Here is a 144179-nt window from a genome sequence, read left to right as displayed (position 1 = left end):
TGAATTAGTTACAGTTTTTAAACTATTACCTCAAAAATGCGCCATTGTATAGACAGGAAATTTCAACTTGTTGCGCAGCCGCAGTAGGAGCCTCCAGCAGGTGTATTCACTGTGCCTTCACTTGGGTACAGCAAGATGGCTGCCTTTTGCAGGCGGTAGCGGGAGCTGGGTCCGCGGGGAAGGAAGCCAGCGTTTGCTGCGGTTGGGATGCGGGGGGTAGGGGTTAGCGGGCGTTAGCTGCGGCCGGGAACCGGGGAGGGTAGCGGGCTATGCTGCGGCAGTGCGGGAGGCAGTGGTGCAGGCATTAGGAGCCGGGGGAGGTAGCAGCACACAGGTGCAGGCTCGGATCTGGAATATCTGTAATACCTGCATCTGTGTTTAAAAAAAGCAAACACAGAAGCAGCGACAGGTCAGTGTTTAATTCCCCCATATTAAGCACAACCAGCACCAGGCTCTTCAGAACCAGTCCGGGTTGCCAAAATACGGGGGACAAATGATGTAGGGGTCCCCCGAATTCAGTGCAAACAGCACTGGGCTCTGAGCCGGCCCTGGTCCTGGAAATACAGGGGGGAAAAAATGCGTAGGGTCCCCCTGTATTTACCAGAACCAGCACCAGACTCTTTCTAGTGAGGGGGTGATGCCAAAGCAAGGGGAGCCCTTTCACCGAGCCCCCCAGCCGCAGCATTACCCCTGACCACTAGTCAGCCCAGACCAGGGATCCCTGGGGAGCTGGGGACCCCCCAATAAAGAGGTCCCCCTCTCCAGGGCACCCCAGGCCCAGGCTGATAGCTGACAGGCCTGGGGCTATCCCTGGCACCCCTGGGTGGTGGGTAGCTGCGGCTGGGGGCCTGGTAAAAGGGCTCCCCTGGCTGTGGCATCACCCCCCTGCTAGAAAGACTCTACGTATTTTTTCCCCCAGTATTTCCAGAACCAGGGCCGGCTCAGAGCTCAGTGCTAGTTGCAATGAATACGGGGGACCCCTACCTCATTTGTCCCTTGTATTTTGGCAACCAGGACTGGTTCTGAAGAGCCTGGTGCTGGTTGTGCTTAATATGGGGGACCCCTACGTCATTTGTCCCCTGTATTTAGCACAACCAGTACTGGGTCTCCATAGCCCGGTGCTGGTTGTCATTTGGGGGGAAGGGCCATGCCATTTTTTTTTTTACACAGGTTTTTTTTTTAATCACAGAAGCATAGATGGGTCTCACTGATCCCATCCGTGCTTCTGTGTTTATTTATACACAGATGCAGGTATCAAGGATCTTTCAGATCCGAGCCTGCATCTGTCTGCTGCTACCTCCCCCGGGGCCTTCTGCCTCCACCACTGCCGCCACTAACACCTTCTGTGCCCCTGGGTTCCTGCCGTAACTTACGGCTGCTTCCTTCCCCCGAGCCCATCCACCGCTACCGCCGAACTGACCTGCCATCTTGGTGCACCCAAGTGAAGCCACAGTAAGTACACCTGATAGACGCTCCTACTGAGGCTGTGCAAGCTGAAACTTCCTATCTCTATAATGGTGGATTTGTGAGGTAATAGTTTAAAAACTGTAACTTTCTCAACTACCTAAACCCCAAAAGCACCTACCGTTGAACAATAGTTACCTAATAAAACAAACCCCAAGTCTAATTTCGCCCTCTACCCTGAGTTATGCCTTCCCAAAACTCCCCCATAGAGAACAGCAGAAAAGTGGTCTTTATTGAGTGTCAGAAAAAACTGACAGTTGGAAATTTAGATTACTCCCAAGTCCTAATTTTTTATGTTTTTGCCCTGAAATTTGGCATGCAGCACTGAGCAACAATTCTACCAGCCCATGCCAAATTTAAGCTCCATACCTCCAATAACTTTTGAGGTGTAGCCCCTTAAATACCATGTCCCCTCCCTCCAGAATTCTCTATGGGAGAATTCTGGTTATTTTTAGGGGACCCCTACGTCGTTTGACTCCTGAATTTTGGTAACCAGGACTGGCTCTGATTAGCCTGGTGCTGGTTGTGCTTTATACAGGGAACCCCTACGTCGTTTGTCCACTGTGTTTAGTACAACCAGCACTGGGGTTCCAAAGCTTGATGCTGGTTGTGCTGTGGGGGCACGTATTTTTTTTAATATATATTACATTTATTTTTTAAAACAATGCATGGATGGATCTCACTGATACGTCCATGCATCTGTGTCTTATTGATTTGATTTTCTCAGGTGCATGCCCAGCGGTATACAATCGGGAAGCCGGCTGCCTTAATACCGGCAGCCGGCTTCCCGACTGTCATATTCCGGCGAGGGTGAAATGCCGGGCGTCTAGATGTAGATGCCTGACATTTCCCCGACGCCGGGAGACCGGCGCCCGATATCCCGATTGAAGGGATGCTGTGCGCCGCGAGCGGACAGCCGCGAGGGGGGGAGGGTTAGGTTTAGGGCACCCGGGGGGACAGGGTTAGGCACCCCCCTGGGAGGGTTAGGCTTGGGGGAGGGAGGGTTAGGTACCCCCGGGGGGGACTTAGGGTTAGGCCCCCCCGGGGAAGGGGGGGTTAGGGTTAGGCACTTAGAGGGGGGATTAGGGTTAGGCACTTGGGGGGGGAGGTTAGGGTTAGGCACCCCTAAGGAGGGTTAGGGGGTTAGGTTAGTCATTACTTACCTATCGAAGATCAGGATTTCCAGCGCTGTGGGCTTCCGCTGCCGGGAACTCTGCTTTGGTCGGCCAGGCGCTGCCGGGAATCGAACCAGCGGCCATGCGTCCGGCGGTATTTCATACCGATTCCTGCCCAGCACCAGTGAGTCCCTCTGTCACCTGCTGATGTTTCTGTGCACGGCCCCGCTGCTGCCACTGCCCCACACACCTGAAGCCTGCCCCCACAGCTGTCTTTCCCTCTGCACCCTTAAAACACCTGCTGTGTGCTGTCTGCAACTCCACCCATGTTAGCCCGGTTTGCTCATCAAAACCCTTATGGTTAATAAATTATAAAAAAGCTATGAAATTCCATAGACAAAAAACCTTACGGTTTCATATGTCCCATTAAGGCTGCTTAGACATGATCTGAAAATTCACAAAACCTACTGAATTTGTGCCACACAAACTTCCAAAAGCAATGAAATTACGATCATCAAGGCTGACGCCTTAATGGACGTGTTCCTTGCATAATACAGATATGGTATGCCATGACACCATGTGGCTAACTGCAGATTCAGCACTCAGTGAGATTGCTGTCACTCACAAAATGGTGGAGCTGCAAATTCACAGAATTGTGTGCTCATTGGAATACACACATGCAGTCTATGTCTGCACCATCGACCGATCTGTGGGCCTGATTCAGACACGCTCGCGAGTGCAAAGCGCTCGCAAGCGGGTCGATGTTGGCCCAGTGCGCATGCGCACGATGGACCCGGCTCCATCGTGCGCATGCACTAGACCCGGATAGCAACGGGCAAGCCGTCGCTATGGGTCTCGTACCAAAGGGGGCGTGCTGTCGATGGTTAGTGACAGCACGCCCCCTTTGGTGGGCGTCCTGGGGGCGTGGCTGCCCAGATGGAGGCGTTCTCATGGGAACGCCTACCATCTGGGGCCAGCCCCACTGATATCACAAGTGATTTCAGTGTGAGTGCTTCTGGCTCTGATAGAGCCAAAAGCACTCCAGGGCTTGCGGCAACGAGACCCTACCACAAGGGTCTCGTCGCAAGCCCGATGGTCGCAATGGTCTTGACACCCACAGCTATACAATAGGCCAGGAGGCCGCTCTAAAAATTCAGAAGGACGGCCCTGATTCAGAGCGTCCGCTCTGTCAGAGCGTCCGGCTCTGAATCAGGGCCTGTGTACGTTGTTGTAGTTGCGATCCGTAATGAATTGGCGTGGATGATTAATTATGTACTGATATGATAACACACTTTATTTCACATCAATGTATGTGCTAAAAGAAAAGAAAACCTAAAATGATTATTGTATTTTAAATATGTGTTGGCATCAGTGGCGGGCTGGCCAGGGTGCCAACTGTCCCCCGGGCCGGTCCCTACTGAGGCCAGTGACTGCCCTCCACTCTCCCATGCCTGATGCTGCCACAATCGGAGCTTGGCTCTAATCGGGCAGCTCTAGTAGTGTACAGCTTTTGTGCAGTGCGGATACGCAGTAGCCTAAAAGCAAAAAAAAGGCAGATGGGGAGTTGAGGTGTATGCTCAGCTGCAGCAGCTCCTCCCAGAAGCCTTTGCGGAGCCTGTCAGTCTCCAGCCCCTCCGCAGCTCGGCTCCGCCTCTAGCAGGACAATCTTTGTGTGGCGTGTGCTGCAGTAACAGGCAGCTAAGGCGGCCTGCACGGTGACACCGGACCTGCCATAGTCGCAGCATGTAAGTGTTGTTGGCGGCAGTGGCAGGGGGGGAGGAGGGAGGTTGGAGCTGAGGACAAAGGGCTGGGGGGGAGGTTGGAGCTGAGGACACAGGGCTGGAGAGGAGGTTGGAGCTGAGGACACAGGGCTGGCTGGATGTTGGAGCTGAGGACACAGGGCTGGGGGGAGGTTGGAGTTGAGGACACAGGGCTGGGGGGAGGTTGGAGCTGAGAACACAGGGCTGGGGGGTTGAAGCTACTGACATAGGGAAGGGGGGAGATTGGAACTGATGACACAGCTGGGGCTGGGGAGACACAGGGGCTGGAGAATGAGTCTGAGACACTGGGGCATGTGGCAGAGAGATGCATTGGATTTGGGGGAATAGGGCTGAGAGACGTACACTGGGTCTGAGGGAATGGGGCCGAGAGATGCACACTGGGTCTGGGGCAATGGGGCAGAGAGACGCACACTGGGTCTGGAGGAATGGGGCTCAGAGACGCACACTCGGTCTGGGGCAATGAGGCTGGGAGACGTGCACTGGATCTTGGGGAATGGGGCTGAGAGAAGCACACTGGCTCTGGAGGAATGGGGCTGAGAGATGAACACTGGGTCCGGGTGAATGGGGCTGAGAGATGCACACTGTGTCTGGGGGAATGAGGGTGAGAGATGCACACTGGATCTGGAGCTATGTGGCTTAGATATGCGCACTGGATCTGGGGGAATGGGGCTGAGAGACGCGCACTGGGTCTGGAGCAATGGGAATGAGATCTGCGCACTGGATCTGGGGGAATGGGGCTGAGAGATGCACACTGTGTCTAGGGGAATGAGGGCGAGACGCACACTGGATCTGGGGGAATAGGGCTCAGAGACGCACACTCAGTCTGGGGCAATGAGGCTGAGAGACGCGCACTGGGTCTTGGGGAATGGGGCTGAGAGATGCACACTGGGTCTGGAGGAATGGGGCTGAGAGACGCACACTGGTCTGGAGAAATGGGGCTGAGAGATGAACACTGGGTCCAGGTGAATGGGGCTGAGAGATGAACACTGGGTCCGGGTGCTGAGAGATGCTCACTGGGTCTAGGGGAATGAGGGTGAGATGCACACTGGATCTGGGGGAATGGGGCCGAGAGATGCGCACTGGATCTGGAGCAATGTGGCTTAGATATGCGCACTGGATCTGGGGGAATGGGGCTGAGAGAGGCACACTGGTTCTGGAGCAATGGGAATGAGATCTGCGCACTGGATCTGGGGGAATGGGGCTGAGAGATGCACACTGGGTCTAGGGGAATGAGGGCGAGACGCACACTGAATCTGGGGGAATGGGGCTGAAAGACGCACACTGGGTCTGGGGGAATGGGGCAGAGAGATGCATACTGGTTCTGAGTCAATGAGGCTTGAGATGCACACTGTGTCTGGGGGAATGGGGCTGAGAGACGCACACTAGATCTGGGGCAACGAGGCTGAGATGCGCACTGGATCTGGAGCAATGTGGCTTAGATATGCGCACTGGATCTGGGGGAATGGGGCTGAGAGATGCGCACTGGGTCTGGAGCAATGGGAATGAGATCTGCGCACTGGATCTGGGGGAATGGGGCTGAGAGATGCACACTGGGTCTAGGGGAATGAGGGCGAGACGCAGACTGGATCTGGGGGAATGGGGCTCAGAGATGCACACTGTCTGGGGCAATGAGGCTGAGAGACGCACACTGGGTATTGGGGAATGGGTCTGAGAGATGCACACTGGGTCTGGAGGAATGGGGCTGAGACACGCACACTGGTCTGGAGGAATGGGGCTGAGATATGCATACTGGTTCTGGGTCAATGAGGCTCGAGATGCACACTGTGTCTGGGGGAATGGGGCTGAGAGACGCACACTGGATATGGGGCAACGAGGCTGAGAGACGCGCACTGGGTATTGGGGAATGGGTCTGAGAGATGCACACTGGGTCTGGAGGAATGGGGCTGAGAGACGCACACTGGTCTGGAGGAATGGGGCAGAGAGATGCATACTGGTTCTGGGTCAATGAGGCTCGAGATGCACACTGTGTCTGGGGGAATGAGGCTGAGAGACGCGCACTGGGTATTGGGGAATGGGTCTGAGAGATGAACACTGGGTCCAGGTGAATGGGGCTGAGAGATGAACACTGGGTCCAGGTGCTGAGAGATGCTCACTGGGTCTAGGGGAATGAGGGTGAGATGCAAACTGGATCTGGGGGAATGGGGCTGAGATGCACACTGGGTCTGGGAGAATGAGGCCGAGAGATGCGCACTGGATCTGGAGCAATGTGGCTTAGATATGCGCACTGGATCTGGGGGAATGTGGCTGAGAGAGGCACACTGGTTCTGGAGCAATGGGAATGAGATCTGCGCACTGGATCTGGGGGAATGGGGCTGAGAGATGCACACTGGGTCTAGGGGAATGAGGGCGAGACGCACACTGAATCTGTGGGAATGGGGCTGAGAGACGCACACTGGGTCTGGAGGAATGGGGCTGAGAGACACACACTGGGTGTGGGGGAATGGAGCTGAGAGATGCACACTGGGTCTGGGGGAATGGGGCTGAGAGACGCACACTGGGTCTGGGGGAATGGGGCAGAGAGATGCATACTGGTTCTGGGTCAATGAGGCTCGAGATGCACACTGTGTCTGGGGGAATGGGGCTGAGAGACGCACACTGGATATGGGGCAACGAGGCTGAGAGATGCGCACTGGATCTGGAGCAATGTGGCTTAGATATGCGCACTGGATCTGGGGGAATGGGGCTGAGAGACGCGCACTGGGTCTGGAGCAATGGGAATGAGATCTGCGCACTGGATCTGGGGGAATGGGGCTGAGAGATGCACACTGGGTCTAGGGGAATGAGGGTGAGACGCACACTGGATCTGGGGGAATGGGGCTGAGAGATGAACACCGGGTCTGGAGGAATGGGGCTGAGAGACGCACACTGGTTTGGAGGAATGGGGCTGAGAGATGAACACTGGATCTGGGTGAATGGGGCTGAGAGATGAACACTGGGTCTGGGTGCTGAGAGATGCTCACAGGGTCTAGGGGAATGAGGGTGAGATGCACACTGGATCTGGGGGAATGGGGCAGAGATGCACACTGGGTCTGGGAGAATGAGGCCGAGAGATGCGCACTGGATCTGGAGCAATGTGGCTTAGATATGCGCACTGGATCTGGGGGAATGGGGCTGAGAGAGGCACACTGGTTCTGGAGCAATGGGAATGAGATCTGCGCACTGGATCTGGGGGAATGGGGCTGAGAGATGCACACTGGGTCTAGGGGAATGAGGGCGAGACGCACACTGAATCTGGGGGAATGGGGCTGAGAGACGCACACTGGTTCTTGAGGAATGGGGCAGAGAGATGCACACTGGGTGTGGGGGAATGGGGCTGAGAGACGCACACTGGGTCTGGGGGAATGGGGCAGAGAGATGCATACTGGTTCTGGGTCAATGAGGCTCGAGATGCACACTGTGTCTGGGGGAATGGGGCTGAGAGACGCACACTGGATCTGGGGCAACGAGGCTGAGAGATGCGCACTGGATCTGGAGCAATGTGGCTTAGATATGCGCACTGGATCTGGGGGAATGGGGCTGAGAGACGCGCACTGGGTCTGGAGCAATGGGAATGAGATCTGCGCACTGGATCTGGGGGAATGGGGCTGAGAGATGCACACTGGGTCTAGGGGAATGAGGGCGAGATGCACACTGGATCTGGGGGAATGGGGCTCAGAGATGCACACTCAGTCTGGGGCAATGAGGCTGAGAGACGCACACTGGTCTGGAGGAATGGGGCTGAGAGATGAACACTGGGTCCGGGTGAATGGGGCTGAGAGATGAACACTGGGTCCGGGTGCTGAGAGATGCACACTGGGTCTAGGGGAATGAGGGTGAGATGCAAACTGGATCTGGGGGAATGGGGCTGAGATGCACACTGGGTCTGGGAGAATGAGGCTGAGAGATGCGCACTGGATCTGGAGCAATGTGGCTTAGATATGCGCACTGGATCTGGGGGAATGGGGCTGAGAGAGGCACACTGATTCTGGAGCAATGGGAATGAGATCTGCGCAATGGATCTGGGGGAATGGGGCTGAGAGATGCACACTGGGTCTAGGGGAATGAGGGCGAGACGCACACTGAATCTGGGGGAATGGGGCTGAGAGACGCACACTGGGTCTGGGGGAATGGGGCTGAGAGACACACACTGGGTCTGGGGCAATGGGGCTGAGAGATGCACACTGGGTCTGGGGGAATGGGGCAGAGAGATGTATACTGGGTCTGGGCCAATGAGGCTCGAGATGCACACTGTGTCTGGGGAATGGGGCTGAGAGACGCACACTGGATCTGGGGCAACGAGGCTGAGAGATGCGCACTGGATCTAGGAGAATGGATCTGAGAGATGCGCACTGGGTCTGGAGAAATGGGGCGGAGAGACGCACACTGGGTCTGGGGCAATGGGGCTGAGAGAAGCACACTGGGTCTAGTGGAATGGGGATGAGAGATGCACACTGGGTCTGGGGGAGTGGGGCTGAGATGCACATTGGGTCTGGGGGTGTCAAGCTGAGAGATGCACGCTGGGGGAGCGAGTCTTAGGCACACTGGGGCTCGGGGTTGGAGAGACACTGGGCCTAGAGAGATGCAGAGTGTTCTGGGGATGGAGAGGCGCAGGGGTTCTTGGTGATGGAGAGACACAGGGGGTCTTGAACAGAGACAAAGGGGCCTGGAGATGGAGAGACATGGAGGCCTGGAGATGAAGAGACACAGGGAGCCTGGAGAACCACAGGGGGCCTTCGGATGGAGACGTAGGGGTCTGAAGTAACACAGGGGGGGCCTGGAGAGAGACAGAAATTGTTTGATCAGGGAAATTCACTTTTTGCCCTGCACAAAAACTTCTGTTCCTCTATATTATCTGGTTATGATGATGACATTGGGTTATATTTCTACATAAACAGGCATCTTCCAATGTGATATCCCACATGAATAGTGAATACCGGCTGAAGATGCTGCCCAGTGAGGCTCAAATTCTACAGAGGTTCCCCGTTGCAGAGAAACAGCCATATAGGTAAAAAAAGACTTTCAAACTGACTGGCCTGTACCTAGTGCAGTGGGTTGGGGGGACCCAAAAAGAGGGTATCATTCATCAAGATTTATGTTGCCAACCCTGCTTTCCTTAGTGGCTTGCAAAGGTCCCATTAGAGGAGAGGGTATCCTGCCCTCCTCCACAGGCCCACCCCCATTATGGCTGCTTCCAGAAATTTTCCAGGCTGGTTTTCAATCCCAATCAGCCCCTGACCCAGGGTTATCCCCATTAACTCAGAGCCCCATGGGAGGGTGGGGCCTAAAGCTGAACCAACACCTGGCCGCAGCAACGCACTGACCGACCGCATGTGCTGGAGTGAGTCCTCTCATGACACTCAAGGGGCAAACGCAAGTTTTGTGAGGAGGAAGGTGATGGGGGTTCTGCATATGTATAGATCACCTTGCTGCTTGTGTTTCTGCTTTGCAGTGAGTGCCACCTCCTCCACATTTGGGCTACAGAATACTGCCCTCTCCTCCCCCTCCCGTACCCACTTAGACTGCAGGCATCCCCCCACCCACGCTTGGACTGCTGACAGGCCCCTCTCCTGTCTCACACACACACACACTTGGACTGCAGCCTGCCCCCTCACACACACACACACACACTTACAGACACACACACACTTGGACTTCAGACAGCCCTCTCTCCCCCCTTTCCCCCTCACACACACTTAGAGGTACATTTACTAAAGTGAGAGTTTTTAGAAGTGGAGATGTTGCCCATAGCGAGCAAACAACTAGCACCTTCTAGAAGATAATAGTTAGAATCTGATTGGTTCTATGGGCAACATCTCCACTTCTAAAAACTCTCACTTTAGTAAATGTATCCCTTAGACTGCAGACAGCCCCCACCACACACATCTGTACTGCAGTCTGCTGCCCTGCAGCCCCCCCCCCCCCACACCTCTGGATTGCAGACTGCTGCCCTCCAGTCCCCACACATACACAGTGCCAAATTAATGTCCACATGGGCCTGGAACTGAAAATGATGAAGGCCCTATTGTGTACCACCACAAGGAGTGTGACCAGCACAGCGGAGAAGGAGGTGGGATGGCTAGTGATGTGGGGGTATATACACACATATAAATGTGTGCATATACAGTATGTATATATATATATATATATATATATATATACAAACATACAGTATATATATATATATATATATATATACACAGATAAAAACTGTGCCGGGTGCCTTCACAACAGTATTCTATAGTAGTATCAATAGAAGTATCAAAGGTCAGGAAATACCTACACATCTATAGTGGCTATAGTAGTCAAAGTTTCAGTTATTTATATTTATATAACCTGATATATCCTGAAGACAGCAAATAACTGAAACTTTGATTAGTATAGCAGCTTTAGCTGTGCGAGTTAATACCTGACTGAGTGCCGCACCTATACTGATACTTTAGAAATAAATATATACAGTATATATATATAAATATATATATTTATTCTGTATGTTTGTGTATATAATATATATATATATATATATATATATATATATATATATATATATATATATATATATAAGTCTCCAGGTCCGGCACTCCAGATAATAAACCAAATCCTGCAGGGGTGCCCTCACATAGGGATAAATAGAAGCATGAAGGTGCAGCACTCCCCTCTCAATAAATCAAGCAGAGACCAAAGGATCAATAGAACGTTTCAGTACTTTTAGTACTATCTTCAACCATATACAGATTCAAACAAATGGCTCACCTTAAATACACCCCTCTGCCCAATGTGCTAAACACAAGCCAGTCAGATCACATGACAAGACTGACAGCGCCTCCTGATGACATCAGCAACTAAGCTGTCATCACTACAGGACCACATCACCATAGAAACACAAACACAAACAGAGCCAGGACATATAATGCAATAGTACTGTGCCTGGTTGCCTAGCAACCACAATTACCACAATAATGTAAATGAAATGATTGTCAAACGAGCGGAATGGATATACAGCATTACAGATACCAACATCAAAAAAGTCATTATATATAAAAATGTCTATCACATGCCCATGCTATACCCAGGTTACATAATAGCCTCAATAATACACGGATATAATAAGGGAATATTACAGGCATGCAATGCTATACAAAAAGACCTATGCATGTCAACACACATTGCAGAAATGACTAACATTCACATACATAGAGATAGTTATGTTATTAAATTCCAGTAATTAGTTATTAGAAACATGATAATGTGAGAGCCTCATTTAAACCACGCGGTGCAACTACATCCAATCGATGAATCCATCTCGCCTCACACTGTAATAGCAAACGGTTTCTATCACCCCCTCTTTTTGGCTGTGGGACATGATCTATCATCCTGTAGCGGAGGCATGCCAAATTATGAGTGAATGCCAGAAAATGCCGAGCCACCGGCTGATCACTAGAGCCACATGACAGTGCTGTCCGAATACTTGAACGATGCATTGCCATGCGTTCTTTAAATTTACGCTGGGTTTTACCCACATACGAAAGTCCGCATGGACAGATAATCTGGTACACGACAAATGTGCTATTGCATGTTAAATGGTCAAGAATGGAAAACTGTTTACCCGAATGCGGATGAGCAAAGCTATCCCCAGGGATTAAGTATCTACATGTCACACATGAACATCTGTGACATCCGTTCTTTCTTACTGCCAAAAAATGTTTTTTAAGAGGAGTATTCATGCGATTAGAAATATCGGCCTTCATCAATATATCCCGTAAATTTCTCCCTCTGGAATAACAAGACATAATGTCAGTATTGGCTAAACCCAAGGACTTATCATATTTTACAATGGGCCAATGCTTTTTAGATGCCTGATTAATATTAGGAGATAAGACATTAAATTTATTAACCCACGGGAGTATTTCTCTTCTGTCACTAGATTCAGCTTTAGTTAGCAAAGTTTTTCTTTCAACCTGCATAATCCTATTCTTAGTATCAAGTAAGCATTTGATGTCATAGCCACGTGCAATGAATTTCTGTATAAGTACATCGATCTGCCGGACAGCAGTATCAGTGTCATCATTAATACGCCATACCCTTAACATCTGGGAGTACAGAAGTTTTAAGACTTCTAGGATGACAACTATTCCTATGTAACAGAGTGTTTCGATCAGTCTTTTTAATAAAGACCGAGGTGGTCAATGCTGAACCTTTTTTGGTGATAAGAACATCCAGGAAATCAATGGAGTGTTGATCCATTCTAACTGTAAATTTCACAGGGCTTGGCGAGCTATTAAGAGCATCAAATAATTCTCTTAGTGCTTTATCACTGCCCTGCCAGATCATAAACACATCGTCTATGAACCTAGTATAGAACAGGATTTTACCAGCCACGATATAATCTGAAAAAAATATCTCCTGCTCGACACCAAACATATAATTGTTTGCATACGCGGGTGCCACCGCTGAGCCCATGGCACAACCCATGAGCTGCAGGTAATACCCGCTATCAAACAAAAAATAGTTTTTCGTCAGAACAAATTTCAACATGTCAACACACAAGTTGATGTAATCATGATCATACAGAGAATTATGAGGCAAAGTATCCCTGAACGCCCTTAAACCATCCCCATGTGGGATAATTGTATATAAACTCGTTACATCTGCACATACTAGCCATGTATCTCGTGGAATGTCTCCTAATTCAAGTAATTTATTCAATAACGATGTTGTGTCCAACAGAAAATTTCTATGCGATTATATATATATCGAAGGGGTGTGCAGCCACAAAGCTTGCGGCTGGTTGCCAGGGTAACCAGAATGCATTATGAGTATGAAATGCTATCTGGCCCGGACGCCGGTGTATCAAAAAAGGACATATAGAATCCTGAAACGTTGGTATATAATAGATATAGATATATATGTATTGGTATATATCTATCTATATACACACATAATAATTGTGTAAGGTTTGCCCCGTCTCCTCAGTGTGGGCGCAGTGGAAGCCTGGACTTAAGTCCCAATGGCTCCCACTGCGAGGGTGATGGGACCCAGAAGAGGTGGACTGGCTGCTGGGGGCAAAGTAATTACAGAAGCTGGGCAAAGTAAGTATGGAAGCTGGGCAGACGGGATAGGGCATGTGAAGGAGGGTGGCAGGACTAAGCGAATGGGGGGTGTAGCGACAAAGGGGGGTGTTGGGACAGAGGCAAAACAGCAGAGATGGGGCAGAAGTGGCCAGAGCGGAGGGTGGGACAGAATATGAGGTGACTCAGCATATGTGTATATATGTATGTGTGTAGCTGTATATATGTATATATATATAATTTATACACACACATATTATATATCACAATAGAATTGTTAAAGTCTATGGTCGGTAGCAGAGCACTCACAGGGGGAGCATACCTTTCAGAGGACACAACACCAGGTTCCTGTAGAGAGGCAGCACGTCCCCGAATAGCAGCAGCAGCTGCACAGCTTAGTCAGGATCTCTGACACCCACAGTCTTGCACCGCTTTCACGGAGCTGAGCTAGTTGCTGGCATTGGGCATCGGTAGTAGGACTAGCGGTGCTCGACTGACGTCACACGACGCAGAGTAGGAGCCCAGTGCGCAGTGCAGTGAGGACTAATGGAGCCTTCCACTGCACCACCAGTGTTCAAGTACCGCCGGTGGGAGGGGAAATGGAGGTTCAAGGCTCTAGTTTCAGTGGGTGGGTCTTGGGCGGCTGCTGCTCCCCATACTGTCAGTGTAGCAGGAAAATGTTTTTACCTGTTGCTGGCAGCCCTGCAGATGCTGTGGGCCTATTTTTAATTGGGGGCCTGGAGGTGGAACTCCACCTGACCCATTGTTAATCTGGCCCTGCACATACACCTGGACTGCAGACTGCTGCCCTCCAGCCCCCACACACACACTTTAACTGCAGACATCCCCCAACACATACCCCTGGATTGCAGAATGCCGCCCTCCAGCCCCCACACACACATGTGAACTACAGACATCCCCCTCCACACACACTTGGACTTCAGACTGCTACCCTCCAGACCCCACACACACACCTGGACTGCAAACTGCTACCCTTCACACACACACACACACACACACACACACACACACACACACACACACACACACACACACACACACACACACACACACACACTCACACACTCTACTGCCCTCCCTCCCACACAAACACTTACCTGGACTGCAAACTGCTACCCTTCAGTCCACACACACACACCTGGACTGCAGACTGATGCCCTCCCCCTCCCCACACACACATACTTAGGCTGGCAGTGACGGGCTGTTGTGTTATGTCTGACGGTCAGTCTGCACATGTGCATTACACTCTCACTTGCCAGGGGCACAGCAGAGCCTGCAAGGCTTCGCTGAAGCTGGAAAGGCTGTTGCTGGGTCCTCATTGCCTGCTATGGGGACTGCATCACTATTGCCATGTATACATGGCGCAGATGGTACAGTGATAAACAGCGTTAAGCTACGGTTACTGCTGTTTGTTAAATACTGAAAGGAGACCATAACCCCTTTAGTAACTGCTAAAGGGATTATGTTTTGTTGTTAAATGGGGCCCTATATTGTCTCTTTTTCTGAGAAATATCCACCATTTTATCTTCCTCTTATAATGTTTTATTTATATAAGTGTATGTACTGACACTGACATCCCTATGTGAGTCATTGATTAGGACACTCATTGTTCATCTGTGCCGGTCGGTCTGTGCGCGAGATCTCGCAATCTCTATTTAAGGGTGAGCCGTTGTTTATGGGCCAGTGCTCAGGACTTGCCCCCCATGCTAAAAGTTGCCAGCCAGCCCCTGGTTGGCATCCAGGTAATTTATATCTTAGAAGTCTGAAAGGACTCCTGGCAGCAAAAATAATGGTGCTGGTCTTCCTTTCTTTTGAAGAATGCAGGTTGTAATTATTAAACTTTTATTATTGCCATGAATTATTATGCTGTCTGATGATTGGGTATTTAAAATTGCCAGTAATGATGGCTTGTCTGTACTTTGAAGATCTAAATTAAAAATTGTACAGTGATTGTTATAGGGGCCCATTTATCAAAGTGAATTTGAGGTAAATTCCCCGAAAACACACGTTTTCAGGGGTTTACCTCAAATACAAAGTATCCCCCGGATGTATGAAAGAGGGACGGCAGCAGGTATCTCCGATACCTCCATTGCCGCTGGCAGTCGCCTCTCCCATAGGTTTCTATGGGGGATGCGATGCTGCCAAATGTATCAATATCAGGAATGCTTCGCATTCCCGATATTGGCTCCAGCAACTAACGCTATCTGAAGATAGCGTTAGCCGCTGTATCCTATGGGGACTTACTGCATATTTAGCCAGCGGAGGACTCCCTCCGCCAGCAATGAGAGCCGCTCATGTACAGTCCACGGGACTGTGCATGCGCAGCAGCCCCGACTGCCCTCCGGAGACATCGCAGGGAAAGGCTCTTTTCGGAGCCCGTCTCCCTGCATGTCCCGGATAATACATCCGGCAGATAGGATAGCATTTTGCAATGCGATCAGGGGCGGTACTGCATGCCCTGATCGCATTGCAAAATGCGATCATTAATAAATGGGCCCCTTAATCTGTTGTGCCTTTAGCCAGTGGCGTCACTACATGTGAAAGTCTTTTTGCGCGCCTTTTGTGCGCGCAAAAGATGTATGACATTGCGCCCATGAAGACACCCCCCCATTGTTTGTGATGTTTTGCAGGCGTGAATATGACTTATGCCACCCATTCTTGTCACGTTGGTGTTATTGTCCAATGCATTGTTATTGTCATTACATTTCGTATAGGTACATATTCTTCTGGCATTAATATTAAGGGGCATATGTATCAAAGCATGATGTGAGATAAAATTGTGAAATATATATCACCAACCAATCAGCTCCAAACTATCATTTCTTAAACACAGCCTGCAAAATGTAAGTTAGAAGCTGATTTGTTGGTGATATATATCTCACAATTTTATCTCACATCAAGTTTTAATACATATGCCCCTAATACTGAAAAGAAAACTTTATTTCATCTAGTTTTCTCTTCTGAAAACAAAGCACATTTCTAAATATAAGACTATACAGTAGTACAGTTTCTTTTAATACATTATATATGGCCTGTGGGGATGGTAGATTTCCAACTTAAATGATGACTATAAAAATTACTGAATGCTGCCGGCTCTGAATAAGTGTGAGTAATGATCTGGTGATACTTGTGTTCTACATGGAGAACTAAAAAACTGACTCTTGCTTAACTGAATCACATGAATATCTGCAGAGACAATGGGCAAACTTGATCAATTCCATTGGAGATGAACGTTTCTGAAAAGGCTATTGTCAATCTTATTCCATGCAGTTGGCGGCTTATAAAGTGCTAAAATATTTAAAAAGGTTGACATGGTTATAATATCAACATTTAACATGTCGACACCAGAATGTTGACATGGTTTGTTTGTTCCATTTTTTTTTGTATTTAATTTGCTTTCCTCCTAACACAGAATTTGCGAATGAACAACCATCATCTGTCTTCTGGCTGCAGGTCCCGCTGCCCGGGAACGTGTCGCACCCCCCCTCCCCGTGGCCTGTGCAACAAGTGTGCGGGCAGTCGGCAGATATATTGGGCATCGGCTGTGCAGTAGAGCAATGTGATATGTCTGTGAATGGGATGTAGTTAATAGACCTACAATCGGGATGCAGGCTGCCAAAATCCCGGCACCGGAATCCCAAACTGTGGGGGGAACGTTAGGTTTAGACTGACCCTAACCCCACCACGGGGGGGGGGGGGTTAGGCTGCAGGAGGGGAGAGGTTAGCCTCGGGACAGGGTGGGTTAGGCACCACCGAGGGGGAGGTTACGATTAGGCTCTAAGGGGGGATGGTTAGGTTTAGGCACTAACCAGGAGGGTTAGGGTGCGGGGTAATGAGGGTTAGGATACAGAAAGGAGGGTAAGGGGGTGAAGGGAGGAGGGTTAGAGTACTTACTGTGCCCGTCGGGATTCTCAGCATAGTGATGCCACTGTCTTTTGACAGCCCGCATCCCGAGTGCTAGACTCCCATACCCAACCCCTGTGAATGACTTCGTTCACAGACAGATCGCTGGTAAACTCAAGCCGACTGGCACCCGATATATTGGCTGATCAATTGATCGCCTAATATATCTGCCAGTGTGTACCCAGCATTAGTGTCCAATGAGAGCACAAACAAAATATTTCCCCTAGTGGCAAAGAGGGCAGAAGTTCATGTTAGAAACCCATGCATAAGCACACCCATTATGTTAGATGTAGTCTTATGCTATACATTTATACAGGCTGAGAGATGAGAAACTTGAGATGTTGTGGCTGCTTCCCCTTTACCTGCTTTCTGTTGCTTTTCTCTTAAAACCTTATTTGTTGAATGCTTGTATGAAGGCACTAGTGGGATTTTCTGTATCATTGAGATGGAACTAATTATCATCCACACTGTATGTAACCCCGTCACCGTGTATGGTTGCGTGATGCGCACTTGGACTAACCTAACCACTCCTGGTGTCTAATGCTGGGTACACATTGGCCGATATATCGGACGTTCAATGGAACGCCGATATATGAGCGTGAGTCAAAAAATATTTGCATTCCAGTCATATTTAAACTTTTGTTGGCCACACTGTCTTATCAACGCTTTCCGTACTTGGTCGCTGTCTCCCCAGTCACTGCTGTGCATGTTTGAACGTGTTATGTCAGTTCATTTGTGACTGCAGTGCAAGAAAAAATGGCTGCCCCACTTGTGATTTGCACGAAAGTGATTAGTTTTTTGTGGTCTGAGGGTGTGTCTGCTACCAATATTTATCGAAGACTTTATGCACAGTATGGAGAAAGTGTTTTGTCGCGAAAAAGTGTGTATGAATGGATAGAGAAGTTCAAAGAAGGTTGCACAAGTGTCAGCCATGAAGTCCGCACACTATTGTTCATACTGTTGACACTCCTCAAAAACTTTGTTTTGAGGTATTATAGCATCTTCCCTATAGTCCTGATCTTGCCCCATCAGACTATCAGCTGTTTGGTCCCCTTTAAGAAGCTCTAAGAGGACGAAGATTCACGTCTGATGAAGAGGTGAAGACAGCGGTGCCTTCGTGGCTCGCAGCTCAGCCTAAAACATTTTTTAATGAGTGAATACGAAAGCTTGTTGACAGATGGACAGTGTATTAAAAAGCAGGAAGATTATGTCGAAAAATAATTGTCTTTTCTGAAAATGATTAAAATAAATTCTACAGCCAGAGTGTGGATAATTTTTGTCTCACCCTCGTATATCGTGTGTGCATCGGCCAGTGTGTACAGACTATATGTCTGTGAACAACTTCATTCACAGGCATAGTGTGTCGGCTGTGCAGCACAGCCGATGGCAGATATATCTGCACATTGTGCTATGTGTACAGGCAGTCAGACAACCGCCTGTACACTTCCACAGACCGCCAGGGAGGGGGACGCGAAGCGACCCATCCAGCAGGACCCATGGCCAGATGGCATTAATAATTGTTCAGTGTGCACAGTATATGAACAACCATCTGCAGATATATCTTTCAGGTGTGTACTCAGCCAAACCCTCATCTTAACCCTGACCCTAAATATCATGAAAAATAATGGAAAAACCATGAGTTGACAAATTGTGTGTCAACCTTTTGACCATGTCGACCTAAGCCCATGTCAACCCTTTAACTGTCGACATTTGACCCTGTCAACCTATTGCCTGTCTATCTAGACACTGTAGGTCTTACTTTTGGATACCCTTTGGTATGGGTGCAGATGACTAAAGGGTTCCCGGCATACTGTATGCAGGAATACAGCAATAATTAAGGTGGACACAGGTGTACATAAATGATGGTGCAGTGCAGCTCTAAGAATTTGGGGGCCAGATCATCTCATGATGAAGCAAGCTAACTACACTACACAGCATAGGTGCATTATCCATCTTCCGCAGGGACAGTTTTCACACTCCAGCTGCTCTGGTTGGCAGACACTTCACTTACCCCTCTTCAATGGGGTTCATATCATTTGGGCTGTAATACACTCTCTTTGTGTCCTCTCTGCCCCTCCAGGAATCTCACACACTGCATTTGCAGCCTTGCTGCCTCTGGTCTGCCACTTACCTTTCCTCATTGGCAATGCTACCTGTTTCCCCGAGAAGTTTTGAAGAACCCTATTACTTGCTTCCAGAACATGCTCCTTGATCCATAGATCGTAGCGACCCATGTTTCGTTTACCAGATTTGGATGCAGCAGCTTCTGCTAAACTGAATTCCTACTTTAGTTCTTGTTTCAGGTGCTCCACGTTTCAAATGGGGGCTTTCTTGGGGCTCAGCAGCATCCACTCCAAAACAGATATTGATTGGTAATCTAGCCTCCCTTCCAAACATCAAGAGATAAGGGGAGTACCCCGTGGACTCGTTTTTCATGCAATTTAAGGCATACACCAATTGGATGATGTGCCTACTCCAGCTTGCCTTTTTTTAATGTCAAGCTGATCGTACCCCCCACTGGTTATGCGCCGGGCTAAGGGGGCTCACTGCGACCTAAGGGGACATGACCATTCCTCCCATGATTAGGCCACACCCTTTTTATTACTGGGGCCCGGCTCTTGGCGGGCCTGTAGGTGGTGCTAGCCATACCCCTCCAGAGTTTGTACACCCTAATGAAATTTGCTGCACACACCTATGATTGCGAATGTTGTGAAAAATTTTGGAGTTCTTATCTACAAGCAAATTTGCAATACGGTGGCACAGTGGTTAGCATCACTGGGGTCATGGGATTGGTTGTGTGTTCACCCAGTGTTTATGTGCATTGCCTCCAGGTGCTCCAGTTTTCTCCCACACTCAAAAGACTTAGGGGGGTATTCAATTAGGCTGTGAAAAGTCGGAATCGGCGATAATGACGTCATTTTCTCCTATTTCAACTATCCCTGTATTCAATTTCAAAGACTTTTCGCAGGTTCGAAAAGTCTTTGAAAAAAAACGGGGATAGCTTTTCACCATGTTTTACATGGCGAAAAAAAGTGCAAAATTGGGGTTTAGGGGTGCAGGCTTAAAAAAAATAGCCTGCACACCTGGGAATAGCCCCTAAAAATGAACTGTATCAAAAAAAAAAATAAGGACACCCCAAAAAAATTATTTACATTTTGGGGCAAAAAAAATAAAAATTTGAGAACAGTGTTTAAAAATAGCCCAATAGGTTCAGGGGTATTCTGTAAGTATGCGGCAGGTGTTTTCTAGAATAGGCTATTAGCGGCAGGTGCATGTTTGCAGAATTTTTAATAAATTAGTTTAGGGACTTAAAAATATGCTAGTACCCATTTTCATGTACCCCAAATTTGATGTGACCACTTAAAAAAATGAAAAAATAAACCTAAGTGCTCTTCTGCATCACTTGTTCTAATGTCGGGAAAAAACACCTGCCGTGGCTATTTAAAAATGCAAAACACATTCTGCAGGGCTAAACGGGGGTACCGTTTAGGTGTCTGGACATCTTTAGGGGGGTCCTAGGAACAAAACCCGAAAAATCCAGAATTTTTAGCGATGCTTACCTTTCCGCAGGCTACCGTTTTCGCAGCTTCCTAAATGAATACGGGGATAAAGCGGGCGCACGCCTGATACTTTATCCCAGGAAAAGCTCCGATGTGGAGCGAAAAGTCAAGCACGGACTTTTCGCTCCCAAATTTAAAACGGCCCACAGTGGTCTAGGCCAGAGGTTCCCAGACTCGGTCCTAAAGTCACCCTCGCAGTGCAGGTTTTAAGGATTGCCATGCTTGACCACAGGTGCGATTGCGGATTGCAGAATTGCCACAATCGATTGAAAAAGGGAAACATTTTTATACACAATCGACTGCAAATTGCACAATTGCTGCAATCAATTGCTGATATATGGGGGCCTTTAGTCAATTTGATTTAACCTCCTGTGCTCAACCATGGATATCTCTAAAGGTGCATACACACACACCGATTTTTTGAACGATTATCGATAACGATCTTGTTTATCATTCAATCATTGAAAAAAATCTTTCACTTTCTGAGCTAAAACGATGAACGATCATCGTTCATGCGCGTTCACGTTTGTAGTTCAGTCAGACTGACCAACTGAACGATTTTCATTAAGAGAATAAGCAAAAATCGTTTGTAGTTCCAAAAAATCGTTCATTACACTCTAAAAAATCTGACAGATAATCTGACAGAAAATCGTTCATAAAATCGTTGGTAACAAAATCGTTAGTGTGTGTATGCAGCTTAAAACATGAACTGTTAGGGTGCCTTGAGGACCACCTTTGGGAACCTCTGGTTTAGGCTGATTTGTTTCTGACAAAATTAAGGGCCTGATTCAGACCCACTCGCGAGCGGCTGTCCGCTCGCAAGTGGGTCGATGTTCTGGACTGAGCATGCGCACGACGGAGGGAGCTCCGTCGTGCGCATGCGCCAGACGCGACGAGCGAAGGAAAGTCCTTCGCTCGTTGTGTCTGATCAAAGGGGGCGTGCTGTCGATGTTGATTGACAGCACGCCCCCTTTGGTAGGCGTGCCTCCCTGACGGGGGCGTTCCCACGGGAACGCCTCCCGTCAGAAGCCGGCCCACTGACATCACTAGTGATGTCAGTGGGAGTGATTTTGGCTCTGATAGAGCCAAAATCACTCCGGAGCTTGCGGTTGAAAACCTCAACCGCAGGCTCCGGCTCGCAGTTTCGATGGTCGCGATGGTCAAGACCATCAAAATGCACGCTCGTATAGCCTGTGGGTGGTGACCCACAGCTATACGAGCGTCCAGGAGGACGCTCCATTTTCATGGAGGCCGGCCCTCATTCAGAGCGTGCGCTCTGCTCAGAGCGTACGGCTCTGAATGAGGGCCTAAGTGTATAAATGTGTGTGGGTCAACGTGAGATAGGAAATATATAGATTGTAAACGCCACTGGGGAATGGGCTGATGTGAATGAATAAATATTCACTGTAAAGCAATGTGTAATATGGAAATCCTATATAAATAACTTAATAATCAGGCTTGTAAAGGTATCTTTTTTTTGTGATGTGTTATTTATGAAATTGGTTGCATTTTTATTCCCTTTTGGGGGTCAATTCAATTAAGGGGGTGACTTCCGTTGTAACAGTGTCTGCGCACATCTCACTCCTATTGCTGCCCGATCTCGCCCTGAACTTGCAGAGTTTTCGACGCAGTCCTACGGGGCTGCAAACAAAATCTGCAAGTCCAGCGGTACCGTGAGTGCCGCATAAAGCCGCACTTACTTGCGGACATGAGAAAGTCCCATGTAACTGAATGAACCCATTGGTTTAAATGTTTCAGATATTACATGTTCATGATATTTTTGATTGTTAAATAGAAAACAAAATTCATTTCCCCTTGAAGCAAAGAATGAGTCACAGCCTAAATACATGCATTGATATAGCTGTAAATGTTTGTAAATAACAGGTAAGCTTTAGTTCAGACATGCATCTAAAAGGGGGGGAGGGTCAGTGATTGCTTTTCTCTGAGTCACACCTGGGACCTGATCACTTCCTCAGCAGTGATTCACATACATATTGGATGCTTGTCACATAAACCCAGACACAGGACATCACCTTGTTCCTCTCTAATTATCACTGGGGGTTTCCACAATGTTTCACCACCCCCATTCTTCCGGTTTGTGTTATTTAAAGCAATAAATTGAAATAATATGCCTGACAGGCATACAGACAGACAGGGAATAGCAAATAGGGACATTTCTGTATGCATACACATCACAGTGTTGCAATGTATTGTCCAAAGACGAGGCTAGATCGATGTTAATAGAATAATAACACCACATATAGTACATTTGTTTTCCCTGGCTGTTAATTACCAGAGACAAAAACAAAAAATTACCAGAGTAATGCTGCCAATACACGGTGCGATTTTTTGCACGATCTGGCCGATTTAGATCGATTGTAACGATCAATCATGCACATCGTGTCTAGTTTTTGTACATTAACGATGACGATGCGCATCCCAGCCGTCGTAAATCTGCATCGTACATCTTATGGGAAAACCGTAAGGTTACGACCTAACGTGTATGATGTGACACACATCATAGTAGTTTTTCTTTATTTACGATCCGATTTACGATGTACGAGGACTTGGAAAATGCCTGACCACTCCCCTTCTCCATTTTATGATTTGTGAGAGACGACAAAATGGAGAAGAGCAAGCAGCATCGTGTACATCATCTGTGAGCTTTGCCAAGTGAGTATATATGTACTATACAGCCTCATTGTACACCCTGTAACCACTGTGCCACTGATGTTAATTCCCCTGGCACACCATTGTTTATACTGTTGTGGCACCAATGTTTTTTTAACCCTGGCACACCCTTGTTTATTCCCCTGGCACTCCCTTGTTTATACCGCTGTGGCACCAATGTTTTATTTTACCCTGGCACACCCTTTTTTATAGCACTGTGCCACCAATGTTTATTCTCCTGGCACACCCTTGTTTATACCACTGTGCCACCAATGTTAATTCCCCTGGCACACCATTCTTTAGACCGCTGTGGCACCAATGTTTTATTTAACCCTTGTTTATACTACTGTGCCACCAATGTTTTTTCCCCTGGCACACCATTGTTTACATATGAAGGTTCATCCTTTTTTTTTATTTTTTATAAAATTTATTTTAAAAACTATTCAACATTATAAACTTTCAAACTAAAACCATCAGAAACATTTGAAAACAAACTGTTAAAGCATAAAATTTGTCAGGATTCAAAGGTTGCTGCAATCGACGACATTGTGACCTTCAAAAGAAGACAGATATCAGTGGAGTTACCTCGCCCACCTTATATGTTCGATATTTTCCTGTACTAGAACTCAGATAGCACCGGAAAAAACTTTTATCCACGAGATTTTCTTTATATTATACCTCTAGGTCTGGGGTCTGCTTTCTGGTGCGATTGCGCTAGTTTTATCTCTCCTACACATTTTTAAACCCTCGTGTGGTTGTTCCTGATCGTCCATGGTCATACCCATTGGCCGAGTTGGTTTGAGTTTTTGGCCCGCAAAAAATTGTGTAGAACACAACAGGCCATGGCCAGAGAATCAATTTTGTCCACACTAAGGTTTATAGCCGTATGGAATATACGGAACCGACTACACATAATTCCAAAAGCATTTTCAACTATGCGCCGGGCCCTGGATAGGCGATATTTGAAAATGTGTTTGTCTTTGGTCAGTCCCCTTTGTCCATATGGTTTCATTAAATACTCATGTAGAGCAAATGGCTCGTTTGCCACAAACACATAGTTCAGGCCATGCTTTGTAGCCGCTGTTGTGAGCAATTTTAGAAGGTTGGTGGTGAGTCTGTCATAAACTTCCATTTGCTTGAAGGAACCACCAACGGAAGCACAGCCACTTTTCCCCACATCCACATAAAGAAATTGATAGTTGGCATTTACCACCGCCATCAGCATGATACTGTGAAAGCCTTTGTAGTTGAAATAAAAGGAGCCACTGTAGGGAGATGGGGTAATGTGAATATGTTTCCCATCAATGGCTCCTCCACAATTTGGGAAATTCCTACGGCTTTCAAAATCATCACCAATGGTCTTCCAGTCCTTCATCGATGTTGGAAACTAAAAATCAAACCAAAAAAAATTTAATTATTTTAAACACATTAACTTGAAATTTTCCTATCTCTCCTCCTACAGTCTGCTACGCCCGAGTTTGACCCAAATGACAGCCCACACTTAACCCAGCCTGCTGAAAGTGGGCCAGAAGTCGCGGAGCCACCGTGCCGTGTAAGAAGAACGGCACATCGTTACCTGCCAGCCCCTGATCCACTATTGCAGCAGGTAAAACAAGCCCTAGCCAAACCACCCGATCAATACGATAGCCTGGGATCACATGTGGTGAGCAATCTTTGCGTCATGGATGAAGATCAGCAACTCCATGCTGAAAGGTTTATCTATTATATCATTATGCAGGAGAAAAGGAAGCAACTAGAAAATACTGCTAGGGTGATCAAGGAGCGAGTACTCACCGCCGTATGTATGCCCTAGCTACGCCCTCCCCTATTCAAATTCCAGGAGATTTATCGTGAGGTTTTTAGCAGTACAACACATCTTAACGTCAGAAAATCGCACCGTGTATGGCCGGCTTAAGAAAAATAATAAAACATTGTAACTTGTCTTTTACCATGTTTATGGACTAAGGCCCTCATTCAGAGCCGTACGCTCTGAGCAGAGCGCACGCTCTGAATGAGGGCCGGGCTCCATTTTCATGGAGCGTCCTCCTGGACGCTCGTATAGCTGTGGGTCACCACCCACAGGCTATACGAGCATGCTTTGTGATGGCCGCGATGGTCGAGACCATCGCGACCATCGAAATTGCGAGCCGGAGCCTGCGGTTGAGGTTTTCAACCGCAAGCTCCGGAGTGATTTTGGCTCTATCAGAGCCAAAATCACTCCCACTGACATCACTAGTGATGTCAGTGGGCCGGCTTCTGACGGGAGGCGTTCCCGTGGGAACGCCCCCGTCAGGGAGGCACGCCCCCGGCACGCCCACCAAAGGGGGCGTGCTGTCAATCAACATTGACAGCACGCCCCCTTTGATCGGACACAACGAGCGAAGGACTTTCCTTCGCTCGTCGCGTCTGGCGCATGCGCACGACGGAGCTCCCTCCGTCGTGCGCATGCTCAGTGCATAACATCGACCCACTTGCGAGCGGACAGCCGCTCGCGAGTGGGTCTGAATCAGGCCCTAAAATCAAATCTGTCATTTTAGGTCCAGAATCAATCTTTCTGCAGTGCTTGTTTTTAGTGGTTCTGACATAATGGGCCCTCATTCAGAGCCGTACGCTCTGAGCAGAGCGCACGCTCTGAATGAGGGCCGGGCTCCATTTTCATGGAGCGTCCTCCTGGACGCTCGTATAGCTGTGGGTCACCACCCACAGGCTATACGAGCATGCTTTGTGATGGCCGCGATGGTCGAGACCATCGCGACCATCGAAATTGCGAGCCGGAGCCTGCGGTTGAGGTTTTCAACCGCAAGCTCCGGAGTGATTTTGGCTCTATCAGAGCCAAAATCACTCCCACTGACATCACTAGTGATGTCAGTGGGCCGGCTTCTGACGGGAGGCGTTCCCGTGGGAACGCCCCCGTCAGGGAGGCACGCCCCCGGCACGCCCACCAAAGGGGGCGTGCTGTCAATCAACATTGACAGCACGCCCCCTTTGATCGGACACAACGAGCGAAGGACTTTCCTTCGCTCGTCGCGTCTGGCGCATGCGCACGACGGAGCTCCCTCCGTCGTGCGCATGCTCAGTGCATAACATCGACCCACTTGCGAGCGGACAGCCGCTCGCGAGTGGGTCTGAATCAGGCCCTAAAATCAAATCTGTCATTTTAGGTCCAGAATCAATCTTTCTGCAGTGCTTGTTTTTAGTGGTTCTGACATAATGGGCCTGACACCACCACATGTTTGAAAGCAAACAAACCAATTTACCTGAACAATTCCTGACCATATTTGATGCCTCTAGGCTGAACATACTGGTTGTACATATCATGCATTGACCTACCAAAGTAAATGGTCATCTTGAAATGTGTTAATATGACCTGACGTACAAGCTACCAGGTTAGTTCACTCTTGGCTTCCTATGTTTTAAAGTGGAAACATAATTGGAAGACATTTATTTCAGTTGTGTTGCAGGGACAGTCGGGTTGCAGTGACCCTACAATTAGTCACTTATTTTCCATATAGCATATGTGCAATCATAGGAATGAGGCCCATCACATCACTAGGTGTGGGAACTGCTTATTCTCTTTTAGAGCCATTTTTGTAAGCACATGATATAGAGCTGCGGCCCACATCAATGGTATTTCTGCCATTCAGCAATTGAGGGCCTGATGCAGAGTTGTGCGATAATGCTATCGCAGCTGCGATCCCGTACGCAGCTGCTGTGTGAAAATAGGAAAATGTCAGATGTCAATGATAGTATTGAGACGCCCACCTGCGGTTTTGCAAATGAAAACATCTGTGTACGAAGACGCAGCATCTGTCGCAGACCCTTCGATTATCGCAGTTATGAGTAACCCTATGGTCGCACAGAATGGCTGTGGGAACTGAGACGCCAGAACCACTTTGACTGCATACGGGATCACAGACGCATGCTGTGACACATCATGAAGAGTTGTGACACGCCTTTTTTGCTGCCACTCCCCGTTTCCTGCCACAAACGCTCCCTGACTGTCCATCACACTGCGATTAAATAGTCGCTGTGAGTGACTATGGTAATGTACCTTGATGCACGCACAGTGCGACGTAGACACATTTGCAGTTTACCAATAAGCACTCAACTGCGTAAATTTTGGCATTGTGTACATTTTGGCATCAGGCCCTAAGTTTGGAAATGTCAGCAAAGTAAGTGAATGGCGCCGAATCCATATAAGAAACATGGCTGCGAGGCCATGTCCATGGCTGCAGCTCCGGAAAGGGAAGAGTGGACAAGCATGGCAGCCCTCCCATTTTCACACCTGGGAGAGACAGTGAGCTGTAGGATAGGGCCAGCAGTGGGAGGGAAGGAGGAGGGGGGAATCAAGAGAAAGAAAGCTGCAGGGGGAGAGAGAGCCCATTGTACAATGGTTGCTGCTAGATCCTATGTGGAGAAAGGACCGCTCCAGTGTTACCATCCACATCCACATCTGCCTTGTAAATGACTGCAACTTTAAAAAAACGATCGAGATCAGTCTGCATCCAGCACCTCCGGCAGACTCGATCTCTATTACATCCCGCCCCTAGTGGTAGTTGTAACGTTAATTGTTTTATCAAGCCTGTGTAAAGTACTGACCTGCTCCTCTTTGCCTACCTCACCTTCCCATCTCTCTGTAGCAGCACAGGAGTAGTAATCCATATCCACAACTTGTAGTACACAATGAAAAGGATATTTGCAATAGAACGTAATTTCCATGAATATGTACAAGAAAAGGAAGCAGCGCTATCCAGGGGTCATTGTGTAGTAATTCTATATTAAAAAATTATGATTAGTAAGTAACTCTTGTGAATAAAAAATCCAGAGTATGTAACTCGTATGCTGCTGTTCAAAAGTCAGGTAGTGGCCTGATGTAAAGCAACTGTGATGAAAAAGAAAAGATGAGGAACAGCGCAAAAGAGTGAATATTATTTAAAACTAAAAATGCGTTCTATAAATTATGTAAGAGTACAATAAAATGTATTAAAACATAAAGTCACATGTATTCATTTTTTTTGTATCACAGCACAATAAAATGTACATATGACCTGAGCGTATCCTGGGTGTAATGTTCACTCTGGCCATAGGACTATCAAACATATCAAATTTCTTTTGGCCAATTTACAGTGCCTTGCAAAAGTATTCACCCGTTGCCTTTTTCAGGTTTTTTGTTGCTTCACAACCTGGAATTAAAATGGATTGTTTGAAGGTGTGCATCACTTCATTCACAGAACATGCCTACAACTGTGAAGTTGTCTTTTTTCTATATTGTGAATCAAACAACATTTAGGACAACAGAAATCTTCAGCGTGCATAACATTTCAGTCAGTACTTTGTTGAGCCACCTTTTGCGGCAATTACAACTGCAAGTCGCTTTGGATAAGTCTCTATGAGCTTGCCACATTTTGCCCCTGGGAGTTTTGCCCAAAGATCAAGGCAAAACTGCTCCAGCTCCTTCATGTTGGATGGTTTCCGCTTGTGAACAGCAATCTTCAAGTCTGACCACAGATTCTCAATTGGATTGAGATCTGGGCTTTGACTAGACCATTCCAACACATTTAAATGTTTCCCCTTAAACCACTTGAGTGTTGCTTTAGCAGTATGCTTCGGGACATTGTCCTGCTGGAAGGTGAACCTCCGTCCCAGTCTCAAATCACAGGCAGACTGAAGCAGGTTTTGCTCAAGAAAATCCCTGTATTTAGCACCATACATCTTTCCCTCGACTCGAATCAGTTTACCAGTCCCTACTGCTGAAAAACATCCCACAGCATGATGCTGCCACCACCATGTTTCACTCTGGGGATGGTGTTCTTGGGGTGATGGGATGTGTTGGGTTTGCACAAGACATAGCGTTTTCCTTGGTGGACAAAAAGTTAAATTTTAGTCTCATCTGACCAGAGCACCTTCCTCCATACATTTGTGGAGTCGCTCACATGCCTTTTGGCAAACTCAAATTGTGTCTTCTTATTTTTATCACTAAGTAATGGCTTTTCTCTGGCCACTCTTCCATAAAGCCCAGCTCTATGGAGTGTACGGCTTATTGTGGTCACATGCACAGATACACCAGTCTCTGCTGTAGAACTCTGCAGCTCCTTCAGGGTTACCTTTGGTCTCTGTGCTGCCTCTCTGATTAATGTACTCCTTGCCCAGTCTGTGAGTTTTGGTGGGCGGCCCTCTCTTGGCAGGTTTGTTGTGGTGCCATGTTCTTTCCATTTGATGATGATGGATTTGATGGTGCTCCGGGGGATTATCAAAGATTTGGATACTTTTTTATAACCCAACCCAGAATTGTACTCTCAACAACTTTGTCCCTGACTTATTTGGAGAGCTCCTTGGTCTTCATGATGTGATGCCTCTTGCTTAGTGATGTTGCAGCCTCTGGGGCCTTTCAGAAAAGGTGTGTTTATACTGACAGATCATGTGACACTTAGATTTCACACAGGTGGACTTCATTTCACTAATTACGTGACTTCTGAAGGTAATTGGTTGCACCAGAACTTTTGAGGGGCTGCATAGCAAAGGGGGTGATTACACATGCCAATATTCAGAATTTTATTTATAAAGATTCTTTTTTATATATAGTTTTCTAATTTCACTTCACCAAATTAGACTATTTTGTGCACATCTATCCCATAAAATTCAGATTAAAAAAATAAATTACAGGTTGTAATGTAACAACAAAGGTCAAAAGCCAATTGGGGTGAATACTTTTGCAAAGCACTGTATAATCCCATATAATTTTTGGGATACAGAGTAATGTTCCTTGATTACGCTAATGATATGCCAGGAGAGAAGGGCTATTGACAGATCATGGTCACACTGTGATCCACCTGGGATCCGGGGAATGCTGAGTCGGGGGGAGTCTGTTCTCCGCTCTCCGCACCTTGATGTAGTCCCGAATCTAAGTTAACGGTGGAACTCTGTAAAAACGATGCGTGGCAGTGATCTGTGTGAAAATAAGTGGTTCCGATCTGTAAGTGCAGGTGGCCAGATGCCTCTCACTTATAAACACCACTTAACCTCCTGCAGAGTCCGCCAGCAGGTTCAGCGCAGGGATGGACACATCAGAATCCGATAGTTACTAACCATCTATGTTTTTGTTCCGATGGTAGTGTTCCTACCACATGGTGGTGGTCTGATGTTTGCCACCATCTAATGGAAATCATTCGACTGTGTTCCGATGGTTGTTTCTTTTTTTAAAATTCCTAATATGTATGCCTCCCCTGGCTCCTCCTTGGCTACTGTGTCTGCATCAGGGCATCTTCATGGGTTAGTTGGAGGCTGTCTTTCACTATCTGCCTTAGACGTGACCCTTCTCAGTACCTGACTCCCTCCCCTCTCTAGCCTGATTGACTCTCACTAAGAAAGCCAATCAGAGTGCAGCCCTGGGCCCTGCATCAGTCAGTCACTCACACACAGCACAACAGTTTTTTCTGTGACTTGCTTCATTCCAAGCTTCAGATGCTCTCTTGCTGGGCAGCTCCTATACATACATACCATGCATGTGTGGAAAAATTATGCAAAGTAAGAATGCTTTCAAAAGTAGAAGTGTTAATAGTTTATTTTTTATCAATTAACAAAATGCAAAGTGAATGAACAGAGAAATCTAAATGAAAGCAATATTTGGGGTGACCACCCTTTGCCTTCAAAAAAGCATCAATTCTTCTAGGTACACTTGCACACAGTTTTTGAAGGAACTCGGCAGGAAGGTTGTTCCAGACATCTTGGAGAACTAACCACAGATCTTCTGTGGATATAGGCTTGCTCAAATCCTTCTGTCTCTTCATGTAATCCCAGACAGACTCAATGATGTTGAAATCAAGGCTCTGTGGGGGCCATATCATCCAGGACTCTCTTCTTTACGCTGAAGATAGCTCTTAATGACATTGGCTGTATGTTTGGGGTCATTGTCCTGCTGCAGACTAAAGTTGGAGCCAATCAGACACATCCCTGATGGTATTGCATGATGGATAAGACCTGCCTGTATTTCTCAGTGTTGAGGACACCATTAATCTTGATCAAATCCCCAACTCCATTTGCTGAAATGCAGCCCCAAACTTGCAAGGAACCTCCACCATGCTTCACTGTTGCCTGCAGACACTCATTATTGTACCACTCTCCAGCCCAGACAAACAAACTGCCTTCTGTTACAACCAAATATTTAACATTTTGACTCATCAGTCCAGAGCACCTGCTGCCATTTTTCTGCACCCCAGTTCTTATGTTTTCGTGTATAGTTGAGTTGCTTGGCCTTTTTTCCACGTCGAAGGTATGGCTTTTTGGCCGCAATTCTTCCATGAAGACCACTTCTGCCAGACTTCTCCAAACAGTAGATGGGTATACCTGGGTCCCATTGGTTCCTGCCAGTTCTGAGCTGATGGCACTGCTCGACATCTTCCGAATTCGAAGGTAAGCATGATGTATCTGTCATCTGATGCACTAAGTTTCCTTGGCTGACCACTGCATCTATGGTCCTCAACGTTGCCCGATTCTTGGTGCTTCTTCAAAAGAGCTTCAACAGCACATCTTGAAACCCCAGTCTGCTTTGAAATCTTTGCCTGGGAGAGACCTTGCAGTATAACTATCTTGTTTCTTGTTGCTGTGTTCCGTCTTGCCATGGTATATGACCTGTGACATGAAACTGTCTTCTACAACCTCACCTTTGTAGCAGTTTGGCTGTTCTCACCCAGTTTTAAGCCTCCTACACAGCTGTTTCTGTTTCAGTCAATGACTGTGTTTCAACCTACATTATCACCTGTTTGGTATGATTGATTAATCATATACCTGACTATAATCCTACAAAATCCCTGACTTTGTGCAAGTGTACCTAGAAGAATTGATACTGTTTTGAAGACAAAGGGTGGTGGCAAAGGGTGGTCACACCAAATATTGATTCGATTTAGATTTCTCTTCTGTTAATTCACTTTACATTTTGTAAATTGATAGAAATAAACTATTAACACTACTATTTTTTAAAGCATTCTTACTTTGCAGCATTTTTTCCACACCTAAATCAAAATAATTTTTACTTAGAAGCGATTATGAGCGCCTGACACTCAAATGGTTGCAGACAAATTATCAAAAGTAGTACCACCCTTAGATACAAAATTACATATTCCGATACAAAGTGTATGATATTTTATGTGCACATGGTGTCTAATACGCAATGTAATAAATGTCTTAAATACTTCCCAAGTGTACTGTTGTACACTCCACATGTAAATCAGTTGATCTCAGTCATAGGTGATTTTCATTTACATGCAAGACAAAAACGTCATTCGAGACATAGTGCATTACGGTACAATCACAAATTTATTACCACATAGAAACAAAGTATGTATTTCACACATTACACCATATAGATAAAAACCTTCATGAACATCCAATAATATAAAGGACGTAAGAACAATGCATATATGTTCTTATAAAATCACAATATGTCCATTCTTATTGAGAGCTTATAGCTCTTATCCCTAGTTAAAATTGGAGAATTACCCTCAGTCCCTCTTACAAGGGCCCATAGATTTTAAGGTGGAGGTTCTCCGGATAACCTCTCCTCCAGATCCTTATTAGGGGGTATTAGTGGGTATACTTGTTAGGCTATCCTGTCACTCTGTTCCAAAGCGTTTCGGGAGCCTGCCTCCTTTCCTCAAGCCTAAGATGCTCCTCTTATATACCTTACGTCTGTAGTACTTCCGAGTCAAAGGTGACTCTAATACAAAATATAGCTGCGGCTTTGTTAAAAAGGTACCTTTTTACTAATACTGATCAACTCAATTGTTAGATCCTCGATGATAAAACACATAAATAAATATAAATAATATGTCCAATTACAATATTTGTATTCTTAATGAACACGTGGACCGTAAGTGCAACACTATCGACTTCCGGTTCGCGTAGCGGGTCTGACAGCCTAACACGTGTTTGAGCTATTATGTGCTCCACGTGTTGTATAGTATAGTCTTCGCAAAATGGATCAAGTGTGATCCAGTTAACGGCATGCTGGAGGGAAATAAAGCACTTCCTCCCTTTGAACCGCATTGTGGAGCGCACACTTCCGGTTCAGCGGCCTTTTTATGGGGAGCGTCCTGGTTCCTATCCAATCCAAGGGAGGGGACATTTACACAGAATAAAGTCAGGGCACCATCTTTCATATGGTCAAATAATGTAGTCTTTCCATTTTAAATCAGGCAAAAAGGGACCTTTAGTTTGTATCGATCATTAACATGATAAAACGGATTTCCACAATATACTAATGCAATACAAATAAAGTGACTAGTGCATATATAATATTGATAGGTGCCTTGTATACTTTATCAAATGGTAAAAAATAATAAATATGGTGAATAATCAAATGGTGGAATAAATATTTAAACGCAGTGCTAATATCTATTAAAAACTTATAAAATTGCTATAAAAACCATTTAAGTTCAAAATCTGCATTTAGTCCATTCGCGATAAGTGTTTTTAGTTTAAAGATCCAATGCATTTCACTCTTTGCCAATCTTGATTCTTCATTTCTATCCCTCCATGTATTCCTAATATTTTCGATGGCCATACATTTTACGATCTCTTTCGTGGAGCAATTATGAACTTGCTTGAAGTGGCTAGATAGAGAATGGGTCATGACACCTTTTTTAATATTGCGGAGGTGTTCCCCCAATCTTGTCATTAGGGCTTTACTAGTCCTTCCTATGTAGATAAGGTAACAACTGCACTCAATTAGGTAGTCGACGATGGTCGTATTGCATGTCATATAATGGTTCAGTTGGTACGTGTGATCTTTCACCTTTAAGTCCATGTACTTGGTTTTCTCTGTTTTTATTTCCCTACATGCCACACAATTTCCACACCAAAAAAAACCTTTGTTTCTTATGGGGTGTGGGTTATGTATCGTCGGTGCGCTCCTTGTAAGTTTGTTCTTCAAATTTGGTGCACGTCTATAAATAAACTTCGGTTTCTTTGGTAATTTCTTCTTAAGAACAGGATCCTTAAGTAATAAGTGCCAATGTCTCTTGACAATACCCTCTAGTTTCTTATATTGTCCTGTATACTCAGTATTGAAGGCATAATTGAGTCCATCTTTTTCTTGCTTGTCTTCTTCTTCATTCCTTATTTTTTGTTCTCCTAGGAGTAGAGTCTCCCTATCTTTTTCCAATACAACTTTATTAAATCTTTCCAGTATTTCACCATTATATCCATTCATGAACCTTTTTTCCATGGTTTTGCCACACTAGCCTAAATCTATCTATTGCACCTTATTGTGTGTGTATAAATATATAGCATTCCCGCTAGGCTGTTTTAGCGGGCCGCTGCCCGATTTCAAAGGGGCAGAATGGGACCTGCACTTATGGCGACATCCTGATGGTGCCCCGCTAAATCAACTTGCCTGATGCCATCCCCACCCGCAGGCCAGTTTCCCCTGCGCAAGAGTGATGAAAAGGGGGCGTGTCTAAAAGACACCCCTTTTTATTGTGGCCACGCCCCCCTTTCTAAGGCCCGCGCCGGACCTAGAATGAACACTATATATACAGTGAAAGAGATTTTAAAGAACAACGGATGCTTATAAGTGGTCAGTTTAGGCCATTAGTATTCATGTCTGAATGAATATACAACTATACAGTTTTTGTACAAGCTACCACCAATGGAGTTCAAGAGGACACCATTGGTCATTATGTGCAGATGGCTTTGACCACCCAAAACCCACATGTTCTACCTAAATCACAACATGAATGAAATACAACAGATGCACAGAGACTAGATTTAAATTAAATTAACTTAACTTGGAAAAACATTAATTAAACCTGAACCTCAATTCAAATTAAATGGAAATACAAGATGCAGATGGGTATCTGAGTTCAGATGAAGTTGAGGTACAAGAGCCAACTATTAGACTGAACATAGATCATATGGACACAGAGAAATCACATGAACAGCCCAATCACAAAAATGATAGATCAGGAACATCTGATAATATAGGTGCACCTGAGATTGACATGCAACAAATCTCACAAATTATAGTTACGCATGTTTCTGCTTGATATTTAAAAGCACTGACCTTTTAAATATCGGGCAGAAATACGAACAAAAGTGTTGGGATTTCGTAAATATACCCTCAAGTGTCAGTAACCAGATAAGGTGGATATTCAGCAGCCTGCAGCCAGTCCGAGTAGTGTTCCCATTAGGCTGCGGGAAGGGTGCTAGGGGGACCTGCAGGGAGCTTCTGCACTCCCAAAAGGGGGTGTGGGTGGTCGGGAAGAGGGCATGCCCTTGTGACACGCCTCCAATTTGTTACACTTGGGGGCGTACCCAGCACTTATAGAGGTACTGGGCTTCCTCCACGCTCTCCCCCCATGGTGAATAGATCCCGTGCGCACAGTGTTTATGCACCCGGCAGTGATCGTTTACCACAACTTTTCCCACCCTGGGTGGGAAAGGCTCAGGACAGGTGGATTTAGCAGGGTGCTGCTAAAAGGGCAGGACACATTTTGGCCTTTTATAATCCGCCAGTGCACAGCGCCCCTCTAAAACAGCCTAGCGGGAACACTATATCAGCATTCCAGATCCTACTGGGTCTCAGAATGTGGACAACGTCACCACAGAGATGCCAGATGTTTCCATAGATAATGACTACACCATATGTTTTATTGACTTATGTAAATTATCCAAGCTGCAGTGGAAAATAAGTGATTTAGAAATATAAATGTGGCACACTTGATTCATTAAGTTTTAACCTGCTGCTGATCAATCAAATTGTCATAAAGATTCTACATTACTGTAGCTATACTTTATTTTTCTCAGGTACTTTTGTCCTGCATCCAAATGTTTTGATGGCATCATAATGTCACAGAGCCAGTTATAGGCTTCAAATAAGGAATGGGTCCAGTAGAGCAATACATTAGCATCTACTTCTCTTACATCTTCTTTGGGGGACACTACTTACCATTAGAGATGAGCGGTTCGATTCTACTCGGTTATGCTCTGAAAAACGTCAAGTGTTGGCTATCTGGATCTCATGTTTTTTGGATAGCCAATAAGATAAATCTGAACTTGCGCTAATTTGTCGAAAAGAACTGAGTAACCCGAACTGCTCATCTCTACTTGGCATGAGGTATAGACGGTGCAATCAAAAATTTGGCACTGAAATGGCTACAACTCATTTGTAATGTAGTTCCCCCCTAGACAACCCCTCCTTGCAATAGCGCCTTAATTTTTTCTGAGTGCCTTAGCAGTATAGGTGAGCTACAGACCTAGGCAGAGTGGACCTTCTAATTTTTCTTCCTGTTCATTGATATGGTGGTCACCTGAACAGGCAGTCAGGAGGGCTGTCAGCACATTGGTGTGGGGAAGGAGGTACCGGTCCCAGATCTCCTCTCATCACTACCCCGTTTCCAGCTTGGGATCTTCTTTGCAGGTCCCTCACCGCAGTTTTAGGTCTGGATTGCGCATCACTGACACCATCAGATGTGCAATGCCAGACCGTGTACCGAAAGTGCGTCACAGATGTGAAGATACCCACTGCCGCTCAGGAGGGATCTTAAAAGTCGCAGTCAGCCTCAGGAGTTGTGGTTGAAAAGTTATTTGGTGTTAAGGCTACATACATAGAGTACTCTAGTGGCTCAAAAAGTTAGTCTTGGCCACCACTTGGTGCTTTCTCAGAGCATGTCATGAATGAAGCAAGTTTGAACCAACATTTGTCAGCTTGTAACATCAAAGCAGAGGATTTTGCACACACCAAAATTCCTGGGCTACAATAGTTATTTTCTCACCACATTTAAAAGGGCTGGTGTGACAACTTCTTCTGAAGCAGGCAGCACTTAGCACCATTCAGCAGACAAGGTGGCCATTTAGGGCAGTTCCTGACAGTGCTGTCCCTAGGGGCGAGGTGCAACAACTGACAGAATGGCACCTCTTCCTTGCTGTACTTCAATAATAAGATTGTAGCTCCCCAAAACAGGCACACAACTTAACACTAACTTGTCTCACCTGTAGCCAGAACAAAGAGATTTACTTAGCTGAGTGGGCCTTAATGCCTTTTGCCCGCTGCCTACGAGTCCACTGTATGGTGTACTCTGTATCTGTCTCTCCTGCAGTAATGTAAATGTGTATAACACTCTCCTGTACATTTCTACACTATAATAGTGTGGCAAGGTGAAAGACTAGAGGGTATATTTACTAACGTGAGAGTTTTTAAAAGTGGAGATGTTGTCCATAGAAACCAATTAGATTCTAGCTATTATCTTCTAGAAGATGCAAATTAAATATTAAATCTAATCTGATTGGTTGCTATGAGCAAAAACTCCATTTCTAAAAACTCTCACTTTAGTAAATGTACCCCTAAATATATGTGAGGAAGCGGCTTACTGTACTGCTGAGATTTAGGTAGTGACTCCGTCCCTTTCCCACAGGTGGGAAACTTCTGGTCTAATTCAGGCCTGAGTTCCCTGGTACAGAAAGGCGGCCAGGAAAAATAGTGCCTGATATCCTAAGGTCACCTAGCTAATCCAATTTATCTAAACTGGTGGATATTCTGGCTAATATATTTAACTATGTTACATAAATACATCCATACATACATAGCCAAGTTCACAGCGTTAAGATTCTTCCGACATATGCCCTAGTTTTTTGTAATATCTCCTAGGTGAGAGGAGTTGAAGTGTGACAGATTATTTGTTTTTTAGTTCTGGTCCAATTGGCAAAGTGGTGCTGTGTAACATCTCTCTTCATAATTTGAGCCGTTGGTCGGACTTTGTTTTTAATTTGTAGATGTCCCTTAGGACACTCACAAATTAGGCTGCCACATTCTGCTTAGGCATAGCATGGGGGCTTTGGGTTGCATTCCAACAGGAGTAGGTCTCTGTCGATTAATTTAAGGGCCCTGTGACCAGATCTTCCTGGTTGGCGAGAGCTTAATGGTCGTTGTGGTATAGAGCCCTAGCTGGGTGGATTAACTTTGCACACCTCTAAAAAGTGACTCTGTATGCTGGTCTGACTCCAAAGTAGCTTTGGTTAATATTTTTGTCTCACATAGCTTGGCTGAGTTTACCCTTTGTCCCAAAGCTGTCTCCTAGGGACAGCTTTGGAGTATCCTCAAGGTTAGTAGTCCCCCAAAGATGATGTAAGAAAGAAAATTATTTTTGTACTCACCACAAAATCCTTTATCCTAAATCCATTTGGGGGACAGTATGGTCCCACTCTTTATTGCTCTGTGGTTACCATTAATGTCATGATCCGATTATTTATTATATTTATCCTGGGGGCTTTGTAAGAAAAGAACTAAGGAGCTTTTGCAAAGAAGGATTATATAGCGGAGGAGCTACATTACAAACGAGTTGTAGCAGTTGGGGTGTCAAATCCTGCATTACTCCTTCTATACCCCATGGTTAGTAGTGTCCACCAACTGGTAGAGAAAAGGATTTAGCGGTAAATTATAAAAAGGATTTGGTGGTAAATTCAAAAATCCAATTTTTCCTTATATTAATTGGCCAGTAAGCCCTTGTATTCATCCTGCACTATCACATAAGCCACCATTGTGCAGGGTGTCAGTGTGAATGGGTATATTCAATTCATGGTAATGAGTGGTGCACAAAAAAATATCACAACTCTTGCTTAATACGTAGCAGTAATGGTGACATGGTTTGGTAACATCCATGTATTTCTTTTACTGGAATAAATATTTATAACACACGGAAATAGTGTTTTCTTTTTCTTTTCAGATTTTACAAAAATAATGTCAAATGTGGAAGAACATTTTAGTTTTGTCTTTGTGTTCTTAATTTAGCTCATTTTGTAAAACATAAGAAATTCATTTGTCAGCCTTAACCTCTTGAGTTTCTATTTCAGGCAATATCAGAAGGCACAGATGCTTGCCTGTCAGCCCGACTCCAGCACTGTACCTGGGGTATGCAGTATCTGTCAGTCATTGCTCACCCTGAATCCTCAGTCGGTCTTCTTGCCCTCTGAGGTCTCAGTTGCTGCCTATTCTGCAAAATCTGCTGTGGATCAGATCATACATGGCTGTATCAACCCCCAGCTTATTTAGGGTACAGATATAAACATTTTTGTGTAATTTCATTCTATTTCTATGCTCTATGTACATATATTGTCATCCGCACTGTGACTCAGAACCACTTGTTCCAACTTTACCTCAGGCTGTCAGTCTGATTCTGTCCCCATGTGAACTCTGCTATGTTTATTTAGATCTAGCCAGTGACTTGTGCCTTGAATAAAGAGTACTTTGAATTCACACCACATATGAAGAAGCTGGAAAAGTATCTTGTGTTGAAACAAATTACCAATATTGCACTAACACTTCCATCTCTATTGGCTGGATTGAAACCTATTGCCACGCTCATCCCCTCTGTAGCCAGCTTTAGCAGTTAACTATTTGTATTGTATCCTGTCTATCTTATTTGTATGATTTATATGTACGTATGTATTCTATCCAGGCTGCATTGTCACAAGTACTGATGGTAGAAGTTCTGAGATTACCCAATACCTGATCCTGCAGGAATCAGACAATGGTAAGTACTGTAAAGCTGTGCCCTTGTATAATAGGACGTTTTGTTGCGTTGGATTGTCATGTGTGGTAGTGTAATGATGAAAGATTGCTGTGTATACTATGGGGCATATTCAATTGGGGGCGAGAATTGCAAAAATCCTGCACCTGCGATGTTATGCCTGCAGGTGCGGGATTTTTGCAATTCAATTAGGTGCGTGTTTTTTACATTTTTGAGTACTGGGATGTTTTTTTTTGCGCACCTCCAGAGCACGACCAATTTTTCCAAAAATCCACAACTTTAGGAAAAAAGGTAGGGAAATGCTCTGGGACCCCGGCGGCACCCCTCCTAATGACTAATTAAGCAATTGGAAGTTTTCCGATTAGTTTAATTAGTCAATAATACTCACCTTCTGAAGTGGTTTCTTCTGCATCCAGTGTCGGGACCCGGTCTCCTGCAGCAGCGGTGAGTATGTCACTGTGTGTGTTTATGAGAGTGTGTGCATGACCCCCGATGTGTGTCTCACCCCCCCCCAAAATGGGCGCTGGGAGAACTACATCTCCCAGCAGCCTTTGTGCTTCCCTGGAGCCTCCCAGCAGCCTCTGGGACTCCCAGCCAATGGGGGCTTCAGAGACCATCGGAGACACCCGGACTGGTAAGTGTAATTTTTTTTCATTTATTTGTTTTTAAGCGGCGCGGGGTTTTCAGCTCTGAAAACCCTGCAAACACTTTTTTTTAAATTGGATACCGTGGGTATCGGGAGCCCGCATACCCGCGGTAATCCAAATCAGAGAAGGTAGCCAGTGGAACCAAAGACTAATACCACGGACAGTACAGGCAACAAAATTCCTTTGGGGTTGTTGAGAAACTCGATATTCCACCCATAATATCGTTTCCTTTCCCATCTTCCATGACTCTGCACCTGCCCGGAATTTGCTACACCCAAGACAGCGGACAAAGTGGTTATGTGCAAACAGCAATGAGACCGGCAATTAGTATCCCCAAAGTAATAGATAAGACCAATAGAATCAAACAGCCCAAGCTGCAAGGAGCATGACTAAGGCCAATGGCCATAGAACATAGATTGAGACCATACTAAATGAATGCTGAACAACAAACAATGAGAATGGAATGTAGCGTTCCCGCTAGGCTGTTTCAGCTGGGCGCCGCACCCTGCCCTATTTCTGAAGGGCAGAAAGAACCCTGCCCTCCAGCGCGGTGCCCCGTTGAAACAGCCTGCGAGTTCTGTCCTCCACCCGCAGGTGGGGAAAACGGCAGAGCAGTGGTCACCGCCGGTGAATTGATGACGGGCGCTTGGGGACTGCCTGGCATTTCCGTAAGTGCCGGTCATAAAGACACACCCCTTTTCATTGGCCGCACCCCCATTTTTGGGCGCACCCTTGCTCTAGGTTCGGCGCCCAGCCTGCCGCTGGACCTAGAGTGAACACTAGGAATGGCAAAGCCAGCAACAAGGCTTAGGTATACGCCGCAATGATCCAGCAATGTGTTGTGATTATAAGGGATGTTGATTTGGGCTGGCTTTATGGGTTGGAGTGTGAAAATGATAGGTGGCTTAATAATGCTGTTCCTCGTGTAGGTTACTAGTAGTAGTAGAAGACTTATGCTGCAGAATGTTTAGGAGAATAGATATTGAGAACAGGTGCAGGCTAGCAGGATAGCTCGTGGCTGTAGCAGAATGAAGGATATTAGAGGCAGACTGCGATACTCTGGAACTGAGTACCAGAAGCACAACTGAGGCAGGATGCAATTAAATATGCTGTGAAGCAGTACTGAAGCAGAATGCTGTGAAGCAAAACTGGAGCTGGTTTTCCAGATTGACCTGGAGTTAATGCTGTGATGCAATGCTGGAGCAGGTTTTCCAGATAGTACTGGAGCAGAATGCTGTGAAGTAATACTGAAGCAGATTTGCTGGAACACACTGAGGAGGAGTACTAAACTAGTGAAACTAAACTGGAGCAGGAACTGAACCAAGAGCCAGGGTACTGATCCTCTGAGAGATGTTGTACTGGCAATGAACAGTTCCTGATTTAAATAGGTGAATCATATTATTGGAGTTGCTGCAGACTGGTTTGACACCAGCGGATCATATGATACTGTCCAAGATGACGGCGCCCATGATGCAGAGCGACGGGATCTGCACTTTTACAGATGAGTAACCACAGGTCTCAAGGATACTGCAAGAAGCCAGTGGGGGACACATCTAGTCTACTTACACTCACTAAAGCACAGTTATATATGCTGCCACTACGAAAAACACATCCTGCAGCCACAATCTGCCATGCTCTTTTAGCACAGCCAATCATCAGTCCCTGGCACTACAAGACTTTGGTCTACTAAACTGGCCACTTGCCGGCATCAGTGCCCAGAGCAATTAGCGGATGAGAGTTTTAAACGCTTCCTGTTCTCCAGTGATAATTCCAGCTGGGTATGTGCAACTGCACAAACCCGGAGTTTCAAATCTCCCTTGCGGTTTCAAACTTGACAGTCTTCCCTCTAGACTCCCTCGGAGGAAGCTGATCCCACAGAATTGTGGGCTATTCAGGTGAGAGACCACCCCTCTCATCACATATATATATATATACACACACACATATATACATATACACACACATACACACACACACAGTACTGTGCTAAAGTGTTAGGCAGGTGTGGAAAAAATCCACGAACCAACAAATAGGGAAATAATGAAAGAAAGAGAGAGAACAAACTTATGCAAAAACGTGTTTATAAAAAAGTCGGCAGCATCTTAAAGTGCATATAAGTAATGCGTGAACCACAAAATATCAAGAGGCATGACGGCATTTATGAATTACTTAGCACACGCCAGGGTGGTCAAATGAACTGCCAGTCCGTCATCCTCAATGGACACACAGTCTCAAGTCCGAAAGCTGTTTGGGCGTGACCCACACGCCTTCCTCATGGACACGGTATTCTGTGGTAAGCAATGCTGCCTATACCATCTCTTCTTAATGATGACAAGCTGCACTGCTGTATGGATTCACTGCGGTTGTTTCTATGCACACACTTGATAAGGATACGAATTGTTTTGGGTTGGTAATTGTTAATCAATTAAGGGCAGTATTCAATTAGTTTTGCACCCGCGATAAAGTTCCGCCTGCTGGACTTGTCGTCTACATCACGTCTTTTGGCAGCGGAAATTTATCGTGCGCGTACCTGCTATTCGGCATATTCAATTCTAAAAGACGCGAAAAAGGCGACACGCGAAGTCAGGACAGGCTGAAAGTGGTGTCAGAATCGGGGAAATCAGTCTGAACCCCCCAAAAAGATGCAGAAACATTGGGGATCAATGTAGTAGTGCCCGATTAGCCCTAATGAAACTGGGGTACTTAAGTTGGTACAACTGCCACTAATTAGCGTCTTTGCACAAGTGGTGAAGAATGGCATAAAATGGGTGCTAGCATTTTTTTAATGTCTCTAAAGTGAAGTTTTAATAAAAGTGAAATTCCTCCGTCATAAAAGCACCTGCAACCCCAAAAACACTTGGCCCCTTCTTAGAGCACCCCATGAACCTTATTTCGCTAGTTTTTGCATTTGTCCCCCCACTTTGTGCTTTTTCGTCCCCAAAATGAAAGTACTTTTTTGGAGTGTTAAGTTTTTTTTAAGGAATTTCTTCTGAGTGTTTCCCCACCTTTGCACCCCAAAATAAATAAAATGCACTTCTTTTCTCCTGCTATTCAGAGGCGAATCTTTTTCGCCTATTACATTGCATTGTCTTTCCGCGTACGCAAAAAGTATTTGGAATTGAATATGGAGATAAGTTTCCGACAGGCGATACTTTTTCACGGATTTCGGCTTTTCGCGTCTAATTGAATACGGCCCCAAGTGGGAGTGTTCATGGTATGGTACTTATAGTCTTACAGTCAGTCTGGTTTGTGACTTTGACTGCTGAGCATTGGTCTTGAAAAAGGTCTTGTTATGAACCGAAACATTGACCCTGCACATGTACCCTGTTGATATGCTGTGAGTAAACACTATTGCTTGTAGCAAGTCTGGTAAATGCGGACAATTTTTTATACTATTATCAGGATCCCAGTGGAAGTTGGGATATCTCTGGTTTGTTGCACCCCAGCAATGGATATTTGGACTACCGAGAATGCGGCTCTGTACACACACACACACAACTGCGAAAACCCAGAGTTCCAAATCACCCTTGCGGTTGCAAACTTGACAGGCTTCCCTCTAGACTCCCTTGGAGGGAGCTGATCCCACAGAATTGTGGGCAATTCAGGTGAGAGACCACCCCTCTCACCACACACATATATATATATATATATATATATATATATACACACACACACACACACAGTACTGTGCAAAAGTTTTAGGCAGGTGTGGAAAAAATCCACAAACCAACAAATAGGGTAATAATCCCAGATCCCGGCGCTATTGTAAAAATCAAATACATTTTATCTATCAATAGAATCCATACAGACCCGCAATCACAAGTCCATCATAGCGGGGTGCAACCACAAAAAAAATGTTGGGTTCACATATACTGTATGTAGAAAATAAATAACTATTTGTGATGGCTGTGGCTTCTTGACAAACTGTGTGCTTTGACAAAGGTCCGAAATCAGACCAAAACGTCCGACTTTCTATAATGACACTGGTGGTATGTAACTATTAAAGAATCTTTTTATTGTTGCAATGGTGAGTGCCCTCCAAAAGTTAGTGTGTGTAAATATACGGTGGTGGTATACCACTAGCTGCACGTCCAATGAAGCCAGGTGCTTGCTGGTCTTTCAAAGTATAACACAAAAGAACAACTCACAAAGACTGCGCTTATTGGACAAACCTACACTGTAAAAACAATATAAATGTGCTCAGAATAAAGAATATGTGTACTCTTGGCTTTTATATAACAGATACTTAATACAATGAAATAAAGACACAATAATAGATTAAAATATACAAGTAATCACATATATGGAGCAACTGCTCATACCATATACATAATGCATGAAAAACGGGCACTTAAAAAATCTTCAAGCCCAGTCCATATGTGGATGAAGGTCCTGTGTGTAATAGGATACAAAATCATTCACTGGATATTAAAGTTTTTAAACAGGTTACTGGTATTTCATACAAAGTTGCAAGTGATAAAAGATTCCGTGTTACCGGCTCTAGTTAATAATCATGAGACACTCCGTTGTCTCTTTGTAACTCGCCGCCATATACATATAATCCTTGCATCCAGGGAAATGGATAGATTTGTGGCATTATTCAGAGATGATAGTTTGGAGCCCAGGCCGTGTCGGGAGCTGCAGACCTCACCATGGGGCAGCGCCAGATGCTGACACCCCGGGTGGTAGATGGATCATGTCTGTACTTTGCAGTCCCATGGCTTGTCTGCCGAAGTGACTGCCGGAGGTAGTGCTCGGTAATTCCAAGGAGTAGTGAATGAAAGAGGTAGAGACAGCAGATGACGTTTACAAAGAAGTTTTTCAAAACCAAGTTTTAGGCAGGTGTGGAAAAATGCTGCAAAGTAAGAATGCTTTCAAAAATAGAAGTGTTCATAGTTTATTTTTATCAATTAATAATGAAATGCCAAGTGAATGAACAGAAAATAAATCTAAATCAAATCAATATTTGGTGTTACCAGCCTTTGCCTTAAAAACAGCATCAATTCTTCTAGGTACACTTGCACACAGTTTTTGAAGGAACTCGGCAGGAAAGTTGTTCCAGACATCTTGGAGAACTAACCACAAGGTACACTTGCACAAAGTCAAGGATTTTGTAGGATTATAGATTAACCATTCATACCAAACAGGTGATAATGATCATCATTTTCATGTAGGTTAAAACACAGTCATTGACTGAAACAGAAACAGTTGTGTAGGAGGCTTAAAACTGAGGCTTGTGTAGGAGGCTTAAAGGTGCATACACACACAACGATTCTTTGAAAGATTAATGATATCGTTTATCGTTCGATTGTTGTAAAAATCGTTCACTTTCTCTGTTAAAACGATGAACGATTTTCTTTAAGGGAATATGCAAAAATCGTTTGTAGTTCAAAAAAATTGTTCATTACATTTAGTAAATGAACGATTTTAGTAAACTATTTTTGTTAATTTTTCCCTTGAAAAAAAATTAACGAAAACAGTTCAATAAAATCGTTCATTTACAAATCGTTGTGTGTGTATGCAGCTTAAGACTGAGCACAGCAACAAGACACAAGGTAATTATACTGCATCAGCAAGGTCTCTCCCAGGCAAAGATTTCAATGAATAAAAATAAACTATTAACACTACGATTTTTTAAAGCATTCTTACTTTGCAGCATTTTTTCCACACCTGCCTAAAGTATTGTATGTGTGTGTGTTTATATATGTATATATATATATATGTGTTGCAAATGCCGGCACTCCACAAGAATGACAAAAACTATTGGTACCCCGGTGCCCTCCTGGGGCCACTCACGTGTCCTGAATGTAGACAGTTGATGTAAGGCGGCACTCGTGGGTTTTTGGAAAATAACAGTCAGAGACACTAATGACTTAGTGTCTCTGACTGTTATTTTCCAAAAACCCACGAGTGCCGCCTTACATCAACTGTCTATATATATATATATATATATATACACACATACATAAATACACACACACGTACATACACACACACGCACAGGTTGAGTCTCCCATATCCAAATATTCCAAAATACAGAATTTTTTTGGCTTGACTGAGATAATGAAACCTTTGATTTTTGATGGTTCAATGTACACAAACTTTGTCTAAGGCCCAAATTATTACAAATATTGTATAAAATTACCTCTTCAGGCTGTGTGTATAAGGTGTATATGAAACATAACTGAATTTCATGTATGTACACAAGCTTTGTTTGAGCCACAAAATTATTACAAATATTGTATAAAATTGCCTGCAGACTGTATGTATAAGGTGCATATAACACATAAATGTATTCTGTGTGTATATTTGGGTCCCATTCCCAAGATATTTCATTATGCTATGCAAGTAATCCAAAATATGGAATATTCCATTATCCAAAATACCCCTGCTCCCAAGCATTTTGGATATCGGGAGACTCAACCTGTATGTATGTGTGTGTGTGTATATATATATATATATATATATATAGAAATCACAGGGGCTCTGCACTCACCATAATAACTAATAATAATAAACATAATAAACAGTGGGGTTTTGGTTCATGAATTGATCAATGCATTTAAGTCACCAAGCACACCTGTTGCAAAGCACCTAGGAAAACAGCTGACACAAGTTAGATAACTAGTTAACTAATGTGATGGCTATGTCCATGTTATAATTCTGAGCAATAGAGTATGGACTTGCAGTAAAGTGTGGTCCCGTGGCGATGGGCTGCAAGCTTCAATTCAATTCATGAAACAAAACCCCACTGTTTATTATTATTATTATTAGTTATTATGGTGAGTGCAGAGCCCCTGTGATTTCTATTTAAACAATGTGGTCACATACCATGTTGCACCCCAAAACTAGGAATGGTGAGTGCCGTGGATTAGTGCTTTTTGTTTATTATGATTCATTTTTATAATTAATCATTTTTGTGATCACATTTTCTCATGCACCCCTATTAACTAGTTATCTAACTTGTGTCAGCTGTTTTCCTAGGTGCTTTGCAACAGGTGTGCTTGGTGACTGTCTCACATTTAAAAGCAAAGTTGCTGTGAGCTTTAAACCTTGATAGCATACCCTGAGTTTAACACTAATGTGATGGCTATGTCCATGTTATAATTCTGAGCAATAGAGTAGAGACTTGCAGTAAAGTGGGGTCCCGTGACGATGGGCTGCAAGCTTAAATGCATTGATCAATTCATGAACCAAAACCACACTGTTTATTATGTTTATTATTAGTTATTATGGTGAGTGCAGAGCCCCTGTGATTTCTATTTAAACAATGTGGTCACATACCATGTTGCACCCCAAAACTAGGAATGGTGAGTGCCGTGGATTAGTGCTTTTTATATATATATATATATATATATATATATAGTGTTCACTCTAGGCAGGCAGGGCGCCAGATCAAGGGCACTTCTGCGCGCGCCACACCAAAGAAAAGGGGGTGTGTCTTTATGACGCGTCTCTTTTTTTGTCATGTGCCGGGCAGCACCCAAGCACCGCGGTCACTGTGAATGGATGCCGGGCGCATGCATCAATTCACCGGCGGTGACCGCTGCTCTGTTTTCCCTACCCAGGGGAGACTGCGACCCGTGGGTGGAGGGCAGAACCTGCAGGCTGTTTCAGCGGGACGCCACGCTGGAGGGCAGGGTGCTTTCTGCCCTTCAGAAATAGGGCAGGGCACAGTGCCTAGCTGAAACAGCCTAGCGGGAACACTACATTCCATTTTCATTATTTGTTGTTCAGCATTCATTTAGTATGGTCTCAATCTATGTTCTATGGCCATTGGCCTCAGTCATGCTCCTTGCAGTTTGGGCTGTTTGATTCTATTGGTCTTATCTATTACTTTGGGGATACTAATTGTGGGTCTCATTGCTGTTTGGAGGGCAGGGTGCTTTCTGCCCTTCAGAAACAGGGTAGGATGCGGCGCCCCCTGAATTCCTATATATATCAAATATATAGGAAGGGGCGCTAATAGTAATAGCCAAGGTGACACTTATTTCTGATGGTATATCTATAGAACCATATATACACCAGATAGATACCTGGACCTGTAAATTCAGTCCTGACAACAGTATTGAGCACATATCTGTTGTTAGGACTGAATTTACAGGTCCAGGTATCTATCTGGTGTATATATGGTTCTATAGATATATACTTTCTGCATTGTATAGATTTTTAAGGTTTGGTTCCCAGAATATTTGAGGTTTGGAAACCCAGAATATGTCCATCTACTGGTTTAGTGAGGCATTATGCCTATGTGTTAAAACTACCCCTGAGGAACCTTATTAGGGCGAAACGCGTCGGGTACAGTTTTGAGCATGTTTGTTTTGGGTCCCAACAATTTGTGAATCAAAGAATGTAAAGGTGGGGAAACCTTATATAAAATATTTGTAAAACAAATGCTGTGCTTTATTCTTATTCTGAGTTTTATTGTTTTTGTTATGAAAAATATCTTGTAAAGATTTTTTATCAAAACAGATTTTATACTGGAATAAATATATTCATGTTTACATGAAGTTGACTTATTATATTTTGGGTGTTCTTCCCTTGGTGCGAGGGTTTATTTATAGTAAGAGGTCATCCACACAAAAAATCCCTTTGAGAGAAAGGTTACAACGTGGATCATACAGTCTCAGAGAAGACAACAAGATTTCTGGGTCATCACCGTATCTCCTTCTACTAAAAGATTGAATTACAAAAAAGAATAGACTGAGATCATTCATCATTTACAGACTACAAATTACTATTAGCGCCCCTTCCTATATATTTGGTGTTTTTTGTCTAATCCTTCTAACAGGGGATTTTGTGAAGGGAGCAGCTTGTGAATTTATTAAGTACTGTTATTTATCTTCTATATATTTTATATTTGAAGCGCAAGTTGAAGGCATTGTTTTTGTGTTTTATATATATATATATATATATAAATCTATACACACACACACACACACACACACACACACACACACACACACACACACACAGGTTGAGTATCCCATAGCCAAATATTCCAAAATACTGAATTTATGAAGCGAGACTGAGATAGTGACAGCTTCCTGATGGTTCAAATATACACAAACTTTGTTTAATGCACAAAATTATGAAAACTATTGTAAAAAAATTTCATCAAGCTGTGTGTATAAGGTGTATATGAAAAAAAATTAATTTTGTGTATGTACAAACTTTTTTTCAATGCACAAAATTATTAAAAATATTGTATAAATTTACCTTTAGGCTCTGTGTATATGGTGTATAAGAAACATGCATTCTGTGTTTAGGCTTGGGTGCCAACCCCAAGATATCTCATTATGGTATGCATATAAAACAAAAATATTGAAAAATCCAATAACCAAAATACATCTGACCCCAAGCATTTTGGATATGGGAGACTCAACCTGTCATATATATATATATATATATATAGCGTTCCCGCTAGGCTGTTTTAGCGGGGCGCCCTCCTTCTGGAGGGCAAAAAGCACCCTGCCCTCCTTCTGGAGGGCAAAAAGCACCCTGCCCTCCAGGAGGAGGGCAAAAAGCGCCCTGCCCTCACAGCCTGCGGGAGCCGTTCTCACCCGCGGGACACAGTGTCCCGCGGGTGGAGAAACATGCGGTGACCCGGTCACCGCCGGAGAATAGACGCCGTGCGCATGCGCCCGGCATCTATTCTCCCTGTCTGCAGGGCTTGGGGGCGCCCGGCATATCCGTAAGTGCCGGGCACGCCCTCAAGAGTGACGAAAAGGGGACGCGTCTTATAGACACGCCCCCTTTTCCGATGACCACGCCCCCTTCTCGGGCGCGCGCGCAGGCATGCCCTCTCTAGCTCCGGCGCCCTGCCTCCCGCCGGAGCTAGAAGGAACACTATATATATATATACACACACACACACACTGCAGAGATCTGAGATACTGATATACTCTTGTGAAAAAAGTGCAAGCTCACTTTAACAAACACACACAAAACAAAAACATACCAGCCCGTTTGCTTTGCAGCACTAGATTGCAGGTGCTACTATCTCTGATGGGATGTAATTAAAGTGCCGACCAACGAAATCCCGGCGCCGGAATCCCGACAGCCGGCATATTGATGGTTAGTACAGCAGGCACCCTTAGCTGTAAGCCAGCGGGTTGGGGGAGGGTTAGGTACCCTGGGAGGGTTTAGGGTTAGGCTGCGGGAGGTGGGGGATATGGGTTAGGCTATTGATAGGAGGGGTTAGGCACCACCAGCGGTGGGGGGTAGGCACTAAGGGGGGAGGGTTAAGTATAGGCACTAAGGGGAGATGGTTAGGGTGCAGGGTAGGGAGAGTTAGGGTGCAGGACAGGAGGGAAGGTTAGGGTACTTACGTGTCCCCTGTCGGGATGCTCAGCATCGGGATGCCGCTGTCAGTCTTTTGAAAGCCAGCATCTTGAGTGCTGAGCTCCCATACCGTGTTCATTTGCACAACAGTGCACTGGATTACAGTTTTTGCTCCCTTGTGTGTCTGACACATATGCTGGGTACACACTGGCATTGATCAGCCAATATATCGGGTGCCCGTCAGCCAGTGTGTACCAGCGATGTGTGAATGACGTCGTTCACAGACATATCGGGTCGGCACTACTGCAAAGCCGATGCCCAATATATCTGTATATATATATTGGTGCATCGTGTTGCGTGTATGGACGATCTGCTGACCGCCCGTACACTTTCTGCAGAGGCCTCAGCGAGGGGGGGACGGGACACACGCCGCCCTGCCAGCAGGACCCGCGGTCAGAAGACAGACGGTTGTTCATTGTGTATGAACAACGATCATCTGCACGTATTTCTGCTAAGTGTGTACTCAGGCCCTGATTCAGAGCCGGACGCTCTGACAGAGCGCTCGCTCTGAATCAGGGCCGTCCTTTTTAATTTTTAGAGCGGCCTCCTGGCCGCTCGTATAGCTGTGGGTGACCACCCACAGCTATAGCGAGCGGCCAGGAAGATGGTCGCGATGGTCAAGACCATTGCGACCATCGGGCTTCCAACGAGACCCTTGTGGTAGGGTCTCATTGCCGCAAGCCCTGGAGTGCTTTTGGCTCTATCAGAGCAAAAGGCACTCCCACTGACATCACTTGTGATGTCAGTGGGACCGGCCCCAGACGGTAGGCGTTCCCATGGGAACGCCTCCGTCTGGGCAGCCACGCCCCCAGCACGCCCACCAAAGGGGGCGTGCTGTCGCTCACCATTGACAGCACGCCCCCTTTGGTACAAGACCCGGAGCGACGGCTTGCCCGTCACTATCCGGGTCTCGCGCATGCGCACTGGGCCAACATCGACCCGCTTGCAAGCAGGTCTGCATCAAGCCCTCAGCTTTACAGTGAGAAAGATGCCTGCAGTCATCCTTCCCACCTACTTACTACTACAACTCTGTCTTCCTAATGGCGTTTTTTTAGACTAATTAAAGCCAACATCCTCTCCCCACAGTATCCGGTTTGAAATGGCACCTGATCATGAAGAATTGACTGTTAAATGCAATCCAAAACATGCAACATCCGACATTTCCTGGAAAATTAAATTTGCCTCATTCTAAGATGTGAGCTTGGCAAGACACCCAAACAGGGACTCAGAACCCCTAAATTCTAACTGGGGAATTTTGAAAAAAAAAAAAAGTTGTCTTAAATTTTACTAGAAAAGACATCTCAGCAGCTGATTATGCACTAGCAAGAGCCAGGCAGTGGTTTATACAATGACAGTTGACCTGTTTCATCTTTTAATAGTTTTGATACTCATTTGTGCTTCTCAATCATGACAGCTGGTCCATCAGTGCATATATGTCAACCGTATATTGGCAATTTTTGCAATAATTTTATTACATACTGCATACTTGCTGTTTGAGCCGCTCTCAAAAATATATTTGTGACCAAACAGCAAGTGTGCAGTATCTGAGCCACTCTTAAAAATATATTTGTGTCCAGATACTGCACACTTGTTGGTTGGTCCAAAATATAATTTTTAAGGAATGCTCAGATATGTCCTGCCAGCAAGTGGGGAAGTGATAACCATCACAGATACTGTCCCACTTAGTATCTGGGCTAGCTATTGGTGTCCAGCCAGTAACTCACTTGCTGGCTGGACACAGAGTGCCAGTCCAGATACTGTCCCACTTGCTGGCTGGACACAGCTTGCTAGCCCAGATACTTACTGACTGGACAGAGCGCCAGTCCAGATACTCCCCCACTTGCTGGATGAACATCGACAGCTTACAAACATTGATGGTTTACTACCGATGTTTGATGGTTTAGCCATCGATGGCAGAGGGCCAATGGTTTTCTGCCATTGATAGCAAAGTGGAACCCAATGGGTTTTTTTTTCTGCTCCAAATAGGGAGCTTAGCCCCACCCTCTGGCAACCCACTAAGCCCCACCCACACTTTTGATAGGTCCACGGCTTGCCAGGCACCCGACATTAGTGTCCATTGAGTGGAGTATAAATCCCCTTCACTAGCCGTCCCTGGAAGTGCCGTGAGGGCAGAAGTTGAGGTTTCTGCCCACACGTTCCACAAAAATAAGAAAGTTGACCCCTTGCGGGCTCGGCTCACCACATGATTATATTCCCCCTCTATGCCCACTTGCATGGTAAGGAATGACGCAGGACACTGGCAGATGACAATCTTACAGAAACGGAAGGGGTTCTATCTCTTCCTTCAATTGGTTATTGTACCATCAATTATTATCACCGATTTCACCTTCTATGGAAAACCACCGAAGGCCATCCCTAATACTTCACCATTTGCTGGCGATAGCTAGCCCAGATACAGATACTGCCCCACTTGCTGCCTGGACACAGATGGGGTGATTCAATTGTTTTTTTTTACAGTGCAGTAATTAATGGGTACCCAATGTTGAAATTCAATTGGGGTGAGCAAACATGCTTGCACCTGCGGCTGTTCACACCTTAACGGATCAACAATTTAATTGCTCCATTGGGCTCCCGGCACTACCTGCCACAGGCTGGACAGCCCAGATACTACCCCCACGTGCTGGCTGGACACAACCTAGCCCAGATAATACCACACTTGCTGGCTACACAGAAGTACAAGTAACAAACATGTGGCTGCTGAAACGTAGAGAGAAGACGCAGGCTGTGCACTCTGACTATTGTGTACACCGTCCGCCACGGTTGTTCCTAGTGCTTCCTCCTTACCGTCGGAACGGAAGCCGCCGCCGCGCCCTTGCTTTTGTACTGGAAGAGGTTATCAGCTGCTCTACCCTCCACACTGACGCAGGGCGCTGACGTTTCTATATGAAACACGTCAGTGCAGCGCGACTTACGGCCGCGTCATAGTGCCGGGCTGACCGAGGACACTGCATAATATGTGAGCTTTGCGCCTGTCTGGGCTCAGTGTGCCGGTGTAAGCATAGTATCTGGGTGCTGTTATTGCTGTCTGTATTGGATATGGCATTATCTGTCTCAGCTCCCACTAATTACCCCTTGTCGGTGGGCTCTAGTGCTGGTGGTGAGATGTCCCCATCACGTACATCTGGTGTTCCTGAGACAGTGTCTGACTTGGAGGCGCTGGAAGGGATGATGGAAGTGGTCGTGGTCCAGCAGTATAAGTGCAAGATGTGCCAATACAAGAGCGTGTCTAAATCAACTCTCCTCCGCCATGTGAAAGAGCGACATATTCAGACAGGTAGAGGAATTCATTCATGAATTGTGGGACATCAGGGAATAAAGATCATTGGGGGCGATTCAGTTCAACGCGACTCTTCAATTCAGTGCACTGTGTGGTCGGAGAATGCCGGTCATTGCGCCTTGACAAGGGTGTTAATGCGCGGTAACCGGCATTCTCTGTCCAAAGTGCCGGGCGCACGGCTGTTCGCACCGCGCTATGCAGAAAAAAACAGCCGCACACCCGGCACTTTGGTTGGATTTCTCTTCGCTTCCCCAGGGGGGTGCGAGAAGAAATCCTTAGAGTGGCCAAACAGCGCGGTGTATTGAATAGCTGCGGGAGCTCCCTCCCGTTGCTATTCAATAGCACTTTGAATTCCCCCCCCATTGTGTACATATTACCAGTAACTCAGTTTCATAATAGTCACACACAGAACAATGCAAATGATTTATCTGCTACATGGAACATGCACACTAAAGGGCTAATTCTGAGTCACACTTTATCGACCTGTCTAGTTCTTTTGCCATAGTTGTGTCTGTGACTTTATGCTAATGCTAGTATCAGCCCCTGTCCTGGTGTACAAGTGTGTGCGCAAGGACTGAGATGCCCACTCTGTGGACCTTTAGATGCAAAAATTCCACTTGGTGGGTCTTTAGATGCTACTTTCAGTCACACCATCAAAACTGGCACCTGCCCCATACTAGGTGTATATTCTCCGTCAGAGTAAGAGAAATAGGTGCGAAATCAGCTGCTTTTATCGCCGGCAAAAATGGATTTTATGTATTGGGTCTGGTATTTCGGTGGCCTATATGGATGTGTCATGTGTTTTAAACATTGCATGTGGCTGCAGCAGGCGTTTTAACTGTTTTTAAAAGTGCGCTTTTACGACACAAAAATATACTTGCACCCACTTTAATGTACCACCAATGTATGTGGAACAGTAATTTCCTGGAAAAAAAATAGCTTTCTATAATTTTTTAACCTGTTTTCATATACGCAACTTACCACCAACCAACGCAATTTAAGTACTATACACAAAAGACAGAGTTGCAGATGCACTATGCGATCATTACTGTTCACATTTAAATTTATTAAATAGAATTTCAGAGGTAGTTTGCATATCAGAGGCCAATGATACGGGTCTGCCCACCAGCGTCCAGGTCACCTCATTGAGCAGGTCCCTAACACTCTGGGGTTCACATCTGGGACACAGTGTACCCCAAAAGACAGCCCAGCCAAAGACCTCCCAAGGGCATCACACGAAAAAAAGGGGTGTCAGTGAAGTGTTAAAGTATCAGGTGTGTAAAAGTACTGTAAATACTTTTATTACGTCCAATATTACACTTCTAAATTAATTTCAGATGTACGTCAGCCAGTTTTTAGGGGTGCAGACGCAATCTCCTGCATTTCCTGACTTTTTCACCTATTTTTGCCTGTTTTTTTCATCACACCTACCCGTTTTTGCCTGGATTTTGTCGATAACTGAAGTGCATATGTGAAAATTGGTGATAAAATTGGTCGATATCGCACCTAATTGAATCCAGCCCTAAGCGTCTGAGTTCACAACCACTTCAGCGACACTCCCATAACATGCCCATAAGACTGTACATGTCTGCGCTGAATGACCACCTCCGTGTCGCTGCTCAGGAATGCCCAATGCCCGACTGCATCAATCAAATCTACGCCCCCTATGCGTACACACCATAGGGCGCATGTGCTGTTACATTTTAGGGATTTAGAAGCATGTGCAGTTGAAAAAATCCACCATTTGTGTGAATATCGGCGTTGCATGCGACTCATTATTAAGCCCAAGGGTTTTTGCTACTGATCTATTTTATTATCTAGTTAATATGGAAATACCACAATTATGAAATATTATTATAAATAATCCCTGTTGAGAAAAAAATGACACTGCAGTATACAGTTTAAATCGTCTACACAGAACTAATACAATTATGAGATGAAAAGATGGCCATTATCAAATCTTTACTGCACGTCTTTTGGTGCAGGTTTATAATTCTTCCTGGACTTAGGAGGTTTTATTTTATAATGCACACTCAAATTGACACAGTCTATAATCATAATGATGTGTAATTTTAGATTTTATTTTGTCTTTCAGTCGGCAAAGATGAAAAAGTGCCTTGCAAAATGCTACGGCCACGAGAAGAAGAGGAAGATGATGATGACATTGTGGACGCAGGAGCCATAGATGATCCTAATGGTACAGAATCTTCTTGTTTCCCCCTCTAGTTTCTCACACAGTAGATGATGCAACTGAAGCACTGCTTGGCTTAATTTAGGTTTTCTTAAGACAAATTCCTATTCTGTGTCATCGTTTTTCTTACATTCTAGAACATGTTTTTGCTGCAGTTATTTTCTTCATTACAGGTGACAGTGATTACAGTCCAGGAGAAGATGTAACCCACATTCGCCAGTTTGAATCAGTTAATGGGGCTTTAGCAAAAGAAAGGCCACGTAGACGACCAGGACGACCGCGCAAAGTTCCATGCATACAAGGTTCAATATCCTATGTACTATTAATATATATGAAAGACTAGGTATCGCTAAGATCTATAATATATAGAACATTTTCTAAGTAGCGTTACATGTACACACTTTTTAGTGGAAAGCAAACCTCTTTAGCAGGGAGGTGCTTCTCTGACTTGTATCACTCTGGAGAAGAGCAGGCGGTTATAGACTGATTAATTGGTTTTCAGTCCCTAATGTAACAGAAATGTTCTCTACAGACAGCTAACTAATGGATTAATACAAGGGGACAATGCTGTGATTTTGCAGGAATCCTCATAAATGCTTTTTCATTTGGGCTTTTCATCCTCTCCCAAATCAACTTTTATTCGCTGTTTTAAAGATTTAGACATAGCTAATGACTGTTTTGTAATTTCAATGAAGAAGGTCTGTCACATTTAAATAATCCATTCATTAAAACCAAACACAAAACTATAATACGGAGGTATGACAGTTGGCTGTACTTCGTTGTGTATATAAAGCACAAATAAAATGTAATGATGATGTACTTTTGCGATCAGATAGTTTTTTGTCAGCAATGTTGTAAGTACTTTATTATTTTTGAGAAGCTATAGTACACAATATTGCATGCATTGCAGTTTACTGGTTTATAGAGGTAAGTTAATTCTGTTATGGGGTAGACTATCACAGGACATTCAGTGAGAAATTTTAGGATGAATATTCTGAAATCTGAGGACTGGCAAGCTAAACTAGTTCCTCCTCTTATGCAACATGACAGGTATTGTTTGGGTTTAGATCCATCTTATACTTATACTTTCATTCCTACAGGCCCTGAACTAGATGGTATTCCTCCACCAATGTCTACAACTGACAACCGAGCAGAGATTAGTATTATCCTCTCTGACCTTGAAAACAAGGACCCTTCCTCTTGTCCTCCCCAAGAAGAGCAGAAGCCACCTACTCGACCACGTGGACGTCCCCCCAAACTCTTCAGAGGTAGAAAGTATCATCGATATAGAGGTCGGAGGTCAGTGTTTGGTGAAGCTTTGCTTTTTGATTTATGTATGGTCTGTATTTCAGTAACCAGTATTAGTGGTAATGGCAGAATGGTTCTATGTTAGAACAGTAACTTGTGGCTTAAAACAACATTCCATGCAATCAGTGATGATTTAGCAGACAGTTGATGCAATTGCCCTGATCTCAGTCCAACATTTAGACGGTTGGGGTGGGATGAAGTGTCTTTTAAGCTCAGTCTGATCACTCGCATGTGTTGTATGAATTTTAGATGCAAGTTCCAGATATGTATGTGATTATGTGTCTCTGTTGAATCTTGTGACTTGCAGGTATTATAAACCACCAAGTAAACCACTGCTTAGACCTTTTATCTGCCGTGTCTGCTGCTCCCGTTTCCTTACACAACAAGATTATACGTTTCACGTGAACTCGCATGACGGCAACGAACCTCAAACATTTAGGTGCCAGCAGTGTAACTACCAGTGCCGAAGGTGGTCTTCACTAAAGGTTAGCTGGTTTTGGAATGTGCTAGGGGGGCAAACAGGTCTGTAGTAATGTTAAGGTTGTGTTGTGTATTTTGAAAACACTGAGGGATTTACATTTTGTGTTCAATAAGGGAAGTTGATGGCTTTTTTTTAATTTTTTTTAAAAGTGGCAATTATATGGAATCTTTTATTTAATGCTATTTTCCTTTCCCAAAGGAGCATATGTTTAAACACCAGGGAAGCAAGCCTCATAAATGTGATCAATGTGAGTACACAAGTGTGTACAAGAAGGATGTCATCAGACACTCTGCGGTGCACCAGCAAGAGCGGTAAGCTTTAGCCACACGTACGCTTACATAGGAGGATGTTCAGTATTTTGGGGTTCTAGTATATGTATATTGGTCCTTATCTGTACTGATTGGTGTGTTTTTAAATATTAGAAGAACCTTAAACACCGTAAACCATCCTAAAGGCAAATGTCCATGCTCTCTGCAAGTTAAAAGTACAAAGCTGGGATTAAGACTGTTCTGCAGTGTATTTTCTGAATAGCAAATTCCAGTGTAAATGTACCAGGGGTTTTGTGATTAGGTTGTAATAACCTTTCTTTATTTTTTATTTCAGAAAGAAGAAACCTTTGCTGGTAAGACTATTCTACTTTGTTACTATGATCATGTTATTATCTTTCTTTTCTTCTAGTTCCCTCTGATTTCTTAATAAAGCTACACACCTCTCTCCTCCATTTCCTACACTTACCATTTTATATATTATATATTTTGTGTATCAATACTTTTATATATTCTGTTGGCTCAGTGTTTCTGTTTCATATATGTTAGGTTCTGGTTATGTAGGCATGCATGTGCCTCCCTACTGTCTCTTCACACTCATGTTGTTCTCTCCATGTAGACTGTGAAGACCACCACGTATCCATGTCCTGTGTGTAACCGTGTATATAACATGCAAAAGCGGCTAACACAGCACATGAAGACACACAGTAGCGACAAACCCCACATGTGTGACAAGGTAAATTTTCTGCTGCTTAAATTACATGCAATTACAGCTTTGTGTGCATAATTGTGAAGGGCCTGATTCAGAAGCAGACATAATTGCAGAGGCGTAGAAAAGCTGCTGTGCAATTCCATCCCTCTAAAATCCAAAACCAGCAGGAGGTGTCTGTAGGAAACACACCTCCTTGCTTCATCTGCAATCCCAGCGCTGCGACCACCATCGCGACCGATGGTTGTTCCTTTCGCCAGGCTGTGGAAGCTTACCACAGAACCTGGATTCATCCCTCCCGGAAAATGGGGGGTAACACGCCCCCGTTTCTGGGAACTGTGGTCAGCCACGCCCCCGCTAAGCCCCTCAAACACTGCAGCATGTCAATCATGCTGCAGCTTGGAGGGGTCTGCAAGCGAGATCGCAAGACCTGTTCTGCACATGCGTAGACCCTAAACCATCAGATGTGCGCTAACCATCGGGCTAGCATACTGTACATCGCTGAATCAGGCCCTACGTCTAGGGGCCATGTATGTACATGAGTAGATGAAGGATAGAATACAAAGGATAGTTATAAACTGAACACAGAGGGCTAACATTGCATAATGGTGTACCAAAAGAAACATTATTGGGATCTATCATTTGCATTTTTTTAATTATAGATTGTAGATTACCTAGATTTTCTTCTTCAGGTTCCATAGGGATCCACAGGGATACCATGGGGATAGTGTGGTTGGAGTGATCCATCCACCAAACAGTTAAAGCTTTCCGCTCCCAGGATGCCTCTGGTCCTCCTCCACATATACCCTGCCACAGGTATTCAGTTGTTCGTTTGGTGCAGCAGGATTCAGACACACTGTTCAGGCAGTCCTAAGCTTTTATTTATGTTTTGTTTTATTTTATATGTTTTTGAGTTAGCAGTGCTGAGCGTCTGAAATAAGACGCATGTACTGCGACTCAGTCTACCTCCGCCAGGTCGTAACACTAGCAACCTCTCCGGTGATTTTGGCGGGTCCACGCAGAGCTTGCTAGCAGGGATGCTGGGGCCCGGACTGCAACCGGACGCATGGAGATGTTAGGTAAGGCGATTTCTCACTTGCGGGGGATCGCGCGCGGCAGTCCTTCCGTCGACGCACTGGAAGCAGCTGCAGTGAGGGCCCGGAGCGTCCGCGTCCTCACTAGACCACCGGGGCCTTATCTGATGCCAGGGATCGGCAGCAGACGTTTCTGCTGCCATGGGGTCAGTGTACTCGGCTTGTTGATGCAGCTTAGGGGAAGGTAGGCTCTCCCCCGATAGCTCCGACCCAGACGCAGTTCCATCAAAGGTTTTCGAGCGTCTGGGTCGCTCCTCCTACCCGCCTCGTGTATATGAGATGCTCACAGTCCATTATCGGTGCGCAGCTGGAGGTTTTGGGGTCAGTCTCCCTGTATACCTCTCCCATTGGTCAAGTATATAGTGCTCTATATCCTACCAAGCATAATGTTTTGAGTAGTTGATTCAGAGCCCATTGCAACTAAATTGCATATGCATTGTATGTGACTATCTGCTGTGTTGATACTGCATTTTATTTCTGACTATCACTGTTTTTCTCCTCATCCCTCTGTTGCAGGTGTATGTTTTTTTGTTTTTTTTTATACTTCACATTTACTTGTTGTTTGTGAAACCTGTCACATTACATTACTTTGCATTGTTACCTTTGTAATTGATATGTCATAAAGTAAAGGGATTCAGGAGGGGGAGGCGGGTTTGGTGTGTTTGTCCTCTCAGGAATTTATAAAGGATGGTTTTTGTGCTGTCAGTTATAAAGAGCCACCTCACCAGTCCAGTAATACCAGTCCCTGTACAGGAGCCATCTTGGGTGTCCTCCTTGTCTCAGGTAATGAAGCAGTTTGTGGATCATATGGCTACTCCCATGCTGCCTCCTTGTATGGGGTACCCACAGCATGCTATGTTTGCACCTCCTATACATCCTTCCTGGATGGATGCTTATGCCCACTCAAGTCAGTCAGCTGTTGCGAGCAGACCGGTAGTCACTAAGGCGCCAAAACGGAAGTTATATTTTTATCGGTCTGTTCAGTATATAAAAGGACCGTCCTTCTACAGTGGATGTACCTTCTTTGGTGAGGGCGGTCAAATCAAACCTAGATATACAGGATGATGAACCAACTCCTAGTAAGAAGGCTCCAGTGTTTAAACACAAGGTGGTGGTAAAAGCGGAGTTTCCTAGAACCGGGCAGTTTCCTGAACTTATGGAAGAGGCATGGGGTAACCCGGATAAACTGTTATGTATTACTAAAAGATTAGCATCGTTGTATCCTTTCCGAGCTTCTGAATGTACTAAGTGGGAAATTCCTCTTACTGTGGATGCTCATGTGACACACTTAGTCAGGAATGGTACGTTGCCCATTCCGTCAGCATCTTCTCTTAAGGATCCTACAGATGGGAAAATTGAAACATGTCTTAAGGCAGTATTTTCATCATCTGGAGCTGTTACTCGTCCAGCTATGGCTGGGGCTTGGGTAGCCATAGCGGTTGAGGAATGGACACTGGCAATGGAGGCTTCTCTACCAGATGCTACCAGAAAACAGATCACATATATCTCCCACATATGGGAAGCAGCCTCCTGTTTGGGAGGAGCTGCAATAGATGCAGGACTCTTAGCTTCTAAAGCATCAGCAGGCTCAGTGATGGCTCGTTAGGGTCCTTTGGTTAAGGTCCTGGAAAGCTGATACAGGGTCAAAGAAGGCTCTGGTATCCTTACCTTTCTATGGAAATCTACTATTTGGGGCAAAGTTAGATAAGATAATAGCTACTCTATCAGCTTCAAAATCTGCAGGACATTAAAGTCTAGGCAGTTTTCTTTTGGTCCCTTCGTCCCCAGGGACGAGCAAAGGAACAGTCGTCTTCCAGACAGTCTAGTTTTCGCAGGACAACCAGGTGACAAACTAAGAGGTCTGGGCTGGCCAGACGTCCAGCCTCTTAGCCGGACGATAAACCTTCTTTCTGATGGGGCGGGCCGCCTCCTGAGGAATCTCGGTGTGGGATGCAGACTTCTTCAATTTGCGGATTACTGGCATCAAACAGCAACAGATGCCTGGGTCCGAGAAGTGGTCTCGGGTATGCCCTCACTTTCCGGAGGCATCCTACCAGAAGTTATTTTGTACAAAGAGGCGATCAAGGCCTTGGCTCTTTAGGAGGCCATTTACTCCCTGCTGCACGCAGGAGTGATAATCCCGGTTTCTTTGTTTCAGAAAGGAAGTGCTTGTTATTCCAAACTATATTTGGTTCTAAATCGAAAAGCCCTCAACAAGTTTATCCTTGTACACAAGTTCCATATGGAAACTCCTTCAGGCAATTATTTTGGCAATGGAGCCTGGGGATTTCATGGTTTCCCTGGATATTCAGGATGTGTATCTGCATGTGCCTATTATGCCATCCCACTAACAATTTCTACCAACAACATTACCAATTTCAGGCACTACCCATTTGGTCTCTCTACGGCCCCTCGACTCTTTACCAAAATAATGGTGATTAGGACGGCCAACCTCCGGCATCAGGGAATCCGAATATTACCATATCTGGACGACCTTCTGATATTGGCACAGTCTCCAGCTGTTTTACAACTCCAACTAACCATTGCCTGCCTACAGAAGCACGGCTGGATCATCAATTGGAAGAAATCCTCTTTTTTCCAACACAGCAGATGGTACATCTGGGGGCACTTCTGGATTCTCAGGCACAAAGGGTATTTCTGCCAGAGAACAAGATTGTGGCCCTATCATTGCGAATAAGCAAATTGCTACGCAAACGTATCCATTCTATCAGTGATGCAGGTCCTGGGGTCAATGGTATCCACCTTCGACATGGTGGAATATACGAAGTTCCATTCCAGGCCTCTGCAAAAATTGATTCTCTCCAGGTGGAACGGACAGTATCATCTAATAAGGTCCCAGAAGATCCTTCCCACTCCAGAGGTTCGTCTTTCTTTCTAGTGGTTGTTACAAAAGGATCATCTGGACAAAGGTTGCCCATTCTGGATTCCAATTTGGGTGCTTCTCACCACAGACTCCAGTCTTCACGGATGGGGGGGCAGTGAGAGTTCATCACATCTTTCAGGGAAGATGGACAAATCAGGAAAGTCATCTGCTCATAAACATTCTGGAGCTTCGAGCAGTATTACAAAGCACTCATCGTAGTCTGGGACCTGCTTCAGGGCAGGCCATTCCAGATTTAGTCCGACAACGCAACCACAGTAGCCTATCTCAATCATCAGAGGCACGCAAAGTCATGCAGCCATGAGGGAAGTGACAAACACTCTGATTTGGGCAAAATGTCATCTTCCGGCGATCTCTACAATATTCATCACGGGAGTCCTCAATTTTGTAGCGGACTTCCTAAGTCATCAGGACATATATGCCGGAGAGTGGTCTCCACCCAGGGGTTTTTCAACTCCTGGAGAACAAATGGGGCCTACCAGACATAGACCTCATGGCATCACGTCACAACCACAAGGTCCCCAGGTACGGGTTTAGGACCAGAGATCCCTCGGCAGCCTTCGTGGACGCACTGGCAGTAAGATGGGACTTCAACCTTGCGTATCTCTTTCCTCCGATTTTACTCCTCCCAAGGGTTCTCAGGAAATTCAAGCAAAAAGGCGGAACAGTAATGCTAGTAGCTCCTGCTTGGCCCAGACGTCATTGGTTCACAGACATACGGAATCTATCCATAGACACTTCCTCTATGGCAAGATCTGTGGTCGCAGGGTTCCTACCTGCATCCAGACTTTCCTCGCCTGACTTTTGACGGCGTGGCTCTTGAGTCTTCCATCTTAAGAGCCAAGGGTTTCCCCATCTCTGTGATTCAAACGATGCTTAAGGCATGAAAGCCTTCCTCTGCCCGAATCTATTAAAGCGTTTGGGATTCCTTTTGGTCAGTGGTGTTCCTACAGAAAATATGACCCTAAGGTGTTTAGGGTTCCCCTTGTACTGGCTTTTCTCAAGGCTGGATTGGACCTTGGACTCCGTCTGGCCACTTTGAGAGTCAGTTTGGTTCCAAAGAAAGATTGCTTCTTTACCAGATGTTAGAATTTTTCTTCCGGGGGTTCTCTGAGTTCAGTCTCCTTTCATCACACCGGTAGCATCTTTGGGATTTTCTTTGGTTCTCAAGGAGCTACAAGCTCCCCCATTTGAACCTCTGGAATCTGTAGATTTTTAAATGGTTGACAGAGAAGACGCGTTTTTTCTCCTCGCTATCTCTTCTGCCCGCAGAGTCTCTGATTTGGCAGCGCTCTCTTGTCGCTCCCCATGTATGTTTTTCACACCAGGATAGAGCTGTTCTCCACACAAGGGAGGGTTACCTTCCTAAGGTAGTGTCCCGTTTTCATTTGAATTAAGAGATTATGGTTCCAGCTTTTCAGTCTTCAGACCTTTTCTGTAGGTGAAGCTATCCTGGATGTGGTTCGTGCTCTCCGTATCTATGTGGAGTGTGCAAACTGTTAGAAAATCAGATACTCTCTTTATGTTTATATGGTTTTCACAAACTAGGATGACCAGCTAACAGACTCTTGCTAGATGGTTACGTATGACTATCTTTCAGGTATACACACAGGGTGATCTCCCTGTTCCAAACATGAGCGTTTATTCGTGGTGCCTCTGTTGAGCAAATGTGCAAGGCAGCCATGTGGTTTTCTTTTCACACTTTTCTTAGGTTCTATGCCTTTGATACTCTTTGCCTCTCAGGATGCTTCCTTTGGGCGACGCGTTTTCCTTTCTGCTCAAGAGCATCCCCACCCTTAGTGGAACTGCTTTAGTCCATCTCCCTGGTATCCCTGTGGATCCCTATGGACCCTGAAGAAGAAAATAAGACTTATGGTAGACTTACCATTGACACTATTTTTCTTCAAGGTCCACGGGGCACCCAGCCTGACGCACTTGGCTGCATTGGGAATTTTTTTTCTTTCAGTCACGGATTCCCTCCTCTTGTATGAGAGTATTTCTAGTGTACGATTGTATTTTCCTTCTCTTCTTTTCCTTCTCCTGCCTTGGACTTCTTTACAAAACTGAATGCCTGTGGCCAGGGGCAGGGTTTATATGTGGAGAAGGAGCAGAGGCATCCTGGGAGCTGAAAGCTTTAACTGTTTGGTCCCTGGATCACTCCAACCACATTATCCCCATGGTATCCCTGTTGACCCTATGGACCTCGAAGAAAGAGTTATCAATGCTAAGTCTACCATAACTCTTATTTTATGGTTTTCATATTAGCTAAGCTTTGTAGAGTTCTTTAAAACAGAGCAGGATGGAAACATTTAGACAAAATGGCAAACTATGCTGTGAAACTGCAGATATTTAATGTGGATAAATTTGCTATTACCGTATATACCCGAATATAAGCCGAGGTACCTACTTTTACCCAAAAAAACTGGGAAAACTTACTGACTCGAGTATAAGCCTAGTGTGGGAAATGGCAGCAGCTGGTAGTGCCCCCAGTAGTAATTCCTCCTGGTAGTGCCCCCAGTGGTAATCCCCCCTTTCAGTGCCTCCAGTAGTAATCCCCCCCTGGTAGTACCCCCTGTAGTAATCCCCCCTTTTAGTGCCCCCTGTAGTAATCCCCCACTGGTAGTGCCCCCTGTAGTAATCCCCCCCCTGCAGTAATCCCCCCCCTTGTAGTTCCCCCAGTGGTAATCCCCCCCTTTAGTGCCCCCTGGTAGTGCCCCCTGTAGTCATCGCCCCCTGGTAGTGCCCCCTGTATTTCCCCCCCCCCCAGTAGAAAGAGACGTGAAAAGAATAAAAAAAAAATAAACACTTACCTTAAACCCCCGCTCCTCCGGCCGCTTTGCATGGGAGAGACGTCGTCATGACGACGTGTCTCCCATCACCCACTGCGGGAGCCGGAAGATGGCTCCTGCAGTGGGAGCAGCAGCAGCCGCTGAGAGTCTGACAGACTCTCAGCGGCTGCTGATTACACCAAACACGCAGCTGTCGGCTCCGGCGGCTGTGTGTTTGGCAGTGTGTAGCGCTGACTGAACTCCGTCCGGTCAGCGCTACACTTGACTCGAGTATAAGCCGAGGGGGTACTTTTTCAGCACATTTTTTTGTGCTGAAAAACTCGGCTTATACTCGAGTATATACGGTATGAACCCAAGCCACAAGTGACGAGTCAGGTTAGAAGCTCAGGTCAAGGGTTTGTTACACATCCAGAGAAATGTCTGACACTTATGAATAACAGGGAAGCGATGTCCCACAACTGATAAAGACCCTGCTCCAGCCCAGCTATTTTATCAGGTGACAACAGTAGTATTACATTGTAACAAGGCAAGCAAGTAATGCAGTAAGGACACAGACTCTTATAACTGGCATAAGACAACAAACTAGTTTATTATACAAATTATGCTTACAAATTACATACACAGGAATGAACACACTACATAGATCCTAGCAGCTACTGAGGAGGCTGGGATGGCTTTCAGTATATTTACCTGCCCAAACCTCCTTGTTGCTTTTCTGTCATCCTACCTCTCTTAAATTCAACTGTTGGTGATAGCAACTAAACTCCCCTGCTTATGAAAGGCCAAGATGGGACATTTAGTAATGCAGTGATCAATGCACACTCTCCTATTTGTGGCTAACACTGGGTCTTTCTATTCTTCCAAATTCTAGTCTCCAACTACACCTATCTTTATTGTTGGGATGAAAATATATGCACACGGATCTATGTAGGCAACGATACGTTCTCGTTAACTATTTACCTTCAACTCTCCCCGCACTCCAGGACACGATGTGCAGCAAAAGCTGAACGATGTGACACAGGATCTATCATGCACTATCTAATTATTTTCATATCATGAGGTCGTGTGCGATAGCAGACCGATGCTTTCACAGATCAAAAGCACAGGCAGCCCCGGTTGTGAAAATACAGGGGACAAAAGATGTATGGGTCCCCTGTATTTAGCACAGCCAGCACTGGGCTCAGCCGAGCCGGTCCTGGTTTTGGAAATACAGGGGACATAAAGCGTACGGCTCCCCTGTATTCTCCATAACCAGCACTGGACCCTTTCTAGCAGGGGAGTAATGTCTCAGCCAGGGGAACTCTTTCACCGGGAACCCCCAGTCAAAGCATTACCCCTGACCGCTACTCAGCTCATGCCTGGGAACCCTGGGGAGGTGGGGACCCCCTCTCCAGGGCACCCCAGGCCTAGGCTGATAACCCGGGGCTATCCGCAGCACTCTGGAGCGGTGGGTGCCGGGTTGATAGTGTAAAGTGTGGTGCAAATGAAAGAAATAAAAATGTGTCTTTTGCAATAGAACTACAGTTCCCAGCAAGCCTCCCCCGCATGCTCGTACTTTGAGAAGTACAAGCATGCGGAGCATTATGGGACTGCTTGTACCTGTAGTTCCACTGCAAAAGAAATATTAAAAATAAACACAGTACACACACACCATGAAAGTAAAGGTTTATTGAAACATACATGCACACTCACACACTCCCTATCACTCATACTCACCTAGTATCTCTGATTCCACCCACGCCCACTTCTCCAAGTAGATAATCCATGGCTTTCTGTTAACAAAAAAAAAAATACCCTATTTTCCTCATCCTATGCAATGGCAAATTGAAAATATGCGGACCACCGAGCACAGTACCGCCCTCTAAGGACGGTACTGCCCGAATGACGGCTCAGTGGCAGGATTTCACTATAGAATTCCCGGTGCTGAGCGCTCATTGGCTGAGAGAGGCGAGCCTTCAACCTCTCAGCCAATAACCAGTACTCACCATTGACTACAATGGTGAGAACCTCTAAAGCAGTGGTGTCAAACTCTGGCCCTTCAACTGCAGTGGAACTACATGTCCCAGCATGCACTGCCAGAGTTTTGCTATTAGGGCATGCTAAAACTGTGGCAGGGCATGCTAAGATATGTAGTCCCACAGCATCTGGAGGCCCCGAGTTTGACACCACTGCTCTAAAGTAACCTTAAGTTATCTCTCTACATCAGGGTCCATAGGGTATCCACAGGATACCTTGGGGTATAGGTGATGACGTCAGGCATCGGGCACCATAGAGTTAAGTTTTCAGCCTCCCAGGATGCACTAGGGTCCCCCTCTTATACCCCGCCCCCGAGCCAAGGCATCTCCGTGTCGTTGGTGCCCGGCTCGGAGTCGGAGCACATGTTTAGAGGGGGGCTAAGCATAGCCCCTGAAGTTTCTTCAAGGCAGCTGTGGCTGCACATCTGGGAGTACAGCATGGACAGTCACTGCTGACGTCCATGCTGTCTCCCCTACACCCCACCGGTACTGATCCGGGGATGCTGGTAAGTATCTGGGGTCACGGCTAGCGGTGACCCCAGATGCTTCGATCCATGGCCGGATTCAAGGGGAGCAGGTAAGCAGCGGGGGTCCCACGGTGGGTCCCTGCTGACAACATGATGCACAGTCCCCAGGCAGGTGGCTCCCTGGGGACTGGCTGCAGCGTGGAGCCAGGTACTAACCTGCGCTTCCACTATCCCCCTGGGACAGTGGGCCGCAGCTGAGCGTCAAGCCCTGCAGCGTCCCAGGGGTTAATTGCATGCCAGGGGAGCGCGCCTTCCCTGTATACAGCCGGTGCCTCCCCCGCTGCACACAGCCCTCTCTGTGCTGCCGATTGGTCCTGTGGCAGCGCTCCTCCTCTTTCTTCTCCTCGGTGGCCATCTTTGCATGGTGAACGCTGCTGGAAGCTGCTGATCGGTGGCATCGCAGTCTGGGTCCCCCAGCATACCTCTCCTCCATTGGCTTAAGGTCAGTGTATGCAGCGCTGTGTCCTACCAGACTCTGTGTAGTTGAGAAACAGCGCTGATAGTGCAGGGATTAATTTCTTCTGCATTGTATGTGACTTCTGCTAGCGCTGCTGCCTGTACTTTCACTTTCTGTCAGCCATTCTACTGTCTCTGCTCTTACTCTGCTAAAGCCCTTGCGGTTCGGTGATTGCAGGGTGGTTCTCCCACTCACTATACTAACAAGTATCAGTGAGAGGGGTCACATACTTACCATCATGTCTGAGAGTGAATTTCCCCTCCAGCTTATGTGTACTAAGTGCAATGTACCTATAGCGGAAGGGCTATGTCGGCAGTGTTATTTATTGGCGCGACCAATTACTGTCACCGCTCCGGTACAGGAACCTCCCTGGGCTTGTTTTGCTAAGGCGCTTACAACCTTAGTGGGCCAGTTAGCTCCGCCACCTGTGTTTTCCCGGATGGGATTGTCCCAGCAGTCAGTGGTGTCGTCACCCATGCAGGGTTTCCCGAGACAACTGATGGTACCCCACAGTCTCCCTTTTTCCCCTCCCCAGGTTTCACAGGAGCCTGCGTCGGTTAATTCGCTCACAAATTCAGTACAACATTTGTCAGAAGTGTTACAAGGGGAGTCTGTGTTGCGGCCTGTAGCGTCTGTCTGCTCCTTTATGAGGGTGATGACGTGACGTCCGATGATGGGGAGATTCTGGATCTATCTGACCAAGAACCTCTCCATACTAAAGAGTTGGACACGAAGTCAAAGGTTTATATTCCTGGCCTTATTCTGGCAGTCCGCACGGCTTTAGTTATTGAGGATGATGATCCTCCGGTGTCCAAATCCAAATATGCCTTTTTCAAGGATATTAAGGGTGACGCCACAGTGTTTCGGGTCAGTTAGTAGACCATTTAGAGGAGGCATGGAAACACCCCGGAAAACGGTATCAGCCTCAGAGGCGCTTAGCCGTGGCTTATCCGTTTGCTGACAATTATTTTTCTAAGTGGCAATCCCCTCCACAGGTGGATTCTCATGTGACACGCCTAGTCAGAAGTGCCACTTTGCCCATGCCTTCCATGTCCTCCTTGAAGGATGCTACGGACCGCAAGGTGGAAATCTGCCTAAAGTCCATTTATAACCTTGCGGGGGGGGGGGGGGGCGTCCAGACCGGCTATGGCCGTGTGTTGGGTAGCCAGAGCTATGGAGCGCTGGGCTGATAGTTTGGAGGCGTCTTTGGACTCTGACTGTTTGGCTGAACAGGCCGAGTTGGTGGGCAATCTCCGGGATTTGGCCACTTACATCAATGAAGCGGCCTTGATATCAGTATCCTCACCTCTAGGATTTCTTCTGCAGCTATTGCTGCTCGTCGCACATTATGGTGGCGATCTTGGAAAGCGGACGCAGATTCCAGAAAGGGCTTTGAAGCTTTGCCTTTTAATGGAGAAGTCCTATTTGGTCCGGATCTGGACAAAATTGTAGCTATGCTGGCAGCAGCCAAATCTGCATGTCTCCCGTCTGCTGCGGTCCCTTCAAGTTCTGGTACGTCGTCCTTTCGGCCTTACAGGGCCCAGGGTAGGCCTAAAGCACAGTCTTTTCCCCAACAGTCTGGGCCCAAGAAATCGGCCAAGACCAGGAAACAGGCCAGGAGTACCAGACGTCCGGCCCCTAAGTCAGATGACAAACCTGCGGCCTGACGGTCCGGGCCTCCCTTTGGGGGATCCCAAAGTGGGAGGCTGCCTGCTTCAGTTCGCCCAGTGTTGGTCAATAACCATGACAGACAATTGGGTTCACGAGGTGGTTTCTCACGGTATGCCCTCTCCTTTCGGCACAGGCCCCCATCCCGGTTCTTCACCACAGGCCTTCCATTAGACCGGAACAAAGCCTTGGAACTGCGGAAGGTTTTGCACACTATGCTCCAGGCTGGAGTTATAGTGCCTGTTCCATTCTCCCAGAGGGGCCAGGGTTTCTATTCCAATCTATATTTGGTGCAGAAACCCAATGGGTCGTACCGTCCAATACTCAACCTCAAGGCCCTCAACAAGTCCTTGAGGGTGCCTCGGTTTCGGATGGAGACCCTACGGTCCATCATTCTGGCGCTGGAACCTGGGGATTACATGGTGTCATTGGACATCCAGGACGCTTACCTGCATGTCCCTATTCTTTTGCGCCATCAACAATTCCTCAGGTTTGCAATCCGCAACGATCACTTCCAGTTCCGGGCGCTACCTTTTGGCCTGGCGACAGCTCCACGAGTGTTCACCAATATCATGGTGGCTCACCGGATGCAGGGGGTCCGAATGTTACCGTATCTGGACGACCTTCTGTTGTTTGCAGGGTCTCCAGAGCTCCTTCTACGCCATCTGGACTTGACGATTACAGTGCTGCAACGTCACGGCTGGTTGATAAACTGGCAAAAGTCCACCCTGATCCTGTCTCAGAGGATCCTGCACCTCGGGGCCTTGTTGAACTCCAGGCAGCAGCGGATCTTTGTGATGGTGGAAAAGATCTCTGCTTTGCAGTTGAGGGTGCGCAGTTGTCTACAGTGTCGCCGAGTGTCTCTGCACTCGGCGATGAGGTTGCTGGGCTATTTGTGTCAGTATTCGACATGGTGGAATATGCCCAGTTTCACTCCAGACCTTTGTAGCAATTGATCCTGTCCAAATGGAATGGACTGCCTCAGAGTCTAAAGTCACAGACGATGGTGATCACTCCGAAGGTTCGCCTGTCTCTAGCCTGGTGGTTGCAGACGACCCGCCTCAACAAGGGTCGCCAATTTTGGGTGGCGAACTGGGTCCTGTTAACAATGGACGCCAGTCTTCGGGGCTGGGGAGCTGTCGCAGGTCCACACTTGTTCCAGGGCAGGTGGACCCTGGCAGAAAAGTAGCTTCCAATAAACATCTTGGAACTCCGCGCGGTATTCAATGCTCTCCAGCAGGCACATCTGGTTCTCCAAGGTCACCCCGTGCAGGTCCAGTCCAGTCGGACAACGCCACCATCGTGGCCTACATAAATCGACAAGGAGGAACCCGAAGTCGGGCGGCACTCGCAGAGGTGTCCCGCATCCTGGTCTGGGCGGAGCGCAATCTCCCGGCTATATCAGCAGTATTCATCCCGGGAGTCCTCAACTGGGAAGCGGATTTTCTCAGTCGATAGGACGTACATCCGGGAGAATGGTCTTTGCACCAGGACGTCTTTCAACTTCTGGTGGACAGGTGGGGTCTTCCAGAGATGGACCTCATGGCGTCACAGCACAACAACAAGTTGCCGGTGTATGGGTCTCGAACAAGAGACGAAAAGGCGTCTCTGGTGGATGCTCTGTCCGTCCAGTGGACGTTCCAGTTTGCCTATCTCTTTCTTCCGTTTTCCCTTCTTCTGCGGGTAATCTGGAAATTCAAACAGGAAGGGGGTACACTCCTGTTGATAGCTCCCGAGTGGCCCAGGCGGCACTGGTTCTCGGACCTCCAGAGTCTGTCCGTGGACATTCCTCTGCGGTTGCCGCTGCGACCATACCTGCTATCACAGGGTCCTTGTCTTCACCCGGACCTGGCTCGGCTGTCTTTGACAGCGTGGCTGTTGAGACATCCATGTTAAGGTCCAGGGGATTCTCCGGATCTGTGGTGCAAACCATGCTAAGAGCTCGGAAGCCATGCTCTGCAAGGATATTCCATCGTGTGTGGCATACGTTCTTCCAGTGGTGTCGACTGAGAGGTTATGCCCTTCTGGAGTTCCGTCTGTCTAGAGTGTTAGCTTTCCTACAGGGTGGACTAGACCATGGGCTTCGCCTTGCTTCCCTGAGATTGCAGGTGTCTGCCCTGTCAGTCTGGTTCCATCGTAGGATTGCTGCGCTCCCTGATGTGCGCACCTTTATGCAAGGTGTTCTTCGCATTCAGCCACCTTTTGTTCCACCAGTGGCTCCTTGGGATTTGGCTGTGGTCCTGAGAGCTCTCCAGGAACCGCCGTTTGAACCACTGAGCTCAGTGGACCTTAAATGGCTTACAGCTAAGACAATATTCCTTCTGGCCATTGCTTCTGCCAGACGTGTTTCTGACTTAGGGGCTCTCTCCCGTAGACCCCCTTTTCTGATTTTTCATAGGAACAGGGCGGTGCTGCGCACTCGTCCTGGATTCCTTCCGAAAGTTGTTTCAAGTTTCCACATCAACGAGGAAATCGTTGTGCCGGCTTTTAAACTCACCTGATCTGTCAGTGGGTGAGGCCACTTTGGACGTTGTGCGGGCCTTAAGGATTTATAGTTGACCGCACTTCTTCTTTTAGGAAGTCGGACACCTTGTTTGTCCTCTATGGCTTCCGTAAAAAGGGTTGGCCTGCTTCAAAGCAAACTTTAGCAGGTTGGATTCGTATGGCTATTTCAGAAGCTTATCTTCATGAAGGCCTTCCGGTTCCTTCCTCTGTGAGGGCACATTCCACTAGGTCTGTGGGTCCTTCGTGGGCAGCTCGACGTGGTGCATCCGCAGTCCAGATCTGCAAGGCTGCCACTTGGTCCTCTGTCCATACCTGTGTGAGGTATTACGCTTTTGACACCTTTGCCTCTCAGGATGCTTCCTTCGGGCGACGGATTCTCCTTTCAGCACAGGAGCGTCCCCACCCTTAAAGGATACTGCTTTGGGACATCCCCAAGGTATCCTGTGGATACCCTATGGATCCTGATGTAGAAAATATGAGATATGGTAAGAACTTGCCTTTATCTCTATTTCTACGAAGTCCATAGGGTTCCACAGGACTCCCGCCCTGTCGCACCTGTGCTGCAGATGGGCTTTACTCTGGTCACCGTTTTTTTTTCCCGTCTCCCTCTGGTGAGAATGTGACTCTTGTGTGTGTCCAGATCTTTCTTCTCTCTCTTCCTTCTCCTCCTCTGGCCTATGGCTTGGTACGTAACTGAGATGCCTTGGCTCGGGGGCGGGGTTTAGGAGGAGGACCCTAGTGCATCCTGGGAGGCTGAAAACTTGACTCTATGGTGCCCGATGCCTGACGTCATCACCTATACCCCAAGGTATCCTGTGGAACCCTATGGGCTTCGTAGAAATAGAGATAACAAAGGTAAGTTCTTACCATATCTCATATTTTTGTTGTATCCTTAGCAAACCTTTGTATCCTATGCTAGATCGTCTTTGGCGGGTGCTACCTATTATTCAGCCACTTCTGTGGCTCACATGGTGCATTTTCACAGGGGTTCTGACACACAAAATTCTCAGTTGCAGTGGGCACCACTTTCATTGGCGGCGTCCTACTTCTTGGAGACCCTCTTTCTAGGCGGTACTGTGCCTTGCTAGGGGATTGGAGATACGGATGAGGTGGGCCAGTCTGTTGGCCCCTTTTTTTAAGGTCATTCAGGGTCTTGTTCAAAGGCATCTCCTAGCCATTGGACTTACTGCACTGGGAGGTTAAGCTCATGTGGTGGTCACCAAGGTTCAGCTTACCAACAGGTTTGTCCTTCGTTTTTTTTTTTTTTTCTTTTGTCATATCTCTGCTAGATTCTAGCCGTCAATTTATTTATTTTTTTCTTTAGCCTGTCTCACCTCTTTGTACAGGGGCAACGAGTAGCCATTCCCAGGGCTAAAGGTTAGCCGAAGCTGTTCTTCATTGTGGCTGGTGGGTCCATGGCTCGTGCATTCAGGCCTGTGCCACTTTCGCATAGCTAAGTTTTCTGGTCTTTTTGAGCTCCTTACTCCAGGTTTGGGATTTCCTACCTGGTTGGTTATTTTGGATCTTTAGGTTGATAGAGCTTTTCCTCTCCCCTTTTTGGGGGTTTTAGTCAATATTTGTTCTTGTACTCCCTCAAGTGGTCTTGATTCCTCTTCTGGAGGTCTTGGTTCCTCCACTGAGATTTCAGTCTTTTGTCTGTATGTTTGTCCCATGGGCCTGTACAGTATTTTTATCTGGAGTTGCCTATACAAAACCTGTATTCCAGTTCTGTATTCCTGTTAAGCTGCATGCTTCTTTGGAGATACTGACCTGCCTTCCTGCCAATCTGTTTATTATACAGTATTTCACTGTGGCCCTATGGTTGTGCTCATGGTTGAAGTTTCCACATGCTATGGTTGAGGATGTTCTACCAATTGAAAATGTCAAGGTCTCCCTTTTCAGGTTTCTTCTGGAGCACTCTTGCACAGCTCAGGCTTGTGGGACATGTGCTTTAAGGGGCTATCCTTCTATCCAGGATTCTAGGTTGCATATTTGGCAGTATGTTGTTCAGGGTCAGTTTTTGTCTCTACCTCCATCGCTGGGCCCTGTTAGTACTGTCCATCCTGCAGTTCCTCTGAGGGTTTAGCTCAGGTTTGCTCGCTCCAGTTGTTTGAGCGATATTTCAGGCTGATTATCTCTGGGACTTCTATTTAGCCCCTATGCTTGGTAGCTGTGCTTTCTATGTATTTTTGTTTTTAGTTTCAGTTGCTAGGCTGGTCTGTTGGAATTGAGGTTGTCGCTTTCGGTTTTGTGGGCATTTTGTATTCGTCCTAAGCTGCTTATTAGTTTCTGTGCCTAGTTATGGGTGGGCATCTCGGCTACACTCCTATTGTCTGTAGTGCAGCGTTTCCACAGGGGTTGTCTTGCTAGACACTGAGGATCAAGGCTGGATGGTCTTTCCTATGTATTTTTTTAATTATTTTTTTTTTGTTCTGTATCTTTTTTTTTTTTCCCTTTTTTTTTTTTTTTTTTTTTTTTGCAGACCCTGTTATCCCATGGTCTCTGCAATTCATCTTAGACGGGTTACATGTCTTATCGGCCCTGTCTCAGAAGCATCTGGCTTTGCTTCTGGACGTTTAGACATTTATGCAGAGTGTGCTACATGTTCTGGCGGTCCCATCTTGGAGGCACTTCAGCTGGCTGTTTTGAGCCCCTAGAGTCTGTTGCTTTACAGTGGTTTCCTTGAAAGGTGGTGTTTCTGTTGGCCATTGCTTTCACTAGACTGGTCTCTGACCTGATAGCTGTCATACTTTCCTGATTTTCCACTCTGTCTGGGCGTTGCTGCACTAAGCTGACTTTCCAGACCAATGTGGTTTCCCCAAAACCATTGTGGTTGTCTGTAGATCGGACTGCATTGGTTTGGAAGTTTGGACGGTCTCTTTATCCTTTCGGCTTTTCCCCAGTGGGTCTTGCCTGTTTCCATGTAATCTGTAGTTCGCTGGATCACTTCTGATCTTAAGACTGCATATGTCACCTGGGTTAGCTGGTGACTGCCCTATCTGCATTCTTCTTGGGCCATGTGTGCTTCTGGGGCAATACAACAGGCTGCCTCAGTTGTGCACGGTGGACTCTTGCTCTTTCATGCATTTTCACTTACTTTTATTGGTTTCACACGTTTATGGCCACAACTTTGTGCATAGCTCAGCCAGTGAATGTCCCCCTACCTCTTCAGGCTCACTTTGGGAAGTCCCACAGTCTGTAATGTCTCCAAGACATGGTTTTCTGAACTCACCGTAAAATCAATTCCTCAGAGTTCATCTGGGGGATACTGCATTCTCTACCTTGTTGTGAGTTCCAATAGTTAACTATTTAGTGCCTACTCCTCAACCTCCCCTCTAAACCCACAGTCTGCGGAGTCCCCCAAATAGTCTCAGGGGAATTGATTTTATGGTGAGTACAAAAAAGTATTTTTTCGGAGATTTTACTGTAGGATATAAAGCGCCATCTTATTGCCTGTAAAAGAAAAAAAAACAAGACCTATGGCTTTAAATACTGCTGGAAAACTGTTGACTGATAAACACCCCTTGTTTCTGTAAAATCCCCTGCTGTACAGATGGTTTAGAGGTGGGTAACTTCTTTACAATTTAATCCTTTGCTCCTTTTGTAAATGAAGCCAGATATACTAGATTTGTTTACTTTGGGTAAAACTTGTGCGTTAGTGGTTACCCAATTAATATGTAGAAATATATCAAAGTCTTTATACAGATTAAAATAATTAACTTTTCCTGCCAAAGAATAAACATAGGGCAAAGAGGACATCAATTATTTAAGTAGGTTTCATGAGAAGTGATTCTTCTCTTTTAAGGGTGATAGCACAGTAGAATTCTTTACCACATGATGTGTTGATGATACATTTCGTAGTAAAATTGAAAAATTAATCTTACTATTTCTGAAAGAAATGCATATCTGTAGCTTCAATTAGTAGAGGACATTATGGAGGCGATTCAGGGAATTTATCTGATGGGCATTTTGGGATTAGGTACAGATATGTCTACACACGTACACACATACACATACATATGTATACATACAATACATCTAGCGTCAATACTCCATACAGAGCGACTTGTCTGCCGTGAGTGAGCCTCCAGGTTCTGTGCTACACTGCAAGCGTTGGGCAACTTTTTTTTTTACAAGTCAGACGCACCAGCAGACTGTGCTGATTAATTTGATATGCGACACTCTGTGCACAAAAAAAAAGACGCCGGGCGCTAGCAGAATCTCACGGAACCTGGTGCACCGAGAGGGGTTTTTTTTTAGTACAACTGCAGTAAATATGTGTAAGGACACATCCTGTAGAACATATTTTCCCAGTGTGGGGCTAAAATGTTTAACTGTTTTATTTGTCTACATTAATATTATTTAAATGTATTGATGGTTTACCTTTTATCTTTTACTCAGCCCTACTAACTTTGTTGTCCTCTTTCAGTGTGGTAAAGCCTTTAAGAAGCGATACACATTTAAAATGCACCTTTTAACGCACCTACATTGCGTGGACGAGAACAGGTAACTTCCAGGACATTTTCCAGCCATTATATTGTGCTATTTATGTGGGTATATGCTATTACCTTTTTTACACAGATTTTTAGAAGCACCATTTTATATTCTAATTCAGTTGTTTTATGCTATGCAAGCTCATATCACAAATACCGCTAATATTCTCTCCACAAAGACCAGCTATGCACGAATATTACTCTGATAATACAATTTGCTGTCAGAGCTTTGCAGAAATACTTCACACTTGGTTTTTTGCAGTTGTTCTATTTTACCATACAAGGAGAACGTAGCGCCATAAAAGAGGTAGACTGCAAAAAAAATACAGTGCACAGCATCAATACAAAACCATTAATAACCATTACAGTAGAACAGAGCATAAATACAAACATTGCATTAATATCACAGGCAAGGAGTGACAAGTACAGGGGAAAGGGTAGGGCAACTTGCTGTATCTCTAATCCGCAAGCAGTGATGAGTCGCAGGGGACGGCACAACAGCTCTCATTGGTCCTGTACCTAACGGTATTGGCGAGTACATATTGTCAGAGTTGCTGAAAGGGAGGAGACACAAACCAAGGAGCAGGGGTGCTAAGGATAGTGCGAGGGAAGAGCGAGAAGGAAGAGGGGCCTGTCTGAGACGTTACATTCAGCAGGGTGGGCTGTAAACTGGTGGGAAGGATACAAGTTGGAGCGAAAAATAAAATTCAAATGTAACCCCCCCCCCCCCCTTTTTGTACCACTAAAGGGACTCTTTACTAAGTACCATTCTATCATTGCCTCCACCCAAGTATTTGTGTTCGATATGGGCCTACTTGGGAAAACCCAAATGCTAATAGCGATTAGTAATGTGGTGTAGATAACAACACAATTTATACCTTATACCCATATTCCTGATCACATCCTGTCCTCCTTGGATTTGTGTGGCCTCCAATGACTCTCACCACTCCTCCCAGTAAGTAGACACCATCACGTATAGTTTAGTTTTAACGCAATTTATACAGACCAGATATTCATGATTATAAGAACATGAATTTCACATACAGTTTGATGCCTAGCAATACATAGAATTTAACTTAACAATACTATAATACTACATCAGACTAATATGTATATATGGATCCATATAATAAAATGATGTACAGTAGAGTCTGCAGCGAATCCTTTAATATGAGGGTGCTCGTTTGTAATTATGACTCCAGGGGGTATATTTATTAAAGTGAGAATTTTTAGAAATGGAGATGTTGCCCATAGCAACCAATCAGATTTTAGCTATTATCTTCTAGAAGGTGCTAGTTAAATGTTAAGTAGAATCTGATTGGTTGCTATGGGTCACTTCTAAAAACTCACTTTAGTAAATTTACCCATAGGTCTTAGTTATTGAACTCTGAGCCATAAGCACAAGGTTCACATTATAACTAGGGTATTATGCTAGTATCCTCCTTGGTATAAAATAAGTTGGAATCTGTATCTGCAGCAGCCAGCTAGTGTATGAATCCAGCTGTCATTAGAAACAGTACTTAAAGTCTATCTCCACTGAAAAAGGATGTTAAACAAACGTGGATACATATGTTCCTCTTAATGTCTATAAAGTAGAATCCTTCTCCTGAGTGGTAGACTATTACTTTACCAGTTGCATTAAACTTTGATAGCTTATATGTCAGGAAGACAGTACTGTGACTGGCTGCTAGAGGATGAATATAGCCTCCAAGTCATATAGTCTAAGACTGTAATTAAGTAGTGCCCACTTATTCTCAGTAAGGGGTCTGTTTACTAAGCCGTGAATGGAGATAAAGTGAACGGATATAAAGTACCAACCAATCGACTAACTGCCATGTCACAGGCTGTGCTTGAAAAATGACAGGAGCTGATTGGTTTGTACTTTATCTCTGTCCAAGGTTAGTAAATAGACTTCTAAGTGAGAATGTAAATAGTCCTCAGCTCTCTCCTTAGTAGAGCAACTATAACAGCATTTTTGTAACCCCCTCTATTTGGATGAATTAGCTTGGTAGGGAGTGCCGGTAATCTGGGGGTCATTCAGACCAGCTCGCGAGCGCAGGACGCTCGCAAGCGGGTCGATGGTGCGCATGCGCGAGACCCGGCTAGCGACGGCTTAGCCGTCGCTCCGGGTCTCGCACCAAAGGGGGCGTGCTGTCGATGTTGATTGACAGCACGCCCCCTTTGGTGGGCGTGCCAGGGGCGTGGCTGCCAGACGGAGGCGTTCCCAAGGGAACGCCTACCGTCTGACGCCGGCCCCCGGTGATGTCAGTGGGAGTGACTTTGGCTCTGATAGAGCCAAAATCACTCCAGGGCTTGCAGCAGCGAGACCCTACTGCAGGGTCTCCGTCGCAAGCCCGATGGTCGCGATGGTCTTGACCATCATCATGGACGCTCGCTATAGCTGTGGGTGGTCACCCACAGCTATGTGAGCGTCCAAGAGGCCGCTCCATTTTCATGTAGGAGGGCCCTGATTCAGAGCGAGCGCTCTGGTCAGAGCGTCCGGCTCTGAATCAGGCCCTCTGTCTTTTCCCAACAGCGGTATGTACCTGAGATGCAGCTCCACTGCTGATAGCTACTGCTGTTCTTGTCCCCTGTGCAGTGCTTACCATCTACATCACTCTATTAGGAGTATTCAATATGAAAGGTTAACTTCCCTGGCGAAGTTAACGTTTCATATCAGAGTTTTTTTCTGCGTAAAGGTATGGTGCGCGCTCCCGCTTATCCCCGTATTCAAAATAAAATTTACGAAAACAGAAAACTCCGAAGTTGGATTTGCGTAAAGTTACGAATTTTTCCTTAAAATAATTGTAAGACCCCCCTAAAGTTGTAAAAACATGGGGGATCACTATGGATACCCCCGTTTTAGCCTTTAATTGAAAGTCGGGGATTTAAATAGCCGCAGCAGGTGTTTTTTTTCCGACATTGAAGAAGTGATGCAGAAGAGCACAGGTTATTTTTTTTCGTTTTTTTAAGCAGTCCCATCAAATTTGGGATACATGAACATGGGTACTAGCACATTTTTAAGTCCCTAAAGTCAGTTTTTAAAAATTCTGCATTTGTGCACCTGCCGCTATAATTCTATTCTAGAAAACACCTGCCGCATACTTGCAGAATAGCCCTGAACCTATTTCCCTATTGTTTAACAATTTTTTCCCCCTTTTTTTTTTTTTTTTTGCACCCCAATTTTTAAATACATTTTTTGGGGTGTCCCTATTTTTTTTTTTTTTTTTAAACTTTTTTTTGACACAGTTCTTTTTTAGATGTCAATCTCAGGGTGCAGGCTATTTTTTTTAAGCCTGCACCCCTAAACCCCAATTCTGCACGTTTTTTCGACACCTATTCAATGGTGAAAAGTTATCACGTTTTTTATCAAAGACTTTTCAAAACTGCGATGTCTTTGAAATTGAATACGGTGTAAAACTAAAACCAGTGATATTAACGCAAAAAACAATGTTATCGCACCCATATTGAATACCCTCTCTGAACTTTTAACGCCGTTGCAGGGGTGTGCATAAATTAGCCACTGCGATGCCATACGCAGCTTGGGCTTTCACTGCGTGCGATGAGGTTAGCAATTTAAGAGTAAGGTCTGACCTTGTGCAAGTGTGTGTGTGGCTTCGATTGTACTCAATGTTACTGATGTTTCTCAGACTTGTAAAGTATACGGATGTGTGTAAGGTGGACGTCCTTATGTTGTGCTACAACGGCATAGCTATCGCAGAGGATTAGCATATCATTGCAGTGAGACTGCATGCGTAATCGCCTCCCCCTTTGTCGTTTTCATTTCTCTGCACCCCCATATTGATTTTACCTTTTTTCTTTCCACCAATCCCATTTGTTCTGTATGTATGTATGTATGTATGTTCAGCAGATGAACTTGATATTTATTCTGTTTTACAGCTGTGGTTTATTTTAGCTGATTTATCTAATGTTACCAGTTCATATTTTTAAACTTTTCTCTCCCTGCTTCTCGAAGCCTTATTTGTTTTTATAGTAGTTTTACTTTGAGCTAGTGTTATTGCAAAGTATTTTTATTGATTGTGCATTCTGTTATAGCTATATGATATTTGAAATTAGCCCTTTTTTTTTTTTTAACGGAGCATGACCTACTTTATAATTATAATTAAGTAAATCAGCAGTTGAATATTCTGTTACATTAAATGTATTGATTATATCTCATCCACGCTGAATATTTTCCAATTTATTGTGAAATCTTCGACGCGTACAAATGACATTGGGTTCAGATGTTCTTAATATATATTGACAATATTTCAGTGGCTGTTTATATTTTTATTTAGTAGTTTATATTTTTATTTCAGAAAATGTTTGTCCTGGAATGAATAAATACCGAGGAGCTTTTATCACATTGTTACAGATGCCTGTTACTATACATAATTTCTTCTTCGGGGTCCATAGAAGTTACCTTGGGGTATGTGATTGGAGTGATCCAGGCACCAAACAGTTAAAAGCTTTAGCTCCCAGGATGCACTGGGTCCTCCTCCATATATATATATACCCCGCCCCTGGCTCCAGGCATTTAGTTAGTTTTTTGTTTGGTGCGCAGGAGTGCAGCGTACTGAACAGGGCCTCAGCAGTCCCAAGCAAGTTTTTTTTTTTTTTTTTTTTTTTTTTTTTTAAATTATCAGTAAGCCGCACTAGGCGTCTGAATGGACGCCCGTGCTGCTGCTCCATCTACCCCCACCGGCGCCGCAACACCAGTGCACGGGAACTGGTGATTTCGACAGGGGTCAGCAGAGTGACGATGCAGGTGGGGAGGTATGCTATCCCCAGCGTCCCCTCCCCAGACCGTTCCAGATGCGAGGTTTCCCGCGTCTGGGTTGCCCCGCCCAGCCTCCCTTTATATGAAACGGCCAGAGACCACTTGCAGGTCCTCTCGGTGGCTGCAATCTTAGGAGGTTTTGTTCAGTCTGTCTGTATACCTCTCCTTAGGTGGCCAGGTTATACAGAGCTCCATATCCTACTTAGCCTTGTGTGCTGTTCGCAGATGAGCTTATTGCATGTGTGTATGTGTGTGTGTGTATATATATATATATATATATATATATATATATATATATATATATATATATATATATATAAAATGTATGTATTATAAATTTATTTATTTTACAAATTATTTGCATTGCATGTGACTGGTGAAATCTGTTGTGTGTTATACTGCCTTTTTATATATGAATGACTGTCGGTTATAGCGATCACTGCTGTTTCTCCTCATAAGCCCTCTGCTACAGGTGTGTGGGTTATTGTGGGTGTGAAACATTATCCCATTGTGTATTACTTTGCATAACATTAGGGATATTGTTATGTCTAAAGAAACTGAAAAGCAGGTGGCTGAAGCCCCTGTGCTGGTGTCATGCATGGCCTGTAAAGCGGGGTTATCCTCTCAGGATTTCATGCACAATGGATTATGTGGTCACTGTTATAAGGAGTCACCACATCAGTCAAATATACCAGCTCCTGGGCAGGAACCCCCTTGGGCTTCCTTTTCCCAGATCATGGCACAGGTTGTAGACCGGTTATCTGCTCCTAGGCCGGCCCCCTACTATGGGGTATCCTCAGCAGCTACAACCTACTATCTTTATGCCCCCTATGCATCCATCCTGGATGGACTTTTAGGCCCACTTAGGTCAGAGTATGACTTCATCCCCTGCTGCATTTCAGCAAGCGCTGCAAGCAGCTAGGCCAGTACATCCTAAAACCAGAAGGCGGTCGGCTTCTTCCTATCGCTCCGTCCAGCCTGTAAGCTCTGATGCATCTTTTGATGTGTGTGAGGATATACAGGACTCCTCTCAAGAGTTTCTTGCAGCAGAGGAGCACCATTTTCCAACAGCAGATGCCCCCTCCTTGATTAGGGTGGTCAAAGCTGTGCTAAACATAGATAATGAGGAGGCAGAACTAAGAGAGAAAGTGGTAAAAGCTGAATTTCCCAAATCTGAGCACTTCTCTGAACTTATGGGAGAAGCATGGAGTTCTCCAGATAGGCGATTCCATGTTACAAAGGGAAGTTCCACCAACGGTAGACGCGCATGTGACACATCTGGTCAGGAGCGCCACATTGCCAATACCATGTGCATCCTCCCTTAAGAATTCCAAGATAGGAGACTTGAAGCCTTTCTCAAGGCGGTCTTTTCTCTGTCAGGAGCGGTTACCTGCCCGGCCATGGCTACGGCCTGGGTTTCTAAGGCCATTGAGGAATGGACAAAGGCACTGGAAAATACAGTTCTAGAGGCTTCTAGAGAACAGTTGACAATTATCTCCTATATTAAGGAGACTGCCTCCTATCTAGGAGAGGCAGCATTGTACGCCGGTATTCTGTCCTCTAAGGCTTCAGCTGCCTCAGTTGTGTCTCGAAAATCCCTATGGTTAAGGGACTGGAAAGCAGATGCAGGGTCCAAGAAGGCCCTCAAATCCCTTCCCTTTTACAGGAGGCATTCTGTTTGGCACAGAATTGGATAAGATTGTAGCTACGCCTCCAAGGCGGCTGGTCTGCCTTCAACATCTACTCCTAGACCATAGCAGTTGTCCTTTCGGCCACAAGGAAAAGCAAGGGGTCAGTCTTCCGCTAGAACCAGTTTTCGTAAGAGACCGCAATCTAAGAAACCTTGGCCAAACAGACGTCTGGCTTCCATGTCAGATGATAAACCCGTGGCCTGATGGGGCAGGCCTCCCCCTGCGGAATCCCAGGGTAGGAGGCCGACTTCTTCAGTTTTTGGACACCTGGCATCTCACGACAACAGATGCCTGGGTTTGTGAGGTGGTCTCTCCGGGGTATGCCCTTACTTTCTGGAGAAGTCCCCCGCAGAGATTCTTCTGCACAACTCCTTCAGATGAGTCTGCAAAGGCCTTGGCCCTCCAGAGTCAGGGTAATAATCCGGGTTCCAGTGAATCAAGTAGGAAAGGGTTATTATTCCAACCTATTTTTGATCCAAAACCCAATGGATCTCACCTGCCTATTCTGAATCTAAAAGGTCTTAACACATTTATTTGGTTGCCCAGGTTCCGTATGAAAACCCTTAGGTCAATTGTGTTGGCAATGGAACCAGGGGATTTTATGGTGTCCTTGGACGTTCAATATGTATATCTGCATCTGCCATTTACACTGTCCCACCAACGGTTTCTGCGGTTTTGCAGGAACATTTGCAATTTCAGGCACTGCCGTTTGGTTTGTCAACAGCCCCTCGGGTGTTTACCAGGATATTGGCAGTAATGACGGCCTGCCTCAGGCACCAGGGAGTCAGAATACTGCCATACCAGGACGATCTCCAAATATTGGCACAATCTCCACAGGTGTTGCAGCATTATCTCAGACTGACAATTACCTCTACACAGCCACGGCTGGATCATAAATTGGAAGAAGTCATCGCTTCTTCCAGTACAACAAATCGTGCATTTAGGTGCACGCTTAGATTCTCTGGCGCAGAGGATATATCTGCCAGAAGACAAGATTGTGGCACTTCAGTTGCGGATTCGCAGGTTTCTCCACAACCAGTCAGTGTCTGTTCACTCAGCGATGCAGGTTCTGGGATCCATTGTGTCCACCTTCGCTATAGTGGAATATGCTCAGTTCCACTTCAGACCACTGCAATGACTCTAATCCTCTCCCGCTGGAACGGGGAGTACCACTCCATAAAGTCACAGACGATCCGTCTTTCTCCAGAGCTGCGGCTGTCCCTCTCATGGTGGTTGCAGACGATTTGTCTGAACAGGGGTCGCACATTCTGGATACCAGATTGAGTGCTCCTCACTACTGATGCAAGCCTCCGCAGATGGAGAGCAGTGACAGGTCGGCACACATTTCAGGGAAGATGGACGACCAGGGAAAGTCTCCTATCCATGAGAGTCCTGGAACTACGTGCAGTTTTCAGAGCACTCGTTCAGGCACAAGATGTACTAAAGGGCAGGCCTGTCCAGGTGCAGTCCAACAATGCCACCGCAGTAGCCTACCTCACCAACAGGGAGGCACCCGAAGTCAAGCTGCCATGGTGGAAGTATTGAACATTCTGGTCTGGGCAGAATGTCATCTTTCAGCAATCTCGGCAGTGTTCATACCAGGAGTCCTCAATTGGGAAGCGAACTTCCTAAGTCGGCAGGATATACTTGCCAGAGAGTGGGCTCTTCATCCACAAGTATTCCAGAGCCTTGTGGACAGGTGGGGACTACCAGAGGTAGACCTCATAACCTCAGGCCACAACCACAGGGTCCCCAGGTACGAGTCCTGAACCAGGGATCCCGCAGCCAAATTTGTGGACGCTCTAGCAGTGAATTGGAACTTCAAGCTAGCATACCTGTTTCCTCCGTTTTCCCTTCTCCCAAGGGTCATCAGGAAATTCAAGCAGGAGGGCGAAACAGTAATACGGATAGCCTCTGCTTGTCCCAGATGCCATTGGTTCACCTACTTTCAGAGTCTTTCCATAGACACTCCATGGCCTCTTCCTCTAAGGCCAGACCTGTTAACACAGGGTCCCTGCCTGTGTTCGGACCTCCCCCATCTGTCTTTGATGGCGTGGCTCTTGAAACTTCCATCTTAAGAGCCAAGGTTTTTTCCAGTTCTGTAATTCAGACGATGCTTAGGGCGCTGAAACCTTCCTCGGCCCACATTTTTTACAGAGTTTGGCACTCGTATTTTCAGTGGTGTAAACATAGAAAATATGATCCTGGAGTGTTTAGGATCTCTCGAGTGCTTGCTTTAATTCAGGTTGGATTAGACCGGGGTGTCCGCCTGGCCACCCTGAGCATTCTGGCATCTGCATTCTGTTTGGTTTCAGCAAAGGATCGCCCCGCTCCCTGATGTTAGGACATTTTTTCAGGGTGTTCTGAGGGTACTGCCTCCCTTTGTCCCTCCGGTAGCTCCATGGGATTTGTCTCTGGTTCTCAGGGCTCCCCCATTCGAACCCCTGAAATCAGTAAGACCTTAGGTGGTTGACATCGAAAACAGTTTTTATTCTGGCTATCTCCTCTGCCCGCAGGCTCTCTGATTTGGCAGCTCTTTCTTGTCGCTCTCCCTTTTTGATTTTTCATCAGGATAGAGCTGTTCTTCGTTCCAGGGCGGGTTACCTTTTCTAAGGTTGTATCCCATTTTCACAAGGAAATTGTGGTTCCAGCCTTCCAGTCTTCAGGCCTATCTAGGGGTGAAGCTTCTCTGAATGTTGTACACACACGCCCTACATATTTACATGGATCGCACCAACTCCGTTAGGAAGTTGGATTCTCTTTTTGTGTTGTATGGCTGTCATAAGCAAGGGTGGCCAGCTAACAAACCAACTCTGGCTAGGTCGCTTCGTATGACAATTTCTCAAGCGTACACACAAGTGGATCTCTGTTCCAAACACAGTGACAGCATATTCTACTCGATCTGTGGGACCATCATGTGAGTTTCGTCGTGGTGCCTCTGCTGAACAATTGTGCAAGGCGGCCACGTGGTCTTCGGTCCACACTTTTAGTCACATTTTAAGCATTTGATACATCTGCCTCTCAGGATGCTTCCTGTGGGCATCGGACTCTCCTTTCAACTAAACAGGAGTGTCCCCACCCTTAAGGGAACTGCTTTGGGACATCCTCAAGGTAACTTCTGTGGACCCTATGGACCCCGAAGAAGACATTAAGAGTTATGATATAACATACCTTTTTGTTAACTTTTCCTTTGAGGTCCACAGGACACCTACCCTAACGCATCTGGTGGTGTTGGGTAATCTTTTTCTTTTGTATTTCTATGATTCCCTCTTCTTAGAGATAGTGTTTCTGAGGTACAATTGTCCTTCCTTCTCATCTTTTCCTTCTCCTGCTTTTGGGCTTGGTAACAAACTAATGCCTGGAGCCAGGGGCGGGGTATACATGGAGGAGGACCCAGTGCATCCTGGGAGCTAAAGCTTTTAACTGTTTGGTGCCTGGATCACTCCAACCACATACCCTAAGGTAACTTCTGTGGACCCTATGGTCCACAGAAAGTGTTAACAAAAGTATGCTAACATAGGTATGTTATACCATAACTCTTAATTTCTTCTTCAGGGTCCATAGGGCCCTCTCACAAGGGAGACATTGGGGTGTAGGTGTCTGGTCCTCCAGGTCCCACCAACAGCAAAGCTTTTCAATATCAGGATTCTCCGGTCCTTCCGACTATACCCCGCTCATAGCCTGAGGGCAATTCAGTTTCGTTGATGTCCGGCAGGAGCTGGACCACCATTATAACGGAAACAGAATAAATACAGTAAAGTTCCAGCGCTCCCTACTAGACCAATAGTCCCAAAATTCAGAAAGATAAACTTATTTCCATGTTCATGGATTTTCCCGCATCTAGAGTGATTCTTCTCTTATTCCCCACAATGGTGTCCAAAGTAGCGTAATTCAGGGGTACATAAGAGAGAAATATATGCCAGATATAGTGAAGTACCACTTTAATTATATATATAATTTATTATACACCTTTTTATGGGTAAATTTTTGAGTAAAGGATACTCTGAGAATGAGATTAATCCACACAGAGGAAATGACTAATATAAATAGAGAGGAATTACTGGTTGAGAAGAGTAGAGAGAAAGAAAAAGAAATAGTAGATTTTTCTTTGTCTTTCATCACCACCTACAATAACCAACATAAGCAGGTGGAAAACATTATCAAAAAACATTGGTATATATTGAAACAAGACCCAGTGATTAAATCTATTATAACTGAATGTCCAAAATTTGCATACAAAAAAACTCCAAATATTAAAACCAAATTGGTAAAAAGTGCAATACCCAATAGAAGACCTGAAAGAATAAAAGCCAAAGAATTCTTTAGCTGTGGATTATGTATAATGTGTAAGAACCTTTTAAAACAGGAGAGTAAAATAGAAGAAAATAAATCAAATAGTACCAACACAGTATATAACTTGAAGGATTTCATCACATGTAACAGTAGGAATTGCGACTATTTAATTGAATGCACATGCGGATTGCAGTATATAGGTTGCACTACCAGACAATTGAAAGAGGTGTGGGGTGAACACGTAAGGAATATCAAAAGGGTTTCTAAATACACTCTCTCAAATCATTTTAAAGAATGTCATAAAAGTTCGGTAACAGGGATAAAAAGAGTGATGGGAATAATGCAAGTAAAACGCCATTGGAGACAAAGGGGGTATAGATAACATTTTAGCAAAAACAGAAATGAAGTCCATTTATGAATTAAAAACCCTCATACCGAACGGTCTGAACAATGATTTTGAAATTAAATGGTTCTTATAATTTTATATATTCTAATTTTAACTCATTTTATTTACCATAATTTATTTTATAATATATGCTCCCCTTTCTCTGCTTGCTTTTAAATATTCTCTCTGCTCTGATTGTTCTTTTATGGAAATTATTTGTATATGTTTAAATAGGCCTTGTTTTAGATAAAATTAAATAGATTATATGTAATTTATGGGCGCACTGCACTTTATGCATGAGTTTCATCCCTATAGGACATCTGGGATGTATGAGGGCTTTATGTGAATTTCCTCCGATGTGGGACGCATACTTCCGGGTTCGGGAGAGGAGTCTGCGTTCCAGACGTAGACTTTACACCCTCAGGTGACCCGCATACTTCTGGGTCTCTCACGAGTGTTATAGAGAAGGGAGGAAACTCGGATGGGCAGGCATCTGAGCAGGGTGATTCACCGGTTCCCGAGACGGGTGACGTGATGCGTCACACCTGATCACCCAGAATTCTTCAGGTGCGTTATACAGGGAACGCGATAACCGGAAGTGGTTATGCTTAGGTTTTTTGTCACAGGAACCACTGCATTCTCACCTCCCATTTAGGAATTGAGAAAGAGAAAAAAATTTATTCTGCCCATAAAAAGGTCAATATATGAGTGTGTGTGTGTGTGTGTGTGTGTGTGTGTGTGTGTGTGTGTATATATATATATATATATATATATATATATATATATATATATATATTTATTAGGGATGTGCAGGCTCGGTTTTACTCGGATTTACTCGGTTCTTATCGCCACTTTACCGCAAATTCGGATTTATTGTATTGGCTATCCAAAACACATGATAGGCGATAGCCAATAAAATGCCGTTTAAAGATCCGAGTAAATCCGAGTAAAACCGAACCCGTTCACCCCTAATATATATATATATATATATATATATATATATGTATGTATGTGTGTGTGTTTTGTTTTTTTGGTCACTTCCTGTGATTGACAGGGGTGGACCAGGTATGATAGGGCTTAGAGTTTAAAAAATCAACACACCTTGAAAAGACTACCAGTTGAAACGTGTTGGTGGACAGAGGGAAGGAGCTTCTTTGGATGTGGAGGGACTTGGAGTACATCAGTGGACGTGAATACAGGTGCTTTTCCCGGGATTGCTCCTTGTTAACACATATGGAGGTGTATATGTACACCAGCAAACATATCTGGTACGCTGCCTATACCCTCAGTGCTGGTGGATATTTTTATTGTATATGTTGTGAAATTAAAGCGGTACTTCACTATATCTGGCATATATTTCTCTCTTTTTATGTACCCCTGAATTACGCTACATTGGACACCATTGTGGGGAATAAGAGAAGAATCACTCTAGATGTGGGAAAATCCATGAAGATTGAAATAAATTTATTTTTCTGAATTTTGGGACTATTGGTCTAGTAGGGAGCGCTGGAACTTTATCGAAACAGAATAAATACAATAGAGTTTTGTGACCTCTATTGAATTGCTCTAGCTGCACCCGTCATTGAAGCGCATTTTATACATATTTTATCACCATTATAACGGAGCTGCATTAAGCAGCCCAAGCTTTTATTTTATTTAATTTTTTTCTTTTTTACTGAAACTTGCGAGCAGCACCAGACTGTTCTCCGGACATCTGTGCTACCACCTCATCACCTCTCCGAGGTGCCATGACTCCTAGCCTGTGCTAGGTACTCCCAGCGGGGCTCCGAGGGGCACCCCAGACTGCAGCCCGGAATTCAGGGGACAGGTACAGTAACTCGGAAACCCATTCGCGGGGACCCGCGTTATTGCGCAGTTTTGCCTCCATTCTCAGGAGACCGGAGGCGCTGATGTGGACACAGGTGTGCCCTCGACTCCACTAGACCACCGGGGCACAGAGCATATGTAAGGAGGCCAGGGGACCCGGTGGTTAATGTCAGCAAAGGGAGAAGGCACTCTCCCTGCAGCACCTTCCCCAGGCCAGGGCGCCATTCCACTGCGGTCTTTGTGTTCCCTGGGCTGCTCTTCCCTCCCCCCCCCTGCCGAGAAGCGAGGCAGCCATTTTCTGCAAACAGGTCTCCGGGAATGCTGGGTCAGTCTCCCTGTGTACCTCTCCCATGGGCCAGGTCATACAGCGCTATATTCTACCAGCCACTGTGGTCTGTGTAGTTGATTTTAGTGCCCATTGCAGACATGTAATGTTTTTCTGTGATTGTATGTGACTTGTGCTAGCGCTAATCTCTACTTTCTATACTGTACAGCAGGGGTCTTCAAACTTGGCCCTCCAGCTGCTGTGGAACTACACATCCCAGCATGCACTGCCACCTTTTTGATATAACAGCATGCTAAAACTATGTGCAGTGCATGCTGGGATGTGTAGTTCCACAGCATCTGGAGGGCCAAGTTTGAAGACCCCTGCTGTACAGCTTATACCTTTCCCTTTATTCTACTATACACTGACATACTAAGGTATAAGGGGGTTCATTGTACCTCACATTTCCCAGATACTTGTGAGGTGCATTCACATACTTTATAATGTGGTTGCATGCCACACTGTGCCATATTATCCAGGGTGTTCATTGCACTGTATCATACTGTGTATTTTGTTATTCTTGTGGCTATGGCTGGCAGAGGAAAGAATAACCAGAAGCGTGATGCTGCTCCTCCTCCTCTAGTGTCTTGTAAATTCTGCTCTGCAGGCTTAGCCACAGGGGACCTCATTCAGGATGGTCTCTGTATTAATTGTTACACAGCCCGGGCCCATCAGCCCCGGTGTCTCTCCCTCAGGACACACCCTGGGCTGCCTTTTCACAAATGACCAAGTAGCAGTCCCCGTAGTAGCTCCCCTATGGGATGGCCACAGCAGGTACTCCCTGCAAATCCTTTGCCTCCCCATGGGTAGATGTACTGTCTACCTCAGTACAGAGTTTGGCTTATACCTCTACAGTTTTTCAGCAAATGCTGCAAAAAGAAAAGACTTTACCTACTAAGCCTTCTAAATGTACTATGATATCTTCCCAATCCACACAGTTATCGGATTCTGAGATATCATCTGCGGAGGCAGAAGACGCAGATCTCTCTGACTCCATCTCAGGAGAATAGGAGCCACCCTCTAAACCAGTGGTTCCCAAGCTTTTTTGAATCACGGCGCCCTAGAGTATTAGCATTGGTTTCATGGCACCCCTAAGTTTGTTTGTTATGAAATTCAGAAAAAAATGTAGTGAAGTAAATTGTGCTGACCGGTCATCCTTAGGTTTAGTTATATAGTGGTGGACAGGTTTGTGCTTCTGTTTGTCTTCATATTTACATTACATTAACCATAAAGCATTTGATTTGGTGCTGGACCACCAACCTGAGGCACCCCTGCAAGTGTCCAGAGGCACACAGTTTAAGAACCACTGCTCTAAACTAAATATACCTGCTCTTGTGAGAGCTGTTAAAACTATTCTACAAAAAGTGGATGAACCTGCTCCTAAGAAAACACATGCACTTTTTAAGCGACAAAAGGTTGTTTAACCAGAGTTTCCTCACTCTGACCAGTTATCTGATCACGAGTGAAGCTTGGAATATGCCCGGTAAAAGTTTTCAAATTCCAAAACGGTTCAGGACCTTTTACCCTCTTCCCCCCCCAAAGCAGTGGATTCTCATGTAGCACATCTGGTTAAAAATGCCACTTTACCCATTCATACTGCAACCTCCTTGAAAGAGACTACAGATAGACGAATAGAAGCTTGTCATAAATGTATATACTCTCTTACAGGAGCTATTAAGTGTCCTGCTAGGGCTAAGGCATGGGTGGCAAAAGCCATTGAGAGTTGGGCAGAGGCCCTTGAAGAGACTTTTCCCCCTGATGCTTCGAGGGAACAGCTGTCCTACATATCTCACATTAGAGATGTAGCCTCCTTCTTGGGTGAAGCAGCTATGGACATGGCTCTCCTTGCTTCCAGGATATCTGCCACTTCGGTAGTGGCCCGCCATATTCTTTGCCTACGTTCCTGGAAAGCAGATTAATAATCAAAATGGGCTATAGAGTCTGCCTTATGCAGGAGACATCCTATTTGGTCCAGAATTGGATAAAATTGTGACTACTTTGGCGGCTGACAATACGGTGTTTCTGCTCTCTGCATATAATACAAAGCCTCGGACGTCATCCTTTCAGTCCTTTCACCCTCAAGGAAAGCCAAGGGTCAGTCTTTTCCATGACAGCAGACATCTACCAAGGCCTCCAAGCCTAGGGCCAAACAGGCCTGGGCTACTATACGTCCAGGACAAGCCTACAGCCTGATGGGGCGGGCCTCTCACTGGGGGCTCCCAGGGTGGGCGGTTGACTTCTTCAATTCGGCCAGGTTTGGCATCAAACCACGTTGGATTGCCTGGGTAAGGGAAGTGGTCTCCCACGGATTCATCCTGACCACCCTTTTGCACAGGACCTCAATCAGACTCAACCAAGGCCCTGCTGCTCCAAAAAGCCATTCAGTCTTGACTGAATTCAGGAATAATAATTTGGGTCCCCTCCTCACAATGGGGCAAGAGCTATTATTCTACCTTTTTCTTGGTTCAGAAGCCCAATGGGTCTCTTCGGCCTATTCTCAACCTCAAATATCTGAACAAGTTTATCAGGGTGCCCAGGTTTTGTATGGAAGCACTCCGATCCATTATCCTAGCTTTGGAGCCTTGGTATTTTATGGTATCTCTAGACATTCAGGACGCTTACCTACATGTACCTATAGCTCCTTCTCATCAACCATTTCTCCGGTTTGCTATACTACAGCAACATTACCAATTTCAGGCTCTGCCATTTAGCCTTTCAACGGCCCCCGGGGTCTTTGCCAAGATCATGGCAGTTATGGCGTCCTCTTTGCCGTCAAGGGATCAGACTGCTCTCATACTTGGACGATCTCTTGCTGTTGGCCAGCTCCCCAGAGACTCTTCACCACCATCTTCAGGTAACCGTTGCCTTTTTCTTCAAACGCACGGAAAAAAATCTTCTCTATCACCATCTCAAAGGATGGTACATTTGGAAGCCCTCCTGGACTCTCAAGTTCAGAAAATATTCTTAACAGTGGACAAGATTTCTACAATAAAGCACAGACTGCTCCACAAGCCCAGAGTGTCCATTCACTATGCAATGCAGGCCTTGGGATCAATGGTGTCAACCTTCGACATGTTGGAGTTAGTCCAGTTTCACTCCAGGCCCCTACAAAACCTGATCCTCTCCAGGTGGAACGGGTTAACCCATCTGTTCAAATCCCAGTCGATCAGCCTTCCCCAGTGGTTCACCTGTCCCTAACCTGGTGACTACAAACGTCCCTTTTGGATCCCAGACTGGGCTTTCCTCACCACGGACACAAGCCTTCGAGGGTGGGGCGCGGTAACTGGCCAGCACTCCTTCCAGGGCCAACAGTCCCCAGTCTAGGCAGTGTTGCCAATCAATATCCTGGAACTTTGAGCCATCTACAGAGCTCTTACTCTGGCTCAGAATATTCTGAAAAACAGGCCAGTACAAATTCAGTCCAACAACGCCACAGCTGTGGCCTACCTCAATCACCAAGGGGGCACTTGAAGTCAGTCAGCAATGCCAGAAGTGCCCCGAATTCTCACATGGGCCGAAAGCAATCTCTATGCCATGTCTGCAGTGTTCATCCTGGGGATTCTCAATTGTAAAGTGGATTTCACAGCCATTACAACGTGCATGCAGGAGAATGGTCTCTAGATCCAGAAGTCTTTCAGCTTCTAGTGGACAAATGGGGTCTTCAGGAAGTGGATCTCATGGCCCCAAGATACAACAACGTCCAATTTATTGAGCCAGAACACAGGACCCCGACGCGGCCTTCATACACGAATTGTCAGTGAAATGGAACTTCCATTTGGCATATCTCTTGCCTCCAATATCCCTACTTCTTCGAGTGCTTTCAAAGTTCAGACAGGAGGGGGGCACAGTCCTGTTCATATCTCCGGCTTGGCCCAGACGTCATTGGTACTCCGATCTTCAATACTCTCAATAGACATTCCTCTTCAACTTCCTCTGAGTAGACCGGTTGTCTCCAGGTCCATGTCTACATCCGGACTTAGCCCATGTGTCTTTAACGGCTTGGCGCTTGAGACAACCCTCCTACCCGCTAAGAGTTTTTTCAGCTCTGTGCTCCAGACCATGCTTGGGACACGTAAACTGGCCTCAGCCAGGATTTACCACAGAATATGGCATACACATGGTGTGTTCCAAGAAAATGACCCGCAAGTCTTTAAGGTTCACTAGTTCTTGCCTTTCTTCAGGCTGGACTGGATCTAGGCCTCCGCCTAGCATCTCTGAAAGTGCAGGTCTCTGCTTTGTCTAGCTGGTTTCAGAGCAGAATTTCTACTATACTGAATGTTTACACCTTCATGCAAGTTGTTCTACGTATAAAACCTCCCTTTGTTCCTCCTGTGGCTCCATGGGATTTGTCAGTGGTGCTCAAAGTACTTCAGGAACCTCCATTTGAACCCCTGGAATCAGTGCATGTCAAGTGGCTCACTGCGAAGACACTCTGTTTCTTCTGGCTATAGCATCTGCCCGTCGGGTATCGGATTTAGGCGACTTTCATGTCGCTCCCCCTTGTTAATATTTCATCATGACAGGGCTGTTCTTCGTACACCCCCAGGCTTCCTTCCCAAGGTGGTTTCTCGCTTCCACCTGAATGAGGAAATTGTGGTTCTGGCATTTAATTCACCAGACCTCTTGGCAGGTGAGGCCTCGTTGGACGTGGTCCGTGCTCTAAAGATCTACGTGGACTGCACTATTTCCATCGCGAAATCGGACTCTCTTTGACCTATATGGATTCCACAAGAAGGGATGGCTAGCTAGCTAACAAAGTCATGCGAATCCATCTGGCCAGAGTCTATCTCACAGGCTTACACGCAGACTGGCCTTCCTATGCCGGCTTCAGTCTCTGCTCATTCTACTCGCTCTGTGGGTGCCTCGAGGGCGGCCCGGCGTGGTGCCTCAGCTGAACAGCTATGCAAGGCAGCTACCTGGTCTTCTGTCTACACCTTTCTCAGGTTTTATGCCTTTGGTACATTTGCCTCTCAGGATGCTTTCTTTGGGTTAGGAGCGTTCCCGCCCTGGTGACATTCACAATGTCTCCCTGTGGAGCCCTATGGACCCTGAAGAAGAAAATGAGTTATGGTAAAACTTACCTTCGTTAACTCTTTCTTCGAAGTCCATAGGGTCCACAGAGCACCCGTCCTGAAGCTCCTAGCTTCTATGGGTTTTTTCTCCTGGTCACTTGTTTCCTTATCTGTTTGAGTGTGTGATTCTTCAGTGTACCAGTCTTCCTTCTCTCCTATCCTGCTCCTGCCTTGGGCTTGTTAACAAAACTGAAGTGCCCTTAGGCTATGGGTGGGGTATAGGGGGAAGGACCGGAGCATCCTCGGATTGAAAAGCTTTGCTGTTGGTGTGCAGTCGCCCAGGTCCCACCTACACCCCAATGTCTCTCTGTGGACCATATGGACTTCGAAGAAAGAGAGTTAGCGATGGTAAGTTTTACCATAACTCTCCCTTTCTTTAGAATAGGCAAGTGATGCTAGTAATATAAGAATTTCTGTAAATATTCTGTATAAACAATTGTCAATACTTAGATCAGTTTTGATGCCATCACTTCAGTGTTCATGAGGTAGAACTGTGTATTCTAAGGAATTGTATACACCTACTGTAAATTATCACTGATATAACAAGCCACTTTGCAAGTCTGTGTCCTCTATAATTCTACCACTGCCAGAGGTGTAGTGTAAATGTTGTGCTTCAGATGACCTAGCCATATTTGAGACTGATTGGCTTTGGCTCATTGCTATGAAAACATTATATTTTCTTTTTATGCATTAAAGACCTAATTTAATGTTACACGTAAGAACGTAACTCAAACCTATACACAATACATTGTGAATAACCCATACTTGAGGTTACTACCAGGGCCGTTGAGACATCTGCAGGGCCCAGGTGATACTGAGAGGGTGTGTCAACAACATGTAATATGCCGCTGAAATGAGGGGGTCATTTGTCCCCCTCAACAGCTGGCCGAGGCCTCTGACTGGCACGTCCAGCAGGCCTGGGTAAATAGTGCACACAACCCTATCTCGGCAGCCCTGGTTACTACTAAAATAGGGGTACCCTTAGCAAAAGCCCAAACTAATACCAGGCTGGACAGGTTACACAATTACAGAAAGGCATGCAGCATGGGATTATAATGTGAACCAGCACTAGCCCGTATTGTGCTTGCAAAACACATGCAGGCAGGCCCTCTCCTCTAGGATATAACCAGCCTCATGCTAAATAGCAATGGAGCTCTTTCTGGCACCCATGGTTAGGTGGATGATAGGGTAATTGATGTGAAAAATAAATCACTATTGTGCAACTATAAGCACCAGGATACCATGGAAGCCAGCACCTGCTTGAATATGAATTTCCAGAATAGTATCTAATAAAAACACACTGTAGAAAAAAAACATTTTAATTAAAATAAAAACATAAACCCTCTTGCTTACTATTTATTATGTGAGACTAAATTATTTGGGTATTTTCTACCTAAAGTACTCCATAGAGGCAAAAAAAAACCTACATATAAGACAAACTTGATTGTAGCTGGACAGTGATAAAACTGAACAAGGGGGTCATTATGCAGTCTGTCAAGTGGCTAGTGTCTACTTGGCTGCAAGATGGGAAAACCACACTGCAATAATTAGTTGGACATGTATTGGCCCCTCCAGGTCGTTCATTCTCGTTGTGGCTCCACTGATATGCAAGTTGTATATTTCTTACTATGGAATTAGGTTTCCAATAAAATGTACATGGAGGTAGATGCAGTCAACGGCTAGGATGTATGATGGATGCAGTCAATGGCTGGGCTGTCCATGCAGTCAATTTCTGGGATGTATGATGGATGATGGGACTTGTAGGTTCACAACAGTATTTAGTCTGGTTTTTGTTTTTAACTATTACTCTGGCACCCACCTCACCAGGGGTGCCAGGATAAACTGTGTAATTCAGCATTAGAATCATAAGTGGATGTTCCGTCTAGACCTCACAAAGTCATGGTGCATTCTAAACTTATGTGTATTGAACTTTTATTGCCTGCGATTCACCTCTACAGGCACATAGGCGCGTGGGTAATTTTATTGTTACCCTAATGTGGATGGATTTATTTGCAAATGTACAAAGTAGCAAAGTGCATTATTATGCATCACAGTTGGATATGTATCCACCTCTAAATTAGGCCCTAAGTCAGGGGTTCCACAACCATGGTCCTCAAGGCACACTAACAGTCCAGATTTTAGGGATTGCCATAATTGAGCACATGTGACTTAATTAGTACCCTAGTTATTTTGATTTAACTATCTCTGCTTAAGCATGGATATTACTAAAACAAGGACAGATAGTGTGCCTTGAGGGCTGAGGTATTGCCTAAGTATTGAGTCGCCCACTTTAACGAACTTTAAAAAAAAATGGCTTGATTTGGTAAAAAAATTAGGTCAAGCCATTAAAACAATATTTTTTTAAGTGTGGAGCAACCACAATGCATAAATACATATGATAGGCAAACCCATTAAACAGAATTGTGTGTGTGTATGTATATGTATGTGTGTGTATATGTATGTGTGTATATATTTATGTATGTATGTGTGTGTGTGTGTATATATATATATATATATATATATATATATATATACATATATATATATATTACACACACACTATTTCTAAGAATTGTCATTGTGAGCGTGAATATAAACAAAAATTGCTATCTCCTAAAAGTTTGAACTAGAAACCAACCCATTTAAAACAAACCTATACGCCCTAGAGAATTCCAAAGTGAAATTAATGTTTTCCTAAAGAAAAACAAAAACACTAGTTATACAGTACAGCTGTTTCCTGATCTGGGTGATGGAGGCAGAACAGGAGGATCCACAAAGTCCCAAGAAGGTTGAAGGGTTTCACGAATCAAAAGGAGTTCCCTGGGTGCAGGGCTGATGCTTACCTCTCAACTGTACCGATTTAGGCTGGGCCATCCTGATTTGGGGTTGTGTTGCAATAACGACTTTGTTTCGATTCCACAGTTGGGATGTGTGCTACATGACATTTAAAGGGTGTTTTCAGGGGAAGGAATTAGACCAAGGGTTGGCACAGCGCTTAGGAGATGTGGCCACGCCACCTTCTCGTGTGTGCTGACATGTAGAGTCAGGAGTTGTGCTTCACGCTGGAGTTTGCACATTATTCCAGTTTCGAAAAATAGAAAAGTTTGGAAGTATGTTGATGAATGACTTTTGTTAAGTTTTAGAGGACCCCCTTCTCCAGCACTATTGGTTATGGGGGCATCCACTAAATAATTAAGAAGAAAACAAGTATTCCAAATGAAAATGGTGTAGAGCATAATAAGAGTATTTACAAGCATTTAGCTGTATTAGGGTCCAGCACCATTATTTCTTAAATTCCTGAAATGGGAGCCAGGACAGCAAAATGTATGGCAATGGCAGTTTAAGTGTTAAAATCACTTTACCTGCAGCTTTATGCTTAAATGGTTCAAGAACTCATTGATGCTGTCTTATATCCTTACAATTTATAGCAGTGGTTCCTTATACAGTATTTATTTTTGGCAATTGCATTACATTTGCACTGCAGCAGCTGGCCCAGCAGGACGAGAATAATCTTAAGGAAATTTAAACCATTCTGGCTCACTGACTCGATCTTCCTCTCTCCCCGTTTTCTCTTTGTCTGTCCAGCACAAAGCTTGCAGCCTAGGCAGATACAATTCATGTACAATGTGCAGATTATATTAGAGAAAGAATCTGGTATGAGGAATAATGGTAACATTTTACAAATAGTGGGGTCACCTCTTAAAGTATCCTGTACAAACAAGTTTGACATAGCAGTAGCCCTTATTCTGGGATGCAGTTTATAGACCGGCAGACATATCCTGACAGGAGATACCCAACGCCAGCCCGAGCGAGGTAAATCCAGGGGATTTAGGATAGGTGTCTTTATTCTAACGCCTATCTTAATTCCGACGCAGGAACAAAGAGGGACGCCAGCCTGAACTAGGTAATTCCGGGGTGTCCTTAGCATTAGCTGCGGGGAGGGGGAGGGGGTGGTTAGGTTTAGGGAGTGTAGCGGGGTTAGGTTTTGGGGTGGTGGTTAGGGTTAGGCACCCCCCGGGAGGGGTTAGGATTAGGGTGCGGGAAGGGGGGGGATTAGATTTAGGCACCCCTGGGGTGGACTTAGGGTAGGCACCACCCCGGGAGTTTTAGGGCTATGCACCCCTAAGGGACTGTTAGGGGAAGAGGGGAGGGTTAGGGTACTTACCAACCGGCGTCGGGATCTCCTGACTGGTTTTGAACCGGTGGCTAAGCAGCCGCCGTTGTTTCATACCGATGCCCTTATTCTCAATATCTTATTTTGATAACTATTAAGACAACATAACAATGCCAAGCCACTGAGAATGCGGCATTAAAGCATCATTTCAGTCTTCATTGTTAGGGTATCTCCCTGGAACCCAAAACCTTACATTTTCCATTATGCTATTTGTCTTACCTTAAAATGTGTTATTGACTTAATGGACTACTACTAACATAGAGATATCCGCTATCTGTCACATGTGTCTGCAATTGCATCACTTGTTGGTACTGTTGTGAACAAATGCACATCCCTTTGGAATGTTCTGTATTCCTCATTTTAAATCAAATGTGTAATTGCTGTCATACCATGTAAATGGCAGAAATACTCCCAAACGTGAAGCCCTTACCTAGTGTAATGTCCAGATCTCTTTTTTAATTTTTTTTCTTTATAGGTATAAATGTGAGTTTTGTGAGTACATGTGTGAAGACAGAAAGCAGCTTCTGACTCACCAGCTCACTCACATGAATGACAAGCCATTCGAATGCAATCAGTGCAAGTATCATACATTCCGCCAAGATTTCCTACTTTCTCACCAGGCAACCAAACATGCAGGTATTGTATTCACCAGCGATGTGTGGGTGTCTGTGTGTATAACCTATGCCAATATACATGTGCCAGAAATGTGTTCAGCTTGTTGAATGAATGTATTTATGTATGGAGAGCCAGATTAATATCTCATGAGGCCCCCACCCCTAACCGTTCATGCAATGAATACCTTTTCTAGACAAACTCGATCTGAAGGCAAAGCTTAAAAAGTATTCTAGGGTTGTTAACTTTGTGGGGTGGGCGACAGATACAGCACACGGCATCATCGCAATGTCAGAACTTTTCCGTCCTCTAGTTGGCACTATATGCACTTCTGTAGCCAGAGTATCTATTTATTAACAGTTTCTTATATAGCGCAGCATATTCCGTTGCGCTTTACAATTGGAAACATTGATAGAACAAAACAGGGTAATAACAGACAGACATAGAGGTAAGAGGGCCCTGCTTGCAAGCTTACAATCTATAGGTGCCGGCCCTTACTGTTATATCATAGACCTACTTTCAAAACACCACCTAAAAAATCATTAACTCTTTCACGGTTAACATAACAAATATACTCATCCAATTTAATTCACCTTCCCCATATAAACATTCCCTTATATCTACATCATTAATTAATCACCACATCATGTAATTCCATTCTCATTAATTTCCTCCATCAGTCTTATAAAAAAATCCTTCATGTTAATTAACCCCTTCCTCTTGACTGTATTACAGCACTATCCGTCACCCTCATAATAAAACCCAGTCACAACTTACTCCGTAGACTTATAAACTTTCCTCAACCATACCCAATCCCCCTCAGCTACACTTACCTGTTGCTGATGTGATTATGAATTCTATTCTCATTGTCATACTGGCCTCTCACTGGGGCTGATTCTGGGTCACACGGATCGCTCTTCACGGAGGCAAACGGCGAGTTTTTGCATACAGCGCAGAAGTGATTTTATGAATGTTTTGGGGCGGGAACTGGGCAGCGGCAAAGCGATTGCATGAAACTGCTTGACTTGCAGGAGTATCGTGTGCCAGAAGATAGGAATCATGTTTCTGATGGATCTCTCTCTAGCATGGGGCTGTTGCAAGTGCTGATAGTAATGATGACTGTTGCGGCCGGCAGCGTAAAATCAATGGGCGGAATGGTACTCTCCTGAGTAAGTCCTAGGTATTCTCACATTAGCATAAGGTAGTAAATTAGACTTCCACGGCTGTCAGCAACTACAGCCACTTTGCTCGCAACTCAGATTCAACTCCACTGTGAGCTGTTGCCACGACCACGGAAAACAGGTTGTGATGGAGAAGGGACCTCCACTCCGAACCACCAAGGAGGAGGCTGGACTCAGAGGTAGAAGCCATGCATAGTAGCAATAGGCTGCACAGCCACTGCACTGCACAGACTAAATGATAGTGAAGTGCTTCATACCACCACCTTAATTCATTGACTGCCACCCGTAGTTTTGCCTTTGTGTGTAAGGCTGAGCTGCAGGGACCTCTCCTGTAGCTCTGTATGTGTGTGAAAGCTCTGACAGTGGCACCCGACCCCCTTCCTTGCTTGCAGCCGCAACACCTTCCCCACTGGAGGCTGCAACACTAACCCCCCTCTTGCAATCTCCATCGCTACAAAAAGAGAGCGAAAACAGACTTCCTAAGCAGTAGCTGCGGTGGTAGGTGGGGGTTACCTATGTCTAACCATACTCTGTGTGTATGTATGTATGTATGTATGTATGTATATATGTGCACTTGAAAAGTACTTTACATTTGATTACAAAGGCTGAGCCCTCATATTTTCCTAGGTGGAAAGCCCTTTGCTTGTGATTATTGTCACTTTTCTACCAAGCACAAGAAGAACCTACGTTTGCATGTTCAGTGTAAACATGCACACCTGTACCAAGAATGGTTTCAGCGCCATCCCGAGGAAACCCCTTGTCGTCGCCGGCCGTTTTTTTCTCTTCAGCAGATTGAGGAGCTGAAACAGCAGCATGAGCAGCCAGATGTCCATGGTCTATCCGAACAAGAAACAGAGGTCTGTACAAAATAGGTCAATATGTGATGCACTTAAGGACAATTTTTAGGGACAAATATACCTTGGTATGTTTTTGAGTGTATTTTGTAACTATTACCCCATTATAAAATACAATTTGTTTACTGGATACACTCCATTGTAGACTATATCTAGCACTTACCTTTAATGTCGTCTTTGGGCAGGGCGTACACTGTGTTCTGTCCTATGGCTCTTAATGGCACATCACAAACACATTGCTGGGATTCAGTGGTCTATTTACTAAGCCTTGGATGGAGATAAGGTACCAGCCAATCCGCTCCTAACTGTCATTTTTGACTCCGTAGCCAGGTCAGCACTGAGTCGGCTCTCCGGCACAGGTGAACAGCGCTTCTTACCCTCCTTCCCCCTCCGCGACCCCCTTACCTTACTCCGATGCGGTCCGGAGGCACGGAGGGCGGGTGGGGTGCGCTGCTTCGTTCTGGTCGGCCCGGCAGTGGACGCTTGGAAATGTCATCTCCAAGTGCCACTGAAGCAGGCCAATCGGGCGGCATTTGGCGTGACCTGGGTGATCGTGACCTGGGTAGCGTCGTTTACACTACAGGGTGATACAGGAATGACCCATGCTCAACCCTGCAATCCAGTGACCGGGGTTGATCCATTTACACCAACAAAAATCCCGGGATGATGCGCTTTCACGTGCATCAACCCGGGATTTTTAAGTCTGTGTAAAAGGGGTATTACATGGGGTAATTATGGGCGTCATAGGGTACATAGTGTCCTCCCACCCATATACGGAAAACAATATGGGTGGTTTCTTATTCAAGGTCCATAGGGTCCACAGGAACTACCTTGGGGTATGTAGTTGGAGTAATCCATTGCACCAAACAGCTACAGCTTTGAAGCTCCCAGCATGCATAGGGCCTCCTCCCTATATACCCCGCCCCTAGCCACAGGCATTCAGTTTTTTTGTTTGGTGTTCGGCAAGTGTCCAGACGCACCTTTTATAATAGCGGGACTGCTTAGACAGTCCTATGCTTTTTTTATTTTGTTGATTACCTTTTTTATATATACTGGGTTGATTAGTACTAACCTCGCTTGCAGGAAAGTGTCCAAGGGGACGCATGTACTACGACTCCTGCCACCTCCGCTGATGCTGAAACGCCAGCTCCTGAACGAGCTTTGGGGATTTCGGCGGGTCTCAGCGAAGCTTAGTTAGCAGCGACGCTGAGGCCCGGACTGCAATCTGATCCAAGGAGATGACAAGGTAAGGCGATTCCTCGCTTGCGGGGAATCGTGACCTGCAGTCCTCTCTTCCGGTGTAGGAGACGCATCGGAGGCTGCTGCGGGTGAAAGGCTCGTCAGAGTGCCTCACTAAGGCGGCCGGGACCTCATCGTCTGATGCCGTGGATGGGTAGTAGACGCACTATTAAGCGTCTACTGCTGTGAGGCCAGCGTACCCGGTCGTCAAAAATTGCAGTTTAGGGGAGATGAGATCTCCCCCAGCCGCTCCTCCCCCGACCCAGACGCAGCTTCCGGTGTAGGTTGCCGCATCGGATTTGTTATTTATGACTGCCTTGTGTACTGAGACGCTCACAGTTCACATTCAGAGCCCATTAACATTTGCGAGGCATATGTAATATATTTGCATTGTATGTGACTTTAACGCTAGCTGCTGTATTGATACAATCTTTTTATTTTCTGAACTGTCAGATATATCTATCACTGTGTTTCTCCTCATCCCTCTGCACAGGTGTGTGGGGTTTTTCATAGTCTTGCACATTTACTTGTGAAGACTGTCGCATTACATTTATACTTTATACCTGTGACACACTATTATGTCTAAAAGCACAGGAAAGAAGGAGGTTGAGCCTCCTATGCTGGTACCATGTAGATCCTGTTCGGCAGGCTTGTCAGAGCAGGATTTTGTGAAAGATGGTTTATGTAATGCCTATTGTAAACAGCCTCTTCTCCATTCTGGTACACCAGCACCTGCACAAGAACCACCTTGGGTGGTCTCAAGTCTTGTTGAATTTAGTGGACCGTGCAGCAGCTTCACAGGCTCCTGCAATGGTGCTGCATCCCTCTGTGGGGTACCCTCAACAGTTACATCCATCTATATGTCTCTCATGAATCCTATAGCCGCTCAGCAGGTGATGCAACCAAATAGTCCAGTGATGGAAAAGCAAAAGAATAAGAGAGCATCCCTTCAGGCATTGCCTGAGGATCCTTACGTGGCATAATCATCATCATCAGACTGATACTCAGAGTTCCAGTTATTACTCGTTTGAGGAAGACCACCAATCCTCAGTAGATTTCCCCTCTCTGGTAAGAGCAGTCAGATCTTTCCTAAGTATAGAGGAAGAGGAGGTTTTTGCCTAAATCTAAAGCTGGGTACACACGTAAAGATTTTCTGTCCAACCATCCAACTAGTTGATTGGTTGGAATGAGAATCTGGTAACGTATGGGAGTAAATAAATGATGATCAGCAGTTTGCTCCTAAATGCCAGAAAACAGATTAAAATGGTCGTTCAGACAAGTTTGTTAAATGTTTGATCTAAACAATTTGTTGAAACAACAGTTTTTGTCCATTTTCTGGCATTTGGGAGCAGATTGCTGATTGTTATTTGCTTTCATACCTTACCAGATTTCCATTCCAACCAATCAACTAGTTGAATGGTAGGACAGAAAATGTTTACGTGTGTACCCAGCATAAGACTCTGGTTTTTATGCGTCAGAAGGTGGTAAATGATTATCTCCCTCAGTCTGAACAACTGACTGATCTCATATCTGAAGCATCCAGATAGGCGTTTCCATGCGACAAAGAATTTAACTTCTCGTTACCCATTTTTACCTGGTGAGTGTAGCAAATGGGAAGTTCCTCCAATGGTAGACGCTCATGTGACAAGATTAGTCCGGAGCTCTACATTACCTATACCAGCCGCATCCTCTCTTAAGGAGGCTACAGATCTAAAAACTGATTTAAAAAAGTTTTCTATTATCTGGAGCTATTACCAAACCGGCTATGGCCTTAGCCTGGGTGACCAAGGCTATGGAGGAATGGACATTGTCTTTGGAAGATAGTATGCCAGATGCTACCAGAGAACAGCTGTCTTATCTCTGCCACATGCAAGAAGCAGCTGCATATGTTGGGGAAGCAGTTATTGATGCAGGTATTCTAGCTTCTAAAGTATCAGCAACCTCGGTGGCTGCTCGGAGGACCCTGTGGCTAAGGACCTGGAAGGCGGGTGCAGGGTCCAAGAGAGCCCTTGAGTCTTTACCTTTTGTCGGGAAAGTACTGTTTGGGCCGGAATTGTATAACATAGTGACTGTGCTGGCAGCATTTAAAACCGCGGGATTGCCCTCATAGTCTACCCCTAAGTATAAGACGTCCTTTTAAGGGCGAAAGGACAGTCTTTCTCTAGACAGGACCTTTCCCGCAGGAAGACAGACCAGAAAATCAAACTTCCAGCCTACAAGCCGGACGATAAGCCCGCGGTCTGATGGAGCGGGCCTCCCTCTGGGAGATCTTGTTAGGAAGCCGACTTCTCCAGTTTTCTTACTCCTGGCATCAGACAACTATGGATGCTTTTGTTCGAGAAGTGGTCTCTCATGGGTATGCCCTTATGTTCCTGAGGCATCCCCCTCAGAAGTTTCTTTGTACAACTCTGCCTTCAGACCCAGTCAAGGCCTTGGCCCTCCAAGTAGCTTTTTGTGCCCTCCTGAGGTCAGGGGTTATAATCCCATTCCTGTAACGCAACAGGGAAGGGGTTATTCAAATTTGTTTCTGATTTTGAAACCAAATTGGTCTTATTGCCCTATTCTGAATCTAAAATTTCTCAACAGATTCATCCATGTACCCAAATTCCGCATGGAAACCCTATGCTGGCAATGGAGCCTGGAGATTTCATGGTTTCCCTAGACCAGTGGTTCTCAAATTCGGCCCTCAGGACCCCAAACAGTTCATTTTTTCCAGGTCACTTAGCAGGTGCACAGGTGTATTCATTACTTAAGGCACATTTTAAAAGTTCCACAGGTAGAACTAATTATTTCACTTGTGATCCTGTGAGGAGACCAGGAAAACATGCACGGTTTGGGGTCCTGAAGACCGAGTTTGAGAACCTGTGCCCTAGACATACAGGATGCGTATCTGCATGTACCTATTGCTCGATCTCACCAAAAGTTTGAGGTTTGCGGTGGGGCAGCAACATTACCAATTCCAGACTCTGCCCTTAGGTCTGTCTAAAGCACCTCGGCTATTTACCAAGATAATGGCAGTCATGGCTGCTCATCTCAGGCAACAAGGAGTCTGGATACTACCATACTTGGACGACCTCCTAATATTGGCACAATCTCCGGAAGTTTTACAGCACCATCTCCAAATGACCATTGCCTGTCTGCAGGAGCACGGCTGGATAATCAATTGGAAAAAATCTTCTCTTTCTCCAACTCAGCAGATGGAACATTTGGGGATGCTGCTGGATTCTCTGGGTCAAAGGATTCATTTACCAGTAGACAAGATTGCTGCCCTACAAGTACGGGTATGCAAACTGCTGTGCAAGCAGAAGGTATCTGTTCACTTAGCAATGCAGTTACTGGGGTCCATGGTATCCACCTTCAACATGGTGGCTTATACCCAGTTCCATTCCAGGACCGTGCAACGATGGATGTCGGTCTCATTGGGATGGTCGGCACCATCTGATAAAGTCTAAAATGATCCACATCTCGCCAGAAGTTCGCCTCTACCTGGCGTGGTGGCTACAAACGACTTATTTAGACAAGGGGTGCCCAATATTGATCCCAGATTGGGTGCTCCTCACCATGTCTGCAAGGATGGGGCGCGGTGACAGGTCATCCATGCAGTTGATACTTTTGCCTCCCAGGATGCTTCCTTTCGGCGGCGGATTCTCCTTTCTGCTCAGGAGCATCCCCATCCTTAAGGGAACTGCTTTAGGACATCCCCAAGGTAGTTCCTGTGGACCCTATGGACCCTGAAGAAGAAAAGAAGAAAGAGTTATGGTATAACATACCTTAGTTAACTCTCTTTCTTCGAGGTCCATAGAGTCCACAGGACACTCAACCTTAACGCACCTGGTGGTGTTGGGTAATCTTTTTCTTTTGTATTTCCATGATTCCCTCTTCTTAGAGAGAGTGTTTCTAAGGTACAATTGTCCTTCCTTCTCATCTTTTTCTTTCTCCTGCTTCGGGCTTGGTAACAAACTAAATGCCTGTAGCCAGAGGTGGGGTATATTTGGAGGAGGACCCATTGCATCCTCCTGGGAGCTAAAGCTTTTAACTGTTTGGTGCCTGGATCACTCCAACCACATACCCCAAGGTAATGTCTGTGGACCATATGGACCTCGAAGAACGTTAACAAAGGTATGTTATACCATAACTCTTCATTTTTCTGTAGAAAAGGTAATCTTATCTGGTGATCACCAGACAACAGCTACTAGTGTGCCACATAATTTGAAAGTGGAGATTCTCCTCTTTCAAATAGGGGTGCCCACTCAGTTGCAGCTGTCACTATGAGGGTGATGAGGCACGTAGTGCCCTCCCCACCATAAATGGAAAACATATCACCAAACAATAATTACTAAGGGGCCCCAATATTTGAAAGAAGGGATCACCCTCTATCTAAAGTGGGTGAGTTCTATTTGTAGCTAGGTTGGGGAAGATCTTCCTCCCATGCCTGGTCTACATTATTTTTCTGTAGTGCAGGGGGTTAATGTCCAGTGATCAGTGTGATCACCAAACATTAGCTTTTTTGTGGGCACAACATTTGAAAATGTGGACTCCCCTCTTTCAAACAAGGGTACCCCCATCATTCTATGTTATATGGAGGGGATGATAGAGAGCCTTAAAGTCCCACCTCCATCATTTTCATTATTTTACTTAAAGCAGTGTGCGCACTGGCGGCTCTTCTGAATTTACTGCTGGTGGCTGCAGAGTGTCCCTGTCACTCTCCTGGACCAGTGTGGACAAGGAAAGTTATTTTTATGTTTGTTTTTTTGGGAGGGGTTCAGCTACACCCGCCTCTGCAGAGGACGAGTGGGTTTTGTCTTCCACAGGCTAGCTGATAATGGGAGGAAGAGCCCCACTCCTCCTCTGCAACGAAGGGTTAAGCTGGGTACACACTGGGCTATATATAAGCCGTTCAATTGAATTGTGTACCCCGATATGTCTGTGAACTACATTGTTTACAGACATATCGCATCGGCTCTGCAGCACATCAGATGGCCGATATATATCTGCAAATTGCTGTAGGGACCGCCAGTGATTGACATCTCAAGTGTGACCACCCAGTTGTGATGTCAACGCCAACACGTCGGGTAGCTGATCAGTAAGTGTGTATAGCTTACCTGATTGGCCGCTCTGTCGGTCGACATAGAGATCTGCCTGGTGTGTACCCACATTTAAGGATAACACCTTTTAGACATGCAATGTTAAAAAATTAAGTGATACAGTTGTTGTGTTGATAATATGGTGACAGTACAACTGGCATGAACTTGATGACGTAAGTGATAGATTATAAAAGAAATTACAAGTTGACTTGTAGGATCTCCTGATAAGACTGTAATATTATTGCATGCCTTTGCTTAGAACCCACCCAGAGAGCTTACATATCACATGCTTCACCAGGAGGAAGGACAAGTACAGAATACACTGGAAGCTGCTACTATAATATATGAACAAGGTGAGACATATGGCGTTTTTGTATTGGTTAACATTGTGATGCATTATTATGCAGAGTTGAATGCAAGGTAGCTTTAATTGCTTACACATTGGGTGCATGGGAAAAAGGTCTGTACGCAGAGTTGTAAGTATCTTTGCGAGCAGGCCGCCCTTATCCACATGCTTGGTTTGATATCTGTCATCATTACCATCAGTGCTGACTTGCACAATGCACCAGCTTTATCCCTGGTGCAAAATTATACATCTGAAAACAGACGTATTTACGCTTCTGAACAAGTCTGCATAGCCTGCAGTTTCATTGTCACACCCTCTATGGCCATCACCTAGATGAGAATGTCACACACTACTATAGCCCTGTTATGCTGATTTCCATCACAAGTATATATGTGCCTGAAATGTGGACTCTTGTACCTGTGGACAATCATCTGCGGAGTATACGAAGTGCGGAAACATGCAAGATACACACTGCATCAGCCCCTGCATGTCATGTATGCTTAAGTAGAAGCTGGTATTTATGTATAGTTGCATGAAGGAGGGGGATCTATTCTAAATTATGTGTAACTTCTTGTCTGTGTAGGTGGAGAAGGTGATGAACTCGCAACACAGGCTGCTCTTGATCTGCTTTTGAATATGTGTACCCAAAGAGATGGTCCTGGAGGTGCATTGCAAGTACGTTGGGTTATAGCAAATCGAAATAAGTAAGAGGAGAATTGTGCAATAAATAGAGGTTTTAGCATAACCATGGCCATACAGCTATGGGTTGATTTTTGGGGCGTGGGTCCCCTGGATTGCTTTGGTTGGGCTGCTTCAGGGCATCGTATTATAAACACATTTTCCTTTTTTGCACTTTTAGCACCTCTATTGTTTGATTAATATATATGTATTATTTTTAAACCTCTATTTTTCACCTTCTTGTATATGCAGCAGTAGCTGCTCTTTTCTATCTTACGCTTTTTTACACTTCACCTTTCCTCATTCGAGTGATGCCCTGGGGTGGCTCAGCTGGGCCTGTTTGGGGGTGTCCTGCACTCTGGATTTCAACCCCAGTATGTTGGGGACCTACCCTCAGAGGTTACCTGGGCGTGGTGGCTTGGCCCATAACCATGGCCATGATTATGACTTTGTTACTGACCTGCATCATTTTTACAGACCACTATCTAATATCTGTAGGTGGCTGTGGTAAAATCTGCGCCCTGTATAGACAGCCAAGTGTCAGAAGTTACATCTGAGGAACCACATATGGCTCAGGTTCTAACATTACATATGGATGAGAGACAAGTGACAGATGTGCAAGAAGCTGGTTATGAGGAGACTGGCATTTCAGATGCAGACTATGAAGGAACGGTGCAACAAATTACTATAAATACAGCTTTCAACACTGCAGAGTACAGCCTTATTAATGCAGAGCGCATGCAGACACAGCTATGCAGGTACTACTCGTGTTGGGACTAATGGGAAAGAATATAGGAATTAAGGGAGGGATGGGGATTCTTGGGGTAAAAAAAAGGGTGGTGCATATGATAGCAAGTGGTGGACAGGTATAGACCTGATCTAGCAGGAGATTGTCACCTACTTTTCTCTTGTGGTTGCAGTGAGAATGATGTGCCCCCAAGATCTCCCCAGACACTACTGGTAGAGAATGGAAAAGACAAGAATGCTCTTCAGATCCTAAATAGGCAACAGCAACCACAAGTGAGACAAGATACAGCTCCAAAAACCATAAACCTCTTTTATAATGTCGTTCTCTCTAAATATGACGTGTCTTCCAATTTAGATTGCTCCAAATCCACCTCAACCTCCACTTGCAACAAAAAAGTTTTCCTGTAAAATTTGCAATTCTGCCTTCTGGGGTCGAGCAGAAATGGAGAGTCATAAAAGATCTCATGTTGAAGGCGGTAGTGGATTTAAATGCCCAGATTGTGATTTCAATGCTGTAACATGGCCCGAGATCAGGGTAAGACTTTAGGATTTTCTGTAGTACAGCCAGCAGCCTACCTCCTAATCTTCATTTTAGATGGATGTCTTTCTCCCTTTTCCAATTTGCATTTTTCGTTTTTAACTGGGCCACCTTTTGGCTAATGTGTGTTTCTGTTTCTTGGTATGTTAGGCTCACATGTCTCTGCACTCTGACCTCCGGCCTCATCGCTGCAATCAGTGTAGTTTTGCTTCTAGGAACAAGAAAGATCTAAGCAGACATGCAATGACACACACCAACCACAGGCCACACTCATGTCATATATGTGGACAGAGGTAGGATTGGCCAACCTCACAACATCCTCTTAATGTATATTTCCTTGTATTATGTGTATTGATGTATATACAGTATGGACCTGCCCTTGTGTGTGCATATTAGTTTGTGTACATATTTATTTGTGTATATATATATGTGTGTGTGTGTGTATGTATGTGTGTATATATATATATATATATATATATATATATTATGGATGCGCAGGCTCAGATCATCTTACATGGACTTTTGTCCAGGAATGATGATGTTCGTCCATGTAAGATGACGTTTTGCCTCTTTCTGAGTTCCGTTTTTTATAATATAATATATATGTGTGTGTGTATGTATATATCTGTCCCATATGTTATATATTCACACACTTCCTTTAAATTATAGAGGAAGCCACACTTTACCTCCTGTGTCTAGATATCACTGTGGAGTGATTGGGCTGCCCATTCTCTTATGCTGCACAATCTATATTCTAGTTTCTAATTGGATTCCAATCCCCCAACACTCTTTATTGTGTGAATCTAAACTACGTAAACCACTAAATGTCTATTATCTGCCTCGAGTTTTCTCACCTATTATGAAATACAAAAGGGATGTGCCATTTGCTGCAGATGACTGTTTGCAGGATGCTCTGGGGCTTCTGCTACACTTCTAGTACAACTCATTACTCTGTTTATTATGCCTTCCAGATTTAATAGGAAAGGTCATCTTAAATTCCACATACAGCGGTTACACACTGGGGCAAATGTGGAGCAGCCTGATCAAGGTGAGTGTGAGAGTATGGCTTAAGGAATATATTTTACAGAAGGAACCCTGTATTGTGCCATTAATTTGTTATATGTTTTTGCAGAACTTGCATCTGCACCGACCATGGATGAAGAACACATATTCCTAGCTCAGGAGGAAACTGTGGGCAACCAGGTTAGGATGGGAATATGGCTTTATGATGGAAGGCCTGCGGTTAATTAAAAGGAGCTGTCTGCGGTATCTCAAGGCGGGATACCCGCATTTTCCAGTTTCCTGCAGGCCTGATTACCAATAAATACACTGGTTGGGACCGAACATCTTTGATTTATTCTAGTCATGTTTCATCTATGGGGACACTGAAGAGGCACTGGGTATAGGAGGTGCTGGAGGAGTTGGGGCACTACATATATAAAGCTTGATAGCACAGGCTTCTACTCCCCTATACCCCACCCCCTGCCCAGATCAGACAGGCTTGTTTTTTTTTAGTGCCGCAGCTCTGTCGACGCAGTCAGTAGCTGCGGACTTTCCCCCAGAGCGTACAGAGAGCCATGAATGGAGCAGAAGAGCAGGTAAGGGCTTCCCTTGGGTGTTGGAGACCACCGCGGGGCTGGGGGCCTGTGGGGCGTTTGATGGCCTGGTTCTCCAGCCCTTCTCTGGACCACCCAGTCAGCCCAGGGGAGGAGCCTTTTTCCTGTTTGCTTCTCACTCACCCTTTGGCACACCACCTTCTGCAGGCAACCCCCCGCGGGTCTTCTCAAAATGATGTCTATGTACTAAGCCGTGGAGAGAGAGAGAGAAAGTAGCAGCCAATTAGCTCCTAACTGCCATGTTACAGGCTGTGTATGAAAAATAACAGTTGGGAGCTCTCCACTTTATAACTCTCCAAGCCTTAGCACATCTGCCCTCCTCTCCTCTCAGATGCTAGGTGGCCATCTTATCAGCTCCTGTTCAGACAGGTTGGCAGCTGGAGAGTGGTGTTCCTCCTCAGATTAATTGTTGGGTTATCGTTTGTCTGTTTCCTTTACCACACCAGATTTTTCATATACTGTTCTATTGTGCCTCTCTGAATTTACTGTGTGCAGGGTGCTGCTGTGTGTTATGCTTAGTACTGATATAAACAAGAGGCTCAATTGTCTAGAGCTCAGGTTACAGCAATATAAGGTCCTTTATACTGCTGCTAAAGTGCCTATTTCTGCAGTTGCTCACAAGAATTCACTGTTAGTTTGCAACCCTAGCATATTAGCTGTTTCAATCCAAATACATTGAAGCCACTAATATTAGTGTGGACTTTAAATCTAAGTGCAAGTGCACAGTTTACCTCACAAGCCATTTTGTGTGATCTCTGCGGGAATCACTTCACAGGCTTCTAACATGTCTGCTAAAGGGAATTCTTCCGAAGCTGTCCCAGAGAAGTACGGCTCAGAATCACGGTGGTCTCAGTGATACATGCTATACGGGGCGCTGCAGTCTGGGTCCCTGGTGGCAAAGCCCCCAATGGAACAGGGTGTGCTTCCACCCAGCCCCAGACAAACTGACAAAAAGTTGAGGTTCAGACAGCCGCCTAAGGGATCTCATGTGACATTCGGGAGGCCATTTCTCCAGTAGTCTGTGCTACTTCAGTTCAGTATGGCATATTCCTCCTCGATACCGAGCTAGCCTTAGTTATAAGTATAGCTAAGTAAATTCCTCTATGTTTATGCTCTAGGTTTTGCTACATCTGTGTGTATAGGCATATTCTGTGTAGTCTGCTTGAATACAGCAGTTAACTGAGCATTACATTCCCAGCCCAGTCTGTAGAAGTACTTAATTCCAGATTAAAACCGCAACCAAACAGTTAGTGTACCTTACAATATAACTTAGGTTATTAGAAGGGTGCAATATGGTGGTCTGAGATATATTTCAAAGTGCCCATTAACGTATGACCTCTGATTATTCTGTGTTCAGAACCACTGTCAGTTTGCAGTGAGTTGGTTTCAACTCTCAGGTCTCCTGATGCAGTTTACAATCCACGGTATATATGAGTTTCTAAATTTTTGTGTCCTTTACTGTTCCACACTACAAGGCGTATACCACTGTATATGACTTTGTATTTGTTGCTCTAGGTGCCTGCCCACAATGGTAAAAGAAAAGCACAATTTGCACTGACCAAAGCCACATCTTATAATGTGCCCTTTGCTTATGGCTATGTCAGACTGCATTATTCATATTACAAAGCAAATACCTAATTATACCACAAAATATATGTTTGTATTCACTGGTTTAAGGGCTATACACTCAAATGACAACGTAGAGCAGTTTACACGCCTGAGACTACATTGCTCGTATAATGTGGCCTTTGCAAAAACCCATGTCAGTTTGCATTATTCATGCCACACAGCGTATACCACATTCTGTATGTAGTCTCTGTGTTATATGTCCTTCCCAAGAATGGCAGCAGAGGTCGTTTACTCTGCCACTGCTAATAGTACATTTGCCTTATAGCATGTTCTGAGTTAATAACCCTATAGCTTCTGGTGTACCATTTGCTAATGCTTGTATTTCCTGGCATTTTTGTTGTTCCTTTATAACATGACACAAATTCACATGCTCAAAAGCCACATTTATCCTATATTGTGACCTTTACAAACTTATTTTTCGACTTGCATTAGGGTTAATTTCCTAAAGTGTATATGTTTTAAGGCACTAACCACATTGGTTGATGTGACCTTGGCTGACATCTATTTTTATTTGCTCAGGTGCATATTTATACAGCCACAGCCACTCTGATTATACTATGTCCTTTGCTGGTTCTGTACCTATTTACATTACTAACTTTTCTTATGTAAGTTACAGGTTAGTAATTTTGTGTGATCTGGTACGCATATTTCTACAGAGTCACAATTGTTTGGTTGGCATGCTGTTGCATTGGAATCTTTTCTACAATAAGTACCTTTTGTATACATTTGCTAAGTCTGCAATGGGGACTTCATCCACAGGTGTCCCTAGCCGGGGAATGCTCTGACAAATGCCTACAGTATTCCTGTAGACGTGTCCGGTCGGACATTCCAGTAACGTTATGAACCTGTGGGCCCTTGGTAGGTGGATCAGTCTATGACCTACTAACTCTCCTTGCCGTGTACAGTCTTAGGAACAGTGACCAGGCAATGGGCCACGCCAGTGTGGGCTAGCACCTTACCGCTCGCCAGGTCATTGCTTTCTCTGCTGTCTTCTTGGTATGTTGGCCAATCCCATAAATCTTCTGACATGGATGATCTCTGGTGATGAGGCTTCACCATCTGTTTTTGTCCCACAGACTATCCTTAATCTATTGCTGTGGGACCTCCCTGGGTTCGGAATTTATCACAATCTATATAGAGTTCAGTTGAGGCGTTGAAGATTGTGAAAGGGTACTATGCGACTCAAGAAAACTGTATTTTCTCCTCATTGAGAGTATAACTTTGGCCTGTACTCCTAAGGTCTACAAATTTTCAGACGTACCAGTGCCCTTTATTCTTACCCACCTAGATTGAGAATATCTGGGGAATAGTCAACTCAATGATTACTACCTGACATACAGGATGGACAGGTCCAGCTCCAGGTCTTGGATCCGGGGGTTCTTCTGGTGGATGTGTTATCCAGCTCCTTGGCGTTTCACCTCATGTACATCTTTCCACCAGTGGCCATGCTTCCAACTGTTCTTTGCAAGCTAAAGCTGGTAGGTGGATCCTCCCATTCTGGTGATGATTGGCCTCACAGGGTGTGATAAGCGGCCCCTCGCAGGCTGTCGATAACTCCTCCCTGGCGTCACCTCCTCAGGCCGGACTTCTCATTCCTGATCCGTTCCAGTTCCGGAATCTGTCTTCTGGCATTGACGGTGGATGTTGAGACAGCCTTTTTGATGGCCATGGGTTTCTCTAACGCTGTTGTGCATAAGATGCCATGTGCAGGAAATCTGTTTTCGCTAGGGCGTATTGATGGGTGTGGCAAATTTACTTTTCCTGGTGTGCCATCAGAAAGTTGGATCCTGCAGTTTTCAGCCTCTCCAGGATTCTGGCTTTCCAACAGATGGGGTTGGACATGGGCCTTTTATCTTCCCTTAAGGTGTAGGTCTCAGCCCTCTCAATCTATTTCCAAAGAAAGGATGTGATCATTCCTGCGTTGGAGACCTTCCTCCATGGGGTTCTCCACATTCACATCCTTTGTACCCCCTGTTGCCGCTTGGCACCTGGTTCTGGTCCTACAGGCTCTTGAGCACCATCCCTTTTTAACCTTTGGACTAAGTAGACTTTTTAGATGTTTTATGTGGCAGACTGTGTTACTCCTGGCTATCTCTTAAGGGGGTGGTTTCTAAACTGAGTGCTTTGTCTCCCGGGTCACCTTTCAGGATGTTTCACTATGACATTGTGGCCCTGTGGACCTAATTGGCTTTCCTTCTAAAGGTTATTTGTCAGTTTCTGATCAACCAGGAATGGTGGAGGAACAACAGGATCCTAAGTCGTCCTTCAGATCTTTGGATATGGTGTGTGATCTACGTGTTTATGTTGACAGGACCAAAGTTTTTGGATGCATTGACTTTGTTCGTGCTCTATTACATAAACAATTGAGTTGGCCAGCCTCCAAGCAGCCATAGCTTGTCTAGTAAGGTGGTCATCTGACAGGACTCACTTTGGCGAGCATGTCTGTTTCGGACTCGGTGATGGCCCACTCGACCCGGTCAGGTGGATTCTCTGGATGGCTCGGCAAAGCAGCTTTGCAGGACTGCTACTTGCTCCTCAGTGCATACTTACATAAAATTCTACCATTTTGACACCGTAATCTCTAGTGAGGCTAGATTTCAGCGAAGGATCCTATAGACAACACAAGAGCGTTCCTTCCTTTATTGGACAGCTTTGGGACATTCCATTGTCTCTCCAGTGTCCCCCATGGATGAAAGAAAAAAATGGGATTTGGTGCATACCTTGATCTTTTTCTCTGAATTCCATGGGGGACACTGGATGCCCGCCCTTACATCCCTGGCTTTGCTTGGGGCTTTTTCCAGGATTGTGGCAGTCCAGACCAACTAGACTTTGTGTGTGTGCGTGCGCCTGGTACTCATCTCCTACTCTCTGTCCCTTGGGCTTTTAAGTAATAACTGGCTGCTCTGTGCATGGGGTGTGGTATAGGGGAGGAGGAGCCTGTGCTGTCAAGTTTGAACTATTTAGTACCCAGATCCTCCAGCACCTCCTTTATGCGTTGTCTCTCTAGTGTCCCCATGGAATTTAAAGAAAAGGATTTCTCAGGTAAGAAAAAAAATTCCATTTTCTTATCCATCAGCTGTCCCCTTTCTGGCCTGTAATAGATAACTGATTCAGTGGTTCCTGTATTTCCAGCCCGCTTATACCTTTCCACATTATATTGCTTAATGTACTCTATTATATCACCTTTTATGTCCTGTACTAGATGGTGCGTAATTTCTCTTGCTAAATTCATACTAATGTTGTTTTTCTCAAAACAGCAATACTGAATTGTACCCGACAAAATGTTCTACCCACTGTGCTGTCTGTCAGAACCCACAGCTTCCGAAATGATCTGTTCAGTTTATTTTTTTTTACAGCTTTATTGATCCTATATCCATCTTGATACCATTATTTTGTTGTCCTCTCTTTAGCAAGATACAGCTTATATTCAGGAAATTACAACGGCAGATGGACAGACCCTGCAGCAGCTGGTTACAGCAGATAACCAGGTAATGTCACTATTGCTAGGTATTAGAGGGGTTGAAGGGTAGGGTGCCATTGTGATGGCGTTCTGCTGGGGAGCACCCTGCTGGGTCTGTCTCTCATGTAATGCTAGCAAGAGTGGAACACTACAGGCTCTTCTTTCCATTTGGCTTGACTGTTAACATTCTCCTTTAGTTCTAGCTTTTGTCTGATTTATTTATTAACATTTGTATACCACTAGCATATTTCATTGCGCTTCACAATTGGGAACACAGTAATAACACAGACATATAGCTCACAATCTATAGTGAAATAGCAATAAGTGCTACATATAGAACGTAGGCTATATTATTTTGGCATACAGTAACGTTGGCAGCAATTTTGGGCTGCACTCAGAGTTGTTGGAGTAAGGAAGTTACGCATGTAAATTTAGTTTGAACTATGTAGGGGTAATAAGAGTAGCTCAGGGGCAATTTCATCATCACTAATGGGCCAGTCACACATGAGAAAACGCTTGTTTCTGCATGGTTTATGCAACGGGCATATTCCGTATTAGGGACCCGATAGGGCCGCCTAATGTTCAGCAAACTATATATAACAAGTGCAGATTTTGTGCAAAATTGAGGGGGCGAGTTGGGAGATATTTTGAAAGAAGAGTATGTATGTTGGTGTGATGTTGTTTACGGCCTTGTATGTTAGTAAAAGTATTTTATATTGATTTTATGAGATACAGGCAGCCAATGTAACGACTGACATGCGGAGCAACAGTAGATTAACTTTTTGCAAGGAAAATCATTCTAGCCGCTGCATTAATAATAGATTGTAGGGATGATAGTCTGTTTTGGTGAAGACCAGTGTGGAGGTTGTTGCAGGTGGTTATATCCATGTCTTTTTTTTTTTTTGTATTGATAGTTTTTCTTACCCTTTTGCTGTGTAATATTTGTGGTACTCCACTTAGCTGTACTTCTCTTTACCACCAATATTAATCTGTCTCCAGGTACGATACATTATTTCCCAGGATGGAGTCCCTCACCTGCTCCCACAGGAGTATGTTGTTCTCCCAGAAGGCCATCATATTCAGGTAGCCCTACTTGCTTATGCCCACTATCTCAAAGACTATTTTTAACCCAGCTATTTTGCCTTCAGAGGCTTCATCGCACCGCTTATACTGATGTGTGACACTATGCAGCCCCTCCTCAAAATTGTTACTATTACCATGTAAATTGCCAACATTTTTCAACGCACTGTACAATGTAAATTGTGTATACCAGGCAATTATAGCAATTGCATAATTTGGAAACCCCATAGAATGTAATTTGACACTCCTGTACTATCTTCTGTGCTTCTTCCAGACAACCAGCTATTTGTATTACCACCAACCATCGTAATCGTGCAATCGCTCAGTAATCAGCCGTAAATCTGTCATTTAAATGTCAAAAACGACCAGCGATGCGCGTGCCCGCTGGTCGTTTTTTACATCTATCATCGCCCGTACATGCTGGTCAACCTGATGTTCACGTCAGGTTCAGCATGATGGATGTGCCTACACTGAGCGTTCAGTGTAGGCACATCAGTCTGGAACGACAGCACGATTACAATGTCGTAATCGTGCTCTCGTTTCTCTGTCTATTAGTGGATTACGCACCTTTACCTTTACGCCAGACTACAGTTCTATTACCCCTTACCTTTCCGTCAGGAAACAGTCTATTACCCCCTCCCTTTGTCCCCTATGATTTCATTGGATCATTAGCTATGTCTTTATTGCCCTCTTTACTGCTAAGTATGTAGCAATACTAATATTAATATCTTTTATTATGCCATCTGTTACATTTACTTTACAGGTTCAGGATGGGCAGATTACTCACATTCAGTATGAACCAGGAGGACCATTTATTCCAGACCCTCAGGTGAGTACATGTGTAGCTGCTCTGACATGGTTCCAACATTCTTATGTCCCCTGGACTAAACTAGCTTTCATGTACAATCATCGGCACCAAAGTAATTTGAGTATTAAATTCTATTATATTGTAGTTTGAGTGCTCATTAGATTCCCTGTGAGCTGTGTGGTTATAATAGAAGCTAATAAGGGAGAGACAAACGGCTCAGGGCACAGGGATAATTAATCATTAGCTTTCTTCCCTCGACAGATTCACTTTGTGCCCATGTCACCCACTCAGCAACTTCTCACACAGGAACAGCTTGAGGCTGCTGCACACTCTGCTGTTACAGGTTGGCATCTAATGGAAAATACATGTGTGTTTCTACGTAAATGTGGTATATCATGCATAACCAGTTTTACTGTGTCTCAGCTGTGGCAGATGCAGCAATGGCTCAGACTGTGTATACAACGGACCCAGAATCGGCTCTACAGCAGGAAATACAATATGATGTGATCACTCTGGCGGAATGATGGTGTCGTTTACATGGGCCTGTGAGATGAGCCTTAGGTTCGCTTGGTCCCTCTGTTAGCATCAGACTGCGCCGCCATTTGTAGAATTGTTGTGCAAGGATTACAAATATTGGCTTCCAGACAAAGAGGACTTGACGGTTTGATGGATGAGAACATTGGCCATGCTGAAGTGAATATGGATGTTACAGAATAGGTTTTGCTATTCCATATAATGTTTTTAGCTCTCTTGAGTTTGAAAGCAGTTGTTCGATTTGCTCTGTGTATCAACAGGGAACAGTTGCTGGGGAAACTGCTTGCAATGTCTTCACTGCACTTTTTTCATGACCAGGCTAATGATTTATCTTTTTAATGCAAGCAAATGTTTATTTTTCTTCCACTTAAACAAACTGGAGACAGATCTGGTGATGAATAATCATATTCAATAATATAAATTAATATTAAATCAATGGAACACTGCTCTTTCCCCTCTTATGGTGCAAGGAATGGTGTCTGATCTGTGATTTTACTCCCTCTTCTCTTATCAGATTAAAGGGATTAGGGCAGATTTTGGTATTTAATCCCCCAAGGACATGGATAATCATAAAAGCGTGTAATCCTCTTCCTCCCTTTTCCTCTGCTATAAACACTAGTTCCATGGCATCTGTCTATACATTAGCCATAGGAGCAGGCTTCCACCATGCTAGGCACTGTACAGTACTGTATATCCCTGCAGATAAAGAGACGAGTACTGAACAGTGTTACAGTCTCATTCTTTACACGTGACCTGTTTGTGCTGGGGAGGAGGTATGTGAGGGAGTCTAGCTCTCCTTTCTTTTTGCAGTTGGATAGGCTTTGATTGTTTCCTGTGTCTGCATGCATTTATCAGCTGTTGTCCTTTATTTTCTGTGTGGTTATCTATTTGATTTGTGTTTGAAAGCAAAGGGGCACCAAATAGGAAGCTTCTTTTCACACCTGATCCCTCATGAAGGTCAGCAGGCTTTTGTTTTATGCACCCTGAGTCCTACATCAGCATCTTAAACTAACTGAGTCAGAATTCTACACCACAAGAAGCGTCAGTGCTCAGCCAATCGGCAGTGAGCATTTTATTAGTGTGATGACTATGAGCCAAGTGGTTTGTGAACAGACAATTATTGAAAAAGCTGAACATCCTGGATTGCTCAAAGTAATAGGACATGAGTGAGCAGAGAGAAAAGGATTGCTCGGCACATTTTTTCATGGTGTTTGACCTGGACCTGTTGGATTATTTGCATTTCAGACAATACACACACACACACTCACACTCTCTTCTGAAAAATAATCCTTCCAGACTAAACACAGTTAAGACTAGTCACATTGGCAGGCATGTCATGGATACACCTGGCTGATTATTCTGAGAGGTTATATGGGTATAGACTAATGATGGAGTTGAGCATTTCACTATTTAATTGGTAAGGGATGTCTAACACCACAATGTACCAATTGGGACACAAATTATTTAAATGTTATCCCTAACCCCTTGATGTCTTTAGTCCCGAGACCAGTCCCATTTACAAAAATGTGAAATCTATTAACATACAGGAAAGAGAAGACAACACTATATATAACAATGCCTTCCAAACATATACAGTACAGGCCTTTCAGTTACCCACATTTGTACCAGGCATCACTGTGTCATTAATACTTGTATGGGTGGTATTTATCTTATTACTTTATAGTAAAAAAAAAATAACCCTTGTTCTTAGCTAGAATAGTTTTCCAACCTTTTCAAAGCTGAAGAAAAATCTGTCTGACCTATGGATATTATTTTTCTTTAACCACTTAACTGACTATTTTTTCTGGCAAAACCGGTCAGATATTGCCGGGTCTGCAGAAGAGTCCGGGGACTCAGAGGGGATCCGTTCTGCACATGTGTAGAATGGATTTCCTCTTCAAAAACACAGCGGGGCAATGCGATTACACCTTGTCGGCTAAAGCACAGTTGGCTGCCTTCGCATCCCATGCAAACACGTTAAGTAGTTAGTGAGTGTGGTGATGGTTCAGCCAGCACCATGTCAGTAACGTAACATTCTTCTATGTGTATAGTGATTGGATGGCAATGAACACATGGGGATGATTAAGAGTTGACCTTAAGTGGCTGCTATTGCTCCCACACTGCATGAAACAATTCCACATTCAAGTCGTACATAGAGGAGGCGTGCCTAGCAGAGCTTGTACAAAGGACTAGTCAGACTAGTCTGATGCTTTCTTAAGTTTTCTACTTCAGGGTCCATAGGGTGACCTTGGGGGTATAGGTGATGATGGGAGTCATGTGGGCACCACGCAGTTAATTTTTCTTCCCAGGATGCACTGGGTCCCTCTCCTATACCGCGGGCCAGAGGCACCTCAATTTTGTTGGGTGCCTGGCCGGAGTCGTGTCACTGAAAGCAGTGGGGCTGTTAAAACAGTCCCTGAAGATTTTTTATTTTAAGACTTAACTTGTGTAAGCGGACAATCCAGGGGACGTCTGCGCTGCCGCATCGTCACCCTGCTGACGCCGATACCGATCCGGGGATTGCGGCGGGAGTCGGGGTCTGCTCTAGCCAGACCCTGGGTGCTCCCAGGACTGCAGCCGGATGTACGGGGACTTCAAGGTAAGCACGGTGATCAGCTTGTGCAGTCCTTTCCCCCTGGGTCTCTGGGGACGGACTGGGGGATGACGGTGGTGGAGCCAGGCCATATAAAACACCTGCGCTTCCACTGTACAACTGCCAGGGGACATGTGTGGTGCAGTGTTTGGGAACCACTGCGCTTCCAGCGCCTCAGGGGTGTTAAACACCAGCCAGGGGAGGCTGCCTTCCCTGTTTACAGCCGGCTCCTCCCCTCTGCAACAGCACACCTTCCACTGCGGTCTGGCTCAGCTAATGCAGCTCACCTCCCACAGGAACGCCTCTTCTTGGATCTCTGGCGACCATTTTCTCCCTGGCAAGGTCACCGATCTCTGAGGAACGCGGAGCCTGGGTCCCCCTACATACCTCTCCCCAGTGTGTGGTCAGTGTATGTAGCACTATATCCTACCAGGCACTAAGTCTGTGTAGTTGATTAAGTAGTGCCATGTGCCGGTGTTATTATTTCTGCATTATATGTGACTGATGTATGCTAGCGCTGTCTGTCTGAGTTTCATTTTCTTCTGTCAGACATTTTATTTTCCCTGTGTCTTTTTTCTCTTATTCTGTATGTTGGGTCACATACAGAATATTGGTATCCTCTTCACCATGTATGGTAGTGAGAGTGATGTGCCAAATTTGGTTCCCGTCCAGCTGTCATGTGAAAAGTGTACAGCAGATTTAGGGGGGGGAGACATGGTCCTTGAGGGATTATGTTTGAGATGTTATTGTTATGCTCCTCCAGGTCCCTCTACAGTAGGGTTGTGCAGGCTCGGATAGGTTCGAGTTTGCACGTGGAGTTCGGATTTTTCCCTCCAAAAAAACGGAACTCAGAACGAGGCAAAACGTCATCTTACATGGACGAACATCATCATTCCTGGACAAAAGACCAGGAATGATGATGTTCGTCCATGTAAGATGACGTTTTGCCTCGTTGTGAGTTCCGTTTTTTTGGAGGGAAAAATCCGAACTCCACGTGCAAACTCGAACCTATCCGAGCCTGCACATCCCTACTCTACAGTCTCTGCCACTCGGGGGAGCCCCCTTGGGCGTGCTTTGCACAAGCACTAACTGCCATTTCGGGACGTTTAGCTGTGCCTCCTGTGTTTTACCCGCTAGGGTTCACACAGCAACAGCTTATTCCCCCTCAGAGCCTGCTTCAGCCGGCTGCACCCATGCAGGTGCTGTTCCCCCAGTGGGTTAATATGATTCCCACTGTGTTGCAGAATGTGGCTGAGGTGCGGCAGGGGGAGGCACCCCAAGGACGACCGTCTAAAAGATTTTTGCCATCTTAATCTGCTATATAGGATGATGACGAGATCTCATCTGATGATGGGGTGCTCCCAGATGGCTCTGACCCCGAATCCTCTACACGTGAGATGGAGTCCGAGTCAAAAATATATATTCCCGGTATGATACAAGCTGTCCGAATGGCCTTGGTCATAGAGGAGGACGAACCTCCAGACATGCTCTTTTCAAGCCTGTAAATGGGAAACTTCACCGGCGGTGGATTCCAACATCACGCGCTTGGTAAAAAGCGCGACTCTCCCTATGCCTTCCATGTCGTCCCTGAAGGATACTACAGATAGGAAGGTGGAGGTTTGCTTGAAGTCTATTTATTCCCTTTCAGGTGCCGCATGCAGACCAGCCATGGCTATCTGCTGGGTGGCTCAGGCTATGGAATGTTGGGCAAACACCCTGGAAGGGTCCTTGTCATGGAGCTGATTAATCTTGTGGGCAACCTATGAGATTCAGCTACCTATATTAACGAGGCTGCCTTGGATGTCGGCTTATTGAATACTAGGATTTCCACTGCAGCTATTGCGGCTCGGCGCTCCCTGTGGCTTCGCTCTTGGAGGGCAGATGCAGACTCCAAGAAGGGCTTGGAGTGTTTACCCTATAATGGTAAGGTCCTGTTCGGCCCTTATTTGGACAAAATTGTGGATACACTGGCAGCCACTAAGTCGGCTTGTCTGCCATCTGCTCGGTGGCTCGGACTTCGTCCTTTCGGACCTATCGAGCCCCAGCTAAGGATAGGACCCAGTCCTTTACTAGGCAGTCAATCACCAAGAAAACTACCAAGCCTAAGAAACAAGCCTGGAGTGTGAGACGTCCAGCTGCCAAGTCTGACGACAAGCTCTCAGCCTAACGGGGCTGGCCTCCCCCTGGGAGATCCCAGGATGGGAGGCCGACTTCTTCAATTTGCCCAGTGCTGGTGTCGGGCTACGCAGACACCTGCATGAGAGAAGTGGTCTCTCGGGGGTACGCCCTCTTCTTCTGCAGACTACCTCCCCATCAGTTCTTCTGCACAGGCCTCCTGTCAAACAAGGACAAGGCCTTGGCTATTCAAGAGGCAGTATTATTATCATCCTTTATTTATATGGTACCACAAAGGCTCCTCAGCGCCTTACACAGTACAGAAACAAATGAGCACACAAGAAAAACAGTTATTAACCGTACAAACATTGCAGGACAAATACACAATTTATACATTGCTGCATAACACTTAAATGAGCAGCAACCAAGGTTTAGGTGCTGTAGGAGTAGTGAATTAAAGTAGGAGTAAGTGAGGGAGAAGCACATGAGGGAAGAGGGCCCTGCTCATGAGAACTTACATTCTAAAGGGGAGGGGGCAGACAAACGGGTGACACAGATGGGCTGGATTGTGAAGAATAAACATGGAGTAGTGGGTTAGGATGAAAGCTGGAAAGCTTTGAGGAAGATAGGTGTCTTGAGAGCCCATTTCAAGGTTAGGAGCCAAGAAGCAAAGTTAACATGTAATTTTGAGTTAAGGCCAGGGGGACGAGGAAAGTCAGCTACTCGAAGTTGGAAAAGGCAACTTATATGAGCGTTGAATGCAAATAGTGAAGTGGAGAGTTTAGAAGGTAAGAGTTGGTGGGAGTGACCAGATGATAGAAGTACCCCAACACCAACACTGTGGCAACCTCCAGGCCAGGGAGTGTGAAAGAATGTGAGGCTCCCAAAGGAGATAGCTACAGGAGAAGTGGTGTCAGATGGGTAAGTCCAGGATTTGGTGATGGCTAGGAGATTTAAGTATTTTAATATGAAGCCGTAATGGACAGGGACCAGTTGATTATAGACAGGACTGGCATTCCAGAGGAGATAGGAGAGAGGGACAGAGTTGGGAGGAGCGAGAAGGAGATTGTTAGGGGTGCTGCAGTGTGGGGTTGAGATTGATTTAGAGCAGGGGGATAAGGAGAGTGTGGGTATGTGGTAGGCTTCTGAGTGAGGAAAGGTGACAGCAGGTGGTGGGCAAGGTAGAGGTTTAGTGTGGTGTGGGTTGAGAAGAAGAGGTGTAACTTGGAGAAAAGGGAGGGTGCAGGGTTTATGAGTTATGGGAGATGCGGTGGAGAGTAGTAGATGGGATGAAGGGAGATAGAGGAGAGGAGAAAGTGGAGGAGACTATGGAGGGAGAAAAGAAATGGGAACTGGTGGTAGAGGAAAGTATTAAGCAGCTTCTGAGTGAGGGGGGAGTAGAAGAAAAGAGACATTGTGTAGATGAGGGATTGGGGGGAAGAAAACAGCAGTAGTAGTGATGAGATTGAGATACAGTAATAGTACAGTTAAAATGTCTAAAAAATCAGATAAAAGGAAGAACAGTGTTAGTAGATGTAAAGGCACAATTACAAGAGTATATAATAAACAAAATGAGTTTAGAGCTGTTAAAGTTGCAGGACTTTAAATTAAGGATAAAACATTCTTATAGATGAGAAGGTGTTTAAAAATGGTAAATACAGTGTCTTGCAAAAGTATTCACCCCCTTGGCTTTTTACCTTTTTGTTACATTACAACCTGTAATTTTTTTTTTATCTGAATTTTATGTGATTGATCTGCACAAAATAGTCTAATTTGGTGAAGTAAAATGAGAAAAATATATATAAAAAAATCTTTACATATGTACAAGTCAATTTTCTGAATTTTATTTATAATCACCCCCTTTGCTATGAAGCCCCTCAAAAGTTCTGGTGCAACAAATTACCTTCAGAAGTCACGTAATTAGTGAAATGAAGTCCACCTGTGTGAAATCTAAGTGGCACATGATCTGTCAGTATAAACACACGTTTTCTGAAAGGCCCCAGAGGCTGCAACACCACTAAGAAGAGGCATCACACCATGAAGACCAAGGAGCTCTCCAAACAAGTCAGGGACAAAGTTGTTGAGAAGTACAATTCTTAGGTTATAAAAAAAAAAAAAATATCCAAATCTTTGATGATCCCCTGGAGCACCATCAAATCCATCATCATCAAATGGAAAGAACATGGGTACCACAACAAACCTGCCAAGAGAGGGCCGCCCACAAAAACTCACAGACCGGGCAAGGAGGGCATTAATAAGAGAAGGCAGCACAGAGACCAAAGGTAACCCTGAAGGAGCTGCATAGTTCCATGGCAGAGACTGGTGTTTCTGCATGTGACTACAATAAACCGTACACTCCATAGAGCTGGCCAGAAAAAAGCCATTACTTAGTGATAAAAATAAGACATTTGAGTTTGCCAAAAGGCATGTGGGCAACTCCCCAAATGTATGGAGGAAGGTGCTCTGGTCAGATGAGACTAAAATTGAAATTTTCTGCCACCAAGGAAAATGCTATGTCTGGCGCAAACCCAACACATCCCATCACCCCAAGATCACCATCCTCACAGTGAAACATGGTGGTGACAGCATCATGCTGTGGGGATGTTTTTCAGCAGCAGGGACTGGGAAACTTATTCGAGTCGAGGGAAAGATGGATGGTGCGAAATACAGGGATATTCTTGAGCAAAACCTGTTTCAGTCTGCCTGTGATTTGAGACTGGGACGGAGGTTCACCTTCCAGCAGGACAATGACCCGAAGCATACTGCTAAAGCAACACTCGAGTGGTTTAAAGGGATACATTTAAATGTGTTGGAATGGCCTAGTCAAAGCCCAGATCTCAATCCAATTGAGAATCTGTGGTCAGACTTGAAGATTGCTGTTCACAAGCGAAAACCATCCAACATGAAGGAGCTGGAGCAGTTTTGCCTTGAGGAATGGGCCAAAATCCCAGGGGCAAGATGTGGCAAGCTCATAGACTTATCCAAAGCGACTTGCAGCTGTAATTGCCGCAAAAGGGGGCTCGACAAAGTACTGACTTTAGGGGGGTGAATAGTTATGCACGCTGAAGTTTTCTGTTATGTTGTCCTAAATGTTTGATTCACAATATAAAAAAAAAAACACAACTTCACAGTTGTAGGCATGTTCTGTGAATGGAATGATGTACACCTTCAAACAATCCATTTTAAATCCAGGTTGTGAGGCAACAAAACATGAATACTGGGGTGGTGAATACTTTTGCAAGGCACTGTATATACATATAACCTGAGACAATTTGTACAAACTAAGAATATGTCAGCTCGTAGAGTATAAACTGAATAAAAAATCAAACTCTGATGGAGTGAAATCTCCAAAAAAATGGCATTAAAAATGAAAATCTTTAAATTATACACATTGCCTTATAACTTTAGTGTATAACACAAGTTATAGGCAAAGCTTGGTAAAACAAATTATGTATTCTATGAAATCCTGTCTATTCCAACTTCTATCATATTATCCAACCCACACCAATACCATCAGCTAATGCTGAATTAATGCTGAAATCATTTAACCATCTAGAGCAGGGGTCTTCAGATTTGGCCCTCCAGCTGCTGTGGAACTACACATCCCAGCATGCACTGCCACCTTTTTGATATAACAGCATGCTAAAACTATGTGCAGTGCATGCTGGGATGTGTAGTTCCACAGCATCTGGAGGGCCAAGTTTGAAGACCCCTGATCTAGAGCGTATCACTTTGTAAATAAAGCCCCATAACTTGCTTATATGAGAAAATAGTGAATATTCACATCTTTTATTTGGTTTGGTTAGAGTTTTAGAATGTCCTATTTAACCACATTTTTTCCCTATTCTTCAAAAAAACAAACCCTTTCACAATTGCATTATGTGGATGTATGCATGTATCTGAAATAAAGGAAGTAAGTGTGGTGCCTGTGTACCAAACAACCTCTACGTGAATAGTATAAGACAGTGAATAAAGTTAATATGCACTCCCCAAAGTGGTGGGTGGCAGCTGAAAAACTGGCATGCAGTGGTGAGATACACATACAAATCAATAAATAAATAGAAATGATTAGCACCTCAAAGTGCTAGAGCCACCAAAGTTCAATAGTGCAAATAAGTGCAATCCATGCTTCAGGCAAGGGTCAAAATCTCCATTTTGCAGATGCGAGTGCGCAGATGCCTCCACAGTTGCTGAGCATCCATACACTCAGCCATGCAGTTACTGGGATCCATGGTGTCGACGATCAACATGGTGGAATATGCCTAGTTTCATTCCTGGCCCCTGCAGAAATTGATCCTCTCCAGGTGGGACGGGTTATCCGGAGGTGCGTCTGTCTCTGACGTGGTGGCTGCAGTCGGTCCACCTCACCAATGGGCGCCCCTTTTGGATTCCGGACTGGGTCCTGACAATGGACGCCAGTCTCCGGGGTTGGGGAGCAGTGACTGGTCCACACTTCTTTCAGGGACGATGGACAACAGAGGAGTCTGCTCTACCAATCAACATATTGGAACTTCGGGCAGTCTTCAGGGCCCTACAACAAGCCAGACTCCTACTTCACGGAAAACCGTGCAAGTTCAGTTAGACAACGCCACGACCATGGCTTACATAAACCATCAAGGAGGGACTCTAAGTCCGGCGGCAATGTCGGAGGTGTCACCCATCCTGACATGGACAGAAGGCCATATACCAGCCATATCGGCAGTGTTCATTCCAGGAGTTCTCAATTGGGAAGCGGACTTCCTCAGCCGTCACGACGTGCATCCCGGGAATGGTCTCTTCACCAAGAAGTGTTTCAGCTCTTAATGGACAGGTGCGGCCTTCCGGACGTGGACCTCGTGGCCTCGACAAAATCACAAACTGCCACTGTCCGGGTCCAGGACAAGGGACGCCAAGGCTCTCTTGGTAGACGCTCTGTCAGTCAAGTGGATCTTCCAGTTTGCGTACCTCTTCCCTCCAATCTCCCTTCTTAAGTGCTTCGGAAGTTCAAACAAGAATGAGGCACTGTCCTGCTGGTGGCTCCAGCATGGCCCAGACGTCACTGGTACTCAGACCTTAAGTGTCTCTCCATCGACACTCCATTGCTGTTGCCTCAACATCCGAACCTGTTGTCTCAAGGTCTTTGCCTTTACCCGGACCTGTGTCGTCTGTCTTTGACGGCGTGGCTCTTGAGATATCCCTTCAAAGGTCCAAGGGTTTTTCTGGCTCTGTGGTTCACACCATGCTCAGAGCACGGAAACCTGCCTCTGCCAGGATTTACCACAGGGTGTGGCATACCTACTTTGAATGGTGTCGTCCCAGAGGATATGACCCCCAAGTGTTTAGGATATCCAGAGTTTTGGCTTTCCTTCAGGTGGGTTTGGACCTTGGTCTCCACCTCGCTTCACTGAAGGAGCAGGTCTTTGCCCTTTCAGTGTGGTTCCAGCTAAGGATTGCTTCTCTTCCTGATTTCTGCACTTCCTTTCAAGGGGTCCTTCGCATTCAGCCTCCTTTTATCCCTCCTGTGACAACTTGGGATTTGGTTGTTGTCCTTGGGGCCCTCCATTTGAATCCCTGGACTCAGTGGATCTCGAATGGCTTACTGCTAAGACAGTTTTTCTTCTGGCTATTGCTTCTGCCAGCAGAGTGTCTGATTTGGGGGCTCTCTTGTCATTCCCCATTTCTGGTTTTTCACCAGGACAGATCGGTGCTTCGGACTCGCCCTGGTTTCCTCCCTAAGGTGGTCTCTAGTTTCCACATTTAATGAGGAAATTATTGTGCCGGCCTTTAATTCCCCAGACGTCTCGGCGGGTGAGGCCTCATTGGAGGTGTTTCGTGCTCTCAGGATTTTTGTGGACCGTACCAGTTCCCTTCGGAAGTCAGACTCCTTGTTTGTACTCTGGTTTCCACAAGAAGGGATGGCCAGCCAATAAACACACTTTGGCTTGGTGGCTTTGCATGGCAATTTCTGAGGCTTACAATCATGAGGGCCTTCCAGTGTCGCCCTCTGTTACTTCTCATTCTACTCGGTCTGTGGGTCCTTCGTGGGCAGCTCGCTGTGGCGCCTTGCTGTTCAGCTTTGTAAGGGGGCCACGTGGTCTTTTGTCCAGACCTTTCTGAGGTATTATGCATTTGCTACCTTTGCCTCTAAGGAAGCATCCTTCGGATGACGAATTCTCTCTGCACAGGAGCGTCCCCACCCTTGAGGGTACTACTTTGGGACATCCCCAAGGTCACCCTGTGGACCCTGAAGTAGAAAATTAGATATGGTAAGAACTTATCTTTTGTTATCTCTTTCTACGAAGTCCATAGGGTCCACAGGACACCTACCCTGTCGCACCTGTGCTTCAGTTGGGCTTCGCTCTAGTCACCGGTTTTCCGTCTCCTTATGTGTGAAAATGTGATTCTTGTGTGTTCCAGACTTTCTTCTCTCTTTAATCCTCCTCCGGCCTTTGGCTTGCTACGAAACTGAGGTGTCTCTGGCCCGGGGGCGGGGTATAGGAGAGGGACCCAGTGCATCCTGGGAAGACAAATTAACTGCGTGGTGCCTGGATGATTCCCATCATCACCTATACCCCCAAGGTCACCCTGTAGACCCTATGGACTTCGTAGAAAGAGAGATAACAATGGTAAGTTCTTACCAGATCTCTAATTTTCTTGCCATTTCAACTATTTCAAATAATTGGCAGATTTGGATTCTGAGGAACAAACTTACATTTTAAGAAAATCAAAACTATATCCAACAACTGAAGATCACCATTTTACTGCATGAAAGTTTTTTTGTTTCTTCATATGTAAATGTATAATTTTAGCCTTAGGGGGGAGATTCAGTATGCTCCGATCATCCCAGTGTGAATTATCACGCTATATTAAGGCGCATATCTCTAAATATTTTCATGAAACACTCTCCTGATTCCCAATCCATTGGGAGGAGTGTCCCAGAGGTACTGCACTGTCTCCTGACATTTGTGGCTTACAATAAGGATTTTAACCTACTTTCTTCTTCAGGGTCCATAGGGCGACATTGGGGTGTAGGTGGGACCTGGAGGACCGGACACCAACAGCAAAGCTTTTTTTCGATCCCAGGATGCTACAGTCCTTCCCCTTATACCCCGCCCACAGCCTGAGGGCACTTCAGTTTCATTGGTGTCCGGCATTATTATAATGCCTTTTATCATGAGGCCTTATAATTGGTATATATTACATTTGGGGTGAGCGTTTGGGCTTAGGGCCCCCGAGGCTGCTCTGGCTGGGCCTCCTCAGGGCATCACCACTTAATACACAGTTACTTTTCAGATCGCCCTTTTACGTTTGTTTTTTTATTCATGTCATTTTTCACATATATTTTAACCCCTCTTTCAACACTTATTAACTACTCGCACACATCTATACTTTACACTGCACTGTCACCCTTTTTAAAATTTTAGTGTGATGCCCTTAGGGGGATCCTGGGCTGGACGTTTTTTTGGGGTGCCGCGCACCCCGGACCTGAACCCCTTAGTGTTAGGGACTGCTAGTGACAGAGAAGCCGTGACCTAGCATAGCAGCTTCCCATGTATTTGCAAATGCATGCGACTAATATCTCTGAATTTCTATTACCATATAGTCTTTATATATTGTTGCAAGTATAATTCAGTGTGCTGAGGAACAATAGGGGGTTAAACCCCCCCCTTTTACATATAGTTACTTTTCACATCACCCTTTATGTTTGTTTTTTATTCATGTAATTTTTCACATATATATTAACCCCTTTTTCAACGCTTATTAACTACTCGCACACATCTGTACTTTACACTGCACTGTCACCCTTTTTCCATGCCCTGGGGGGGGGTCCTGCGCCTTGAACGTGAACCCCTTAGTGTTAGGGACTGCTAGTGACAAAGAAGCCGTGACGTGGCCTAGCAGCTTCCCATGTATTTGCAAATGCATGCAGCTAATATCTCTGAATTTCTATTACCATATAGGCCCGTATTCAATTTGGAGTGAAAAGACGTTTTCACCTGTTTTTGGCGAAAACTTTTTGCCGATGACGTAATTTTCGCCTGTTTTCATTTGACTCCGTATTCAATTTGGAAGACTTTCCGCCTAGGCAGAAAGTCAATGCAATGTAATAGGCGAAAAAGTTTCGCCTATGAATAGCAGGCAGAAAAAAGTGCAGAATTGGGGTTTTGGGGTACAACATTGCGGGAACACCCGGGCAGCCTTCAGACAGTCCCCCAAAGGTTAAGCTGAGTCAAAAAAAAAAGACACCCCCCCCCCAAAAAAATCACTTTTTGGGGGCGGGAAAAAAAAAGTTGGGGGACAAAGTTAAAAACTAGCGAACTTGACTCTGGGGGGGTCCCCAAGTATGCCCCATGTGTTTTTTATTCATTGCAGGTGCTTGCGGCAGGTGGATTTTTCACGATTTTTTCAACTTAACTTTAGCAACTTTAAAATATGCTGACCCCCATTTTCAAGTACCCCAAATTTGCTGGGATAAGTTTTTTTTCAGCAAAAAACCCTCCAGAATACTATTCTTCACCACTTATAGAAAAACGTTATTTAGCAGCTATTGAGCCCATTCAACAACACCAAATACCTTCAGCAAGCCAAATCAGGGGGTACCATAGTGAAACCCCCATGTCAGAGCAGCTTTTGGGGGCTCTCAGGCTGATTTCCCCAAAACTGACAGTACTTTGTTTCGCCGGGTCCCGTTTTCACCTACTTTCAAATTTAATACGGTGATACGCGGGCAAGTGCGCGATACTTTTCCACCTGCAAAACAGGCGAAGTAGGCGAAAAGTCCGGACTGCTCGGCTCAAATTGTATACGGGCCATAGTCTTCATATATTGTTGCAAGAATAATTCAGTGTGCTGAGGAACAATAGGGAGATAACCCCTCCCCCCCCCTTTTTTTTTTTTTCTGCGTGGACACTGGCTCGCCCACTATTCCACTTGACAACCAGGGCATTAACATACGGGCGGGTCCAGGGGTTAAGTCCAGGGGACTCGGTGGTTAACGTCAGCCAGGGGTTAAGGCGCTCTCCCTGCAGCCCCTCCCCCAGCTCAGGGCGCCATTCCACGTCCTGGTGTTCCCTGAGCTGCTCCTCCTTCACCCTCCGCCCCCTCTAGAGTCCATTTTGGGCCAGCAGTCTCCGGGAATTGTTGGGTCCAGTTTCCCTGTATACCTTTCCCAAGGACAGGTTATACAGCGCTATATCCTACCAGCCACTGCGGTCTGTGTAGTTGATAATAGTGCCCATTGCAGACATGTAATGTTCTTTTCTGATTTGTATATGACTTGTGCTAGTGCTACTTCATACCGCTTTGCACACTACATCAGGGCTGGATTTCCCACAAGGCAACCTAGGCGCTCACCGTGGACAGGCCCCTTTTCCCCAAGAAATCTGGTCGGTCAAAACGCTCCCAGAGTAGCACTACGGGAGTACCAAGTGACGTCATGACCTCACGCACACCCGACTACTCCAAGAGTTGCGCTGCTGTCTGCACTGTCAGAGAGTGACTGTGCATAGGAGGGGGGGGTCACCGTGCCCTCCGCCCAGCCTCATCCAGCTCCAGCCCACCCCCAGCACAGCAGCCTCTGCCACAAGCAGCACCCAACGAGGAGCAGAGGGACAGGCAGAGCTGCAGTCTGGCTGAGTGAGACAGTGACCGAGGATCAACCGCTATAATATAGATTGAATTATGTAGGATTTATTTTTTATGGGAGGTGGACAGGACTGCCTTATATTACAAGCATATAGTAATATACATTATGATATTATTAGTACATCATTCCAGGATGATGGTATTTTCATGTTAGGTACTTGTAATATACATGTACTATAATGCAGTCCTGTCCACTCCCCACCTACCATAACATATAAATCCTATAGTGTACTTTAAAAAAAAAAAAAAGAGGGGGGGGGGATGTAATGGTGATGACTCATCCCCATCTTTGCACTAAGCTGAGCACAGTCACGCCACAGCCCCCACTGCAGATGCGTAACGGGGAGAGGGCCCCGCCTTTACACTGTAGTACTAAGAGGGAAAACCTTAGGGTATTAGGTTTAGTTTGGGTTATGGTATTAGGGATAGGGTATTAGGGTCAGATTAGGTGTTGGGGTATTAGGGATGGTGTAGAGTTTAGCGGTTAGGGTATTAGGGTTAGAGGTTAAAATTAGGTTGAAGTTTGAAATTAGGGATGAGTTAGGGTCAGGATTAGAGTAGGAATGCTTTGCATGAATCAGGAAATCAAATATAGTGCTATGGATTGTTTGAGGAAAGGGGCCCCAAACTGGTATCTTGCCAAGGGCCCCGTGAGGTCTAAATCCAGCTCTGCACTACATTGTGCCATATCTAACGTGGTTGCACGCTCCCTGGTGTCATATGTAACTGTTGCACACTACCTTCTGCCATATATAGCGCTGCCGCTACAGGGGGGCCACCAGTAGCGCGGTTGCACACTATATTGTACTATATATATTGCGCTGTTACACACACTACCTTGTGCCATATATAACGCTGTTACATACTACATAATGCCATATATAGCACTGTTGCATATTATATTGGGTCATATATAGCGCAACTGCACACTACATTGTGCCATATTTCACATGCTGCAGGGTGTTCATTGCACTGCATCATTACTATGGCTGGCAGAGGAAAAAAATAACAAACAGCCTCAGGATCCTGCCCCTATTCTGTTGTCCTGTAACTCCTGCTCAGCGGGCTAAGGGCCTGATTCAGACTTGAGATCTCGCTCAGCTGATCATCTTGGTGAAACCATGCTGCACTGCAGGTGGGGCAGATTTAAAATGTGCAGAGAGATTTAGATTTGGGAGGGAGGTGTCCAAACTGACATCTAAATTGTAGAGTAATAATAAAGCTGTGCAGTATTTGTGGGCTACATGCAAAAGCAGCCAGTATTTACCCTACATGCAAAAAAAAATTATGTATTTACATCCCTTGCATTGCAACATGGTTTGTCCAGGCACACAGTTAAGTGCTATCTCTCTATTCCCAACTCTGAATCAGGCCCAGAGGACTTCATTCAGGATGGGCTTTGCGCTAATTGTTACACAGCCCCAGGTCAGATATGTCTGCAGACATATCTGTTCATTGACTGTGCAGCACAGCCTATGCGATATGTCTGTGAACGACGATATGTCTGTGAACGACGTTGTTCACAGACATATCGTCTGTACACGCTAGCCGACAGGGGCATGATATTTGGCCGATCAATTGATCGCCCAATGTATCGGCCAGTGTGTACCCAGCTTTAGACCTCTCTCACTCTGACTCAGTCTCCGGAGACGAGGAGCCACCCTTTAAACTAGATATACCTCCTTTTGTCAGAGCTGTAAATCTGTTTTACAAATGGAAAGGGATGAACCCGCTCCGGAGAAAAATAATGCACTTTTTAAATGACAAAAGGTAGTTTTACCAGAGTTCCCTCAATCAGACCAGCTATCTGATAACATGATTGAAGCATGGAATATGCCTGGTAAAGGGTTTCAAATTCCAAAGCGGTTCAATTGCTTTCACCCTTTTCAAGCTATTGGATGCGCTAAATGGGAAGTTCCCCCGGCGGTGGATTCTCATGTAACACGATTGGTTAAAAATGCTATGTTACCCATTCATAATGCTACCTCCTTGAAAGAGACAACAGATAGATTTTTGACAAACTTCTATACATCTATTTACTCTCTTACAGGAGCTATTACTCATCCTGATAGACCTACGGCCTGGGTGGTGAAAGTTATTGAGAGTTGGGCAGGGCCCTAGAAGAAACACTTCCCCCTGATGCTTCAAGGGAGCAACTCTCTTATGTATCTGACATTAGGGATGCAGCCTCCTACTTAGGTGAGACAGCTATGGATATGGCTCTCCTGGCCTCCAGGATGTCTACCACTTTGGTAGTGGCCTGCCCTATTGTTTGGCTCCATTCCTGGAAAGCAGATTCAGACTCAAAATGGGATCGGGAGACATCCTATTTGGTCCAGAGCTAGATAAAATTGTGACTACTTTGGCAGTTTCCAAGGCACGTTCCTGCCCTCTACCTACAATACAAAACCTAGGACGTCATCCTTTCGTTCCTTTCGCCCTCAAGGCAAAGCCAAGGGTCAGTTCTTTCCACGGCAACAGACATCAGCCAAGGCCCCCAAGCTTAAGGCCAAGCAGGTCTGGGCTACTAGACGTCCACCTGCCAAGTCTGCGGACAAGCCTGACGTTCTTTTGCACAAGACCTCCATTAGACTCAACCAAGGCCCTGCTGCTCCACAAAGCCATTCAGTCCTTACTGAATTCAGGAGTAATACTTCAGGTCTCCTCCTCACAACGGGACAAGGGCTATTATTCTACCCTTTTCTTAGTTCAGAAGCCCAATGGGTTTCATCGGCCTATCTTCAATCTCAAATCTCTGAACAAGTTTATCAGGGTGCCCAAATTTCATATGGAAACTCTCCATTCTATTATCCTGGTATGATTCAATTGTGAATCTTCTGTGAGATTCATAACATTATAGCCGGCATGCAGTAAAGGGCTGGCTGCAACTTATGCGATGCAGGACCCAATCAAAGCCATTTCCTGCAGAGAACCCTTCCTAATGACTGCTAGTGTGCATCTGAACTGTGCACACAGACAAGACATGATTAATTAGTGTGCAACTGAATCCAGCACACAGACAAACAGCTAGAGCTGTATACAGACAAGACAGGAATCCAGAACATGGATCAGGACAAGATGCAGTATCCCAGTGACAACTATAGCTGGGACCTGCCACCAAGATGATCCGCTATCGCGGATCCTAACACATTACCTATTTCAGGCTCTGCCGTTTGGCCTCTCAGGAGCCCCTCTGGTCTTTACCAAGATCATGGCAGTTATGGTGGCCGCTCTTCGTTGTCAAGGGATCAGACTGCTCCCATACCTGGACGATCTTTCTCCAAATACACGGTTGACTGATCAACTGGAAAAAGTCTTCCCTGACACCCTCTCAAAGGATGGTACATTTGGAAGCCGTCCTGGACTCGAGTTCAGAGAATCTTCCTGATGGCAGACAAGACTACAGTACAGACTTTGCAGACTGCTTCACAATCGCAGAGTGCCAATTCACTCTGCAATGCCGGCCTTGGGATCAATGGTGTCCACCTTCGACATGGTGGAGTTCGCCCAGTTTCACTCCAGGCCCCTACAACACCTGATCCTCTCCAGGTGGAACGGGCTACTCCATCTGCACATATCCCAGATGTTGAGCGTCCCCCCAGAGGTTCGCCTGTCCCTAGCCTGGTGGCTACAGACTCCCGATTTGAACCAGGGTCGTCCCTTTTGGATCCCGGACTGGGCTCTACTCACAACAGACACAAGCCTCCAAGGGTGGGGCACAGTAACCGGCCAACACTCCTCCCAGGGCTGATGGTCCCCAGTCGAGGCAGTGCCAATCAAAATCCTGGAACTTCGAGCCATCCACAGAGCTCTCACTCTGGCTCAGAATATTCTGAAAAACAGGCTACTACAAGTACAGTCCGACAACGCCACGGCTGTGACCTACCTCAATCATCAAGGGAGCACTCAAAGTCAATCAGCAATGACAGAACTGTCCCGCATTCTCACATGGGCCGAAAGCAATCTCCCAGCCATTTTCGCAGTGTTCATCCTGGGTATTCTCAATTGGGAAGCGGATTTCTCCAGCCATCATGACATGCATGCAGGAGAATGGTCTCTATATTCCGAAGTCTTTCAGCTTCTGGTGGACAAATGGGGTCTTCCAGAAGTAGATCTCATGGCCTCAAGACACAACAAACTTCCATTTTATGGAGCAATAACAAAGGACCCCGAGATGGCCTGCATAGACACCTTGTCGGTGACATGGACCTTCCAGTTGGCATATCTCTTCCCTCCAATATCCCTGCTTCCTCGAGTGCTTCGGAAACTCAGACAGGAGGGAGGCACAGTCCTGTTAATAGTTCCGGCTTGGCCCAGACGTCATTAGTACTCGGATCTTCTAAGACTCTCTATGGACATTCCTCTTCACCTTCCTCTACTAGTAGACCTGTTTTCTCAGGGTCCATGTCTGCATCCGTACCTAGCCCTGTGTCTTTAAAGGCTTGGCTCTTGAGACATCCCTCCCAACGGCTAAGGGTTTCTCCACCTCTGTGGTCCAGACCATGCTCCGAGCACGTAAATTGGCCTCAGCCAGGATTTACCACATAATTTGGATTTACCACATATTTCAAATGGTGTGCTCCACGAAACTATGACCCTCAGGTCTTTAAAGTTTCTTGAATTCTTGCCTTTCTTCATAAGCTATGTTCCCAATAATCTGGTTCTACACTGACCTATAAACTGTGCAACTGTGTTATAAGGGGTATTATGTGGCATAATGTGTAAGGAGCATTACGGTGTGCCATAATGTGTTGTTAGGGGAATTATGGTGTGGCAGAATGTTTTATAGGGGCATTATGGTGTGGCATAACGTGTTATAAGGGGCATTGCTTCAATTAGGTGAGCGTTTTCAAAAAGCTAAAAACTCACACATCGTCTTATAATTTACTTCGCCTTCATGCGCGCACCCGAGATACGCACAATTCAATTAGAAATGCGAATGCAATTTCTTGAAATACTTTCATTAAATTTGGAGTATATTATTTAGCTAAAAAAATCGTATTTTTGGGGTCATTTGAGGCCATTTATTTTTTCTTCTTCGGGGTCCATAGGGATCCACAGGGATATTATGGTTGGAAGACCAGGCACCAAACAGTTAAAGCTTTGGCTCCCAGAATGCCCCGGGTTCTCCTCCATATATACCCCACCTCTAGCCATATGACTTCAGTTTTGTTGTTTGGTGTGGCAGGACTGAGACGTACCTTTGTAACAGGAGGACTGCTTAGAGCAGTCCTAAGCTTTTATTTTATGTTTTATTTTATTTAAGATTTTTTTTTGAGTTGGCAGTACTAGGCGTCTGTGTTAAGACTCATGTACTGCGACTCCATCTACCTCCGCCAGGCCGCAACATCAGTAATTGTGCTGGTGATTTCGGCGGGTCGTGGCTGAGCTTAGCTAATGGCGAGGCTGCGACCTGGACTGCACTCAGAGATGTCAGGTAAGGCGATTCCTCGCTTATGGGGAATCACGCGCGGCAGTCCTTGCTTCTGGTGTCAGAGACTCACCAGAAGCCACTGCTGTAAGGACCAGGGATTGTCAACATCCTTACTAAACCAGTCGGGGCCCTATTGTCTGACGCCGGGGATCGGCAGCAGACGCAATCTGCTGCCACGAGGCCAGCGTACCCGGCTGGTTAATGCAGATTAGGGGAAGTAGGCGCTCCCCTGGCAGCTCCTCCCCCGACCCATACGCAGTCCCTACGAGGGTTTCGCGCATCTGGGTTGCTCCGCCTACCATTCATGTGTATGAGACGCTCACGGTACATGCAGTGTACCCGGTAGCTGTGGTCTCAGGAGGGTCTGGGTCAATCTCCCTGTATACCTCTCCCTTGGTTAAGGTATGTAGTGCTCTGTCCTACCATTCCTTTGAGTTGCTGTAGCTGAATTAGAGCCAATTGTAATTATATTACATGTGCATTGTATGTGACTGTTTGCTAACTGCTGACTGATACTGTTTTTATTTCTATCTGTCAATTCTAACTATCACTGTTGTTTCTTTCTGAAGTACTTCACATTCAATGAGATTTTGTGAAGGCTGTCGCATAACTTTGCGACTGTGCCTTTACTTTGAATATGTCAAAAGATAAAGGGAAACAGGAGGGGGAGTCACCTGTGCTGGTTTCATGTAAATCATGTAAGGCTTGTGTGTCCCTCACAGGATATAAAGGAGGGTTTGTGTGTTGACTTTTATAAAGTGCCACCTTACCAGTCCGATTTACCTGTTGTTGGACAAGAGCCATCTTGGGTTAACTCTTTGTCCCAGGTTGATGCAGGTGGTGGATCGTTTGGCTACTCCATCGATGCCTCCTCTGATGGGGTGTCCACATATGTTTTCAGCAAATTCCGCAATAAGGGATGTTGATGGCCATTCTATTCAACTTCTAATGTTGATAACAAACTAGTAGTGACTAAAGCGCCTAAACGCAAGTTGTCTTTATCTCCATCTGCCCAACATATGGATTCAGACGCACTCCGGTGGTTTTTCAAAACTATCTTCAACTGACCATAGCCTGCTTACAAAGGCACGGCTGGATCATCACTTTCTCCAACACAGCAGATGGTACATCTGGGAGCATTTTGCAGGCACAAAGGGTGTTTCTGCCAGAGGACAAGATTGGGGCCTTATCAAAGCAGATACACATGCTGCTATTCAAGCGAAGAGTATCCATTCTGTCAGCAATGCAAATGCTGGGATCACTGGTATCAGCCTTCGACATGGTGGGGTATGCTCAGTTCCATTCCAGGCCTCTGCAAAGGTTGATTCTCCCCAGGTGGAACAGATCGCATCATTTAATACGGTCTCAGATGATCTTTCTCACTCCAGAGGTTTGTCACTCCCTTCTGTGGTGGCTTAAAAAGGAGCATCTCAACAAAGGGCAACCAATCTGGGTTCCAAATTGGGTGCTACTCGCCACGGATGGGGGACAGTGACAGGTCATCACACCTTCCAAGGGAGATGAACAAATCAAGAAAGTAATCTGCCAATAAACATTCTGGAACTGCGAGCAGTATGCAAAGCACTTGTCAGGGCACAGGATCTGTTCCAGGGCAGGCCTGTCCAGATCCAGTCCGACAACGCGACTACAGTGTCCTACCTCAATCATCAGGGTGGCACAAGGAGTTATGCGACCATGAAGGAAGTGACAAAAGTTCTCATTTGGGCATAACAGCATCTTCCGGCCATCTTGGCAATATTCATTCTGGGAGTGCTCAATTGGGAAGCAAACTTCCTAAGTTGCCAGGACATACATGCCAGAGAGTGGTCTCTCCATCCAGGAGTGTTTCAGCTCCTGGTAAACAAATGGGGTCTACCAGAGATAGATCTCATGGCGTCACGCCACAACCACAAGGTATGCAGGTATGGGGCCAGGTCCAGAGACCCATCAGCAGCCTTCGTGGACGCACTGGCAGTAAGATGGGACTTCAAGTTGGCGTATCTCTTTCCTCCAAGTTCCCTGCTCCCAAGAGCTCTCAGGAAATTCAAGCAGGAAGGCAGAACAGTAATTCTGGTGGCTCCGGCTTGTCCCAGACATCATTTGTTCACCGACATACAGAATCTGACGGTAGACAGTCCATGTCCTCTTCCTCGGTGGCAGGATCTGCTAACGCAGGGTTCCTGCCGACATCCGGACTTGCCCCGTCTGGCTTTGACAGCGTGGCTCTTGAATCTTCCATTCTAACAGCGAAGGGATTTTCCAGTTCTGTAATTCAAACAATGCTTCGAGCACGGAAGCCTGCTTCTGCTCGCATCTATTACAGAGTTTGGCATTCTTTTGGTCAATGGTGTTCTCATAAGGAATATGATCCTAAGACAGAGGTTCCCAAACGCGGTCCTCAAGGCTCCCCAACAGTTCAGGTTTTAGAAATATCCATGTTTGAGCACAGGTGGTTAAATCAAATTGACTGAGGTACTAATTACTGGGGCATTTTTTGGGGGGTCCTGCACTCTGGATTTGAACCTTGGTATGTTAGGGACCTACCCGAAAGAGGTTACCTGGATATTGGTGGGTAGGCCCATAAGCTTGGCCATGATTATGCTAAAAACCTCTATTGATTGCAAAATGTTATTGCATTTATATATATATTATTAATAATTTGGAGCTGTGCACCTGAGATTTGTCTGTTTCTTTGTCTGCAATTAGTCTCATCAGGTAGCACCTCCCTTAATATATAGTCAGGTTGTGCAGCCCAGAAATCTTTCCCATATGCTCCATTTAATGTGCTTTACTGCACTTCTGAGGGAAATGAGACGCCCTCATTCTGGGCTAGCACCCTACCTTATTGGTATAAAAGCATGTAGTATGGTAATGTATATGCACACTGTATTAGGCACAATTCTAGGTAAGTCCTAAAAGTTATATACTGTAGTGCAATTTTGGTTCATTTTTGGGCGTGGGTCCCCCTGGATTGCATTGGCTGGTTTGTCTCAGGGCACTGCATTATAACACATTTTCCATTATAACACATTTTAACCCTTCACTGTGTGTTTAATATATATGTACTTCACCTTTTTTTATTTTCATTCCTTATATGCAGCTGTAGCTGCTCTTAACTATCTCTTTACACTGCACTTTTCTTACTATGCTGGTGCCCTGGGGCAGCTTGGCTGGGGCATTTTTTGGGGGGTCCTGCACTCTGGATTTGAACCTTGGTATGTTAGGGACCTACCCGAAAGAGGTTACCTGGATATTGGTGGGTAGGCCCATAACCTTAGCCATGATTATGCTAAAAACCTCTATTGATTGCAAAATGTTATTACATTTATATATATATATTATTAATAATTTGGAGCTGTGCACCTGAGATTTGTCTGTTTCTTTGTCTGCAATTAGTCTCATCAGGTAGCACCTCCCTTAATATATAGTCAGGTTGTGCAGCCCAGAAATCTTTCCCATATGCTCAGAGGTACTAATTAAGTCACCTGTGCTCATTTATGGTTATCACTAAAACCTGAACTGTTGGGGAGCCTTGAGGACCGCGTTTGGGAACCTAGTCCTAAGGTGTTTAGAGATTTCCAGGATACTGGCTTTTCTGCAGGCAGGGTTAGACAATGGTCTCCGCCTGGCCACTTTGAGAGTGCAGGTTTCTGCACTGTCAGCTGGT

The 144179-nt window shown here is 45.4% G+C and overlaps 1 protein-coding gene across 1 annotated transcript; it reads left to right on the top strand.

Moving 5' to 3' along the window:
• The first annotated feature begins 53985 nt into the window (after positions 1-53985).
• ZNF335 (zinc finger protein 335) lies at positions 53986-121468 on the top strand. The gene is made up of 24 exons (XM_088481929.1): positions 53986-54385; positions 56484-56585; positions 56753-56881; positions 57680-57878; positions 58195-58372; positions 58567-58679; positions 58972-58990; positions 59254-59370; positions 77730-77806; positions 100816-100976; positions 102761-102990; positions 109570-109663; positions 110240-110331; positions 110833-111092; positions 111255-111354; positions 111437-111616; positions 111770-111912; positions 112591-112667; positions 112752-112822; positions 118275-118352; positions 119324-119407; positions 120168-120233; positions 120474-120555; positions 120636-121468. The coding sequence occupies exons 1-24, from the start codon at positions 54148-54150 to the stop codon at positions 120734-120736; spliced, it is 2991 nt and encodes a 996-aa protein (XP_088338055.1). The 5' UTR covers positions 53986-54147; the 3' UTR covers positions 120737-121468.
• The last annotated feature ends 22711 nt before the right edge of the window (positions 121469-144179 follow it).

This window comes from Taudactylus pleione, unplaced genomic scaffold, assembly GCF_031769625.1.
Source record: "Taudactylus pleione unplaced genomic scaffold, aTauple2 ptg000279l, whole genome shotgun sequence".
NCBI classification, from domain to species: domain Eukaryota; kingdom Metazoa; phylum Chordata; class Amphibia; order Anura; family Myobatrachidae; genus Taudactylus; species Taudactylus pleione.
Note: the sequence above shows the minus strand (reverse complement) of the source record. Positions and strands in the feature narration are given on the sequence as shown.

Bases quoted from the DNA above. Each gene is read 5' to 3' on its own strand.
- ZNF335 (XM_088481929.1), top strand. From the start codon at position 54,148: ATGGCATTATCTGTCTCAGCTCCCACTAATTACCCCTTGTCGGTGGGC. The intron at 56,586-56,752 runs GTACAGAATCTT...TCTTCATTACAG, and splicing joins AGCCATAGATGATCCTAATG to GTGACAGTGATTACAGTCCA. The intron at 100,977-102,760 runs GTATTGTATTCA...ATATTTTCCTAG, and splicing joins CCAGGCAACCAAACATGCAG to GTGGAAAGCCCTTTGCTTGT.